This window comes from Littorina saxatilis, linkage group LG9 (genome assembly GCF_037325665.1).
Source record: "Littorina saxatilis isolate snail1 linkage group LG9, US_GU_Lsax_2.0, whole genome shotgun sequence".
Lineage (NCBI taxonomy): Eukaryota > Metazoa > Mollusca > Gastropoda > Littorinimorpha > Littorinidae > Littorina > Littorina saxatilis.
Genome location: NC_090253.1, coordinates 26,874,710 through 27,018,888, shown reverse-complemented (window position 1 = coordinate 27,018,888; position 144,179 = coordinate 26,874,710). Strand labels below are relative to the sequence as shown.

The following is a 144,179-nucleotide window of genomic DNA, read 5'->3' as shown; positions in this document are numbered from 1 at the left end:
CAAACGGGTATCATCACGGCCCAGAAAGTCCATTTGGTCGAGGTGGTTTTCACGGCGGTCCAGGTGGTCCACGAGGTGGTCACCATGGACCCCCACCTGACCGGGACAGCCCTGACGCCCAGTGGTCGCTGTGGAATCAAACCATTGAAGGGGATGACGTTCACCAGAGGGGCTTCTCTTCTCAGAATGACAGCAAGTATGTCCTGCTTATATCTTTGGGGTGTTTAATATGTATGTTATGTTATGTTATATGAAGACTCGGACTCAAGGCGCAGGGATCTATTTATGCCGTGTGAGATGGAATTTTTGACACAATACATCACGCATTCACATCGACCAGCAGATCGCAGCCATTTCGGCGCATATCCTACTTTTCACGGCCTATTATTCCAAGTCACACGGGTATTTTGGTGGACATTTTTTATCTATGCCTATACAATTTTGCCAGGAAAGACCCTTTTGTCAATCGTGGGATCTTTAACGTGCACACCCCAATGTAGTGTACACGAAGGGACCTCGGTTTTTCGTCTCATCCGAAAGACTAGCACTTGAACCCACCACCTAGGTTAGGAAAGGGGGGAGAAAATTGCTAACGCCCTGACCCAGGGTCGAACTCGCAACCTCTCGCTTCCGAGCGCAAGTGCGTTACCACTCGGCCACCCAGACCATGTATGGGGTGGGGGTGGGGAGCGCTTTAGGGAGAAAAGTATAAAATTAATATGTGTGTGTGTGTGTGGGGGGGGGGAGGAGGGGGGGGGCTGATTATGGGGCTAGCTGGCTGGCTGTTTGGTGTGAAAGTATGAATAGTGTCAAGTGTTGCACCTGCAGAAGCTGGTGCTGAAGCGTCTCTTGCAGGAAACTGAGGATCAGATGGATCCGCTACAGTTTGCCTACAGAGCACGCAGAGGCACAGACGACGCTACCATTCTGATCGCTCACAGCATCCTTGAACATCTAGAGAAGCCCAACACCTCAGCTAGAGTGTTATATGTGGATTTTAGTTCCGCGTTTAATACAGTCAAGCCTAGCCTCATGTACGACAAGCTGAACGCTCTGTCAGTCAGTCCACAGATCATCAAGTGGATTATCGACTTCCTGGTGGGTCGATCTCAGTACGTGGCAGTAGACGGGGTCATCTCAGACAGCCTCGAGATCAGTACAGGGAGTCCACAAGGCTGCTGTTTGTCTCCGACAATCTTCACCCTGTACACCAACGACTGTAGAGCCACCAATGGCAAACTTTCGAAGTTTGCTGATGACTCAGCTCTGGTAGGCCTGATACAGAATGATGATGACACAGTGTACAAACAGGAGGTGGACAAACTAGTAGAGTGGTGTGACCAGAACAGCCTAGACCTCAATGTGGGCAAAACAAAAGAGATGATCACAGACTTTAGGAGAGGGGAAAAGGAAACAGAGCCACTAGTGATAGGGGGGAAAGAGGTAGAACAAGTACAAGAGTACAAATACTTGGGCTGCATAATCAGTTCAGATCTCTCGTGGTCAAAACACATAGCCAAGGTAGTTAGCAAGTGCAATTCAAGATTGTACTTTCTGAGGAAACTCAAGCAGTTCAAGGTCTGCCCTGAAATACTGGCAATGTTCTACAGAGCCAGCATTGAAAGTGTTTTGACCTTCAACCTCATGGTATGGTACTATGGGGCTACTGTAGAGGACAAGAGCCATCTGGCAAGAGTGATCAGACAGGCAGAAAAGGTGGTTGGGGTTCAGTTCCCAAGCTTGGATGAACTGGTGCATAAGAGAACAGCCACAAAAGCACGAAAGGTCGTTGAAGATGAATCGCACCCCCTGCATGATCAGTTTGCACTCATGCCATCTAGGCGTAGATACAGAGCTGCAAAGTGTAGAACCTCTCGCATGCGGAAGTCGTTTATTCCATCCGCCATCTCAGTTCTTAATGATACCACTTAGTGCATGCATGTGAAACTGAAAAATGTACAATGGTGTTTTCCTCAGAGCTAGCTAGGAATGCATTGTACTCTAATGTTGTCATGTTATTGTTGTGTTTTTTATCTTCATGTTTTAAAATTATCTCCACAACTTATAAAGTATACTTTTACACTAGAATTATGTTTAAACAAATTAAGTATGTATGTTTAATACTATTCTTATGAAGTTTTTTTACAACTATTTAGAATAGAACAGGATGGATGTTTTGAATGTCAATCACTGGGAGCAGTCAGAAGAGTAAGAATTTCGTTTTGTTCTCACTATCATTTGCTTATGAAGATCATGATGTTGTTCTATTGCTTAGTCAGTCCTAGAAATAATGTCCTAGACCTGTCTTACCTTGCTGTTATCAGTATTTTTGCCCTCTTTCATTACGATGCTATGGTATTTCTGTGGGTCTCCACATGTGTTTGTTTATAAGGCGGAAGTGACCTCCCCTTGTACACAATAGGCCCTCAGAGGAAGCCTACGGACAGACTAGAATAGAACATGCACATAACACAGAATGTCTGCACAGCACACACACACACACAGCAATACAGCACACCGTCTTGTACCTCCTTCTGCCCTGCCGAAGTCGGGGTATCCTTTTTAATCCACCGAACAATTAATATCCACAGCCATGTGTGTCTCCTGCCTCCGAACACACACGCTACAGAGCTCGACTCGATGTGCGCAGTTTCGTATAAAAATTATTTTCCAAATTTCCCCACTGTGTTTTATAAAATAATCATATTATGAAAACACATACATTCTTATCTTAGTTGTTATGTATTCATTGTTAGTAAACATCGGCATTATTCATGTTTTACTTTAAACGCAATCATTGTTATTTATAGATCACAGGCACCTGATGTAAGTAGGTCACACACGTGTAAATGTTGTGCCCAGTCCTTGTTTTTGTTTCTGTTATTATTTTAGTTAGCAGGTCTAGTTGAGCACGTATTAAGTATCATGTACCCACTACTAGTCATTGTGCATTTTAGTTAATGGACTGATGATGTCATTTGTATGGAGTCGACGCACGTGCGAGGATATGTATGTGTGGGAGGGGGGGGGGCGCGGGAGATGGAAGCTTGCTGTATGTATGTAATGTATATACTGTGTGTGATACGTGGAAATGTGATACTATTTATTTGCATGTATGATACAGGTACAAATGTGATAATTGTAGGCTTATACTAGTGATTACTGTGTGTGATACATGAAATGTGATATGAATGCTGTTTTTATATGTTATACTCTTACTTTCTCCCAAGCGCAAGACAAATTCTTCCATGAAAATTGAAGCCAATAAAATTTGAGTTGAGTTGAGTTGAGTTGCATGCTCACTTCTGTGTTTCTGTGTTACCAGCACCTTCTCTCCCTTCCGCCAACTTTTCTAAATGCAAAAGGTACCATTCTTCCTTCCTTCCTTCCTTCTTTTGTTGCCTCCTTCCTTCTTTTCTTCCATTCTTTATTTATTTATTTCTGCAGTTGCTTCTTCAGTTCCAATCCACAAGTCGACCGTCTTGTTTTAGTTTAATTGCTTTGCTTTGTTTGTTTGTTTCTTTCTTTGCTTTCCTGTTTGTCTGTTTTTGTGGGTGGAGTAATTTTGATTCCTCCTTTCTCTGTCATGCCATTTTGCAAGTCAGGACACATCTGTCTAGGCTTTTAGCATGAATCATTTTTTCCTTGGTCTGACCTAGCCTAAAAATACAAAAGAAAGATAGCTGTAAAGCTCACGTGCTTTATAACTTGCTGTGTGACAGAGTGATCGTGGCCACCGAGGGACGGAATCTGACAGCACAGGGACTGACTCGTTGCTCTGTTCTCTACGACTTCAGCGGGCCTGCCCCTGTGAGTAAATTTGCATATACGTGTACCTTTAAAAAAAAAAAGCCCCTTTAAAAAATAAAGCCCACGGGAAGTGACGAGAGAGAGAGAGAGAGAGAGAGAGAGAGAGAGAGAGAGAGAGAGAGAGAGAGAGAGACAGACAGACAGACAGACAAACAGACAAACAGACAGACAGACAGGAAGAAAAATAGGGGGAGAGAGAGGGAGAAGGGAAGGAGACAGTTAGGCAGAGACAGAGAGAGATAGAGAGAGAGAGCGAGGGAGACAGATAGACAGACAAACAGACATATAAACTGACAGACAGACATAGTATGGCGGGAGAGTTTTTCCCTTGCCGGCTTGACACAAATTGTGTGTCTCGTGTGTGTGTTGTTGTGCAGATGACGGTGATCAGGTCAAGAGGGAGGTGCTATGTCATACCTTCCCCTGATGGAGCCACCTTTGATTCTCTTGCTGCTCAACTTGCTGACAGAAACGTGAGTCTTCTTTCTTCCTTTACCCCCCCCCCCCTTTTTTTTATTTTAATTACCTGGCTGTGTCTCTGCATCTGCCTTTGTCCCTTCTCTTCGCTCTATGGCATCCATGGTGTGTCTTTCTTCTCACTAGCAGTTACTGCTTAACTTGATGACTGCCGCTGGTCTACCACCGTTCACTTTGAATTTTGAAAAGCAAAATTAAATAGCACTGCACTGACATCCAGCACGACCGACATAATGTTTGGCACTTTTAACAACGAAAAGCATTGACCAATCACCGGAGCGCACCGAAGTCATTTCACTAAAAGAATGTCTCTACCCAGAATTCCCTCTTGAAGCATTCTACTTCCAATTAACAATATAAGTATCACATCAAAAAAGCGTGTTACGGCACATTGAGAGTCTTATAGTAGAACGCCATTGGAAAACGCTCAATTTGATGTTTCCAAAACAATAATTTCTGGACTCTTAATACGTACCACCTGCTATAAGACATGGATTTAACCGTCAATGTCGCAACTAACAGTATATAAAATATATACACAAAGGAAATACATTTTCATGGGACAATATCGCCGTAATTGTCTCAACAATCGTATCCTTTCTGTGAACAACAGGGAAGCACAGTGACCACCGCGCTGCCTGAGAACAAACTGAGCGCTGTGGATGGACACATGGCTGACGACGCCAGGGGAACGTTCGTAGAAGGCAACCCAAATGTGGGCAGATTCTGTGCATTCGCTGGCATCTACCAGACCGTCGCCAATGATTGTAAGTTGGCCGTTTGAAAGAAGCTATTTCGTATTTTTACATTTAGTCAAGTTTTGACTAAATGTTTTAACATAGAGGGGGGAATCGAGACGAGGGTCGTGGTGTATGTGTGTCTGTCTGTCTGTGTGTGTGTGTAGAGCGATTCAGACTAAACTACTGGACCGATCTTTATGAAATTTGACATGAGAGTTCCTGGGTATGAAATCCCCGAACGTGTTTTCCATTTTTTTGATAAATGTCTTTGATGACGTCATATCCGGCTTTTCGTGAAAGTTGAGGCGGCACTGTCACGCCCTCATTTTTCAACCAAATTGGTTGAAATTTTGGTCAAGTAATCTCCGACAAAGCCCGGACTTCGGTATTGCATTTCAGCTTGGTGGCTTAAAAATTAATTGATGACTTTGGTCATTAAAAATCTGAAAATTGTAAAAAAAAATAAAAATTTATAAAACGATCCAAATTTACATTTATCTTATTTTCCATCATTTGCTGATTCCAAAAACATATAAATATGTTATATTTGGATTAAAAACAAGCTCTGAAAATTACAAATATAAAAATTATGATCAAAATAAAATTTTCAAAATCAATTTAAAAACACTTTCATCTTATTCCTTGTCAGTTCCTGATTCCAAAAACATATAGATATGATATGTTTGGATTAAAAACACGCTCACAAAGTTCAAACGAAGAGAGGTACAGAAAAGCTTGCTATCCTTCTCAGCGCAACTACTACCCCGCTCTTCTTGTCAATTTCACTGCCTTTGCCATGAGCGGTGGACTAACGATGCTACGAGTATAGGTCCAATTCATTCTTCTTACTCGGCGTGACGTTATCAAATGGATCGGCTAGCTTTAGCCCTAAGGGGCACAACTCCGCTCATACTCTCTTCGCGCCGCCATATTGGATGCCGTCTTTGTTAGTTTTCTTCATTGCACTCTTGTTCTTTTTGCGTATTTCACTGTGTATGCAGACAAAATGAAGAAAACTGTGCATGCATGAGTCCAAAGGGTATCTGCCTTTTTAACACAACAGCACAACATAAAAAGTAAAGCAAGAATACATTATTATATTCATTTATTTATTCTTTATCTCAAATTACCATGCAGACAGTGCACCAAAATTCACAAGATTGTGTAGGTATATTAGTATTCATGTGTGAGTGCATGTGTGTGTGTTGTATGTATGTGTGTGCGCCTGTCTGTATGCGTGTGTGTGTGTGTTTGTGTGTGTGTGTGTGTGAACGTGTGTCTGTGTGTATCTGTGAATGTGTGTGGTCATAGCATGTGTGTGTGTATGCACACGCGTATGTGCGTGCGCACGCGTGTGTTTGTTTGTGACTGCATGGATTTAAACGATGAATTTGCTTTTGTACTCCTGTTTTTTGTGAGTATTAATGCTGTATTTTGGTTTTGTACATGTGTATAGCAATGTCATTGTAAAGCGCTTAGAGCTTCTAGGTAAGCGCTCTATAAGTTTCCATTATTATTATTATTATTATTAAGATAAAGCTCTCAAGACAGGCAAATGAGGTACAATGCAGCTCAGGTAACTACTGCAAAGTATAATTTTCAAAGCATCCTATCACAGTGTTCACTCTAAAGGCACAACCGATGGACAATTGTTGATTAGCGCACTGCACACAGCAAAAAATAACCAGTTATAATCGTCTTCTCCGCTCAGTAACTTCCTTCCAGTTGTCACCCTGATGGTAAACAACTTTAGGGATCCTAAAGTGTGCCTGCTGACTGCAGTTTTTGGCCACACAACGTGTCATTTTCACTTTTGTCGAGTCGCCACCCAACGCTCAAGCACTGTCAGAGATCGTGCAAGGCATCCAACATGGCGGCGGATGACCAATTCCAGAGAGTTACGACCCGTGATTCTCATACCGCGCGCGCCGAGTAGAAATGCTGTTGTTAACTTGAGTTTCTGCAATGGGCCTATACGGTCTTGCTGCGTTGCATTGCGTTCAGTTTCATTCTGTGAGTTCGACAGCTAGTAGCTGCTACTTGACTAAATGTTGTATTTTCGCCTTACGCGACTTGTTTTTTACTGGTTTTTTGTTTTGTTCGTTTCTGTTGTTGTTCAATCCTGGCTAGCCGCGACATTCCAATCCACGTCTGCATCTTTAATTTTCCCTGGAGTGTTTTTACATTTAGTCAAGTTTTGACTAAATGTTTTAACATAGAGGGGGAATCGAGACGAGGGTCGTGGTGTATGTGTGTGCGTGTGTGTGTGTGTCTGTGTGTGTCTGTCTGTGCGTGTGTGTGTGTAGAGCGATTCAGACCAACTACTGGACCGATCTTTATGAAATTTGACATGAGAGTTCCTGGGAATGATATCCCCGGACATAAATACCTTTGATGACATCATATCCGGCTTTTTGTAAAAGTTGAGGCGGCACTGTCACACCCTCATTTTTAATCAAATAATTGATTGAAGTTTTGGCCAAGCAATCTTCGACGAAGGCCGGACTTCGGTATTGCATTTCAGCTTGGTGGCTAAAAAATTAATTAATGACTTTGGTCATTAAAAATCTGAAAATTGTAAAAAAAATAATTTGTTTTTAAAACGATCCAAATTTACGTTCATCTTATTCTTCATCATTTTCTGATTCCAAAAACATATAAATATGTTATATTCGGATAAAAAACAAGCTCTGAAAATTAAAAATATAAAAATTATTATTAAAATAAAATTTCCGAAATCGGATTGGATTGGATTGGATTGAATAAGATTTACAGTCCAGTGAGGTTACCCTCATGGAAATTCGGGCTGCTTTCTCCCCGGGGAGAAATCGATTTAAAAACAATTTCATCTTATTCCTTGTGGGTTCCTGATTCCAAAAACATATAGATGTGATATGTTTGGATTAAAAACACGCTCAGAAAGTTAAAAAGAATAGAGATAAAGAAAAGCGTGCTATCCTTCTCAGCGCAACTACTACCCCGCTCTTCTTGTCACTTTCACTGCCTTTGCATCGAGCGGTGGACTGGCGATGCTACGAGTATACGCTCTTGCTGTAAAAAGGCAGTTAGTTCAGTTTCATTCTGTTAGTTCGACAGCTTGACTACATGTTGTAATTTCGCCTTACGCGACTTGTTTCTTCTTCTTCTTCTGCAACGTACTCCTCCTTTCACATTTCAATGGACACCCTTTGCGTTTTTGCAGCTGACACGCTCCCTGACTCGGGAGAGGAACCGGAAAATCAGACCTTGACCTCTTTTCTGACCTTGGACTCCGAGGTCAGCATTCTAGACGACACTCCCCCGCAGAGAGGTGGTCCCTTTGATCCAGAAGGGCCCCACCATGGTCCAGATGGTTCGTTTGGTCCACACGGAACGCACCGCAGACCAGGTAGGCGCCACGGCGGTCCGGGTGGTCCATTTGGTCGATACGGGCACCACCACGGCCCAGAAAGTCATCATCGCGGCCCCGGTGGCCCATTTGGTCCACATAGTAGAGGTGGGCCACACCGTGGTCCAGGTGGTCCATTTGGTCGATATGGGCACCATCACGGCCCAGAAAGTCATCACCGCGGCCCCGGTGGTCCATTTGGTCCATACGGGCACCATCACGGCCCAGAAAGTCATCACCGTGGTCCGGGTGGTCCATTTGGTCGAGATAGGCCCCAACGCGGCCCAGACGGTCGTCACGGTGGCCCACATAGTAGAGGTGGGCCACACCACGGCCCAGGTGGTCAAGACGGACCCCACCGCGGCCCAGACGGGTATCATTACGGCCCAGACAGACCCCACCGCGGCACAGACGGACCCCACCGCGGCCCAGACGGGTATCATCACGGCCCAGACAGACCCCACCGCGGCCCAGACGGGCCCCTCCGCGGCCCAGACGGGTATCATCACGGCCCAGACGGACCCCACCGCGGCCCAGACGGTTATCATCATGGCCCAGACAGACCCCACCGCGGCCCAGACGGATCCCATCGCGGCCCAGACGGTGCATTTGGTCGAGGTGGTCCCCACCGCGGTCCGGGTGGTCCACGACATGGTCACCATGGACCCCCACCTGACCGGGACAGCCCTGACGCCCAGTGGTCGCTGTGGAATCAAACCATTGAAGGCGATGACGTTCACCAGAGGGGCTTCTCTTCTAACAATGACAGCAAGTATGTGTGTGTTTCTGTGGGGGTTGTTTGTTTGTGTGTGTGTGTGTGTGTGTATGTGTGTGTGTGCGTGTGTGTGTGTTTATTTGTGTGTATTTATTTGTGTGTATTTGTGTTGTGTGTGTGCTGTATTTCTGGGGGGAGTGTGTTTTTTTCCTAAATTAATTAGGACCCTAGTCTTCTGAAGATTTCAACAACAACAAAGAGATCCGAAAAGCTCACGTGCTTTATAACTTGCTATGTCACAGAGTGATCGTGATTACGGAGGGACGGAATCTTACAGCACAGGGACTGACTCGTTGCTCTGTTCTCTACGACTTCAGCGGGCCTGCCCCTGTGAGTGACTATATCTACATTTAAAGGCACATTCCTTCTTGCGTTATTGTTTTTGTACACCAGCTCAGTGTTTGAACTACATTTATCACAATAACTTCAGAACTGATACATGTATAAGTTATACATTCTGGTATTATCATTATTATTACATGAAAATTCATTCTGTTTTTTATTATTATTCAACTCATGTTTTACTCATTTAGAATCGACATATTTTTTGTGATGTCATGGAAGTAGTTGCCTGCTTTTCCCTGAAGCATTAGGGTACTCAGTATTCCTGTACTTTTTCGCTTGCCGTCTTGACACAATGTGTGTGTGTTGTTGTGTAGGTGACTGTGATCCGGTCAAGAGGGAGGTGCTATGTCATACCTTCCCCTGATGGAGCTACTTTAGATTCTGTTGCTGCTCAACTTGCTGAAAAAAACGTGAGTCCCCTTTTTTTCCTTTACTTATTTTAGTCATCTCTGTCTCTATATCTGCCTCTGGCCCTTTTCTTCTCTCTACTCTCCAGCTTATAGGGTGGGTCATTTTGTCAATGATACTGAGTGACCGGTTGTAAATCCCATTCATTTTTCTCTTTGGTTCTGTCCCTAGCTATCTAGCTATCACTCTCTGTCCGTTTGCCTGTCCGTTTGTCTGTCTGTCTGTAGGTCTGTCTCTTGGTCAGTTGGGTTTTTTGCCTGATGATGATTCATTTGAGTGTTGCATTTGAAATACAACGCGCATGCTCGCTCGCTCTCAAGCGTGCACGCACGGACACACACACACACACACACACACACACACCGCACCACACACACCACACACACACACACACCGCACCACACACACCACACACACACACACCGCACCACACACACCACACACACATACCGCACCACACACACCACACACACATACACACGGTTTAAAGAACAGTATTTTATCAGAATATTGATAACACCTGCTACAAGTCGTTTAACACAAACGTTCCCACTTGCATAACACATTTTTAAGAAGAAATATAAGTTGACAGGGCTATTCCTATGTAATGTAAGCAATTATCATTTTGTGTCTGCCAACAACAGGGAAGCACAGTGACCACCGCGCTGCCTGAGAACAAACTGAGCGCTGTGGATGGACACATGACTGACGACACCAAGGGAACCTTCGTAGAAGGCAACCCCAATGTTGGCAAGTTCTGCGACTCCGCGGACATCTCCAAGGCTGTCGCTATTGATGGTAGGTTGAGAGATAGCGTGGCTGATTTCTGTAAAGAGTGTCATTGTGTTGTTGAATCAATGTCGTACCTCACACCTATGTTAACCTGCGAAATTACTTCAGCAAAAAGTTCTCACTCTGCATAGAAAGCTGCCGGACTTTTGAAGTTTGGTTTGTGTCTAAGTGGAAGCTAGCTACCTTTGTCCTACGTAATAGCCTGAACGGAACTTTGGTGGGTTCCCTCAGGGTGTATACGAGAAAAAGATACCCGTGTCTCTCCTTCTTCTTGTTCTTCATCATGCACATTTCTCCTCCACGTCATTCAAATCGACTTCCTGCTCGTGTTGCAGCCGACACACTCCCTGACTCGGGAGAGGAACCGGAAAATCAGACCTTGACCTCTTTCCTGACCTTGGACTCCGAGGTCAGCATTGTGGACGACACTCCCCTGCGCGAACCAGATGATCCAGAAGCGCCCAATTACGGTCCAGGTGGTCCTCATCGCGGTCCAGGTGGTTCTCATCGCGGTCCAGGTGGTCCTCATCGCGGTCCAGATGGTCCTCATCGCGGTCCAGGTGGTCCTCATCGCGGTCCAGGTGGTCCTCATCGCGGCCCAGGTGGTCATCATCCCGGTCCAGATGGTCGTCATCATGGTCCAGATGGTCCTCATCACGGTCCAGGTGGTCCTCATCGCGGTCCAGGTGGTCCTCATCACAGTCCAGGTGGTCCTCATCCCGGTCCAGGTAGTCCTCATCGCGGTCCAGGTGGTCCTCATCGCGGTCCAGGTGGTCCTCATCACGGTCCAGGTAGTCCTCATCGCGGCCCAGACGGGTATCATCACGGCCCAGACAGACCCCACCGCGGCCCAGACGGACCCCACCGCGGCCCAGACGGGTATCATCACGGCCCAGACGGACCCCACCGCGGCCCAGACGGACCCCACCGCGGCCCAGACGGGTATCATCACGGCCCAGACGGACCCCACCGCGGCCCAGACGGTTATCATCATGGCCCAGACAGACCCCACCGCGGCCCAGACGGACCCCATCGCGGCCCAGACGGTGCATTTGGTCGAGGTGGTCCCCACCGCGGTCCAGGTGGTCCACGACATGGTCACCATGGACCCCCACCTGACCGGGACAGCCCTGACGCCCAGTGGTCGCTGTGGAATCAAACCATTGAAGGCGATGACGTTCACCAGAGGGGCTTCTCTTCTAACAATGACAGCAAGTATGTGTGTGTTTCTGTGGGGGTTGTTTGTTTGTGTGTGTGTGTGTGTGTGTGTGTGTGTGTGTGTGTGTGTGTGTATGTGTGTGTGTGTGTGTGTGTTTGAGTGAGTGTGTGTGAGTGTGTGTGTGTGTGTGTGTTTATTTGTGTGTATTTATTTGTGTGTATTTGTGTTGGGTGTGTGCTGTATTTCTGGGGAGAGTGTGTTTTTATCCTAAATTAATTAGGACCCTAGTCTTCTGAAGATTTCAACAACAACAACGAAGAGATCCGAAAAGCTCACGTGCTTTATAACTTGCTGTGTCACAGAGTGATCGTGATTACTGAGGGACGGAATCTTACAGCTCAGGGACTGACTCGTTGCTCTGTTCTCTACGACTTCAGCGGGCCTGCCCCTGTGAGTGACTATACCTACATTTAAAGGCACATTCCATCTTGCGTTATTGTTTTTGTACACCAGCTCAGTGTATGAACTACATTTATCACAATAACTTCAGAACTGATACATGTATAAGTTATACATTCTCGTATTATCATTATTATTACATGAAAATTCATTCTGTTTTTATTATTATTCAACTCATGTTTTACTCATTTAGAATCGACATATTTTTGTGATGTCATGGAAGTAGTTGCCTGATTTTCCCTGAACCATTAGGGTACTCAGTATTCCTGTACTTTTTCGCCTGCCGTCTTGACACAATGACATTGTGTGTGTGTTGTTGTGCAGGTGACTGTGATCCGGTCAAGAGGGAGGTGCTATGTCATACCTTCCCCTGATGGAGCTAACTTAGATTCTATTGCTGCTCAACTTGCTGAAAAAAACGTGAGTCTCCTTTTTACATTTAGTCAAGTTTTGACTAAATGTTTTAACGTAGAGGGGGGAATCGAGACGAGGGTCGTGGTGTATGTGTGTGTGTGTGTGTGTGTGTGTGTGTGTGTGTGTCTGTCTGTCTGTGTGTGTGTAGAGCGATTCAGACTAAACTACTGGACCGATCTTTATGAAATTTGACATGAGAGTTCCTGTGTATGATATCCTCAGACGTTTTTTTCATTTTTTTGATAAATGTCTTTGATGACGTCATATCCGGCTTTTCATGAAAGTTGAGGCGGCACTGTCACGCTCTCATTTTTCAACCAAATTGGTTGAAATTTTGGTCAAGTAATCTCCGACGAAGCGCGGACTTCGGTATTGCATTTCAGCTTGGTGGCTTAAAAATTAATTAATGACTTTGGTCATTAAAAATCTGAAAATTGTAAAAAAAAAAAAAATATATAAAACGATCCAAATTTACGTTCATCTTATTCTCCATCATTTTCTGATTCCAAAAACATATAAATATGTTGTATTTGGATTAAAAACAAGCTCTGAAAATTAAAAATATAAAAATTATGATCAAAATTAAATTTTCGAAATCAATTTAAAAACACTTTCATCTTATTCCTTGTCGGTTCCTGATTCCAAAAACATATAGATATGATATGTTTGGATTAAAAACACGCTCAGAAAGTTAAAACAAAGAGAGGTACAGAAAAGCGTGCTATACTTCTCAGCGCAACTACTACCCCGCTCTTTTTATATTTAGTCAAGTTTTGACTAAATATTTTAACGTAGAGGGGGGAATCGAGACGAGGGTCGTGGTGTATGTGTGTGTGTGTGTGTGTGTGTGTGTGTGTGTCTGTCTGTCTGTGTGTGTGTGTAGAGCGATTCAGACTAAACTACTGGACCGATCTTTATGAAATTTGACATGAGAGTTCCTGGGTATGAAATCCCCATACGTTTTTTTCATTTTTTCAAAAAATGTCTTTGATGACGTCATATCCGGCTTTTCGTTAAAGTTGAGGCGGCACTGTCACGCTCTCATTTTTCAACCAAATTGGTTGAAATTTTGGTCAAGTATTCTTCGACAAAGGCCGGGGTTTGGTATTGCATTTCAGCTTGGTGGCTTAAAAACTAATGAGTGAGTTTGGTCATTAAAAATCTAAAAATTGTAAAAAAATTATTTTTTTTATAAAACGATCCAAATTTACGTACATCTTATTCTTTATCATTTTCTGATTCCAAAAATATATAAATATGTTATATTTGGATTAAAAACAAGCTCTGAAAATTAAAAATATAAAAATTATTATCAAAATTAAATTGTCCAAATCAATTTAAAAACACCTTCATTTTATTCCTTGTCGGTTCCTGATTCCAAAAACATATCGATATGATATGTTTGGATTAAAAACACGCTCAGAAAGTTAAAACGAAGAGAGGTACAGAAAAGCGTGCTATCCTTCTCAGCGCAAGTACTACCCCGCTTTTCTTGTCAATTTCACTGCCTTTGCCGTGCGCGGTGGACTGACGATGCTACGAGTATACGGTCTTGCTGCGTTGCATTGCGTTCAGTTTTATTCTGTGAGTTCGACAGCTACTTGACTAAATGTTGTATTTTCGCCTTACGCGACTTGTTGTTAATTTCACTGCCTTTGCCATGAGCGGTGGACTGACGATGCTACGAGTATTGCTGCGTTGCATTGCGTTCAGTTTCATTCTGTGAGTTCGACAGCTACTTGACTAAATGTTGCATTTTCGCCTTACGCGACTTGTTTTTCCTTTACTTATTTTAGTCATCTCTGTCTCTATATCTGCCTCTGGCCCTTTTCTTCTATCTACTTTCCAGCTTATGGGGTGGGTCATTTTGTCAATGATACTAAGTGACCGGTTGTAAATCCCATTCATTTTTCTCTTTGTTTCTGTCCCTAGCTATCTAGCTATCACTCTCTGTCCGTTTGCCTGTCCGCTTGTCTGTCTGTCTGTAGGTCTGTCTCTTGATCAGTTGGGTTTTTTTGCCTGATGATGATTCATTTGTGTGTTGCATTTGAAATACAACGCGCATGCTCGCTCGCTCTCAAGCGTGCACGCACGGACACACACACTCACTCACTCACTCACACACACACACATACACACACACACACACACACACACACACACACACACTCACACACACACACACACACCGCACCACACACACCCCACACACATACACACGGTTTAAAGAACAGTATTTTATCAGAATATTGATAACACCTGCTACAAGTCATTTAACACAAACGTTCCCACTTGCATAACACATTTTTAAGAAGAAATATAAGTTGACAGGGCTATTCCTATGTAATGTAAGCAATTATCATTTTGTGTCTGCCAACAACAGGGAAGCACAGTGACCACCGCGCTGCCTGAGAACAAACTGAGCGCTGTGGATGGACACATGACTGACGACACCAAGGGAACGTTCGTAGAAGGCAACCCCAATGTTGGCAAGTTCTGCGACTCCGCGGACATCTCCAAGGCTGTCGCTATTGATGGTAGGTTGAGAGATAGCGTGGCTGATTTCTGTAAAGAGTGTCATTGTGTTGTTGAATCAATGTCGTACCTCACACCTATGTCAACCTGCGAAATTACTTCAGCAAAAAGTTCTCACTCTGCATAGAAAGCTGCCGGACTTTTGAAGTTTGGTTTGTGTCTAAGTGGAAGCTAGCTACCCTTGTCCTACGTAATAGCCTGAACGGAACTTTGGTGGGTTCCCTTAGGGTGTATACGAGAAAAAGATTCCCGTGTCTCTCCTTCTTCTTGTTCTTCATCATGCACATTTCTCCTCCACGTCATTCAAATCGACTTCCTGCTCGTTTTGCAGCCGACACGCTCCCCGACTCGGGAGAGGAACCGGAAAATCAGACCTTGACCTCTTTCCTGACCTTGGACTCCGAGGTCAGCATTGTGGACGACACTCTCCTGCGCGGGCCTCACGGCGGTTCAGATGATCCAGAAGCGCCCAATTACGGTCCAGGTGGTCCTCATCACGCTCCAGATGGTCCTCATCGCGGTCCAGGTGGTCCTCATCGCGGTCCAGGTGGTCCTCATCGTGGTCCAGATGGTTCTCATCACGGTCCAGGTGGTCCTCATCGCGGTCCAGGTAGTCCTCAACGCGGTCCAGATGGTTCCCATCACGGTCCAGGTGGTCCTCATCGTGGTCCAGACGGTCCTCATCGCGGTCCAAGCGGTCGGTTTGGTTCGGAAGGGCCTCAACGTGGTCCAGGTTGGCAAAACGACGGCCCAGATGGTCCATTGGATTCAGAAGGCCCCAACAGCGGCCCAGATGGTCCTCATCACGGTCCAGGTGGTCCTCATCGCGGTCCAGGTGGTCCTCATCGCGGTCCAGGTGGTCCTCATCACGGTCCAGGTAGTCCTCATCGCGGTCCAGGTGGTCCTCATCGCGGTCCAGGTAGTCCTCATCGCGGTCCAGATGGTTCCCATCACGGTCCAGGTGGTCCTCATCGTGGTCCAGACGGTCCTCATCGCGGTCCAAGCGGTCGGTTTGGTTCGGAAGGGCCTCAACGTGGTCCAGGTTGGCAAAACGACGGCCCAGATGGTCCATTGGATTCAGAAGGCCCCAACAGCGGCCCAGGTGGTCCCCACCGCGGCCCAGGTGGTCCTCACCGCGGTCCAGGTGGTCCCCACCGCGGCAGAGATGGTCCTCACAGAGGGCCAGGTGGTCCCCATGGCGGTCCAGATGGTCCTCATCACGGTCCAGGTGGTCCTCATCGTGGTCCAGACGGTCCTCATCGCGGTCCAAGCGGTCGGTTTGGTTCGGAAGGGCCTCAACGTGGTCCAGGTTGGCAAAACGACGGCCCAGATGGTCCATTAGATTCAGAAGGCCCCAACAGCGGCCCAGGTGGTCCCCACCGCGGCCCAGGTGGTCCTCATCGTGGTCCAGGTGGTCCCCACAGCAGCAGATATGGTCCCCACAGAGGGCCAGGTGGTCCCCACCGCGGCCCAGGTGGTCCTCATCGCGGTCCAGGTGGTCCTCATCGCGGTCCAGGTGGTCCCCACCGCGGCAGAGATGGTCCTCACAGAGGGCCAGGTGGTCCTCATCGCGGTCCAGGCGGCCCAGAAGAGCACCACTATGGCCCTGGTGGTCAGTGAGATCCCCACAGTGGTCAAGGAAGGCGGCCTTGGTCATCGACTTGATTCGGATGGGCCTCAAGTGAAGTAACAAATCACGGAAACATTATTATTTTCCCACAAAGAAACACATGTGTCGCGTTCACTGAAAGATATAGTGGGTTTAAACGAAATTTTATTCGGAAATTATAGGGCGGCATATGTATTATTCAACAGAATAACTTGGTTCTGAAACCTTCGTTATTATCAACGTTATTAGATCTGTGATGCTAATGTGGGGGTGAGGGGGGGGGATGCATGTTTATAACGGTCACCAGAGGGTTCGAAAAATAGCCGCACGCAATATAGTCTGTAGATTATAATTTTTAGCTTTGCTTCTTTCTCTTTTTTTCGACGCTTCATTTCCTGCTGTGAGTGCACAACAAGGTCTCGAGAAAAAGAGAGCAAAATAATGTACAATTAGATCCCCAAAAAGTTTGGAATTTATTTATTTTGTAATAGAACTTTGTTGTTGTTGTTGCAGTTCTTTCGTTTTGCTTTGTGTGTGTGTATATTCTGTCTAGAAAACTGAATAAACCGTTGTATTAATTAAATCTAAACAATCAGGGTGATTGAGTAGTTTGTCATTATTTGTCATGCTGCTGCACGCTCTCTCTTTTTTTTTCTCCCTCTTTCTCTCTCTCTCTCTCTCTCTCTCTCTCTCTCTCTCTCTCTCTCTCTCTCTCTTTCTCTCTCCCTCCCTCTTTCTCTATCCCTCTCTCTCCCCCCTCTCTCTGTGTCTCCCAGTCTCTCTATCTCTGTCTGCCTGTCTGTCTGTCTGTCTGTCTCCCCTCTCTCTCTCTCTCTCTTTAAATAATCAGGGTGATTGAGTTGTTTGTCATTATTTGTCATGCTGCTGCGCTCTCTCTCTCTCTCTCTCTCTCTCTCTCTCTCTCTCTCTCTCTCTCTCTCTCTCTCTCTCTATGTCTCTCTCTCTCTCTGTCTCTGTCTCTCTCTCTTTCTCTCTCTCTGTCTCTCTCTCTTTCTCTCTCTCCCTCTTTCTCTCTTTCTCTCTAAAACACACACACACACACACACACACACACACACACACACACACACACACACACACACACACACACACAAACACACAAATTGCATGGTCTAAACGAAAGCTGTAATAGAGTGTTTACGGATCAGAATTGAGTCCACTCGGCACCAAAGTTTTTAATTTTGCAATCCAGAAAGACTCTCTTTTCCACCTCTCATCCCGGGTCGAACAAAAGACTCTTTCGATAACAATGCACTCCATATCACCGAGAGAATGGTCGGGCTGGTTGAAGTGCACTGTGAGAAGAGTACCTGTGTTCTTCCCAATGTGTGAGCGGTGGAGATAGAACCTTTCTCTGAGACTGGAAAGATCTGTGGTGGTTTACTTTGGAGGGAAGACGTTTTAAAGGCACGATCCTTCTCGTAATAACAGCTTGGTCATGCTAATAAACGTAATACATGTGGGGAAAAAAAAAAGAAAAAAAAAACAGCTTGCTTCACCGTCTCAGATCTGACCAGGCTTTCACATCGGATAAGACCAAAAGTCGACACCCTGACTTCTTGCTCTAGTGAGTTGGATTTTTTTTTTTTTAATGAATTGATTTCTTGTAAGAATTTTTTAATTTTTTTTAAAGAAGTCATTAGTGGCTTTTACAAAACTAATTCATTAAAAAAAAATCAGACTGTGCACGGACACCGCCAAGGCTTTTCATGTTTGGTATGAGACCAAGTGTGGAGCATGTAAAAGCCTGGCAAGATCTGAGATCGTGATCCGATTTGTTTTCACGGGAAGGAGTGTTCTTTTTAAGTTATCGTGTAAATTGCGTAATAAGTCACTGACCACACACTAAACCTGTTGTGACTTCGTGTACTCTTTCCAATGCGTAAGGGCAGCTGTACCTCGTTGCGCTTTTAACTCCCCTTAACTTCAAGACCATTTTTGCATTTTGGGATAAAGCTTGTCGCAAGCTCCCTAAAACCACCATTTTGTTGTTAAATATTTTTTTTTTTTTCGTCAGCGCTTTTGCCTTAAAACTGACATGCAATGCTGACATTCATGTATTGCTCTGGATCTAAATGCACTCAAACCATGAGCTGGCTTCGTTTATAACTGTGTCTGCCGAAAACTCTATAAAAACGTGGCAAAATGGAGGAAATAAATATCCTGCGTCTCTGCCTCTCTGTTCCGCCCCACTGTCTCACTGACACACACACACACACACACACACACACTCACACACACACACACACACACACACACACACTCACACACACACACTCACACACACACACACACATTCTCACACACACACATACACACACGCACACACGCAGTAACACACACACACACAAAACACATACATGCCCGTCGGCGCACACGAACACACACTAGCCCGTCCGCACACACACACACACACACACACACACCATACCCACACATACAGTCAACACACACACACACACATATATATATCCACACACACACATACATCAACACACAAACACACACACACACACACACACACACACACACATACACACACAAACACACACACACATACCCCCTCCCACCACACACACGCACACACATCTCCAAACAGCATACCCCCTCCACCGCACACAAAAGCATACTCGTTTCACACAAAACACACACACACACACACACACACACACTGACACGCAAACACCCTACACACATCAAACACAATCCTCCATCAAAACCCACTCTATTCCTGCGACTTTTGGCGAAGGAAATAAAACAAAAAGTTATGTCATGGTATTCTCTGGCGCCTATAAAAAGGAGTGTTCTTTTGCAAGACGATGCAGTGCGGTACATTTTGTACTGTGAACGTGTCAGATTCCTTGTGCTGTGTCCAGAGGAAGCGGCGGAGTTTGAACGGAACACTCTCCTCGTTTTGAAGTTGAGGAAAGTCGACAGACTCTGCTTCTGCCATGAAGACTGTGTTCTGTCTGATCTTTCTGGTAGACATTGTCTGCGGTCAAGGAAATTTTCAACCCACGGTACGATTGCTGTTTGTTACCTTGTCATTTTTTTGTTTGTTCCTTGTTTATTTTTCCTTCTTTCTTATTTTTTTGCTGCCCTCTTTTCTTGCTCTGATTTTGTATTGCTTTGCTTGTATGTTTCTTTGTTTCTTTGCTTCTTTCTTTGGTTTTGTTTTTCTTGTTAAATTTCTTTCGTGGCGTTGGGCTTTTCTTTTTAATGTATTTTCTCCCCCAAAAAAATCGATAAAAGAATTTAATTCGCTGGTTCATTTCAATGCTTGTTATTCTATCAGGTGCCAGGGGATTGGTTTCGCATAACTTTCACTTGTTTCACGTGGTGAAGATATTTAAAGAGCTTACGTCCCTTTGTTTTTGTGTGGGTTTTTACATTTAGTCAAGTTTTGACTTACTGTTTTAATATAGACAGGAAATCGACACGAGGGTAGTGATGTACACTCTTCAAAAAAAGTTAAGGATCGGTTGAAAAAACGGATCTAATTATAAACAATTGCCAAAAAATTAAACATCGACATAATGATTAAAAGATTAATGTGTTTGAATTAACAAATGAACAATGAGTCTTGACCTAGAATTTTGTTTGGCAGGCAGAGTTATTTCCCTTTGTGGGACTTTTCAAAAGCTTCTGCATTTTGGGAAGAAAAGGGGTGTTTTTTATAGCCCCATGAAATTTGCGGAATGCATGCCGGGACAAAAGGTTGTGATGCACGTGCTACAACAGGGTCCTGGCTATGAACATCGCTCACCAGCTTGTGTTTAAAGGTTGACACGCTGACACAATTATGCACAGTAGCAACATGCCCCCACGAAGAAAACTGAGCGATTTGGATAGAGGAAGGGCAATAGGATGGCTACAAGACGGTGTTGCTGCCAGACAAGTGGCCCAAAGGCTTGCAGTGGCTCCCTCTGTCATCATCAGACTAAAACAGAGATTCCACGCAACTGGAAGAGTGCAGGAGCGACAACGTTCTGGTCGGCCCAGAGTCACCACACAAAGAGAGGATCGCTTCATTCAGAGGCAGGCCATGCAACAAAGAATGGCTACGGCAAACAACATTAGGCAATGCCTACAAGCTACCACCAACACTGTTGTTAGTGGTCAGACGATCCGAAACCGCTTACACAACTTTGGCTTGCGTGCAAGGCGTCCAGTCCGAGGAACAACCCTGACTGCTAATCACCGAGCAGCTCGCCGAGCCTGGTGCACTCAACATGTGAGGTGGCAACGTCAGCAGTGGACTCAGGTGTTGTTTACAGATGAGTCCCGCTTTTGCTTGGAACCTGCTGATGTTCGCATCCGAGTGTGGAGGCGTCGCAGAGAGAGCTTCGCAGAAGGCGCTGTTCTGGAACGACAGCGTTTTGGCGGAGGCTCTGTGATGGTCTGGGGAAGGATCAGCACACGTCTAAGGACACCTCTGTACCATGTAGTGGGCAACTTGACCGGTGTCCGCTACCAGAATGAGATCCTGCAACCCCTGGTCGTTCCAGCCCTCCAAGCGATAGGCCCTCGTGCGATTCTTCAGGATGACAACGCACCTCCCCATCGCTCTGCAGCTGTAAACACCTTCATCCAGCAGGCCAGGGTCAACAGGATGCTGTGGCCAGCCAACAGCCCGGACCTGAACTCCATAGAGCACATGTGGGACGAGCTTTGTCGTCGGGTCCAGCAACATCACCCTCCTCCTGCCAACCTGGGTCAACTGCTGAAATGGCTCCAGCAGGAGTGGAATGGAGTTCCCAGAGCATTCATATGCAACCTGATCCACTCCATGCGCCAACGATGTGTTGAACGCCTGGCACACAACGGAGGGCACACGCGTTATTGACACTGATTCACATTGTTGTGAATTTCATTTTCGAGGGTTGTCACGTTTGACACACTCTAGCTAAATTGTCGCTGCCGCGTTCGATCTTTGCTTTGTTTGTCATTACTCCTTGGTTGTTCAATTATATAAATTTAAGAAAATGAAAGAATTCGGTCTTGTCTGTTTTGTGTGGCGTGCTTGTAAAAAAGTGATCCTTAACTTTTTTTTGAAGAGTGTATGAGTGTGTGTGTGTGTGTGTGTGTGTGTGTGTGTGTGTGTGTGTGTGTGTGTGTGTGTGTGTGTGTGTAACTCCCCAGAAATCGGAAAGACAGATCTTCATGAAACTTTACAACAAAAGTTTGCAGATGATATCCGAAACCCATGTTTTCCTTTTTTTAATAGATATCTTTGAAGACGTCATATCCGGCTTTTAGTGAAAGTTGAGGCGGCATTCTAACGCCCTCATTTTTTGGTCAAGCAGTCTTCGACTGAGTCCGGACCATGGAATTGCATTTCAGCTTGGGAACTTAAACAATTATTAATAGTTTTGTTATTAAAATTCTCAAAATTCTAATTAAGATTAAAATTTTCACCGGAGATTCAAAAATGACTGCATTGTATTCCTAATTCTTCCCTGAATAAAAAAATACATAGATATTTCATTTTTACTCTAAAAATGTGCTCAAAATTAAAGAAAGTCGATTTATGCAAATTAAGTACTATTTTCGCATGTGTGTGTAGAGCAATTCCATGAAAACTACCATAACTATGCTTATAACATTTGATATGTGACCGCTGCTAGCTATTTTTCCCAAACGGGTGTTCCCTGATATTCAGATAATATTTTTATAACGTTACTTCAGATTTGTGTGTCCAAAAGTAGTAAGCCCACTAAGGTGACCTCATTTTTCATATGGAATTGATTTACATACTCAGAAACATAAAATCTAATTAATCGGTTTGTTCATTTTGTTTGTTTGACATTCTCACAACAGATTCAAAAGTTATCGCATTGTATTCTGTATAATGCCCGGAATCCAAAAATATATAGATATGTCAGATGTTTACTCCAAAAATGTGCGCAAGAAAATCAGTTGATGCAAATTAGGTCCTATGTTTAAATGTTTCGCCAAAACCATTCGACCCGTCTTGGTCTTCGAGTTTCGGCTAGCCAAGCCTTGCAGTTTAGACAAGCAAGTGTGTGTGTTTGTTAGATTTGTTTGTTTCTTTCTTTGTTTTACTGTGTTTTGTTGTTGTTTTGTGTGTGTGTGTGTGTGTGTTTTTCTTAATTTTTTTCTCCCCCGTCTTTCCAAAATAAAGCTGAGACAAAAACTTTTCTTACTTCCCTTTCTTTCCTTTTTTTGTATTCAATTTTTACTTTTACAAATCCTACAATAACTCACATCCATATTTTTTCACTTTGACCAGTACGGACATAAACCCTTCCACCCTCCTACCTTAGGCCATGGACTGTCGCTGCCCGGAGCAGGGGGGTTCCATCTCCCCAAAATCCAAAAGCCCCACTTCGACCTCCAGAACCAGGGCCCCCCTCCCTCCTTCTGGACTCGCGAAATAAACGGCGTCAGCATCAGGCAGAAGGGCTTCGCTTCCAACACGCCGTTTGATGACCGTGTTGTCGTCTTCACTCTGCCGCGAAACCTGGCTGAACTAGGTCTGACGCCTAGCCAAACCCTGTGGGACTTCAGTGGTGACGTTCCGGTGAGTCTTGGAGATCATAGTAAGGGGAGGGTTGGGGGGGGGGGGGGGGGGCAGGGGGCAGGGTTCGCTTCCAACGAGCATTTTTTGATGACCGTGTTGTCGTCTTCACTCTGCCGCGAAACCTGGTTTAACTTGGTCTGACGCCTAGCCAAACCCTGGTGGACTTCAGTGGGGACAAGCCGGTGAGTATGACGGCTTACTAGTGCCAGAACTACACAATTGTAATTATCACGTGAAAATTACAATTATTGTGGTGAAAATGACTAATTTTCACGAGAACATTACAATTGTGTCGTGAAAATGACTAATTTTCACGTATTAATTACTAATGTTCTCGTGTTAATGACTAATTTTCAGTTTTGGCTCGCTTCCTGGCGGATTGCTAGGGCCCAAACTGAAAATTAGTCATTTTCACGTGTAAATTAGTAATTAACAGTGAAAACGCTAACTGACAGTGTTAATTAGTAATTTTCACGTGATAATGGTAACCCCAGGTTGTGGCACTAGTAATCCGTCATAGGTGAGTCTTGGAAATCATGGTAAGGGTAGAGTTGGAGAAGGGTGGGGGTTGATGTGGGGATGGGGGGAGAAGGCCAGGGGTTCGCTTCCAACGAGCATTTTGTGGACCGGCTTGTCGTCTTCACTCTGCCTCAAAACCTGGCTGAACTAGGGGTAGGGTTCGCTACCAAGGAGCATTTTGACGACAAAGTCGTGGTCTACACTCTGCCTCGAAACCTGGCTGACCTAAGCCTGACCCCGAGCGCCACCCTGTGGGACTTCCGGTGAGTGTTGGAGATCATGGTAAGGGTAGGGTTGGAGGGGGGGGGGTTGTTAGTAGGGCAAGGGTTTTGCTTCCAACGAGCATTGTTTGTGTGTCTGTCTGTCTGTCTGTCTGTCTTTCAGTCTGTCTGTCTTTCTGCCTGCCTATCTGTCCGCCTGTTTGTCTAGCCGTCTGTCTGTCTGTCTGCCTGTCTGTCTATCCGTCTGTCTGTCTGTTCGTCTGTCTGCCTGTCTGTCTTTTCGTTTGACTGTCTGTCTGTCTGTTCGTGTGTATGTGTTTGCATATCTGTGCATGTGTATGTTTGCTCAATGTTTCAGGTAACCGTGGTGAGAGTGGGAAAACGGTGTTTTCTCGTTCCCACGACCGATGGCTTGACCTTTGACGCCGCTCGTGATGAAGTGGAGGCCAGAAATGCAAGTTGCTTTGACTCAACTTCCTGTTTCCTTGATTTCATTTTTCATTTTTTATCCCAGAAAAAGAACCTGCTAACGTCGCAATATCCAGAATAAAAAAAGAAATGTTACTTGCTTTAAATAGTGTTTTATTCAACAATACTTTGATACATTATATAATGAGCATGTCCAGAATCAACAACAAGGGTGAAGGTGTGTGTGTGGGGGGGGTGGGGGTTGTGGGGGTGGGTGGGTGGGTGCGTGGTAGGGTATGTGTGTGTGTGTGTGTGTGTGCGTGTGTGTGTGTGTGTGTGTGTGTGTGTGTGTGTGTATGTGTGTGTGTGTGTGCGTGTGTGTGTGTGTGTGTGTGTTGTGAGCGTGTGTGTGTGTGTGTGTGTGTGTGTGTGTGTGTGTGTGTGTGTAGAGCGATTCCCAGACAACTACGGGACAGATCTTTGTAAAACTTGGATATTTTACCCTAGAAGGGCTGTGTCTCTAAAGCAAAGGCATGCAATTATCACTGACCACAAAACTTGCCGTGTGCCTGTGTCACCAGGGAAACACAGTGACCGTCCCACTGCCAGCTGACTCCGGCCTGGTCGCCATCGGAGGACGGCTGACCGCTCAAGAGGTCCGTATTCTGGTCAGAGAGACACCCACCATCAAGACTTTCTGCAACGGGGAGATCTTCCAGACAACTCGTGCGTGGATTGTTGTTGTTGTTGTTGTTGTTGTTGTTGTTATTGTTGTTGTTGTTCGTGGTAGTGGTGGTGGTTCAGATGGTGTTCTTGTTGATGTTGTTGTTGCTGTTGTTGTTGATGTTGCTGCTGCTGTTGTTCTTGTTCTTCTTGTTGTTGTTCTTCTTCTTCTGCGATCGTGGGCAGCGACACCCACGTGCACTTACACAATTTAGGGACCCCCTAGACTCCTCTTTAGCTTGCTTGTTTATAAATATTTCACAAAGTCATTGTTAGCTTTGCTGTGTTCTGCGGTGTTGTGTGATATGGTAGCATTTTGTCTTGGAGACTTACCCACAAAACAAAAACAACTTTTTTTAACCCCCGCCCTTTCCCCATATTTTGAAGTAGCCTTGACATCAGCGTAAATAATTAAAACCTGTACCTGATATTTGCCACCGATAATGAAAAACGAAAATCGAACACAGGTACGAAACTGGCTACAAGTCCCTTTAACAACAAAAAGTCGGTTTTCAAACAAAACCCATATCTTTTTGAAGGCGGCAAGAGCTGTTGCTATTTTTTCTTAATGAGAGTGACCATGACGTTTGGCATAGATTTGTAATTTCCTTTTAGCAAGAGCTCCAAGAAAATCATTTTCATTTCAAGACTGACTATATATTGCGTCAGTAGCGTCCTCATACTCATAGGTATGGCAATCCTATTAGGGACTTTAACTGACGATCCAAGATTTGATTTTAAGCTGATTAATTCTTTTTTTTCAGCTGGTACTATCCCTGACACAATTCCACAGGGTCAAATCGTGACCTCTGTGGTGACCTTGGACACCAGGTTCAACATCTTGACAACGCTCGCCAGCCCCAAGTCAAGGGTCTACGGAAAACGTCGCCCCTAAAAGAGGGGAGGTTTCGGAGGCGTGATTTATCACTGAAAAGGGGAAACAACCATGTAAAGGGGGGTCATTGTTTCTGATGTATGGGTAGTTGAAATGTTCACTTGTGAAGATTCACTTGTGATTTTATTGAATTATCGATTTCCTTATTTATTTAGCGGTTTATTATTGAATTTACCTGTTTACCCAGATAGTTTAACAATCTTCTTATATATTACCCTATTTAATTATATATTTTCCAGTTTATTAATCTATGTAACGCTGCATTTATTATTTATGTGTCTGCTTGATTAATTTTTTATCTATATTTTTTAGTAATATTTTTGTTTTAGTAGCTCTCTTCTGACTTTCTTTTTAAGTTGATATGCCGATATAAAATGTGGAGAGTAACTATAGATTTGTGTTTTGGTGGTATTCATCACGAGCACTATCTATAATAATATGAATCCTGTTCATATCTTCTTGTGTACATCTAGACATTAACTTTATTCATTTTAATATCTATCGATACCTGGTGTATATTTATTTTCTAATTATTATTCTGCATGTTACATACACCATCCTGTTAACAGTGCTGGGCAGAGTACATAAAGACTACCCAATGAAAAATGTCTGTACGTGTCGGTATGCAAGACATGATTGAATCAGTGTTAGCTTGCTGTTCTCGATACTAATATTTTGATCACACTTTAAACCAAGATTGTTATATCAACCGTAATTTTCACACATTAATTTTGTGTGAGTTTCCATTGTGCTACATGTGTGTGTCTCTCTTTCTCTCTCTCTCTCTCTCTCTCTCTCTCTCTCTCTCTCTCTCTCTCTCTCTCTCTCTCTCTCTCTCTCTCTCTCTCTCTTCCTCTCTCTCTCTCTCTATCTCTCTCTCTCTATCTCTCTATCTCTCTCTCTCTTCCTCTCTCTCTCTCTCTCTCCCTCTCTCTCTCTCTCTCTCTCTCTCTCTCTCTCTCTCTCTCTCTCTCTCTCTCTCTCTCTCTCTCTCTCTCTCTCTCTCTCTCTCTCTCCACGGACACTCTAGCTGTCTGTCTTTCTGTATATATCTGTCGGACCAGCTGTCTGTCTGTCTCTCTTTCCAACACACTCACCGTCACACACACACACACACACACACACACACACACACACACCGACAACCCACCCCCACACACACCCACACACACACACACACACTACCACATAAAACATAGCTATCGTCAGCCAACCAGCCACACTGTTACCAGGGATAACGCAAATGTTATGTCGGGATTACTGTCTCAAGACAGCGGACCATCTGTTATAGACAGCCAGGATTATATCGCTACAAAAAACAACTAGCCTAGCCTCGAAACAGTAAAACAACGTGACATTAAGACCGAACGAATCATTGTGTCTCCATCAACGTCCTCGTAACTTCCGTATTCAAAGTTGTCTCCCCGGTTGCAATAATTATGACAGGCTTACTGCCCTTTCATTATTTATTGCTCCATCATGCCCAGTATCAATTCGATGATCCAGCAATATTGCTATTCTGATAGAACGTGGGGGAATTCGGGGGTTGTGATTGGATAGTCTCACACAGCCCTATTTCGACGATAATTCCATATTTCTACGGAAGTGGTTCAATATGCTTTATATTTGCAACAACAAAACTACACGTGGTTCCGGTTCAACTCGAGCAGACGGTCTTTTCCGCATCTTGGACACCCGGCCAGTACTGAAACTGGCCTTGGCACGGAACGATCCAAGGGGGGCAATCTCAGTCATCTCAAAGAGGGAAATCCAAACGCAATCCGCTTTGTTCGATTTTATGGGCTTGGACGATAGAGAAAAATAAGAAAAGCAAAAGCTGGAGTCCAGTCTGGACGAAAATGCTATCAAGAACGCAGAATTGATTTTTTCTGCGTTTTTTTGTTGCCGTAAGCGCCATGTTTATCGGAGCAGGAAACTCTTCCAGAGTGAGGCCCCTTCGTTGATGCATGTCAACAAGCCAGATGTGCGAGAAGCGAAATTGTGCCGCAACTTAAGTTTTAGCTCGACACGGGAGTGCACAATGGTAAGTCGTTGCTATTTTTCACTTTATTTGACATGTCTTGTGAGCAAAAGGTGTTGGTTACGGCTGTGCATGCTGTCAGTGTTCATTATTTGATTTCAATTACCCAGCACCGTCAGTTTTCCTTTGTCTTTGAAGCAGGTTGGAGACCGATAAACATGGCGCTTACGGCTAAAAAAAAAACCTCAGAAAAAATCAATTCTGCGTTCTTGATAGCATTTTCGTCCAGACTGGACTCCAGCTTTTGCTTTTCTTATTTTTCTCTATCGTCCAAGCCCATAAAATCGAACAAAGCGGATTGCGTTTGGATTTCCCTCTTTGAGATGACTGAGATTGCCCCCCTTGGATCGTTCCGTGCCAAGGCCAGTTTCAGTACTGGCCGGGTGTCCAAGATGGTCTTTCCGTCGCTCTCATACAACCGGAGACATGAAATTCTACTTGCCAATGCTTGTCAACTCTGAAGCTGATTATGGATTACCCTAATCTGCTTACTTTCCGACAAAACAGGACACAGATATCCAATGTATGCCCTTGTACACAACAAAATCAGTCTCCGAACTGAGAAAGTGTCGAGCGCAAGGCACGTTACCGTTGTGTAATACCCCCATTCCACGGCACATCCGTTCTAGCTCCCGTTCCCGTAGCGACCAAGGAACGGCACGGGAATGGGAGGGATCGGGAGGGGACGTTAATGGAACTCCTTTGAACGTTATGAATGGTTGGGACGGGTGAGTTCGGGCTGCATGTTCAAAATTTTAGACATTCCCCGCCCGTTCCAAATGAACGGTAATGGAACCTTAACACATCGGCAACGGAACTCATGGATCGTTAATGGAACGTAACGCAATGGTAACGCAACGCAAGTTTTGACTAAATGTTTTAACATAGAGGGGGAATCGAGACGAGGGTCGTGGTGTATGTGTGTGTGTGTGTGTGTGTGTGTGTGTGTGTGTGTGTGTGTGTGTGTGTGTGTGTGTGTGTGTGTGTCTGTCTGTCTGTCTGTGCGTGTGTGTGTGTAGAGTGATTCAGACTAAACTACTGGACCGATCTTTATGAAATTTGACATGAGAGTTCCTGGGAATGATATCCCCGGAAGTTTTTTTTCCTTTTTTTCGATAAATACTTTTGATGACGTCATATCCGGCTTTTTGTAAAAGTTGAGGCGGCACTGTCACACCCTCATTTTTCAATCAAATTGATTGACATTTTTGTAAAGCAATCTTGGACGAAGGCCGGACTTCGGTATTGCATTTCAGCTTGGTGGCTTAAAAACTAAATAATGACTTTGGTCATTAAAAATCTGAAAATTGTAATAAATTTTTTTTATATAAAACGATCCAAATTTACGTTCATCTTTTTCTACATTATTTCCTGATTCCAATAACATATAAATATGTTATATTTGGATTAAAAACAAGCTCTGAAAATTAAAAATATAAAAATTATGATCAAAATTAAATTTCCGAAATCGATTTGAAAACAATTTCATCTTATTCCTTGTCGGTTCCTGATTCCAAAAACATATAGATATGATATGTTTGGATTAAAAACAAACTCAGTAAGCTAAAAAGAATAGACATACAGAAAAGCGTGTTATCCTGCTCAGCGCGACCACTACCGCACTATTCTGCATGGCTTGTCGATTTCACTGCCTTTGCCACGAGCGGTGGACTGACGAAACTACGAGTATATGGTCTTGGTGAAAAAAGCAGTGCGTTCAGTTTCATTCTGTGAGTTCGACAGCTTGACTAAATGTTGTTATTTCGCCTTACGCGACTTGTTTTTCTTCTTGGTATCTTAGTACTAGTAAAGAACTGTTCTTCCGAAAAGTCTTGAATCGACAAACGGACACTGTACTCCGCCATTTTTCAAGTCATGCCGGTGTAGCGATGTCAGCTTTCTGCCTCTGTCACCTTTCCGGCTCGATATAAAGTCGAGACTGAAATGTCGTTTCCTGGTCAAATTAAAGAAGTGAACTTGATTTAAAGACGAAAAGCATTTCAGTTTCTTGCATGTGACGGAAATTGGTGGTGAAATTTAATAGATTTCACCCAAAAATCAATTTCTTCGAAAACGTGTACTGAGTGGGTTTCGTCCCTTGAATTCAGACTAAACTTCTGGACCGATCTTTATGAAATTTGACATGAGAGTTCCTGGGAATGATATCCCCAGAAGCGTCTTTCTTTTTTTCGATAAATACTTTTGATGACGTCATATCCGGCTTTTTGTAAAAGTTGAGGCGGCACTGTCACACCCTCATTTTTCAATTAAATTGATTGAAATTTGGTAAAGCAATCTTCGACGAAGGCCGGACTTCGGTATTGCATTTCAGCTTGGTGGCTTAAAAACTAATGAATTAGTTTGGTCATTAAAAATCGGAAACTTGTAATTAAAATTATTTTTTTATAAAACGATCCAAAAATAATTTCATCTTATTTTTCGTCATTTTCTGATTCCAAAAACATATACATATGTTATATTTGGATTACAAACAAGCTCTAAAAATTAAAAATAGGAAAATTATGATTAAAATTAATTTTCCGAAATCGATTTAAAAACAATTTCATCTTATTCCTTGTCGGTTCCTGATTCCAAAAACATATAGATATGATATGTTTGGATTAAAAACAAACTCAGTAAGCTAAAAAGAATAAACATACAGAAAAGCGTGTTATCCTGCTCAGCGCGACCACTACCGCACTATTCTGCATGGCTTGTCGATTTCACTGCCTTTGCCACGAGCGGTGGACTGACGAAACTACGAGTATGTGGTCTTGGTGAAAAAAGCAGTGCGTTCAGTTTCATTCTGTGAGCAGTCGACAACTTGACTAAATGTTGTTATTTCGCCTTACGCGACTTGTTATTATTGTATTTATTTCTAGTGCAAAAAGTAGCTAAGCTCTAAGGCTACAAGAAAAACCTGCTTTTTTTCCTGTGTTATAAGGTTCAGGTTCACGTCAGAGTTTCAATCTCAAACACTGACTCATAACATTTCATGTTCACAACGCAAAAACCATACATTGAAACAAATTGCATACGCCACCTGTTCCGTCCTGTCATGCACTATAGACCTAACCAGCCCAGAGGCAGAGGCATCGAACAAGGCTGGACACGCACCATTGTAGCTGCGTAATGAACTTCGATTTCCAATGTCCTATAAGAACGCCATCTTACACCTGCTGACACGTCAGAGCAGGACTGCAGCAACAGCAGAAGCTCCGCACTTCATGCAGCAAATCAACCTGGTACAACCAAAATGAACTATCGATTTATTGAGTGCAAAATATGACTTGTGTAACAGCTTTAATGAAGTCGACGCGCCTAATTAGTGAATTTCTCTTTTTCACGCTTGAAGGGCAACTTGGGTTACGTAATCACAGTGATTGCACTCAACCTCTCAAGTCGAAGAGAGCAGCTTATTGTTATGCTTTTTGTCCATTTGCCATTCCTTTTTGTTCATTTGCCATTCCTTTGTTATCCTTTTTCTTTGAAAGGAGGGGGAAGGGGGTGGGGGTCAAAAGATGACACACTGCAGACGGAAACTAGGTCTTATAAAAATAAAACATTTTCCACTCAACTTAGTAAGCATAATTATGCAATGATAGCACTCAATTCGAAGAGTGAAGCTCAGCATTAATACGTTTTGTCCATGTGCTATTTCGTTCCTTTATCATCTTCATCTTCCTTTTTTGAGGGGGGGGGGGGGGGAGTAGAAATGCACATGGAAGGCAAATAAATTCGAAATACATAAAACCTGACTGACTGACTATTAGGGTTTAACGTTCTCTTAGACCAGTTGGCCTATATTGGGACAGGTATTGGTAATACGCTGAGGATATAGTGCGATACTTTGTCTCGAACAAGCCCGCTGTGGCTGTCTTCTTCGACACACCAGCATTGGGTTTGTCTTTGTCAAAGTATCGAAATACGATCATGATAATCAGAGACGAGAGATGATGCATGCGTGTCTTCGTGTTTTCCAAGCCCTGAGACTTTCGCTGTGAACTTGGGATCTTTTTCGTGCGCATGTGTGCACACGGGGGTGTTCGGACACCGAAAAGAGTCTGCAGAAAGTTGACTCCGAGAAAGAAATCTCTCGCCGAACGTGGGGTTCGAACTCACGCTGATAGTGACCAACCGGATACAAAGCCAGCGCGCTACCAACTGAGCTACTTCCCCGCCCTACATAAAACCTAGTTAGCATGTGCAGTGGTTGCATCCAAGTCGAAGATTGCATCTTATTCAGTATGCTCCATATGTTTTTCGTTTGCAGAAAGTAAATGGAAACTATGCGATACCCCCCCCCCCCCCCAAAAAAAAAAAAAAAAATAAAAAAAATCTGCTTTCTTTTTGGGAGTAAATTACTTTCGACTCGACACAGTGCGGTGCGCGAGAGAGAAGGAAAAACAGGTATATATGTGTCATAAGAGCTGCAACAGGTGATGGTTGGTCAGGCGAGTATCATCTGGACGAAACTCTAAACCTTTTTTTCCAACTCGAAACTCAGATTCAACTTGTCCTGTTGTAAAACTGAGAACTACGACCGACTTCATACGGTTAACTCACATTTAGAGGAAAGCTGCCAAAACATTTCTGATTATTACAAGAATAGAATAGGCGGATAATTTAACTACAGCGGTTAACTTTTCTCATTAAAGAGAGAGGAAGAGGGGAAGAAAACCAACAAGAAAACCAACAAGAAAACAAGAAGAAGAAGAAAAACCACGACAAGAAATTCTCCTCAAAGAGGAACTACTTCTCCTGCAAGAGAGGGAGAGAAAAAAGTGTACTGACAGAATCGCCATGATGAAGTGTGTTGTTTGTTTGGCCGTTCTTGTCGTCGTTGTTTTGGCAGACCTGGATGTGGCAAAGGTATTGTGAGTTTGATTCAGGATCGTTGAGAGAGAGAGAGAGAGAGAGAGAGAGAGAGAGAGAGAGAGAGAGAGAGAGAGAGAGAGAGAGAGAGAGAGAGAGACAGACAGAGACAGACAGAGACAGACAGACAGACATACAGACAGAGAGAGACAGACAGACAGACAAACAGAGAGAGAGAGAGAGACAGACAGACAGAGAGAGAGAGACAGACAGACAGACAGACAGACAGACAGAGAGAGAGAGACAGAGAGAGAGAGAGACAGAGACAGACAGACAGACAGACAGAGAGAGAGAGAGAGAGAGAGAGAGAGAGAGCGACAGACAGAGAGAGAGAGAGAGACAGACAGACAGACAGACAGACAGACAGAGAGAGAGGGAGAGAGAGAGAGAAATAATTTATTTGAGTTTAAATTTGATTTTCGAGGTTGACAGAATAACTTGAGCAATGTAAACATGCTTTATTTTCATCGGAAGTTAAGTTAACTACAGTAAAAACAACAACACACAATTAACATGTCCAGCAATCCATAAGACATTTTAAGAAGCATTGTGATGGAAGATTATAAAGAATATGTTTTTATTTGTATGAGATATTCTTAGTGAATTATGTAAAATCATGTGGTTCAATACAATTAGAGAGTACTGATATTTCATCAGCTACACAATAGTAGTGCTTACAAGTTTTGCAAAAGAAAAAGTATGAAGTGTTCCGTAAATGGTGTTTCATTGATTTGCAATTTCATTACATCAGTAATGGGGAGAGAGAGAAAAAGAGAGAAAGAGAGAGAGAGAGAGAGAGAGAGAGAGAGAGAGAGAGAGAGAGAGAGAGAGAGAGAGAGAGAGAGAGAGAGAGAGAGAGAGAGAATAGACGAGGTATGATCTCATCCTCTTGCCCGAGTGTGCCTCATGCATTGTCTACCTACCTCAGTTGATAATAAAAGTTAGATGGTGAAAGTTGAGGATGAAAATTGCTTGTTCGTTCCAATGTTTGTTGTTCTCTCGGGTGCCAGGAGACCGGTTTCGGATAACTCTCACTCACTAATGCCGTATGTATTTAGAGCACTTGCGTCCCTTTGTTTCTTGAATCTACAGAATGTTACGATAAGCCATGCGTATCCGAAGACGTGAATTTAGAGTGGTGCATTTGGACCCCCCCCCAAAAACAAAAAAACCCAAAAAAAACACGATAAAAACAAGTTTACTTGCCTCAGGCCTTTGAACTTCTGATATTTAGTTGTGTGTCCTTTGCTCATATGATTTACAAAAAAAGCAATGCGTACAAAGGGGCGGATCACATCATTTTTATGGGGGGGGGGGGGGGTTTCCAAATTTCTTTTTGGGACAATTCGACGACGCGAAGCGTTTAGTTGAGGGCGCGAAGCGTTCGAACCTCCCAGGGGGGTCAGGGGGCATGAACCCCGCCCCCATCCCCCGGATAATGTTGATAAAAACAAGGAAAATTGAGTTATTTGGTGCAATCTGAGCCAAGAAACGTCCCCAAATACACCTTCCCAAAAGTACATTTTTAGGAGACAAATGTGGGTCAAAACAAGGACAACTGAACGATTTGGTGCAACCAGAGCCAACAAATTGCCCATCTACTTCCCAAAACCGTCACTAAGAAGACAAATGGTAGCTGCTAGGGGGGGTCCAGGGGAATGCCGCCCCTCCCCCCCCCCCCCCCCCCGGAAAAAATGATAATAATCAAGGAAAATGGGGCAATCTGGTGCAATCTGAGCCATCAGTTTTTCTTTATTTTCAAAATGTTTCTTCTGCATATCAAGGTTAGGCCGCCGACAGGCACGGTCCGCCTCAGCTCTGCTATATTTTCGTCTGTTTTCTTGCTTCTTGTGGCGTTTGTGACCCTATTTGACTGTCACGTTGTGTATGAAGTGTTTGTCAACATGTTCAGTCTACCTATCCAAGTGACTTTCCACCTCAAGGTACTGTTTCTCATTTTCTTCTGGTCACGGCTGCAATGGCTCAGCAATTTTGGTCAGCCGCCATGTCAACAAGCCTCGTCGGGCCCATGCACCGCACGTGCCGCCGCCGCCGCGCTCACCGCCAATGCTCGGTGCATTTACACCCGTGTTGAGTTGCTTCGCCTGGGTTCATCGGTGCGTGCGGACTTGGAGCTTTCGGTGATCTCTCGCTTGAAACAACTGAGCATTGGTCGTAGTCTGCCACGTCGCCGCTCGTGCCGTGGTGGTGCCAGAAGGCGTATCAAGGTCATTGCCTCCAGTCCACTGCCATTGTCTACCGTCGACTCTGTTCCACCCTTCTGCGACTTTGCTATCTCACCCCCATCACCACCCTCCGGCGTTAACACTGGCAATCTCATCCACGTCACCACCACGCATAACAGAGACAATCTTCGCTCCCCCCACCTCTCGCTCGCTGTCTTCAACGCTCAAGCTCTTGGTACCAGGAATGACAAGCGCTCGGCCATCAACTTTTTCATCGATGACCACCACGTTGACGTCTTTGCCGTGTGTGAGACCTGGTTTCAGCCCGTCGGCGACGAAGCTAAGTGCCGGGACGTGGCTCCCCCCGGTTACCGCACCCTCTCCTTCCCCCGCTCGACACGTGGGGGTGGGCTCGCCTTTATCGTGTCAGAGCACCTCATGCAGTTTGCCACCACCAGGACTGACTTCCCCTTTCAGCATCAGTCCTTCGAACTTGCTCAACTCACACTCACCCTCCCCCATCACACCTTCCACCTCCTGTGTCTGTACCGCCCACCTCCCAGCCCTAAGAATCGCCTCAAAGACTCTATGTTCTTCGACGAATTTGGTGAACTTGCAGCCTACTGTAACAATCTCAATGGCGTCTACGTCATCACCGGCGACTACAACTTTTACTACGACCAACCCACTCATCCTTCTACTGCCAAGATCGTCGATGTGCTTGACACTTTTGGTTTGATCCAGGCTGTCCGCGGTCCTACACACACACGTGGACACACGCTCGATTGGTTTGTCCATCGCGCTGATCAGCAAGTGCTAGACACTATCACGATCGATCAAACTCTTCCTTCCGATCATTACTGTGTCTTAGCTCAGCTCCACCTCACTCGTCCTCCTCCTCGCCAAGTCTTCGTCCAAGCTAGGAACTTAAATGCCGTAGACTTGAGTGTGTTTGAGTCTGACCTTAAGTCACGACTAGCCGTGTCTCCTCCTTCGTCCGCTGACGAACTTGATAAACTGTTGTTAGCTCTTCTTGATCAGCATGCTCCTGCTTCCAGCCGCCGCGTCTCTCACCGTCCTCCGTCGCCTTGGTACTCGTCCGCTGCGCCTCAGTTGCAAGATGCCAAGCGTGAGAGACGTAGAGCAGAGAGACAATGGTTGAAATCAGGCCTGACTGTTCATAAGCAGATTTTTCAAGTTGCCAACAAAGCAGTCACTAGCATCGTTCACGCAGCCAAGACTGCATTTTACAATGTCAAAATACTCGCATGCTCTTCTTCAAAACAGTTGTACGACATCACTAACACTCTTCTTGGTAAATCTGACTCGTCTCCACTTCCCTCTGAGATTCCTTCTTCTCGTCTTCCTCAGGCTTTCTCCGACTTCTTTGCCAGCAAGATTTCCACACTCCGCCAGTCTCTTGACGCTCTCCCCCCCACCCAGTCCCCCATCCCTGACCCCTCCTATTCTGGCCCTGCCTTCTCCTCATTTCAGCCTGTTACCGAAAGCACAGTCAGAAAAACTATCATGCACGCCGGCATCAAAACATGCGAACTTGACCCCCTCCCCGCCTCTATCCTCACTCACTGTCTAGATACTCTCCTCCCGCATTTCACCTCCGTCATCAACGCCTCTCTCTCATCTGGGTCCTTTCCTGCCATTTTCAAATCCGCTATCCTCCGACCTCTTCTCAAGAAACCTTCCTTGGATCCTGAAAATCTGAAGAACTACAGACCAGTGTCTAATCTCTCATTTCTCTCCAAAATAACAGAAAAAATCGTACTCTCCCAGCTTTTGGACCATCTTGAAGCCAACCACCTTCTCTACTGCAATCAATCTGCCTATCGCTCTGGACACTCGACGGAAACCGCTCTACTGAAAATTAGCAACGACATACTGACTGCACTCGACAACAACGACGTCTGCCTTCTCTCTCTGCTGGACCTGAGCGCGGCATTTGACACTATTGATCATGCCGTGCTCTTGTCCCGCCTTCAAAACTCTTTTGGCATTTCTCAGTCTGTCCTTTCTTGGTTTCAGTCCTATCTCACCGATCGCTACCAGTCTGTCTCTGTGAACGGCCTATCTTCTTCTGCTTCTCCTCTACAGTACGGTGTGCCCCAGGGCTCCGTCCTGGGGCCTATTTTGTTCGTCCTTTACACCCAACCCATCCCTTCAATTGCCGCTCACCACTTTCTCTCTCACCACAGCTTCTCCGACGACAACCAACTCTATCTCTCTGGACCTATCTCTGACCTCCCTCGCCTCATTGCCTCCACCCAGTCTTGTATCACCGACCTCAAGGCGTGGATGGACCTGAATAAGCTGAAGCTTAATGAGGAGAAAACCGAAATGATTCTTGTCTCTCCTAAAAAACATCTCAATCATCCTTCTCTTCCCTCGTCTGTCGATCTCAATTGTTCTTCTATTGCTCTTTCTCCTGCTGTCCGCAACCTAGGTGTCACTCTTGACCAGTCCCTGTCCTTCCATCAGCATGTTGCCAATGTCTGTCGCACTTGCTTCTTTGAAATCCGCCGCATCTCCTCCATCCGTCATCTCCTCACTGAGGATGCCACTAAAACTCTGCTCTGCGCCTTTGTCCTATCCCGACTCGATTATTGCAATTCCATTCTATCTGGCTCTCCCAACTACATCATCGAAAAGCTTCAGCGTGTTCAGAATCATGCCGCCCGCCTCATCTTTCGTTCTTCCAAGCATGACCACATCACCCCTCTTCTTCAAACCCTACACTGGCTGCCTGTTCAACAGAGGATTCAGTTCAAGATCTCCACACTCTGCTTCAGAAACTTTGATCTATCGTCCCCTAGCTATCTTTCTGACCTTCTTGATGTCTACTCCCCCTCTCGCTCCCTAAGATCCTCCGCAGACACCCGCCTTTTTAGGATACCATCAGCACGCACCAAAACATATGGCCAGCGCACCTTCTCCTACCAGGCCCCATCCATCTGGAACCAACTCCCGCATTCACTCAGGCACTCCACATCTATGCAATCATTCAAAACCTCACTCAAAACACACCTCTTCCCTCACTAGTCCGTTAATGACCACACATCACCCTCTCCTGCTGGTCCTTGATCTGTCTCTTTCTTTCTCCTTCTTCTTCCCTTTCCAGCTCTATTCTTCTTCTCTCAACAAACTGTATGTATCCAATACTTTATTTATTTATTTATTTACGACTGTTTTTCCGTCTAGAATGCATGTGCCTGTAGTTGGTATGAGTGAGTGCGTCGCGTTCTCGCTGTGCGCCTGTCTGTGAGTGTATGAGTCCTTGTCGATTTGTGTTTCGTATAATGTTCACTATGTATTTTATATTTTGTAAGCGCCTAGGGCTATATTTAGATTAGGCGCACAAATGTTCATAATAATAATAATAATAATGTGAGTGTTTAGGTTAGGGGGGGGAGGGGGGTCCGGAAACCCCGAAAATCCTCCCTGGATCCGCCCCTGGTACGAAGTCTTCAAAAAGTAGATTTGCAATGCTACCAAGTGACGACTATAGGTTTGCGTTTGACTAATTGATGCTGGAAATGCGCTGTAGTCGAATTTGTTCCTCTGTTGCTTCCATCCTCTCTTTGGCAAGAATCGAAGACGCAAGCCTCTACCACCACCACCTACCCCTCAAGTCCTCAGCGACACAGACACCGCCACCACCACCCTCCCCACTCCAGTCACCTCCCGGCTCCACATCCCCCCTGGTCACGCAGCCGTGTCTTGGTGGGAGGAAAAGGTGGTGGGCAAACCAGGGGCTATCAAGGAAGGGGGCTTCTCCTCCGTTATTGAGCAGATGGTGGTCGCTGGGGTGTTTGGACGAAACCTCTTGAAGAAGTTCGGCTACGTCGGAGCTACCACTTTGTATGACTTCAGCCCTGATAACCCGGTGAGGGAAACATTTGCCGGTTGGTGCTAGCTGTAGGTGTTTGTGTGTGTTTGTGTTTGTGTGTGTGCGTGTGTGTGTGTGTGTGTGTGTGTGTGTGTGTGTGTATGTGTGTGTGTGTGTGTGTGTGTGTGTGCTAATTGGTGGTTGTGCTTGCTGTTGGGGCGTTCGGAACAAAGCTGTTGAAGTGGTAGTAGTAGTAGTAGTAGTAGTAGTAGTAGTCGTCGTCGTCGTCGTAGTCGTCGTCGTCGTAGTAGTAGTAGTAGTAGTGGTAGTGGATATAGTAGAAGTATTTCTCGATAGGTTGTCACACGCGCAGTAACACGTCACGGGTGGGTAAATGAAAAAAAAGAATTGGTTGCAAAACATGCCTGGCGTGTCGCAAAGAATTCGCCAAATGCACAGCCCTCAGCACTGATAATAGTTGTTGGTGTTGCTGACACTCAGCTGCTTCTTGTTCTCAGGTGTCAGCGGTGAGAGTGAGAAATCCCAAGACCTGCTTCCTCATCCCCATCAGAGACGGCGTCAACTTTGAGAACGCTGCTGCCACGCTTGTTGCGAGAAACGTACGTCAGTGCATAGCTTTGTCCCTGTCTCCCCCAGTGTGATTGTGTGTGGGGGGGGGAGGAGTTTAGATAGGAGGAGGCGAGATACACTTACAAACACACACACATACACTTACAAACACACACACATACACTTACACAGACACACTAGAAGAAGAACAAAACGCAGATGAAAAAAGGGTGTTTGTCTTCATCCATTTTTGTCTTCATCCATGTTTTTTCAACGGATTATGTTATTTTTTGCTCTTCTACATGTTGTGTTAGAACTCTGCAAAGACGATTCCAAGGACTGTTGTGTTCCGTGACGTCAGAGGGGACAAACAACTAAGCGCAGATGACATCATCGCCCTTAACGGAACAAACAGAGCTGTTGTGACGTTTTGTCATCGTTTACCCATCTATAGAACTAAAAATGCCAAGGGTAAGCTTTTTGTTACTCAAAACTAACTGCATGCCTTACAAGTACAGGCATGCACCCAAAGTATTCTTACATGGAATTAAGAGATTTACATCGATTTTAGGTTAACAATACAATGCCACTTCTCAGATCTCTCCAACTATCTTGCAAAGAAAGAAACCAAGAACAATTTAACAATCCAAACAAACAAACAATAACATGAAAAAAACCAACAACAACAAAATAATAGGCTACACGAACAAGGAGCGGGAACGGGCTTTAACATAATTAGTAGGTATGAGTCAGTGCACATATTTGTCAGCGAAATATACATTGACACTTACGTAAATATCAAATCCCAAGCGCTATAGAACATGCAGGTCTAGCACAAAATGTTTTGAAACACAACCGACCTTGTTATTCTTTTAACAGGAAAAATAAAAACCCAATCCCCTCAATCATTCAATCAATATCAATCAATCAATATGAGGCTTATATCGCGCGTATTCCGTGGGTACAGTTCTAAGCGCAGGGATTTAATTTGTTTTATTTTTATTTTATGCAATTTATATCGCGCACATATTCAAGGCGCAGGGATTTATTTATGCCGTGGGAGATGGATTTTTTTTACACAATACATCACGCATTCACATCGGCCAGCAGATCGCAGCCATTTCGGCGCATATCCTACTTTTCACGGCCTATTATTCCAAGTCACACGGGTATTTTGGTGGACATTTTTATCTATGCCTATACAATTTTGCCAGGAAAGACCCTTTTGTCAATCGTGGGATCTTTAACGTGCACACCCCAATGTAGCGTACAAGAAGGGACCTCGGTTTTTCGTCTCATCCGAAAGACTAGCACTTGAACCCACCACCTAGGTTAGGAAAGGGGGGAGAAAATTGCTAACGCCCTGACACAGGGTCGAACTCGCAACCTCTCGCTTCCGAGCCCAAGTGCGTTACCACTCGGCCACCCAGTCCTCGTTCAGCCTTGTCAATCTTTTCACAGAAAACAACATCCCCAACGACCAACAGATCACCATCTTCGGTCTCGAGAAAGCCATCATTCATTCAGCCTTGTTGTTCTGTTCACAGAAAGCGACATCCCCACCGACAGATCAACGTCCTCAGCTTCGACGAAGCGATCCTTCATTCAGCCATGTTATTCTGTTTACAGAAAACATCATCCCCAAACACCTCAGCCTTGACGAAGCGATCCTTTATTCAGCCATGTTATTCTGTTTACAGAAAACATCATCCCCAAACACCTCAGCCTTGACGAAGCGATCCTTCATTCAGCCATGTTATTCTGTTTACAGAAAACATCATCCCCAAACACCTCAGCCTTGACGAAGCGATCCTTCATTCAGCCATGTTATTCTGTTTACAGAAAACATCATCCCCAAACACCTCAGCCTTGACGAAGAGATCCTTTATTCAGCCTTGTTTTACTCTTTCGCGGAAAGCGACATCACCGTCCTTGGTCTGAACAAAGCTATCATTCATTTAGCCTTGTTATTCTGTTTACAGAAAGCGACATCCCCAAAGACCGACAGATGAACGTCCTCAGCCTCGATGAAGAGATTATTCATTTAGCCTTGTTTTTCTGTTCACAAAAAGCGACATCCCCAAAGACCGACAGATCACCGTCTTTGTTCAGGACAAAGCGATCATTCATTCAGCTTTGTTTTTCTGTTCACAGAAAGCGACATCCCCAAACACCTCAGCCTTGACGAAGCGATCATCCATTCAGCCTTGTTTTTCTGTTCACAGAAAGCGTCATCCCTAAACACCTCAGCCTTGACGAAGCGATCATTCATTCAGTTTTGTTTTTCTGTTCTCAGAAAGCGACATTCCCAAAGACCGACAGTTCTCCGTCCTCAGCCTCGACGAAGCGGTAACGCTGGCCATCCCTCAGTCAGCCAACGCCGACGCTTTCAGTGTGGATCGAGCTAAGCTTGACAGGGTAGGAAGACTTGCACAAGCAACAGGCCGCGTGCGAGGAAAACAGAGCGCCCACGGACAGAAGAATGCCCCGGAAAAGGGCAACAACAAGGGCAGGAGTGCCCAGGACAAGGGCGGTAACACTGGAAAGCGTGGCAAGGACAAGGGTTACCAAGACACAGGCAAGGGCGATAACAAAGCGAAAAATGGCCAAGACAAAGGAGAGTGACCAAGGCAAGGTAGCAAGCGCAGCAAAAGGAAAGAATGGTCAGGACAAAGGCGATAAGGAAAGAAAGAGCGGAAAAACAAGGGAAGAAACGAAGGAAAGATAGGCTTGCGCAAGGGAGGCAACAACGGAAAGACAGGCTATGACAAGGGAGGCAACAAAGAAAAGATAGACTAGGACATGCGAGGCAACAACGAAAGATATATAGGTTGGGACAAGGGAGGCAACAAAGAAGGATAAGGGAATCAACAAAGGAAAGATAGGTTAGGACAAGGGAGGCAACATATCCATATCATATTAGGAGCCGGTCCATATTAGGGACCCTTCCCATATAAAAACACAAACGGTTTTTCAAAAATTAACTCACAAACAGGAAGCAGCTAGGTTTTTAAAGTTTTCAAGTTTTTATATGTATCCAAGGGGAGGGATAGTCTTATCCCATGTAAAACCCTAGGCATATCTGGGATAGTAGGGGAAAGGCTCCTAATATGGACCGGCTCCTAATATGGACCACCTCCTGTTCTGACAAACTAACGGCGCTAGAGCGCTCAAAACAATTTCATTCGCTGTATTCACCCTCTCTGGATAACTTGCACATGTCAAAACAGTTGCAGAAACACAAACCTCAAAACCGTTAGGTTTTTTCTTTTTTTTCACTTTTGGCAGCATTCACTCTAAATTTGCCGCCTAAAACGGACTCGTCCTGTCCACAGCCAAAGCTTTTATCACACAAAAATTGCTATATAGGATAGCTAAGACGGTATTTGTTACATTTTAGCAGTGTTGACCCCGAGTTTCTCCTGCAAGTAAAAAATAATAGCAAAATCTCAAAGTATGTGCGAGTCCCCTAATATGGACCACCTTCAACAAATCGAAGAAAATAAAAGCTAAAGGCTATTTTCATTAATTCATTAAGAAGCTTGCTGGAAATAACCTATAACTAGCCCTCGAGATTTAAAAAAATTATAACAAAAAGTCTCCTTTTCGTGGAAGTTGATAATTTCACTTATTTTCACTCTGTTTTTGATAAGCTTCTTTAGTTTCCTGGTGTGCTTCAAATAATGCTCTCATCGACCCGAAACAGATAAATCTAAAGCATATTTTAATTAGTCTGACTTGTACACTAAGTTGTATCATGTTATTTTGAAGTATAGGGGGCTTTTTACAGTGATTCGTGAAGGCCGCTTGACTGGTCCATATTAGGCGCCCAGGCTCCTAATCAATCAATGACGCTTATATCGCGCATATTCCGTGGGTACAGTTCTAGGCGCTCTGCAGTGATGCCGTGTGAGATGAAATTTTATACGGCCAGTAGATTGCAGCCATTTCGGCGCATATTTACCTTTCACGGCCTATTATTCCAAGTCACACGGGTATAGGTAGACAATTATCAACTGTGCCTAAGCAATTTTGCCAGGAAAGACCCTTTTGTCAATCGTGGGATCTTTAACGTGCACACCCAATGTAGTGTACACGGGGGGAGGGTTCGGACACCGAAGAGAGTCTGCACACAAAGTTGACTCTGAAATAAATTTCCGCCGAACCTGGGATCGAACTCACGCTGACAGCGGCCAACTGAATACAAATCCAGCGCGCTACCAACTGAGCTATATCCCCGCCCCTAATAGGGACCATTTGTGATTTTTTTCTGTATTTAATTTTTGCTGAATGTCTATCAAAGCTATTTCACTCTAATTAGTCCTAACGGTTAACCTAAGAGAGAAGGACTACCAAACACAAAATGAAACTTCTTCGCAAGAAAACAAGCTAGTTATCAGCATGAAACAAAAAGTGGTCCATATTAGGAGCCCTTCCCCTACGCTGAGCTGTGTTAAGGTGTGTGTGTGTGTGTGTGTTCTGGCTTTAAACTGTGTTTTTGCTGCCTAATTGCCTTTGATTTAGCTAATTCACTTCAATGAACACAAGCTCTCTGCACACATTTTCATTTCGATATAACCCTTCTCTATGGTTCTCTTAAAACAAACACCTCTCACCTTACTTTTAAATGGTTCGATAAAAGAATTCGCATCTGAGCGGAACGTTTTCGGTCTTCTTTTGTGAGTTCGTGTGTATGTATGTATGTGTATGAATGCGTGTATATGTGTGTGTATGTGCGTGCATGTCTGAATGTGTGTGTGTCAGTGTGTGAGTGTGTGTGGGTGTATGTGTGACTTCTTGGCTCCTCGATCTGAGCTTGCAAGCATCCAGATGATATTATCACACTATATAATATTAATTCCAAATCTTTGAACAATTTTGTGATTAAACCGATTACAAATCGACGAACAAGCAAAACCCAAATTGTCTAGAAATCGGCTTTATTGGCATGAAAACTTGGCCAACAGAAAGTCGATGCATTCTGCAAACAATCAAAAACACAGCCAGGCCTGGCTAGTTACAACGAACAGTTTAAATCAGTGTAATAGCAGCAAACTGGGTTGCACGGCATATTTACACTTTTTTTTCTACATGGCGTCACGCGCCTTACGCGACTTGTTTTTCTTCTTGGTATCTTAGTACTAGTAAAGAACTGTTCTTCCGAAAAGTCTTGAATCGACAAACGGACACTGTACTCCGCCATTTTTCAAGTCATGCCGGTGTAACACGAAATTTTTACTCCACGAAAAATTTACTCCGGAGTAAATATTTCGTACGAAATTCTTACTCCGAGTAAACTTTTCGTACGAGAAAAGAACTCCCCAAGGCACGAAAAAATTACTCCCTCCACGAAATTTTTACTCCCCATTTTGTTCACTTCCAGTAAAAATCTCGTACGCAAAAATGGGATGCGGGCGAAGGGATAATGCCAATAAGTGATCTCGCGCACACGAATGTCGCGCTACCCTCCTTCCACCCCTTCCACCACCAAGACTAACAGGGGACAAGGGAGTAAACATTTCGTGCACCTGGCATGGGAAGTTAAATTGCTTGTGTTTGGGTGAAGTAATTTATTCCTTATTTATTCGTCAGGGGAGTAACATTTTTGTACGAAATGTTTACTCGGAACTCACCTGTCTTGGGGAGTAATTTTCTCGTGTAATGGGGGAGTGCTTTTTTCGTAAAGGGAGTAACTTTTTCGTACGAAATGTTTACTCCGGAGTAAAAATCTCGTGGGAGTAATTTTCTCGTGTTACACCGGCGTAACGATGTCAGCTTTCTGCCTTTGTCACCTTTCTGACTCGATATATAGGGCCTACTCGAGACTGAAATGTTGTTTCCTGGTCAAATTAAAGAAGCGAGCTTATTTAAAGAACGAAAAGCATGTCAGTTTCTTGCATGTGACGGAAATTGGTGGTGAAATTGAATAGATTTCACCCAAAAATTCAATTTCTTCGAAAACGTGTACCGAGTGGGTTACGTCCCTTGAATGAGAAGTACAACATTTCAAGATGAATCAAATTTATAAGTTTAAATAAACAAATTGGTTGGACAAATTTCACCCCATGAATGCAAATTACCCAAGGTCGATCGTCAGTACTACCGAAGGGTGTTTTTTTGTTCCGTGTGGAGTTCATTCAAGATCAACGCGGCCGAATAAGAAAGGTGACAGAGGAAGAAATCTGACATCGCTACATCGGTATGAAGGCCGGTGTCACGAACTGAAAACTGCAGAAAAAAGGATTGTTCAGCAGAGGTTTCAGTTCGTTTGTTTGTTTGTTTGTTCGTTCATGGGCTGAAACTCCCACGGCTTTTACGTGTATGACCGTTTTTACCCCGCCATTTAGGCAGCCATACGCCGCTTTCGGAGGAAGCATGCTGGGTATTTTCGTGTTTCTATAACCCACCGAACTCTGACATGGATTACAGGATCTTTTTCGTGCGCACTCTGTCTTGTGCTTGCGTGTACACACGGGGGTGTTCGGACACCGAGGAGAGTCTGCACACAAAGTTGACTCTGAGAAATTAATCTCTCGCCGAACGTGGGGACGAACTCACGCTGACAGCGGCCAACTGGATACAAATCCAGCGCCCTACCGACTGAGCTACATCCCCGCCCGTTTCAGTTCGTGACACCGGTTGCTTGAAATACTTTAGAAAAAAAAATGTGGACCTACCTACGGTTACATTCTAATGCCATCTTGCTTGAATTACAATAATCTATAACAGGGTTGTCCCCGAGTACGCTAGTACAAGGGTCCAGCAGACTTTAATTGTCTGTCTGTGTGTGTGTCTCGACTTAACAGCTTATTGCTGGGAAACTGCTGGGCGCAGTTCGTTCAAAAGTTGATACACTAACTTGATAATAGGTCCGATTGATCGTATTAAAACTTCATAATGTTACCTGGGACCTAAATGCGAAATAAACCACAAACAAGAGGCGAAGCCTTCAAGGCTCACGTAAGAAATCGACAAACAGTAACACAAACTCAATCACTTCGTCACACATACACACACACACACACACACAGTCACACACACAGTAAGCGGCATAGGTGACACTGTGCAAGAAAGCGAGACACTATTCACGACTTTCCGACCTTGACATTGTAGTGGGGGTCAAGTGGGCGTCGGCATCATTGTCCAATCAGAAATTTTGATGCGCTTCCGCTTCCTGTCCCGCCCAGTCTGCGCAAAAGAAATGGCGCAAAACTGTTTGCGCGAAAAAGGTGATGAAAAAAAGAACACAACCTGGTTTGATAACCAAATGATTGCGACCTTGCATTCTAGCATCATTTAATGTGGAACAACGACACATCTGATAAACAAATAGCCAGTTTGTTACCAACATGAGAAACTAGGGTTTAGAATCGAAGCGGTAAAACCGGACGCTGTTTGTACACGTAAATCCGGAGAAGCTATCGAAGTAGGTGACATGTCGTTTCACTCCGAGTGTGCCAGCACCGGCCCTCTACCCGCCAAACCCCCACTAGGCAGGGAAAGTGATTCGACCTTGCATGACTGCAGGGCAAGTTCGATTTTGCTAGCTAAAATTGCTGCCTTGTCTAGATCTGGAACTTTTTCAATTGGATTTTTTTCTCTATTATACTGGAATAAGTGGGTGCTTTTCTAGATCTAAGCATCGACCGAATTAGATAAAGATGTTCCTTGCATTGCATTCTCCTAAATCTGTTATTCTAACCAGTTTGTTTAAGAATATAATTGTTCGGGTTTTTTGTTGATAAGCTTACACGATTTTTTCTTTTTTAAGTAAGTGGTTTCACACGTACAACATGAGACCCACATGCACTAGACAATGGAAGTTGAGGTCCTCGTTCAATACCACAAATGCCAGTATTATATTTCAGACTCCTTTTGGAGGAATGTGTGGGGTTTGGGTGTTGAACTTGAAGTGGCAGATTGTTTGCACAGGTATGAATGTTCGTACGTTCGAACGTGCACACATGTATGCAGGCATTTGTTTGTCAAGCAGGAACATGCAACATTTTGTTGACCGTATGTGAGTGCGTGTGTAATAAAACCAACGACAAACAATACAAAAAGCTCCAGCTCTGCTTCTTCACCAGTCACAGACGCATTGCGTTGTTCAGCTTTCCAGAAATATATTAACTCAGTCAGAACCCGCTTCATGAATATTTTATTTCAGGAAAAAGTCAATCGAATCTACACAAAAAAAGGTTATTGCGTTGTTCTGTCTTTGAGACTGTATCACGTAATATTGAGCTACTAGAAGAAACATGCCTGTGGCATAGTTTGACCCAACAGATAGAGAAGTCAACAGAGGTATTCTGCCGTCAGCAGCTTTATTGCTGTTTTGAATTTGATCTTGCATAATTTTATTACATAATTTTGCAACACACAAAGAAATCGTAATTGAATATTTTACGCAAAATTGAATAATTCGCAAACATGTTTGTATGAAGAAATATTATTTTAAGAAAATATGAGTGTGAGCCACTGAGGATGGACGTATTTTGAGTGAAGTAGCAGAAATTCTTTTTAAGTTCTTTAGCTACATGCACACGTTCTGTTAATTACGTTCTAATTAGCAGGGAGATCCAGATTAATAATACTGCTGTGACAGGTTGTGGTTTCCATACACACTTTGAATACAGGAAAACAAAACCAAAAACACAGTTAAAAAAAAATGTGCACATAGAATTAAATCATTAAAGTGTACAGAATAAAAGCAACATATGTACAAAAACAAATCTCGTGGTTCTCTTGTCAAACCCACTGTAGTAAGCACAGAATAGGAGAGAAGATTTTGGAGAAGGTGGCTTTACCTACTGAAGTAAATGATCAAGAGGATTCTAAGCATCCAGTGCTAAAGCTCTCAAATCACAAGACATACACACTTGTTGTGGCTATCCGAACTGTTGATTTAAAAAAAAACATACCTACAAATTGAAAACATCTATTACGAAATTATATATATTGTATGGATCTGTCTTTGTAAAATATACTGTACAGAAAATTTTAAATAATCTGCACAAATCTCGTGGTTCTCTTGTCAAGTAAAAAACCCCAAAAAACCCTGTGTTTTGTCTTGTAAATTATACTTTACTAAATGTGTACAGTATTCTAAGAAAAAAAAATTCTTCCTTTTTATCATATCAATTGCCTCCCTTGAATTTTTTTTGTAAAATAATTCTGAGAAAAAAGCTTTCTATTTAAAAGCAGTGCAATCAAGAAAATGGGTACAACCTGTGTGTATACCTTTATTCCTTATTCTTTTTATTTAATTGAGGATGTCACTACGCAGTTTTACTGATTTAAAAAAAAATTCGCTTCAAATTATCTCCCTTGAACAAACACTTCTTTTTACAATTAAATTTTGTTTACACGAAGAGGTAGTTTTAAGGGTATATACAAGAAAACAATATTGCAACCTTAGATGTATTAACATTTGGACTAATTCCATAAAAAAAAAATTCAAACTATAAATGATAAATCAAAATAAAACAGATTTTGGGGCTGTACACAAGCTAATAGGATAAAACACGAAAGTCGTACCCAAGAATCGTCAAATACTTTTGCTAACAGCTATACTTTAAACATAAGAAAATATGATCTGCATCTCTTGTTATGAAGATGATGGCACTGGTCCACCGAAGTGCATGCCATATATGCTTTACTGTGCGCTCTCCCTCTCAATGGTCTTTCTCTGGCTGACTCGATTCTGAGGAGATAAAAGAAAACACATTCAGTACAAGCTGTAAAAAATAACAACAAAACTAGTATTACTTAAAGTAGCTGCTGGTTTCTGAGTATTTGATTGAAGGCCCAATCCGACTTGTAAGAAGTTTGCCCGACTGTCGCAGATTTGGTCAGGTAATTGCATGGAGTAAAATCATGCCTCAATTTAGTAACATACAAACTGCAATATTCTAAGGCTCTGAGTGTGAGAATACATCGGCGCCACTTTTTAAAAACTTTCTTTTTGTGTGTGCGCATGTTTTAGTGCCAAAAATGAATAGGCCGAGTGCTCTCTCTGCAAAACTTGTGTGAAGCTTCAGAGCTCTATCAATGGTTTGAAAGAAAAAACATACTTTTCCATTTTTGACGTTCTTGTTCCCTTCCCTGTGAAATTTACTGTCCGTAGGTTACCGGATTTTGTTAATGTCAGTGAAAACCTCAACTATTCATTGCTGAGTGCCTAGTGATAGCTATCCCCCCCAACGACCTAGCACTGCTGAATCCTGATTCTTCCCATTGTTTGATTCTGTAATGAAATTGTGTAGTTGGTAGTTATGTGAGCTTCTTCTTGGGGTGGGGGGTGGGGGGGGGGGGGGGGGGTGGGGGGTGGGGGTAGGGGGTGGGGGGGTGGGGGGGGGTGGGGGGTGGGGGTAGGGGGTGGGGGGGTGGGGGTGGGGGGTGGGGGGTTGTTATTAAACCATCAGATTACAAAGTAAGACTTCATTGTAATGTGCAGATATTTGTTCAGGTGCCCACGATTTTCTATGTGAAAACATGTTGCTAACTAACATGAACCCAACCATAGCAACATGTTTTCAAATTCTCATCAGGCAATCACGGCTGACACAACACAGAACAGGTGGGAGAGACATAATTCAATTTACTCACCTTCCTTGCATTGTGAGACTGGCCATATGAATCTGCTGAAGTAGTTCCTGCACATATTTAATCAAATATGTATCTTAATAACGTGTTAATATCGCTTGTTCTAGCAAATCAGACTTGACAGTTTTCTGAAGGCTTGCACAATTTAAGAGCTTGCCTGTCCCCAATCATTACAATAAGAAACAACATCTAGTATGCAAGTATTTTCAGGGTATGAAGGTTTTAATATAATGTCGGTTCTTCTGGGGGCATGGAGAAACACCTTACACAAAGTAGAACATACACAACAAATTTCAAACAATTGAGGTCACACCATAGTTTTACTCACAAACAAACAACAGCAATACAATAAACGGTCTGCAAACGCCTACAGGTTGTCTACACTAGGTATAAAGAAACAAAGAAGCACATGAAGACGGGCTTTGTCAAGTAGACCATTATAGCGAATGAGCAACAGCTGATGATCCAAACCACCAAATTGACATGATTTCCCCTTATTCAGTTTGTGATTGTAGTCATATTGACGATGCATGACTTCAATTTTTCAAAGTAAGTCTCTTGGTGCGTTTACGGATACATTCATTGTCACAATTACGACATGCTAATGTCTAACCTGGGTAAACTTCAATTCATGACTTTTTTCAAACTGGCATAGAAATTATGAGCATACCAGAATTATTTTCCTGTTAGACTGTCTTCTTCTTTTTCTTCTTCTGCGTTCGATATTCAATTCATGGCTGTCATATCGTCAGGTCAGTGGCTGCCATGAAGTCTGCAGTCTTCAGTGTCGGACTGTCAAATGATATTGTAAATAACATAATTTTTGGGTAAAAAATCAAAAGGTATGAGAAATAATCCTTACTTTTTTTGTAATAACCCTCACCACCAATTGTTTTATTTCATTTCCATTTTAACAGATTTAGCACCTCTCCGAAAGCCAGAAATACACTTTAAATCCCCCCCCCCCCCCCTCGGCCCCCCCTTCATAAACTAATTAAATAACTAATTAAGGAAAAAAATCCTTACATCATAAAAAATCAGAACCACCAAAACCACCCCCCACCCATCCAATAAAACCTGAATACAAAAACACTTCAAAATAAAAAATGAAAACATTTAATTCCACTTACAAAATATAAAAGTTGTTATGCTTTATTTTCATTATCTGTTTACAAACACATAAATTGCTGTGCAAATCTTTTTAAAAACATCAATGCCTGAGACACCAGTAACCTGTTTATAGTGTTGACCTTGTAGCTTTTCAGTTTAAGAGGCTGTTCTGGAATCTGCACTAAAGTCAAAAATAACCATGAATACGTGGGAAAAATATTACATCACCAAGACCGAAAAAATAACACCAACCGACACTCCTCACCCTTATTTCACCCACTATGCCAACCCAAAGACTGGAAAATAATAATCAAATACAGAATGAACAAAAATGCTTGATTTCATTTCTTCAATGATAAGTTGAAAATCTTCATTCTTCATAATAATGTTATTGGCATAATGTGTAATTGCCACAATTTACAGAGTTTAATGAAAAAATGATGCGATAAAAATCAAAGTGAAAACATTTGTTTATAAACTGATACCTTATTTACCTTGTGGCTTGCATTGTGTGCCCCATGTTTAGGAGCGGCTCAAACGTCCTCTGCTCCTCAGTCTGCAAGAAATTAAGCGATGGCCTGAAGGAGAATGGAAAAAAATCCTTTGTCAGCACCATGTGTATGTGTGTGGGTGGGTGTGTTAGATAAATAGGCGGGGGGGGGGGGGGGGAAGGTGCAATAGCTACCATGCCTAATGCAGTCTGCATAACAAGTGCAACACTTCTACAGAGCTTTTATGATACAAAGCTTCAAATAAGAAACACATTACAATCAAATGAAAGCTGAGCCTGTCATTGCAAAATAAGGAATATACAACAATCCAGTGGCATGTAAAATATTGTTCCTTCAAAAAGATGGCTCTGACAGCAGAAACAATTTAACTTGAAGTTTGAGTCCAAAATTATTTCTCTACATTAGTGAACGTACTTGCAGTAATACCCCTCACACATGAACTATTCACAGACTGAATAACAGTGTGTTCCCAATGTTGCTTCCGTGTATCGGTTAGATCCATCTCGGTTAGATCCATCTGCAGAGTATGGATTGTCATCCGTTTAATATTAAAAAGGAAAAACAATCAGAACTTGTCATCAGTGATCAACCTACCTTGCAAGAGTGGGGTAAAACACTCACTTCCTGCCAACATGTCTGCAAAAAAAAAGAGTAAACAATACCAATGGAAGCTTAAAATGGTTATTTTGTTCAATATGTGTACACGTGCTTCATTTCTGGGGTGAAAGTGTAAAATATATCGATGGATTGATAGAACAATATTGCCTCAAGTTCACCGCACCAAAAAATACTTATCAATCAACATTGTCATCACTCGATCAGCTATTCCATCTCTTTCATAAGTGTGTGTGTGATGGTGTGAGCGTGTTTGTGTACGTGTGTGTGTGTGTGTTTGTGAACAAGCGTTGAAAAACGTATGTTTACCTTGCTCTAGATCTACCCACTTTCGTAGGCGGAGACTTCTCTGCCGTGACAGCGGCTTCGTTTCCCTGGCAGAATTCAACATCTTGTACAGATCTGCCGGTGATTTTCTTTTCCTCCGCTTCGTGAGTCACTTGATCCACAGATTTAACGAACATTGAATGTTCTTTTAGTTCTTGTGACGGAAGTAAAATCAAGGAATTAAGTGGGCATTCCTGAGTCCTCTGCTGGCTTCATGTCCACAAAGTAAATCGCACAAACCTGCAGGGTTTGGGGGGTAGTTTATTACTTTGAAGAAGAACAGCTAGTCGTCGCTGCCCGTTCAGCATTCTTCGCGCGACCTTTGTTTTGCAGAGGAAGGCATAGGCAGTTTTGTTCCTGCTGAATGTTGCCAGGGTGCATAAACTGAGAAAGCATTCCAGATTTTCCCCAAGTTTTTACTTCTTTAGAGTCTTTTGCACAACATGATTTATAACTGCCGGTGTACGTCTAATTCATGATGCCAACCTGACAGCTGGGTCAAAAGTTACGTTCGAGAAAATACTCGTTGAACTAAGTTCCAAACGAATGTCAAGGCCAGTTCTTGACTGGGTTTGAACTGAAGTTGGGCTCCGAATGAAAATAAACACTTCCTCCAGCTGCGCGACCCATTGATAACAACAGTTGGAACTGGTAGGAAGATGAACAGGTCTTGCGAACTGGCTACACACTGTTACGGTTCAAGTTTAAGTTCAAAGTAAACACTCAACTGAGGTTGCAGGTAATGGCGGACTTGACTTCCTTCATAACCAAATATCACTCTTCTGACAAAAACACGCAAATGCTATGTTAAACCGGAAAATACGTAAACCGGAAAAGGAAGCGCATCAAAATCAAAATGGCAGCCCCCACTAATCCGAAAGGTCACGGAAAAAAGTCGTGAATAGATCAGAGACCTAGATCTGAATGGCCGATTTCGAAGAAAAAACTAGTCTCGGCCCGCTCGGCAAAATAACAATGACCGAGACTTTCAGTAATTCCTTCGCGTGACGTCTAACCCTCTTACGTCATAGACGTCTTCAAATTTTGTGACATCTTCAAATGTTAAAGTTTCTACCACAGACATACATACATACGCACGCACGCACGCACGCACGCACGCACAGACAGACAAAAGTTAGCATCGCATAGGCTACACTTACGTAAGCCAAACAAGAGGCGAAGCCATCAAGGCTCACGTAAGAAATCGACAAACAGTACACACACACACACACACACACACACATATAACACACACACACACACACACACACACTCACACACACACACACAGAGAAAGAGCATAGGTGAAACTGTGCAAGAAAGCGAGACACTAGATCTAGATTGTCTGCATGTACACTAGTCTCGGCCCGCTCAAAATAATAATGACCGAGACTTTCAGTACTTCCTTCGCGTGACGTCTAACCCTCTTACGTCATAATGTGACGTCAATGTAATGTGACGTCTTCAAATGTTAGAGTTTCTACCACAGACATACACACGCACAAACACACGCACACACACACGCACGCACAGACAGACAAAGTTACGATCGCATAGGCTACACTTACGTGAGCCAAAAAAACGACTTGGCGGTGGGAGGAATTCGCGGTGCAACAGAACGGTGCAAGGTCTCGGCAAACCAAGACTATGCCATACTCGTAGCGAAGCCGCCGAATGGTACCGTAAACCAAGAATAGTGACGTAAGAAACTAGAATGTCGTCCCTTGATTTGGAACGTGACGTGTTTTAGAATGGAGATGTGGTAGTGTGTGTGTGTGTGTGTGTGTGTGTGTGTGTGTGTGTGTGTGTGTGAGAGAGAGAGAGGGAGAGAGAGAAGGAATGAGGGAGAGAGTGTGTGTGTGTGTGTGTGTGTGTGTGTGTGAATGTCTGAAGAGTACTCGGGTCCAGCGCGAGCGTTTTTTTTATTATTTTGTTTGTTTTTTGCCCCGACTGACTAACATTCTCACAGTCCTTTCGGGCTGTCCGAAACTACGTACTACTCGTTGCTTAACCAAGACAGTCGGCCATCAAACATGGAGACTATTACGTCATTTCGACAATGGCGTCAAAATTATTGTGTATTTTTTCACCCCTGATGTGATAAAAAAAAAATTCTTTTCTTTTTCTTTTCTTTTTTTCTTTTTAATGAAGCAGGAACCTTATCCTCACTTTGTTCCATTTGCCAGTCCTCACTGCGTGGGCCGATCAAGTCAAAACCTACAGTTAAAAAACGCAAACTGCAAAAAAAGAAGATACCGCTCAGGTGAGATTTGGTAACTGAGACTTTGTCGCCGTGGTTTCTGCACATCTGTGTGCCTATTCTGCCAATCGAATAGCTCGGCTACATTTGTCGGTTAATCGAACGTTTGATGACCTATCGTGCAAGGATTCGGAAGACGTAACACATAAGTATCTGATTTGTTGCTACTGAGTTTGGCTGCTGACACACCTTTTGAGGACAGAATGGCTCTTTCATCATCTGTCCGTGCAGTACTGATCTTCACCCTTGTTGCCACGCTGCTAGGTGAGCGTTCACATTCCAAGTTTTCTTTAGAGGAGCGACGACAGGACAAACGACAGCAAATGGTCATTTCTAGAACTCAGTTTAACTTAAACTTGTTCCATGCGAAGAACGCAACCTGTACGTTGATCCTCGTCACAGGCGAAGCTTTATGAAGAGCTGATTTTCCAAGAAAAGGACTTATATCAAGTGTAAGTCGTAAGGAAGTTCGCGCTTGAAAAAGACACAATAAATGAATAATGCTGCGTCGCCAAAGTAACTCATCGGGAACTCATCGGGGGGGTGGGGGGGGGGGGGGGGGGGGTCAGAGTCAGTGACGCCGAAAAAAAGAAAAGGGCCGGAGTACGATGTAAATTATGAGCAGTTCTTCCAAACCCAAATAAAAAATATGACACTACCAGCCTGTTTCCGCATATTGAGCCAAAATGTTTGTTTTGGCATATCGACGTTGCAGTTTCGGAGCAAACGATCCAAATTTCTTTGCGAATTTGCGTTCAAAAGTGTTATTCCCGTAATATAACAATGCATATGTGGAAAATATGGCCACAAACAAATCTACGGTACTTCGAAGAAAAAAGAATAACAACATTCGTGCATGTTGCCGTGTGCGCTGTAAAACAGAGAGAAGGAGAAATCGTTGGTCATAACTTGAAGTCTTGCAGGACCGTGAGTCGTGACCCAACCATATTTCTCCACGCTTGCTTTTCTTTTCATAATCAGTTTCTTCGCAAAATTAAATGTCTTTCTTTTTCTCAACTTGTCAAAACTGGGAAATGACACTGATTTGAACACGAAAGATCTTCGATGACGAAAGTATTAATGACGTCATGTGGTCACACCTATCTCGAGAACTATGCGTCGCCACAGAACCAGCGCCCTTCCATTCATTTAGGAACCTACGCTAACAAGACAGAGAGGCTTGAGGAGAATGATAATAACAAAGTCGTTAACAGAGTGCAGACCTCAATGATCGTAAGAACGCACAATTTATTGTTTTCTGGTGGTTATAACCGGAAGTAGCTTTCGATAATGGGACAGACAACTCCCGTAAACCCTTCAAGGCTTACTCCCCTTCTTGTCGTCAGTTTCATGGCTGACGAACAGATGTTACTTTACGTTCACATGCAGCAATCGAAGCACATTCAGCAAACCATGCACGTAAGATATCAGATGCTCTTCTGTCATCTGCTCTTCATATTTCATTATTTTTCACGTAAAGCAAACCCTAAATATTACATAAACGAAAAGTAACAGCTGTTCCGAAGTTCGTCAGCCATGAAACTAATGGCAACAAAGAAGGGAAGTTAGCCTTGAAGGGTTTGTTGCGACCCATCTCGTCATCGGCGCTTTTCCGGAAATGACCTGCGCTTTGTTGGAATTCCAACAATGGCCGCCATTGTAGGAATTCCAACTTTGCGCTACGCGATTCTAGAAATGTACTGCGCGCATAGTGAGAATTCTGCTCTTTCTTAGAATGCGATGTAAAATGATACAAGTCATGATGGCCTATGATGATCCTTGTGTTTTAAAGTGATCAATGCTTAGTCTTGAAAAAGCAGATGCATTGTATAACCAACCAACCGAATTACAAAAAGCAAAACACTTTTGATAACTTCGGTTGGCTGTAACAACACAGTTCAACAACCCATCCCACTCGACCAAAACGCACCAATTTTACTTAATTTTCAGATCTTACATTTTACAACAACAAAAACACAACAAGAGTGTTCCGATATAACTTTTCACTGGTAACTATCGATTGTAATAATTTTTTACTCAGTCTTAACTGATTGTATATTAAACCAGAGATCTGTAAACTCCCACAGTCTCTCTGGGCTGCAGAGACAGCATTACGTCCCTTTACTGAGTAGGCTCTTGTCACTGCATGGTAATCTAGGCTCTTGAAACGTAATGTGCAAGTCAGTCTGTGCGCTATATTGATGTGATTGATTGTTGCAAAATGTTGATTCAAATTAAAGATGATTTCAGCCTGTTAATTGTAACAAACTAACACTCTACTCTGAGAAAAAAAAATGATTGTGTTCAAAATAGAGTCGAGACAGCAGCATCTAGCTAGCTGCATGCGCTGAGTGAGGCTTATATCGCGCGTATTCCGTGGGTACAGTTCTAAGCGCAGGGATTTATTTTTTATTTTTATTTTTATTTTTATGCAATTTATATCGCGCACATATTCAAGGCGCAGGGATTTATTTATGCCGTGTGAGATGGAATTTTTTTTACACAATACATCACGCATTCACATCGGCCAGCAGATCGCAGCCATTTCGGCGCATATCCTACTTTTCACGGCCTATTATTCCAAGTCACACGGGTATTTTGGTGGACATTTTTATATGCCTATACAATTTTGCCAGGAAAGACCCTTTTGTCAATCGTGGGATCTTTAACGTGCACACCCCAATGTAGTGTACACGAGTAGTGTCAGTTCCATGTTGCAGTCACTCGGATGGGAAACCCTAGAAAGTAGGCGCACCAAGACCCAACTCACAATGCTCCACAAAATCATCAACAACCTGGTAGATATCCCCCCAGACCCCTACCTCACCCCTGGCACTGGCAGAACTCGATCCAACCACAACCTTAAACTTCGCCAAATTTCCGCCCGTACAAACTATTTTAAATACAGCTTCTTCCCGCGTACCATCCCCGTGTGGAATTCCCTCCCGGCAGCTGCTGCCGAGGCTCCCTCTCTGGTATCTTTCAGAGGGGAGCTCTCCAAACTCTCATTCTAACTCCTCCCCACTCCTTATTTTGTTTCAAAGTTAGAGTAGGGTCTCAGTTATATTCAGTTCCTCCTTGATCGTTTTGTTTCGTTTGACTACTTCCTTTATGCTTAAGTCTTTTCTATCCTCAGTTACTTTTGATTTTTTCTCCGTCTTTGTCCTCTTAAAGAGCGCTAGTCACTAAAAGTCAGCAATTGACGACGTGACGAAAATATTCTGAAATTCTGAAAAGGGACCTCGGATTTTCGTCTCATCCGAAAGACTAGCACTTGATTTGAACCCACCACCTAACGGTTAGGAAAGGGGGGAGAAAATTGCTAACGCCCTGACCCCCGCACCCCCAATTCAAGACTTCCCCTGTATAAGACCTTGCTTTTTTGAGTCACTTGAGAAAAAGTGACTCTATGTAATCGGTCAGTGTTAGTCTGTCCGGCCGGCCGTCCGGCCGGCCGTCCGTAGACACCACCTTAACGTTGGACTTTTCTCGGAAACTATCAAAGCGATCGGGCTCATATTTTGTTTAGTCGTGACCTCCAATGACCTCTACACTTTAACGATGGTTTCGTTCACCTTTGACCTTTTTCAAGGTCACAGGTCAGCGTCAAAGGAAAAATTAGACATTTTATATCTTTGACAAAGTTCATCGGATGTGATTGAAACTTTGTAGGATTATTCTTTACATCAAAGTATTTACATCTGTAGCCTTTTACGAACGTTATCAGAAAAACAAGGGAGATAACTAGCCTTTTCTGTTCGGCAACACACAACTTAACGTTGGGCTTTTCTCGGAAACTATAAAATTTTATGTGAACGTGACTCATTGTGTTGTGAATAGCAATTTCTTCCTGTCCATCTGATGCCTCATATAATATTCAGAACTGCGAAAGTGACTCGATCGAGCGTTTGCTCTTCTTGTCATATACCTTATTCATGACATGTGAAAAGGGTATACGTTTTTGTGCCAGTCGAAGGGTTGCCATTTCTAGAACGAGGCAGCTCGTTTCCGGAAATGCGGCGCTTTGTTGGAAATCAAAATGAGGTTTCGGGAAAACCCGATTATTCCAACTCTGCCCCGGATTCTTACTTTGCGCCCAACAGGTTTACGAGAGTTGTCTGCCCCATGATCCAAAGCAAGTTTCGGTAACAGATAACCATCAGAAAACAATAAATTGTGCGTTCTTACGATCATTGAGGTCTGCACTCTGTTAACGACTTTGTTATTATCATTCTCCTCAAGCCTCTCTGTCTAATAAGTCGAGCTAAAATGGGCTACGTTCAGCCTGTGTACATTTCCTTCTGTGATGTGACTATTGGATGACGTCATCGAACCTTCGTTGCCTAAGCTAACTTTGAATGGAAGCTCGCGCGCATCTTGTTAGCGTAGGTTCCTAAATCAGGGGCGGATCAGTTGCTTTGTAAGGGGGGGTGCACTTTGAATCGAAAGTGAATGTGATGGGCGCGAAGCGCCCGAATTTGCTAGGGGGGTCCGGGGGCATGCCCCCCCCGGAAAAAAATTTGGCTCAAAGAAGCAAAATGGTGCCATCTGGTGCCATTTGAACTTATGAATGGTCATAGAATCAGCTTTCCAATTTATTTTTTTTATTTTTTTTGGCTGGAGGGGGGTGCACGTGCACCCTGTGCACCCCCCCCCCACCCCTCGTCCGCCCCTGTAAATGGCTTCCATTATGCTGTTTTCTTTAGGCTTGACATCCGAGTATTGACACCCGAGTAACGCCGGATCGAGGACGCTGCTAACCTCGACATTCTGCATTGGAATATTTGACACTGAACCTAATTAAATCTAGACTGACAGGTTAGAGTTAATTCCGGTTTAAAGTATATAACCTCGACTCCTTCATACCGGCCGTGAAGGATATGTTCGCCTGAACACCTCTCCAAAATGGCTAGTTCACAACTATCTATATCATTAACGTTCATGCATTTTGCTCCGATTTTCTCAGTCTTCTGTGTTTTTTGGTGAAGTCTGAATTTTTACTTTTTATGTTTCCAGTGGTGTCCCAGGCGGAAGAATCCGGAGCCACGGGGTCCATGCAGGGTGTTCAGCTTGGGGGTAACATCGCCCACCCTCTGCTTGCCCTGGTTTCCATGGCAACACTGGCTGTTGTCATCTCCATCTTCTTCAGTCATTAATCGACCTCGTGAGACCATGGAGAGGAAAAAAAGAAGTGTAGATATGCCGTGCAACCCAGTTCGCTGCTATAACACCGATTTGAACTCAGTTGGGGCTGGGCCGCTATTGCGCGGGTCTAACCCTAACCCTAACCCCCGCAATAGCAGATTCGCGCAATAGCGGCCCCGCGCAATAGCGGACCCGCGCAATAGCGGGCCGACCCCGAACTGTTCTTCAGCTGTTCGTTGTAACTAGACAGGCCATGTCTGGCTGTGTTTTGACTGTTTGCAGAATGCACCGACTTACTGTTTTCAAGCCAATAAAGCCGATTTCTTGATGTTCTGGGGTTTCTTTGTATAAACGATACATATGAAACGAGATAAAAGAAAAATTCAATATAGAAATCAAATTGATGAATAGATAACTTAATCATAGACCTATATTAAATATAGGTCCCTGACTTAATGAATAAATACTAAAACATGAACATGTCTCACTCTCGACAGAAAGCAGCCAGGATGACCAGGATGTTCCCGTTCGGTGAGCGTTCAAATGGAAGTATGCTTGCACTGTATGTAGAGGCTCGGGGAGCTCAATGATGGTTTACGGGAGACTTACTGTGCCTTTAATTTACAGAAAAGTATGGCAACACATTTTTTTTAATAACAGCACTGGGACCAAGGATAACATTTCTTCATCACGTCTTCCGTTCATTCAAAACGTTGTCACTTAGATATGAACACAAACGTTTAACACACACACACAATTATTTACTCCTTGTAAAAATGGAGCATTTATTTGTCTATCTGTGTCGACTGAAGTTGTGCAAGTAAGTCAAAGCAGATGTACCGTGGAACCCTCCCTTTAAGACCAACCCCCCTCCCCTTTATTGAGACCTTGCACGTTCGGACTTTATGTTGTACATTTACCCCCATTTTAAAACTCACTCCCTTTTGAACTTGGCTTCCTCGGTCGTTTCTTTTTTGTTTTGTTTTTTATTTTGGTGTGTGTGGGTTTTTTTGGTCATAAAAGGAGAGGTTTACTGTACGATTGACAGCATCCTAACCATAATAATATAAACGTCTTCAGACAGCCGGCACCTGAACAAAGTAAGCACGACGAGCCTGTTCAACAGCTAGCATTAGCGTTTGTGCAGCAAAAGGGTTGAAAGCTGTTCAGTCCATGTCAGAAAACTCCAGTCAAGTATGTCAGACAAGGACACATAGATCCGGGGGAAACAATCATTTCTGTCACAAATCCTAAAGAACTGTGTCCAATAACCAGATAAAAATATTGTTCTGAGACTTGACCTAAATTACACGCGGCTTAGTAATGTTGGGTCATACTAATTACATTCAAGATTATAAGGCCAAAAAGAAAAATATGTCTGTTTCCGGTAACATCGCCAAAAAAAATAGGGTCGGTCGGTCGTTTTTTGACTCACATGCGAAGCAAAAGTGAGTCTATGTACTCACCCGAGTCGTCCGTCCGTCCGGAAAACTTTAACGTTGGATTTTCTTGGACACTATTAAGTCTATCAACACCTGATGTGGCCTGATGGTGTATGGTTACAAGATCTCAAAAAACATGTGCGGCAATTTGACCTCACTTCAAGTTCAAGGTCACAGGGGCCGTAATTGTTGTCTTAAAAACGACCATTTTTCACATTTTCGCATTTTCTCTGAAATTTTTGAGATTTAATACCTCACCTATATATGATATATAGGGCAAAGTAAGCCCCATCTTTTAATACCAGTTTGGTTTACCTTGCTTCAAGGTCAAGGTCACAGGAGCTCTTCAAAGTTGGATTGTATACATATTTTGAAGTGACCTTGACCCTGAACTATGGAAGATAACTGTTTCAAACTTAAAAATTATGTGGGGCACATGTTATGCTTTCATCATGAGACACATTTGGTCACATATGATCAAGGTCACTTTGACCCTTATGAAATGTGACCAAAATAAGGTAGTGAACCATTGGGTCAAGGTCACATGTATTTTGGTAGGAAAAATGTGTAAAGCAGTTCTTAGTGTATGATGTCATTGCTAGGTTTAGTTATTTGACCTTGACCCTCAAGGTCAAGGTCATGTCAAGGTCAAGCATGTGAGTCGTATGGGCTTTGCCCTTCTTGTTTTAGTTTTTGACTCACATGCGAAGCAAAAGTGAATCTATGTACTCACCCGAGTCGTCCGTCTGTCCGTCCGTCCGTCCATCCGGCCGGCCGTCCGGAAAACTTTAACGTTGGATATTTCTTGGATACTATTCAGTCTATCAGTACCAAATTTGGCAAGATGGTGTATGATGACAAGGCCCCAAAAAACATACATAGCATCTTGACCTTGCTTCAAGGTCAAGGTCGCAGGGGCCATAAATGTTGTCTAAAAAACAGCTATTTTTCACATTTTCCCCATTTTCTCTGAAGTTTTTGAGATTGAATACCTCACCTATATATGATATATAGGGCAAAGTAAGCCCCATCTTTTGATACCAGTTTGGTTTACCTTGCTTCAAGGTCAAGGTCACAGGAGCTCTTCAAAGTTGGATTGTATACATATTTTGAAGTGACCTTGACCCTGAACTATGGAAGATAACTGTTTCAAACTTAAAAATTATGTGGGGCACATGTTATGCTTTCATCATGAGACACATTTGGTCACATATGATCAAGGTCAAGGTCACTTTGACCCTTATGAAATGTGACCAAAATAAGGTAGTGAACCACTAAAAGTGACCATATCTCATGGTAGAAAGGGCCAATAAGCACCATTGTACTTCCTATGTCTTGAATTAACAGCTTTGTGTTGCATGACCTTGACCTTGGGTAGGAAAAATGTGTAAAGCAGTTCTTAGTGTATGATGTCATTGCTAGGTTTAGTTATTTGAGGTCAAGCATGCATGTGAGTCGTATGGGCTTTGCCCTTCTTGTTTATATATATATATATATATATATTTTTTTTTAGTCCTTTTTCTTACGTTTTGTTAACGTCTTTTTACGTGTTTTTTTGGTTTTTTTAAACGCTTCCTTAGTTTACTTACAATTATTTAGCACATGTTTTTGACCTAGATATATTGAAACTAAATAAAGTATTCTTGACTTCATATTTTTTTGTGCGAAAAGCGTAGGGTCGGCGCTTAAAAATAGGGTCGGTCGGGTTACCGGAAACAGACATATTTTTCTTTTTGGCCTAAGCATTATTGTTTGAACAACAAAGAACTGAGAACAGGTCCTAATTCCAACTTACAATAACCAAGAACAGCGACATCCCAACACTATACATTACACTATTGAAAAGAAGCAAATACTTGTACAGTATAATATGTATGTGTAACTATCTTTTGTCATGTAAGCCCAGTTTGCTTGATGTTTTTGTTGTTGTTTTGTCTCAGTTATTTGTATTGTCTGTATGCTTTGTATGCTCGTTAAATTTTCGCTCGTTTGTTTTAGAATGAAATTGTAAACTAAAAAAGCGTTTGGAGCCAATTGATGGGACTCGCGCTATGGAAAAGTTATTCATTTTTATTGACTCACATGCGAAGCAAAAGTGAGTCTATGTACTCACCCGAGTCATCCGTCCGTCCGTCCGGAAAACTTTAACGTTGGATATTTCTTGGACACTATTCAGTCTATCAGTACCAAATTTGGCAAGATGGTGTATGATGACAAGGCCCCAAAAAACATACATAGCATCTTGACCTTGCTTCAAGGTCAAGGTCGCAGGGGCCATAAATGTTGCCTAAAAAACAGCTATTTTTCATATTTTTCCCATTTTCTCTGAAGTTTTTGAGATTCAATACCTCACCTATATATGATATATAGGGCAAAGTAAGCCCCATCTTTTGATACCAGTTTGGTTTACCTTGCTTCAAGGTCAAGGTCACAGGAGCTCTTCAAAGTTGGATTGTATACATATTTTGAAGTGACCTTGACCCTGAACTATGGAAGATAACTGTTTCAAACTTAAAAATTATGTGGGGCACATGTTATGCTTTCATCATGAGACACATTTGGTCACATATGATCAAGGTCAAGGTCACTTTGACCCTTATGAAATGTGACCAAAATAAGGTAGCGAACCACTAAAAGTGACCATATCTCATGGTAGAAAGAGCCAATAAGCACCATTGTACTTCCTATGTCTTGAATTAACAGCTTTGTGTTGCATGACCTTGGATGACCTTGACCTTGGGTCAAGGTCACATGTATTTTGGTAGGAAAAATGTGTAAAGCATGTGAGTCGTATGGGCTTTGCCCTTCTTGTTATCATTTATCTTTGCTAAAATAAAATCGAACAGCCCAAACCCAGTGCCTCGGCAGACAAACTGTACTCAAGCTAACCTTACTCTAAAGCAAGCAATTGGCAAAATGTTTATTTCCTTATGATCCGACTGCTTCTAAACACAGCAACAACAACAAAAAGATGAGAAAAAAACTTGAGAGCAACTACAACACTAAATAATTACCAAGATAGAACACATGTGAGATTCAGGACTTTTTCAACAGGTCCCTTATAAGTTTGTACCACATGCTGTTTGAGGCCTGTGGAAGATTTGCCCCAAGAGCTCCATGTTGATTAATCTTGTCCAAAATTCGTCTTCCCCCCTAGGCCACCTCACATGCACTGACTTCTGATTAGCGTTGAGAAATCCTCTCCCCAAGAAAATGTACAATAGCTGCAGAGTATATGGTATGAAGCAAGACAATGGTTATAATATGCAATACACCTCACTGAGTAAAATGGGGGGGTGGGGCTCTATTTACATTATAAATCACAGATTTGTTTCTTTGCTGCTGACAGCTTTGTTCAATGTATCGGGCGGAGGATGTAGCGCGCTGGATTTGTATCCAGTTGGCCGCTGTCAGCGTGAGTTCGTCCCCACGTTCGGCGAGAGATTTATTTCTCAGAGTCAACTTTGTGTGCAGACTCTCCTCGGTGTCCGAACACCCCCGTGTGTACACGCAAGCACAAGACCAAGTGCGCACGAAAAAGATCCTGTAATCCATGTCAAGAGTTCGGTGGGTTATAGAAACACGAAAATACCCAGCATGCTTCCTCCGAAAACGGCGTATGGCTGCCTAAATGGCGGGGTAAAAAACGATCATACACATAAAATTCCACTCGTGCAAAAAAAAAACACGAGTGTACGTGGGAGTTTCAGCCCACGAACGCAGAAGAAGAAGTTCAATGTATCCAAACTTCTGTTGTAGATTCTAATTAGGAACATTTTGGGGGGACCAAAATTTCATGCCACCCCCCAACTATATTAAAGACCATTCTTCCTCGGAAAATATCCGTTAATTACCCCTGTTATTTCACCTTCATTTTAAGCCTCCTTCAATCTTAAACCCTCATTTTCTCTTCAAATTCCTGGCCTTTACTTTATTCTATTCTGTCTCTTCACACAGTCTTCAAACAGGCAAACGTAACACACACAAATTTCCCATGCTTTTTACACCACTTTATTCAATTCTATATTTTGAGTGGAATCCCCGTTCAGGACCCACCAATTTAAAATGTCCCCCATTTTAAGACCTTGCTTTCTCAGATTTTCTGTGTGACCTCTGTAAGTTTACCTCCATTTTACTACTAAGTCGATGACCTGATTTTCTCACATTTTTAGAGGCCTTTCTTTCTTTCTTTGTTTGGTGTTTAACGTCGTTTTCAACCGTTCAAGGTAATAATCGCGACGGAGGGAAGGGGGGAGATGGGATAGAGCCACTTGTCAATTGTTTCTTGTTCACAAAAGTACTAATCAAAAATTTGCTCTAGGGGCTTGCAACGTAGTACAATATATGACCTTACTGGGAGAATGCAAGTTTCCAGTACAAAGGACTTAACATTTCTTACATACTGCTTGACTAACATCTTTACAAACATTGACTATATTCTATACAAGAAACACTTAACAAGGGTAAAAGGAGAAACAAAATCCGTTAGTCGCCTCTTACAAAATGCTGGGGAGCATCAGGTAAATTCTTTCTCCCAACCAATATGGGACTCCCCCTAACCCGCGGGGGGCTTTTAGAGGTCATAAAAGGGGGTTCCACTGTAGCCATGACAGTGACCAGCTATTACATCAGAAGCATCTTTCCCCATATGATGTCATCATCTCTGAACTGGAAGCAAGCTGATGTCAACACAAGAGGCCTGAAATACCATCAGTAATATCCCTGATGTCAACCATAAAGGAGAGACTTAAACAGATCTTTGAGAAAGGAAAAAGCAAAAAATGAGACGAGATTCTATGAAAATTCATAACTTGGGTGTGTGTGTGTGTGGGGGGGCTCTCTTCTCAGCTTCTATCCTAAGCTTTGATTCATCCTTCAGAAAAACAAGTATGCTTGCTTTACAGGCCAGTTTCAGACATGGGTATTGCTTTGCTTTATATTACAAGTACTAGTAGTGTCTGCTTATGACAAAAAAAACAAGGGAAACATACACACCCAAACAAGCAAAGTTATCCTGTTTATCCTGTTGAAGAAATCGTGAGGCTTTTTCTTCACACAAAAAAGGTATGGTAAAACGTGAAGAAAAAAGCAATGTTTTCCTGTTAAACATGAAAAAATCATGACTTTTTCTTTTGCAAAACTAAATCAAGTCGCGTAAGGCGAAATTACTACATTTAGTCAAGCTGTCGAACTCACAGAATGAAACTGAACGCAATGCAATTTTTCAGCAAGACCGTATACTCGTAGCATCGTCAGTCCACCGCTCGTGGCAAAGGCAGTGAAATTGACAAGAAGAGCGGGGTAGTAGTTGCGCTGAGCAGGATAGCACGCTTTTCTGTAACTCTCTTCGTTTTAATTTTCAGAGCTTGTTTTTAATCCAAATATAACATATTTATATGTTTTTGGAATCAGGAACCAACAAGGAATAAGATGAAAGTGTTTTTAAATTGATTTCGAAAATTTAATTTTGATCATAATTTATATATTTTTAATTTTCAGAGCTTGTTTTTAATCCAAATATAACATATTTATATGTTTTTGGAATCAGAAAATGATGAAGAATAAGATGAACGTAAATTTGGATCGTTTTATAAAACAATTTTTTTTACAATTTTCAGATTTTTAATCACCAAAATTGTTAAGCCACCAAGCTGAAATGCAATACCGAAGTCCGGCCTTCGTCGAAGATTGCTTGGCCAAAATTTCAATCAATTTGATTGAAAAATGAGGGTGTGACAGTGCCGCCTCAACTTTTACAAAAAGCCGGATATGACGTCATCAAAGGTATTTATCGAAAAAAAGTCCGGGGATATCATTCCCAGGAACTCTCATGTCAAATTTCATAAAGATCGGTCCAGTAGTTTGGTCTGAATTGCTGTACACACACACACGCACAGACAGACAGACAGACACACACACACACACACACACACACATACACCACGACCCTCGTCTCGATTCCCCCTCTATGTTAAAACATTTAGTCAAAACTTGACTAAATGTCAAAACAAAACAAAATTAAAATGAATAACTTGAATTCTGATAAAAAAAGAGCATCAACTTTGTATTATAAGGAGAAAGTGCACACAACAGAATAAAAGTCAATTAAAACACAAGACAAAGGCACTGAACTTAAGCATAATAGTTGAAATATTGAACGGCAGTGAAAATGAGTAGAGCAACAGATGTAAACAAAAACAAAACAAATTTCTGCTTAAACTGCACTGAATGCTAACATTTCCAGAGCAAATGAACAAAGCACTGCAAAGTCTATTTTACAATATTCACACAACAAAACGTCCATTATTCTGTCAAAATCGATATGTACAGTTCGACATAAATGTAACAAAAACGTCGGTTATTCCAAGACAATCTATACTGTTCCACACAAAGTCGGACATTATGTTCATCAAACAAATGAGAAGAATGTATTTAGTGGAGAAATATTTAACAACAATGTCATAAATGCATCCCAACATTATGTACCTTACAAATGAACAAATCATAACTTTTACACTTCAAAACATAACATATTTCATGTGTTTTTCACATTTTCCAACAGCACATGCAGTGATCAGTAAAGACAAAAAATAACTATTCAGTTACGCAAATTAAAGACACACTACTCCCCATGAAAACAGTTCAGCTCACCAACCCAGATCTGCTCATGCTTTTAATAAACATGCAATAAGAACATCCCTCCACTTGGGCACATACCCAGGGCTAACACCAAAGAAAAAGTGACAAACCTGAAAGACCAGGGTCCACGGCGGCAGGGCCAAGTACCAAAATGTATGTTAATAAATTAGAAGATAATGCACATTTTGAATCCATCAACCATCCAAACTAGAATTTATTTTTTTAAAGTTTTACTTCAAGAAACCGGATTTTCCAGTTTTAAAGTTTCAAAAACCGGATTTCCGGCAAGAACCGGAAAGGTGTTAGCCCTGCATACCCAAAATCAACAAATTGCCTACTTCCTGTGGGAAGTGATAAAAACAAAAATTGAAATTAATCTTAACAAAAAGCCACTAGTGTCCATTGACAAACTCATTCATCAAATACATGTAATTCAAACTTGACCTGCCGCAGTATACAACAAAAAGTTAAACCGGTTGAAAACAAAACACCGGTTTGTGTTCTCTAAATTGATGTTTTGAACCGGTATTCTTTATGCAATTCATTTTCTGTACCAATCAACGGAAACACCCAAATGCAATAATGGCAACGAGTGTGCCATCTGAGTGTGTTTTCTCCACTGCTGGGGATATTTTGACAAATCAGATAGCATCATTAAAGGCAGGAAATCTAGACTAAATCATTCTTCTGAAGGGAAACATGAAGTAAGCAGGCTGGTGCTAACCTGGGATCCCATACGATTTCGCCGTATTTTGTACGCTTGATTGTCTAAAATACCATCAGTGGAAAAAAATACGATCAACAAAATTCCTAGACTACTTTTCTTCACAAGCGCATCTTGAAGCCGATCCAGTATTTTGGATGTTCCAATGCTGTGTGGAGTACACACATTTTTCTGAAAATACACCAAGTTTCTTTGAGAATGCTCCAAATGCAAAACAATGGTTCCCAGGTCTGCTGGTGTAATGTATAGCTTTTTTGCACTCCTTTTGAGGAGGGATGATCTTATTCCATGAAAAAAGCCTGGCCAGATGAGAGATGGTGACGAGTCTTATTGTTTACACAGGAAGGACTGTGCTTTAAGTACTCAGGATGTTATCAGCCTTATCTTAAACTGTTGATCATGATGGATCAGCCCCGGAGGCTGAAAACCAGGTAAATGGCTAAAAACCAGGTAAATGGCTGAAAACCAGGTAAATGGCTGAAAACCAGGTAAATGTCTGAAAATGGCACGGTATGGTCTAGGAATGAAACGCAACGTACCGTGTACACCCCCTGCAATTTCTGCAGCTGGGGGGAAAAGTTTATTCGCCAAATTTAAAGAATAATTGACTGTTCACCCAAGTAAGTTTTCGTTTTTGCCAGAACAGCTATACTCTTAATCAAAATCAGTCAAAATCAAGAATTTAAGACTGACCACCTACAAATAAAAATCCCAAATAAATCCAAGTTTGTTATGTAACCAAGATTGAAAGAACATCAATCAAACAGAAAAACAACTAAAAAGATGATGCAAATAAAATACCTATTACAAACTGACTAGTGTGGGAAACAGAAATTTCAACTCAAGATGCAATGGACCTGGAAACATGAGCAAGGCCCGAACGTTGAGAAAAAAAAAGCGAAATAAAACAAGACAAAACAAAACAAAAACTAAGAACTCAAACTATACACGTCTCTTCTTAACTTTTAAAATCATCATGACATTAAAGATTCAGACTTTACACCACATGAACTTAAATAAACATGAAGTACGAAGATGATCGTTCTATCATGATTTTAATGTTCCTAATAGGGTGTTTGACCTTTACCTAAAACCATCTAGAAAAATGTACAACACACAGTGGTCACACTAGCCATTAGCAAAACTGTAAATTTCTTCACAAATAAGAATCCTGTATCTCTTATAAATCTAAGTCTCTTGCGTAAAAGATACACTAGCTTTACCTAAAATACTGTACACTTTTGTAACAGTTTAACTGAAAGCTGAAGAAAAATACTGTTCAAAAGATGAAAATGTTATACTAATATGCACAGAATTGTTCTACAAATTCAGACCACTCCCCTTAAACAAAACAATTGGCTAAGCTGAGGGCTGCTCTAGAAAGTACCACTAATTGAATATAATTTGTTAAACACAGTAACATAGTCAGTTGAAAATGAAAACTCTATTGGAACATAGGATTCCAGTGAAAAGGAATGGAGCGAAACACAAGCGTCCTTCCCTGAATAAGCATCAACAATCAATACTCTGAAAATGAAATACAAAATCTGTTTACAGTGTACAATTAGTCATGAATATGCACATTTTGCCCTGTTATCTACAGACAAGAACACAAGGCTGTAGGAATGAAGTGCACGTTACTCGAAACTTTGCATGAACTGAGAACAATTGATCAAAAGTAAAAACATTTCTCAAAAATAACTAACTTAGTAGTCACTGTGGCAGTGCAATGTTCATGCAACGTGCAGTGTTCAGCAAAAAAATGACTGCAATTTGCATTTTGGCCTAATCACAAGTATAAAGTTAATTAAAGTTCCATGCTCAGCATCTATCAGACAGGCCAGCATTCTGCATGTAAGTACTCAGGTATTGCTATTCTAACAAGCTACACCAGTAAACTGGCAATCAAAACAACAAGTCAAATGTACCATGTAGTCCATGATATGAAGGAAAAGATGGAGAAATCTCTTTTACACCACTAGCAATTCATTTCCTGTCTATTGCTCATGATGTTCACTGATGGTTTCTCCACTCTACTACTTTATTTTTACTGATATTTGAGTGTGTGAGAGTTAAACTAAAATCAGTGCTCGGAGATTGGAGATACTCAAATGATAAAACAAAATCCAGCAAATTTCAAGTAACTCAGCAGAGATCTGTCAACCGCAGATCAAATCCAAAGCATATTCCTGATCACAAAGTGTATATATCACCATCGGCAATGATTGGGAGAAGAACAGAAAAAGTGAGAATACTCCATAAATATCAACTATAAAAAGTGAACTACAGGACAATATTTATAGTCTAGTATCACAAACGTCTTTCCATCACGTTTTCCCCCTTGTCGCTCACACATCTCAGCTGTAACTTGAAAAGACTCAACGTTCACCGGTTCTGTGTGGTTCCTCTGTTATACTCCGTTCAAGTAGTGACACGCTCGTCTAGACAACTGCACAACACATCAACTTGACACACTCCATTCTCATCTCCAACACTTCAGTGCTGGATCTGCACAACTTAACTCTGGTTCACTCTGAACAACATATCAACATTACACACTTCCATTCTGATCTCCAACACTTCAGTGCTGGATCTGCACAACTTAACTCTGGTTCACTCTGAACAACATATCAACATTACACACTTCCATTCTGATCTCCAACACTTCAGTGCTGGATCTTCACAACTTAACTCTGGTTCACTCTGAACAACACATCAACATAACACACTCCGTTCACATAGTCTCTAACATTTCGCTAAAAAACAGAAACACACACAAACATTAGGTCAGAATAGAACCACACTGCATTCCTCAATTTCAAAGTTTTTCTTCTGCGATCAGCACTTCCTGGCTGAAAACGACTCTACAGTTAATGTGCTTCACCTCCTTGCTTGCTTTGTTTGGCAACGAACACAAGTGATATATTTTTCAAGAAGAATTTCTGAGAACTTTTGACGACAATCTTGCCTTCCCCTTAAATTATTCAAATTCGGTCTTTGACTTCTTGTGAACATCCAAAACGCTCTTTGCTGTTATATCTGCCTCTGGTGTCAGATTTTAAGCTCTTCAGAGTTGCCGAATAGACCAAACAGATTTTTGCCTGAACTGCGGCAAAGAAACTTGTAAGATTCCATTTCAGTTACAAGCATCGTATGATAACTTCTATGATTAGTTACAGATGTGTCTATTTGAGAACCCCACATTCAGCTAGTAAAGTCTCTTTACGTAACGAGACCAGTTTTTCTCTCAGCTCTCATGGTCTCTCTGACATTTGGCACGTGAGGTTTTGCCACATTTATATGGCAACTTTCTGATCTCACATTGCAAACATATTGCCATGCAAAAGGCAAGCTCCAGACATTGATATTGCAAGTAGCTTACACGCGATTCTATCTGCCATACTCAGAGTGGGCGTTTTCACTTGTATGACAGGTGCACACTGATTTTGCCCACAAAATAAAAGTCGTTTGTCCATCTGCAGGCAACTTCTATCTCCTGCTTCTTCCTGTCAGTTTGAAATTCACTCCCGCAATACGCGAATGACCGGATTGAATGTAGCAGCGACGAACGGTGATGAAAGACATGAGATGTATTATCAGGAAGGCAGGATGTAGTTGGTCACACCAGAAAAAGTATCCCTGGGGGGGTCGGTCGTTATGGCCTGAAACACAAGCAAGATGAAATGTTGTAAGGCATACAGTGGGAGGTTGTAATCAAGGTTATTGGTGTAACCATCTGCAAACAAAAATGCTCCAAGTAATAAAAGAAACAAGAAGAGCAAATGCTTGTACGACTCACCTTCATCATATAAAATATATTCCTGTCCTAGCTCCCTAACCATGCAGGTAAGTTGTTACTGATCGCCCAACGGTGACCTTGAGTTTTGACCAGGATCAGGTTTTGGTTATGTCTAAAGCTCATCAAGCCGTGAAAGTGTGTGAAGTTTAGTTAAAGCTTTAGGTTTTTAAAACATTCAAGAATTATTTTAAACTCGAATTTGACCCCATTGTGACCTTGAAATCTGATGAGTCAGTCAACCCAACTTGGATCATATCTGGAGGTTATCAAAGCATTGAAGTGTGTGAAGTTTGAACAGTTGTACGGTTTCAAAAACGTCTGAGAAAATCACACTTTTCCAAGTTTTTACTCAAACATGACCCCACTGTGACCTTGAAATTCCAACCAAGCTATATCTGGAGGTCAGTAAATCAGAAAATGTGTGAAGTTTTTAAGCTCAAGTTTCAACAATTTCAGAAAAACTAGTCATTTCCCTTTTTTTTTAAACCTGATCTCAACACCACAATGACCTTGAAATTTGATGATGGTCCACCAGAATTGGGGCATACCTGGAGGTCATCCATCTAACAAGTGTGCAAAGTTTCAAAGCTCTAGCTTCAATGACACCCAAGGAAACCTCAACGTTAAGGTTTTCATCAAGGTATGGACAACCAGACGGCTTGTTACACTCCTCATTACTAAGACTCACCTGATTACTCAGGGGAGTCAAAAAGTAACTAATATCTTAAACTAAGAAAACTCTGAAACTGTCTTAGAATTTCTTAAAAACATGCAAGCAGAAGAAAGAATTACAACACATAGTTAAACAGTAAGAATAAAGAGGATACAATGATAAGCAAAAGCATGAAACTAAACTCACGATTACTTAAAGAGAGTGACATGTCATTCAGACACAACAACAACAAGAACCACACCAACACCCAGACAACCATCACGACAACAAAAGCAGAAAAGACAACAAAGAGCCAGAACTGAGGCTGACAAACAAACCATTAGCTTCATGACCTCACAGGTCACCTGGAATGTCAGAGTACATGTACAACAGTAGGCACCTTCCTTCCTTCCTCTGTAACACATCTTGTCAGCCATCAGATACAGTCGAACCTGTCTAAAAAGGCCACCCAAGGGACCACCCAAAGGACCACCCAAGGACCACCCAAGGGACCACCCAAAGGACCACCCAAAGGACCACCCAAGGAACCACCCAAAAGTGGTCTTCATAGACAGGTGGTTGTAGTGGAAAGGTGCATTTTATCAGGAAAAACTTGGGGGGGATCCTTTTGGTTGGTCGTAATTGACAGGTGTTCGCTATCAAGAGGTGGTCGCTAGGGCAGGTTCGACTGTATGTCCAAGCTTTCAGGTGAGACAAGATGACATCCTTCCACTTCGACACAAGTACAATTTCTACAATCTTGCTGCTTTGTGTAAAGTGTAGGGATTGTTGAAAGAATTGAATTTGACATTGACACCTATGTCACTCTACTGAATAAATTCTGTCCAAAATGTGCACTGTGCAGCCCAGGAATCAGCAGTTGATTGTTGGTATGTCTTCAAGTGGAAGGACTCTCTCATCCCATGTAAAAGCCTGGACATATCTGTCATACTTGACAAGACGGGCTACACATGAGGAAAGAAAATATCTTATGACAGCCATAACTAATTTCTGCAACCTCAATGACATACTTCACAAAATCAAGCTGCAAAAATCATCGTTCAACGAAAACACAAATCCCACCTTGCGATGGACAGTCCAACTACAGGCAACAAAATGCGCATGCATGCATGCACACACAAAATACTCATCCAGTGTTCATGACAATATCTCCAAGCATTCACAAAGAAGCGCAGTAGTAATCTACAGAATGCTGCACTGATATAATTCACACCGAATACAAGTTTCACGCACCAAGCCATTCTACAAATGCACACAAAAAACAAGACTGCATTCTGAGCCTAAAGCACACAGTCACACAAGCCTTATAGATTACGCTCAAAATGCGCATTCCATCTGACAGAACAGTATTACATGAGCACTTCACAATGATGCCCAAGTAGTTTCAATAGCACGTACAGTGGAACCCCCCCCCCCCCCCCCCCCTTTAGACCCCCTAATTTAAAACTTCTCCCTTTTTAAGATCTTGATTATAATTTTAAGATTTTCTGCACATAACCTCTGTCAATTTACCCCCATTTTCTGCACATAACCTCTGTCAATTTACCCCCATTTTCTGCACATAACCTCTGTCAATTTACCCCCATTTTCTGCACATAACCTCTGTCAATTTACCCCCATTTTCTGCAAATAACCTCTGTCAATTTACCCCCATTTTCTGCACATAACCTCTGTCAATTTACCCCCATTTTCTGACTCCTTCCTTTCTAAGACCTGAGTTTCTCAGATTTTTGAAAGTTTTAAAAGGGGGGAGGGGGGTTGGGGGGGGTTTCCACTTTACTCAACAGAAGTTGAACTCGTTGGTATTTTGTGTAAAAAGCATGGTGTTGACAACTGTTCCACATTTTCCTTGCAATATATTAAAGGTACTGAACTTGTCAAATCCAGGTGCACGGAGCCCCTGGAGCTTTTAGTCATAAAGAGTCAAGAACTGCGATTATTTTACGAATTAATTTTGCACTCGGACCCGGCTGGTCTTGACCTATTTTTGGATCTAAATTTAGATCAGGTAGATCACCACATCATGCACAAAAAGACACGTCACTAAGCAAACTATGTCAGATGTCATCATGAGTTTGTGTAAAACAAAATCGAGGCCGGAATCACTCAGTTGAATCGAACTCTGACCAAACACCTCGTAATAACTAGGTTAATTTATGCACTCGCGTGAACAAGAAACTGTCGAGCTTCACAGATGTCGTCGTTGGGTAGTTTTGGGTTTGTTTTACTACCATAGAAGGATTTTTGAACTGTAAATGCACTCAGCTGCAAGAAAAACGCAAAACGAAGGCTGTGAGATGCACTGTGCCTTTAATTCAAATGTAATTAACAGACATTGAGAGAGAGAGGTCGAGAGAGAGAGAGGGAGGGAGGGAGGAAAGGAGAGAGAGACAGAGAGAGAGAGAGGGAGGGAGGGAGGAAAGGAGAGAGACAGAGAGAGAGAGAGAGAGAGAGAGAGAGAGAGAGAGAGAGAGAGAGAGGAGGAAGAGATGAGAAAACTCATATCTTTACTTCTAATTCCAAATACATTTTACTCAAAAAGCACCATGTCCAGGCGAGAAAGAAAGCTTCACAGCACAAGCACTATCGCAATGGCCCCGATATGAAATACCTCTGACAGGCCAACCTTTCTATGACTTATCAAAAATGAAAAATAAAAAAATTGTTCTACTTGTCAAACTGTTCTTAAATTATGCCAAATGTTGTAATGTAAAAACGACAGTGTTACCTTTGAACTCTAATTTTTTTTAAAGTGAAATATCATCCTATACTGTTTCAATGGGACTTTTAAAACCTACATTTAAACTAAACAAGAATTTTTTAAAAAGCTACTTCGTTTTGATGTGGGAAACAGTACTGTAAGCCTTTTCTCCCAGGCTGAACTTTGAACAGACAAACGATTAGCCAACAAAAATTAATGTGAACTCACAGTGATTTGATAGTCTGGTATATATATATATATATATATGTGAATGTGTCATAAACCCCCTGATAATTTTGGACTGAGTTTAAGCGTTGGGATGCTTTTATTCTATGTAAAAGCCTGGATGGATCTGTGGTCTTCTTCTTCTTCTTTTGTGTTTGTGGGCTGAAACTCCCACGTACACTTGTGTTTTTGCATGAGTGGATTTTAACGTGCTTTCCGAGGAAGCATGCTGAGTATTTTTGTGTTTCTATAACCCACCGAACTCTGACATGGATTACAGGATCTTTTCCGTGGGCACTTGGTCTTGTGCTTGCCTGTAAACACGAAGGGGGATAAGGCACTAGCAGGTCTGCACATAAGTTGACCTGGGAGATTGAAAAAATTTCCACCTTAACCCACCAGGCGCAGCCGGGATTCGAACCCACGACCTTTCGCTTTGGAGGCCAGCGTCTTACCACCAAGTCATTGCGCCTGTCGGATCTGTGGTTATTTACGCATAATCTACATAAGGGATGTACACTTTAAAACTAATATCAAAATTAATGAAAACGGTCAGTAAAGGTGAGCTATTTTGCTTCTTTATTTTGTTGGTTTTGTGTCTGTAACTAGCATTCATAACAAACATTGCAAAACAGTCAGTAAATGTGAACAATTTTGCTTTTTTCTGCTTCGTTCATGGGCTTAAACTTGCACGTTCACTCATGTTTTTTGCAAGAGTGGATTTTTACGTGTATGATCGTTTTTACCCCACCATTCAGGCAGCATACGTGGATTTCGGGGGAGCTAGGTGTTCAAAAAGATAGGGCTGACAATCCTGTACAGCAGAGGTGGCCTGAATTACGACCTCCACTGCCCGCATGACTTTGAAAGCTTCATTCAACGCTCGACTTCTGCACTGTCAACTTCCTGTTTGCTCTCTCAGGGCTTTATTTTTGGTAGGTGTGGAAGTGGTAGGATTCTCGTATCCCATGTAAAAAAAAGCCTCAGTGCCGATCTGTGGTGGTTTACATGACAGCTTACATGAGAAGGCATGCACATTTACCGGTAATCATTAAAAGCATTTAGCATGTTCTGGCCAGGTTTACTGATCATAATAAGAAAGAGCTTTCTGCTGCAGTTGCCCCAGATGATAAAAACGATGTATATTTACAAAAAGTGGAAAGAAAAGCAATAAAAAGAAAAAACGAGGCAGAAAAATAGTGAGTAAACACACACAAAAAGGTCCTTACACAAGAACTGTATGCATCAAAGCAGAATGCAAGCTTTGACAGAAAATGTTGCTCCCATTATCTTTTCCTTAATTCCCTTCTTACTTTTAAATTCAATGAAAGATAAATGCCCAATGTATATTTAACAAATCACAAAACAAAGGTAAACACCGAATCAGCGCCTTCCCCACTCCCCCAAAAGCACCAAGTAAATATATGCAATCCCTCTGCTCACCTGAGCCCAAGAAAATCATTTTGAACAGAAAAAGCTTGCAGTTTAATTCTGTTATAAATATTCATATTGTTTATTTTCCATCAAAAACTCAATCTTATGCCTTTTGTGCAACATTAAAATTTAAATGCAAATAGTGCGCATTAGATTTTTTAAGCCTTTGGCTTGAAGATTCAGTCTCCACTTTCAGATATGTCATTTATTCAAATTGCTTGAAACTTTTCCATCATTAGAATTGCCAAAATCTTTTTCCATAGGAGAAAAATTATGTGAAGAACTTAACCTAACACTCCCGAAAATTGCCGAAACTCAGCTATGGCTGTTTCGGCAAATTTGTTGACAAAATAAAACCTTGCAACATCCGAGGTTTAAATATTCTTTGCAAGAAAAAACTCTTGACAGATTGTTGCGACAGAAAGCAAGTACAAGCATTGCTTCAAGCTGCACTCTAATTCCTATTCTGTTGTGGCCTGCAAAGGAGGAAGGGGGGGGGGGGGGTTGGTGCACTGAGGATGACTTTCCTGATATATTTTCTAAGCAAATATCTAAGGTAGTCTAGCAGAAGCTTCCAAAAGCTCACCACAAACAACAACCTGATAAGACATGTAACAACAAAGAGGAATGAATACATGTTCTGTGAGGGATATGTAAATTGGACTTTGAGTAATTCTTGATTCCTTTAAATTTTAGGTCAATTTAGGGATATGAAATATAAATGACAGATAACACTCCCACAACAATGAACCCGAAGCCCACCACAGTGAAATCCTGCTTTGTCAGATTTTCTACTTATAACCATTGTAAATATACCTCCATTTTAAGACTACTTTCTTTTTCAGACCCGGTTTTCTCAGTTTCATTTTGTTGTTAATAGTTCAGTTCCAATGTACATGTACTTTAGAATGTTGAGGTTATAAAAAGATACTTTAGAATGAGATACTTTAGAATGTTGAGGTTATAAAAAGAAAATATAAGAAACTCTCCAAAAGAGGGAGTGGGGGTGCTTGTAGAGGAGGCTTATGGTCGAATAGTTACAAGACATCTTGCCCTGAACTTTCAAGAACAAAAATCCTTTAATCAATTAAAGTGCATCTAATTGCCACCCACCTAGATGGGTAATTTGGCCGAAAATATGATTTCAGAGAAATAAAAGGGAGGCTTTTCTCAAGAAAAATCTTGAATGCAGTGCATCTAAACAGATTATATTAGTATATGTTTTACTTTTAGGGCCTTGTGAACATTTGTAGAGCATATTCCCCCAAAATAACCAAATAAATAATGATATAAACAAAAAATTAATAAATATATTTAAAAAATGAAATAAAAAAATGAATCAAGTTTTCTAATTTCCTCAAAACAAAAAAATACTTTCTGCTACATGTGCTATCAAAAACATCTTCAAGAAGGAAGTATTTTTAGCGACTAATCTCCATACTAGCAGTGCAAAGCATATCACAGCAACTCTGACTATAAACTGCACGCTGGTGATTGATTACAGTTCTTTAGAAACAAAAACCTGATCAACGAATATCAAATTAACAACAAAAGGTGAATACAGTGCACATTTACAGAAACAAAAAATCACGAACTTTGCTGGACTACAATGCTACAACACCAAAAAGGAGCTCTGGCTAATCAGCGGTGATCTGGGATTTGTAGTGTCACTTACCGCTTAAAGAACCAACCCAACTTTTTTGCTTTTTTCGGTTGTTGCCTGAAAAACCAGTAACATAAGTCATTTGAAAGAACATTATAGATTTATTTATGCTTTACTTCCCTTGGTTTAACCAGGTGCTGAAAAAGTTCTATCATTCTGTAAAAAATAAAAATAGAAATAAAAATATTCAAAAAATCAAAGAAGAAAAGAGAAAACTGAAATATAAAACACAACATTAATGGAGAAGCTGGCATCAGGACCATTTTAAGCTGAAAGTTTCTTTGGTAAAAAAAAAAGCTGGGATGGAGGTGTGGTTGATTCATCGAGTGGGGTGGAAAATGGTGACGGAGGGGTAAAGCGCACAAGTTTAGATTTTTTTCACACTAAGTCCCCTGTTTGTGGGGCATATAAATGTTCTGAAAAAAAAGTTCAAATATATGTCCAGCACCTTGCACTGTATTGTCCAGTTTGTTACCCATTTCACTGACATCTTTCAAACATTCACAACCAAATACACCGACTCAAAACCCAGAAGAAGAAAAATTAACCTGAAAAAAAATTCTGAAAACAGAGACCAGCTTGCAAGTTATGCATATACCTGTGGGAGCATGTATCTGTATGTTTTCTCTCCTTTCTTATTACATTGTATGTTGGTGAACAATAACAAACTCTTTTTCTCTGCTTCAGTGCTTGTGTACAGAAAATCACCTATTTAAGAGGGAGAGAGGGAGAGAGAGAGAGCAGACAGAAACTGTATTCAGAATTAGTGACAAACAACACATTCTTAACTAGCTTGCAGATTTTGTTTAGAAAGAAAACAAAGTTCTCCATGTGAGATACTGTACAAACTCATCTCGTTTTAGTTATTCAGAAGAAAAAATTTGACAATGGTCACCACAGTGCGGCCTCAACTTTTGCAAAAAGCCAATATGATGTCATCAAAGACATTGATTGAAAAAATGTCTGGGGATGTTATGTGGAAGAACTCACAGAAGCATGAAAAGCAGAGGGCAAAACAACAGCACCACACAGGGATGTGCAGGGTTTGACAAACACAAGTCAGAAAGAGGTGTGTTCTCACCAGCAGTCAGATCACATCTTCTCCATGTGAGGGCAAGAAGCAGTTAAAGCCCGATCTCCTCCACAAAACTTTCCCTATTGTGGTTCCACAGCCTTTATCAGCTAAGCTGTCATCACAAGACCTCGTGCTAGTGGTGGTTTGTTCAGTGGAGTCCATTAGGGTTTATAGTAGTGCCAAGACTGTTTGTTTATCTAGCGCGCCCATGCTATAGCCGACTTCTGACAGCTCCTGCATCGTAAATATCCTTGTCCCAGGGTACATGCTAGCCTACAGGAGCTGTCAGAAATCAGCCATAGCATGGACGCACTAGATAAACAAACAGTCTTGGCACTAATATCAGCGCCTAATTGACCCACGAGGTCTTGTGTTGACAGCTTAGCTGATCAAGGCTGTGGAACCCCAGTTGGGAAAGTTTTGTAGAGGAGGTCGGGCTTTAAAGGCCTACATCTTTAAACACATATTGCCTGCCATGAAGGTAACAGTTCAATCAACGTCTAGCTTGCCTCAATGTTTCCAAGAAAAAGCAACTCTTTTACAACCCATAAAAGCCGAAAGAGCTATTTTCTAGAATTCGTCTTTTCCATCAGTACTAGTTTTGAGCTATAGAGAGTTGAATGTGTTACTGTTAAGGCTGGTTGAGTGTATGATGCAGGAATATTTGTGCGCACAACACACATGTCTTTGTATATGTGTGTGCTTCTCTGGGCTAGTTTTATTTTAAGTGATTTAATATGAATTTTGGACAATTGTTAAACTTCTGTAGCTACTGGGTTTTAACAGCATAAAAACAAACCAGGCAAAATAATGAATTCATGGAGGCTTACCTGAAATGTTGAACTGTTTACCAGCATTTTATGTGTTTTTCCGTCCTTTCTGTTTGTTCGTTCATGGGCTGAAACTCCCACGGCTTTTACGCGTATGAACGTTTTTACCCCGCCATTTAGGCAGCCATACGCCGCTTTCGGAGGAAGCATGCTGGGTATTTTCAAGTTTCTATAACCCACCGAACTCTGACATGGATTACAGGATCTTTTTCGTGTGCACTTGGTCTTGTGCTTTGCGTGTACACACGGGGGTGTTCGGACACCGAGGAGAGTCTGCACACAAAGTTGACTCTGAGAAATAAATCTCTCGCCGAGCGTGGGGACGAACTCACGCTGACAGCGGCCAACTGGATACAAATCCAGCGCGCTACCGACTGAGCTACATCCCCGCCCTCCGTCCTTTCTCAGCTGCATGCTTGCAACAGACGTTTGTATATATCACAAATTATCTGTCTGTGACTATGACTTTTCACTGCCACATGATTCGACTCTGAGTCGACAGCACAGTGTATAATTTAGCTCTGCGAAGCTGTGTTTAAAGTCAAATTTGGATTGCACCGATTCTGTACCATAAACATATTTGCCGGGGGTGGGAGTCCGGAGACTGGGGTCTATATACCTCTGTTCCATATTCAGACTGTGACTTCTTAATCCATCCTCCACTGTTTGATCTGAATGTGCACTTGTGTGCGTCTTATTCTCAAGCTATAGCAACTTGCAATATTACATATTTATTATTCATGTATAGATTTATTGCCTCCTGTGAAAAGGCATGATTTTATTCAGAAAATAGGATACTGCTTGTCTTCTTGTGCTCATACTTTTGAGTTTGTAGTGTGCACTGAGAAAATCAGCAAAAATGAAAGCTACTGAAAGCCAACATCCTTTTTTTCTTCTCTTTCTTTCTTTCTTTATTTGGTGTTTAACGTCGTTTTCAACCACGAAGGTTATATCGCGACGGGGAAAGGGGGGAGATGGGATAGAGCCACTTGTCAATTGTTTCTTGTTCACAAAAGCACTTATCAAAAATTTGCTCCAGGGGCTTGCAACGTAGTACAATATATTACCTTACTGGGAGAATGCAAGTTTCCAGTACATAGGACTTAACATTTTTTTTTCTCAATGCTTGTGTTTCGATACTAAAAATGCTACCTGGGAGAGCTGCAGGTAGAACCGACTATTCATGTTTTTACCCAGAATGCATTTAGTCCACACGTGTGTGCAGCAATGTGTCATGCCTAAAATGTAAAAGTGCCTCATCCATGAAATTGGCAGCCAGATTGCCTCCTTCGTAAAATACACAAGAACACTGCCTTAAATGTGAAATGACCTTCCAATTTTGCTGAATTCATGAACAACAGCTTAGAGTTAGAGCAAACTCACGTTTAAAGGCACACACTCCTTCTCGTGAAAACAGTTCGGTTCACGATCCCAGATCTGGCCAGGTATTTGCATGGGATCATAGCATCCCTCCAATTGGTTTTATGCCAAAAATAATCACCCCGACAGCTTGCTGTGGTGAGTAGGCATTGTTTGATTGTTTAATGAAATCATTTCATCAAAAAATGCCCACCGTGCACAGAGCGCACCCAGGCTGTTCATTTCTGGTATATGACTAAGTAGAGGGATGGTCCATATCACATGTTAAGCAGAACACTGGAATTAAGCAGCATGTTATCTATGTCATGAATTAAGCAATCTGATGCCCGTTTCACGAATGAGGCAATTTTCCATTTGAGGCATGACGTACAAATTCTTTGTCATGGGACAACTTTAAAAAAAAATTCAGACACCACAAAGACTTGACAAAAATAGAGAGGAAAAAGGTTTGGCTGTAAACTTGCATGCTCACAACGCATTTCAGGCACAGAACATTTTGAAACTTAAAACCCACTGGAACACTTTTCTATGTCTATTGTTTAACCAGATGGTCTCTTTAGTAGTCACTCTCATGATTTTGCAGATTTGTTTCTATGCAAATGCCAAATACCTACTTCGTTATGACGCGCAAATACTTGTAATAGAACACATGTGAGCATGCAGGCAGAGAGAAAGAGAATAGGATGCTTAGATTGGAGAATAGAATGCTTAGATTGGAGAGTAGAATGCTTAGATTGGAGAGTAGAATGCTTAGAGCCAGATTCAGAAACACAGGTAAAGTTTGCTTTTACATGCAGTCTTACAACATAAAAGAAAAAAGTTTCACACACAACACCGAATGAGTTTTTAAAAGCTATTTTAATTCACACATTTTCTCGCCGAGCCAATCAATACATTCAAATCCTTTCACATCTTTCAAAACTGTTTCGTAATATCATCAGACAAGAGAGTGAGACTGACAGAACAGACAGCTTTAGGAAAATGCAAGAGTGAAGCTGAGATGTACCTATTCCTTCCTCCTTTCCCCCAAATCTAGTCATTTCAGTTAGTACCGCAATTTTATTTTTGAACTCTAAGGCAACACTTTTTTCCTCAATACCGACCGATGTGTCTCATATTTGGTTGCATTTCATGAATGCGACTAATCGGGTCTACCGTGCACTGTTAACATACACTGCTATTACAACCTCAATCTTCTGTATCTGACCTGCTTTAAGACAACCAAATAGGACATTAAAAATATTACATGCCTTCTGCTTGGTAGCGCCAACATCTTTTTTGTTCCAAAAGTCAGTAAGTGCGCCTTAAAATTGGTAGCGTTGGATATTTGATGTTAAATATCAATTTTAAGAGAAGTCAAGCCACAATTATCCATGCATAGCTGCATTGTATAGACAATAACTAATCTTATGACTTATGTTGCCTTATCTGAAAATTACGGTACATGCACTGTCTTTATTTCTAATAATCTGTTCCAAAGACGAACAGTTACTGCCTTTGTTAAACGGAAGAAAAACTCTGTATTTCACTTCACTCTGCCGTTTCATGAGAGCGACTTCATCTAAAGACCATCTGATAAAAAAGGCGCGTATATGGCTAAAACATTTTTGTTGATCACAAACCTCAGTAATAACAATCACATTTTGGTTTGACGATGTAGTTGGGTCAGTTTCATTAAAACAAAACACAAAGCTCAGAATAAGATTCAAAAGCATCATTCTGCAAACAACTTCACAGAAAAAAAGGATAACTGGCTGTCTAAATACCCAATGGGTCATGGCGCAAGATTTGAAAAAAATGGACATTTGTACATCACTACAACTCAAACCATTCTGGCAGTAAAAGATGTGAAGGCACAGTTTTTAATCGTACCACCCATCTGAGTTAAAATTGTTCACATCTTCAAATCCGTCCGTTTTGTTTGTAAAAACAAGCGGGTGTCACCTTTCTTCAGAATCACCATGGCAATAGCATCCTTCCATTTAGACACATACCAATAAATAAATAAATAAATAACAATTTTTTTTAAATTTTTAACGCACACACACAAACCTGGCTGCTTTCTGTGTCAGTAACAAAATTCGTTCAGCCAAAAACAAAAAAAACAAAAACTCTGTAAAGGAAGCGGCCACATTTCTGATATTTGGTATGTGTCCAACTGGAAGGATGCTCTTAATTTATTTATTTATTTGGTGTTTAACGTCGTTTTCAACCGTTCAAGGTTATATCGCGACGGAGAGAAGGGGGGTGATGGGATAGAGCCACTTGTCAATTGTTTCTTGTTCACAAAAGCACTAATCAAAAATGTGCTCCAGGGGCTTGCAACGTAGTACAATATACCTTACTGGGAGAATGCAAGTTTTCAGTACAAAGGACTTACATTTCTTACATACTGCTTGACTAAAATCTTTACAACAAGAAGAGCAAACGCTCGATCGAGTCACTTTCGCAGTTCTGAATATTATATGAGGCATCAGATGGACAGGAAGAAATTGCTATTCACAACACAATGCATACCTGAAGCATACCTGTGACCTTGAAAAAGGTCAAAGGTCACCAAAGCAGACGTCAAAGTGTAGAGGTCACTGGGAGTCACGTTCACATAAAATTTGAGCCCGGTCACTTTTATAGTTTCCGAGAAAAGCCCAACATTAAGTTGTGTGTTGCCGAACAGAAAAGGCTAGTTATCTCCCTTGTTTTTCTGATAACGTTCGTAAAAGGCTACAGATGTAAATACTTTGATGTAAAGAATAATCCTACAAAGTTTCAATCACATCCGATGAACTTTGTCAAAGATATAAAATGTCTAATTTTTCCTTTGACGCTGACCTGTGACCTTGAAAAAGGTCAAAGGTCAACGAAACCATCGTTAAAGTGTAGAGGTCATTGGAGGTCACGACTAAACAAAATATGAGCCCGATCGCTTTGATAGTTTCCGAGAAAAGTCCAACGTTAAGGTGGTGTCTACGGACGGCCGGCCGGACGGACGGCCGGCCGGACGGACAGACTAACACTGACCGATTACATAGAGTCACATTTTCTCAAGTGACTCAAAAATTGACTATATTCTATACAAGAAACACTTAACAAGGGTAACAGGAGAAACAGAATCCGTTAGTCGCCTCTTACGACATGCTGGGGAGCATCGGGTAAATTCTTTCTCGTCCCAACCAATATGGGACTCCCTCTAACCCATGGGGGGTATGCTCTTAATGCCACGTAAAAGCATGGTTAGATCTGCACTGGTGTACATCATCGTTCACACAGTAAAAAGTGTCTCTAAGATCACACCACCAATTCCTGATTTTACATGTCAGACCAAGTTTGTCTGATCTGATTTTTTTGAGCAAATGATAAAAATGGTACTGGGCCTTCAAAGCATCTTCTCTGGTATTCTGAAAAATTCAGCACAAATGTGCATGAAGAAAAAAATATATCGAGGCAAGATGCAAGTTCCAATAAGCATCTGTAAGAATGTTACGTCAAGCCTCACTACCAGTATTGTTCTTTCTTTCTTTCTTTCTTTATTTGGTGTTTAACGTCGTTTTCAACCACAAAGGTTATATCGCGACGGGGAAAGGGGGAGAGATGGGAACCAGTATCGTTATCAAGATGCGAACCTCTCACATGGTTTAGCATAAAGCAAGAGATAAAGATATATAAACCAAAGTCACATTAAGTAGTTTTGAAATGCAACACACAAAATGAGGAAACATCAAGCAGTAGACAAGCAGAGCCTCCTGCCTGGTTAGTACACAAAGCAAACAAATTTGATGAATTTGTCAGTTGTCGACTTGTCCCTCAAAATGCACTCACCAAAAGTTACGCAGAAGACAGCGAAAGAAATGTACATATTAGGCAATGAAGTAGTCAGCATCGCGAAAGAATTGTACATATTAGGCAATGAAGTAGTCAGCATCATGCAATATCAAAATCAAAATCCACAAAAATGTATGTACAATTCAATCCAGTGACATTTCAAAGGAAAAAGAGACTCCTTTGCAAACTTTCAAGAGACAATAACACCGCAGCCAAGGCAAAAAGAGACATCTTCCTTTCCGAACAAATGTCACACAAAAAGATTATGGCAAGAGGAATAATTATGCTCACTGACAGCAACACAAGCATGGAGAAGGAAAAAAAGATATATATTTGGGACTGTACATGCAGATCTTGGTTTCAACGATAATTTGTTTTTTGGAAGTTCAAACACTCTGCCCATCTGTATCACTGATGCACTGAACTCTCAGTATTTTGTCTTCAGATTGTCACGACATACCATCAAATTACGCAACTTCCTGTTCTCAAACAAACATTCATCATGCACACATTCACTTGCACATGCACTTCATGTACGGAAAATGTAAGTATTGTCCAAAAGCTTCTTTTCTGATTGTTATGTATACCTTAAGAGATATGGAAGAGGGGAGCTAGACAAAGAGAGAGAGGGTGTTAACCAGTCTAGAAAAAAAGCAAATTTATGTACCTTACTGACGTTTTGGGTGTCTAACATGTAGCTTAAAACATGTGCAGATAAAAAGTGCTACACCAATGGAAGAGGCTGCATACCCATTACTGACCGACACTAGATTTGAATGAACAAATTTGTTTCTCAAAAACTCTACTTTCACACCACAAAAAATAGTTTGGTGAAAGAGGCTATCCTATCCTATCCTATCTCAAAAGTATCATGGTGCTTTTTCTTGTGTGAAAAAAAGGTAAAATAAACAAGAATACTAACGATTAGTTCATGATAAAGTTAAAACGAATACAGCCGTTCACAAGCAAAAGCCATATATTACAAGCAACAAGAAAAAGATAAGTATTTGATGAGATATCTCAGAACATAGTACCGTTTCACTCAGCATGAGAGCATGTATTACTTGAGCAGCAACAACAACAAGTTTGCATCAGGGTTGGCAATTTGCATAAGTTCTGGCATGGCACACAAGCAAAATTATTGTTTAAAAAAAAAGTTCCACATTAGGCCAAAAAAAAAAAAGGTCTGTTTACAGTAACATAGGCCAAAAAAATAGGGTCGGTAGGTCGGGATTGTTTTTTTTTTTTTCTTTCCAAAAAACCATATTTTTACGTTATTTTGCAAAAAAAACCAAGATTTTTTTTTTCTTCCCCCAAATGCCCAAAAAAAGTCTAGGGTCGCGCGAAAAAAATAGGGTCGGTCGGGTTACCGTAAACAGACCTTTTTTTTTTTTTGGCCTTAATAAATAAATGTTGAAAGAAAGAAAGCAGTTTTACCCATGTTGAATATAATTTATATATTTTCTCCAAAGCAACACTCCTCCCCCCTTCTCAAATAAACCTGTCAAAAAATACAAAAAATAATGCGATGTTTGACCCCCCCCATCCGATAAATTTGTCACACTAATAATTTCTGCTCAATCTATTAGAACAAAAAACTAAGCAAGGGATAAACTGAACCCTAAATAAAAAATAAATTGAAAATTTTTTTCCCCTTAAAATCTGTATGAAATAACCGATTTGGGAGGGGGGGCGGATTGGCTTGAAGGGGAGCAATCGACGATGTTGGGGTTTGTATGGGTTGTGAAAGAGTGAATACCCTTGCTTTTGGGAGACAAATGTGCTCCTGGTGCGTCGTTTTTCAGTCACTGCCATCGCTAGTGATTGGCCCGTGGGTTGTTTGTCTCACAAAAAGCAAGGGTATTCACTCTTTCACGATGAGTTATTTTCTATTACATTGTACCTCCAACTACAAAAAAATGTCTTGCATATATACACCTAAGAAACTCGGGACATTCCAGAACTTTTGAGGGAGATCAAGTCATGATGCGGCAATAAAGTGCAACTCTAGTCATCGTTGTAAGCATTTGTAAATGTAGATGAACAGTCATGCTTGCCTCAGCTAATATGTTAGTTGTACAATAAAGACAAACTCGTTCAAATGCAAAAGGTAAACAAGTACACGTTTCTGAGAAATGTCACATTAAATAAAACAGTATTTACAAAATATACACTGGAAAGATTGTATAGTAATGACTGCTCATCTATTGAAAGATGTATGACACACCTATTCCAGGGGGAATAAATCAGGCAAGATGAAGCTCTGTATCAGTGTACAGTGGCACACCCCTTTTAAGACCCCCCCAATTTAACCCCCCTCCTTTTTAAAACTTGTTTTTCATACTTTCTGTTCAAAACCTGTGTAAATGTACCCCCATTTTAAGACTCCCTCCTTTGTAAGACTAATTTTCTCACATTTGTGGAGGTCTAAAAAGGGGGTTTCACTGTATACAGTGTTTGTTTCCCGCACTCTGTTGCAGTCAAAGGTATCACCTTCATTCCTGGGTGGACACTATTGTACATCTTCAAAGATCCATCCAGGTGTTTGTTTGTTTGTTTGTTTGCTTAACGCCCAGCCGACCACGAAGGGCCATATCAGGGCGGTGCTGCTTTGACATATAACGTGCGCCACACACAAGACAGAAGTCGCAGCACAGGCTTCATGTCTCACCCAGTCACATTATTCTGACACCGGACCAACCAGTCCTAGCACTAACCCCATAATGCCACCATCCAGGTGTTAACACAGACTAACAACACACTTTCACTTTGACACGCACCAACATCTGGCTCCTCTCTGTGTGGAGTAGGAATTTTTGCGAAATCAATTTAAACTGACACCGATATCAACCTGTGAAATTAATGCAGCAACTTCTTCTTCTACGTTCGTGGGCTGAAACTCCCACGTACACTCGTGTTTTTTGCACGAGCGGAATTTTACATGTATGACCGTTTTTTACCCCGCCATTTAGGCAGCCATATGCCGTTTTCGGAGGAAGCATGCTGGGTATTTTCGTGTTTCTATAACCCACCAAATTCCGACATGGATTGCAGGATCTTTTTCGTGCGCACTTGGTCTTGTGCTTGCGTGTACACACGGGGGTGTTCGGACACAGAGGAGAGTCTGCACACAAAGTTGACTCTGAGAAATAAATCTCTCGCCGAACGTGGGGACGAACTCACGCTGACAGCGGCCAACTGGATACAAATCCAGCGCGCTACCGACTGAGCTACATCCCCGCCCTAATTGAGTAAGAAATCCCCAGTGCACAAGAAGCAGCAAGGCTGTTGAATCTTAGCGTGTGTCAGTGAAAGGATGCGCAGATCACATGTAAAAGTCTGGGCACAACTGTGGTGGTGAAAAGGATGGCATCTCAAAAGATGATGGGCCATCCCATCCGCTTAATTTTAATGTCTCAGATTAGTCCGACGACGATTAACATTTGTTGAACTTTTACAAACTGAAAGAACATTTTCACTGCCCATCCAGGTGGAAGAAAGAGACTTCTGCAAGTGTCAGAAATGTGCACACAGTAAAAGCTACAGTTGAACTCTCCAAAAATCTGATAAAATCAGGTCTTAAAGTAGAGGTACATTTTCAGAGGCTATGAACAGAAAATCTCCCCCTAAAAAAGCAAGGTCTTAAAAGAGAGGAAGTCTTAAATTGGTGGGTCTTAAAGGGAGGGTTCTACTGTACGATGAGGGAGATGTCCAGCCAGGTGTATCCATACCCTTAAAAGTCAGCCTTGTTCACACACAAAAACTGTCTTCAATCATTACTTTCACAATCTTTCTTCGTGAGCCCTCATTCCTCTGCAGAAAAAAAATGTGTACAATAACCATGGCTGAATTGAACGCGAGTTCAGTGATTATTTTGTGTTCAACTCTTTTCAGAAATGACGCACACAAGCAGGCAAAGAATTGGTTGAAACTAACACAATTCGAAAGATTTGTGTGCATTAAATATCCTCACACACACACAGCTCTGTACCCTTTGGGAAGCAGGCTAATAAACAAACAATACATTTCTTAAAATATGGTTAAAAGACAGATTTTTAAACATATGGGATGTCTGGCAGCAACTAATACATAAAATATTCAAAATAAGTTAGCATTTGGCAACGACAAACCCTTTTCTCTCTACATATACCCGTACATGGCATAAATATTATATACACTTAAATTATTCACATCATTAAAAAGAGGGGGAGGGTTGTTGTGGGGGATGGGGAAAAAGGGGAACAGCTGATGTACCAAACATGCTCAGTTTTTCCTGTTTTTTCTCCTTCTTGAAGGTATCAGAAACTCAGGAAAACTACCAGGAAAGATGTATTCAAGGCAGGATTTCCTGATGGGTTGTGTTTCATCCACGCTTACAGAAAACTGACTCTTTTAGGGTGAACTTTTTCTGATTGCGTTAAGATGTAGGTTTGAAGACTGGCCACAACACTAACCCTAGCCCGATACAATTCCTCTCCTCGTCTTTTTCAAGCATAACATCATCAAAACAAAAACTTTACATGCAGGATCTTCCTGATCTTCCAATCGCTTTCAACAAAGCAGGCACCAAGAGAATCCATAACAGTGTGTTTTACTCGCCTATGAAAGCTGAAGAATGTCTGTTTTGTAAGTGAAACAACAAAATCCTTCACAGAATGCCCACCATTCATCTCAATGATTTTTTTATGAGAACAAGGGAGGTGACACACATACAAAATAACAAACAAACAACAAGAAGCAACAAAAGAAAACTCGTCTCACTGGATGGAGGGGGGAGGAAGAAAAGGGCTGGGATTTCAACATTGTTTTTCCCCTTCTTACACAAACATGAATAAATAACTTATGCACAAACAGCTTTAAACCAGAAGGACCAGAATTTTGACCAAAGTGTGATCGATGAAAGTGTAGTGTCTAGTGAAGACTAGCCGTTTTGATTGGTACACTTATCACAGAAACAGCTCACTGGAATTACACAACAAATCCTAAAATCTGTGCTACACTTAGACACAAAATCTCTGTGTAAATCTGGAACTAATCGCTCTTATTACCATTGCCACTCTGAACTGTCTCTACGGCATGAAAAGCCTATCTTCTTCTGTTCAACAATCAGCAACCACAAGGCTTACATTAACGCATGATTTTGTGTGTATCCAACGCATCTGAAAACTCGCTTACGCAATCCTTATGGCTTTTGCAAAATGATGTGCCGCTCTTTCTCCAATGCTAATCCTGCGTGGAAAAATGCAAACCCTTGACTATCAGACATATTAAATATTCAGCTGGTATTCTGTGATTATTGAATCTTTTTCAATGAAAACAACTCTTTTACAAAAGGTTATTCCGACGTGCAAATGTCAGTACGCACAAGTATTTCTCTGTGGCACATTCGTTCTCAGTCGCTGTGTATGCCTCATTCTTTTTTTTTTCTTTTTTTTTTTTAAAGCTAGCACACTCCTTGCATTCAGTTATTAACACAGTTGATCAACTCCATGCACTCAATTACGTCACTCAGTAACAAGTTTTTACTTCAGTCAGCTGAAAATAAACACCTCTTCCAGAAAATCTACCATTCTGCTATGTTTCAAATTAACAATGAACAGGTTCAGGTTGCCGTTTGTGACACAACTACCAGGTGCATTTTAAAAGTCGGCCTTGCGGTTAGAGGTAATACAGAACTGCGGCAGCAAATGTCTAAAATGAGGTAAGTTAAAGATACCTTCCTTCAAACCGCAAGCCATCTTGTAAACCACAACAGTATTTTTCGAGCTTTCACATGGAATAAGAGCATTTTTCAACTTGGATACCTAAGATAGAAAAAGAAAAAAAAAATACCAAAGCCTGACATCTTCCTGTACAGGCTTTGCTTTTGGAGGGCTGAATTCATTTGGCAGATTACCAAAGGTGTCGGTTACAAAATTCATTCAGAAACTTCTTCTGTGCTCCCGGCATTCAGAAACAAATTCTCACTGTGTGCAGAAAGCAGCCAGACTGCTGATTAGTGGTGACTGTGCAAGTGACAGGACATTCTTGTCATGCAGAAGGCTGGGCAGATCTACTGTGGTTTACAAGATTCTTTATGCAGGAAGGAATGTATTTTTAAGTAGTGAGGCCTAAAATGTCAAATATGACACACACACACTCACACACAAAATCCTTTCAAATTTGAATGTAGCGTTACTTTTGTCTTCACAGTAGCCCGTGTTTTTGTTTTTTCCCACCCAAAGTATCGTACAGGGAAACAACAATGTTCTATCACAAAGTTACACACTTTGGAATGCGTCCTTTTACCCAACAGATATAACATATTTTCTCAACACAAAAAGATACACGCAAACACATGCCCTCAACTCTGACACGGACTGGCAGCCTGTTATAAAATATCTTTGGTATATATCTTGCGCCAACACACTACATGACAAACAAGCACAAGAATGCCCATTAAAAGTTATTACACCCTGTGCAAAATATCTCCCCAGCACCTGAGAATAATTCAGACGGGGGCAAGTACAATATAGGTCAACTTTCAGCAGTGCACAGCAAATCAAAGTCATTATTACTGGGAAATAAATATATGTACAAAACAATACTGAATTTGCTCACCGACGCACCAGTGAAAGAAAAACCTATCTAACTTAATCCAGGAGATAAAAAGGATGAAGCACAACCCAACCCTTCCATGCGGAAAAAAAAGGCAGCATAATAAATAAAGATTCAAAAGAAAAATGCTAGTACAGTGGCCTGCCCTCCGTACAGGGAGAACAGGCTCCCACGTTATCAATTCTTTCGCCCGTTGCGCTTTCCCCTCCTTCGCCCGGCAGAGCCCGCCACACTGTCGGAGGCCACGCAGGGCGAGAGCACGACCCCTCCCCGACCCTTGCCGGTCTTACGCGTGGGGATGTCCATAGGGCAGGTCTGCTTGACGGGGATGGTATCGCACTCGGAGATGTTGAGCCACGGCAGGGGGTTACAGAAGACAGGGCTCTGTTTCCTGCCGGGAATGTTGACGGGGCTGCTGCGATTGCTGTCCGAGTGTGGCAGGGACACTCCGTTGGTCTGAAAGGGAGCAAAAACGGACCCTACGTTACAGGACCCTGGGGGGAAGGGAAGCTCGTTAGCGAACTCCTCATTAGAGGGGGAGGAAGGATTTGACTTTGACCTGCTAGGGTGGCCGCCCGTGGTGTCCATCTCCTCAAAGTCGCCAGCGTGGCCGTTGAGTCGGCTGTGGGACATGTTGCTGACGCCTGTCGCTGAGATTCCCTCCGTCATCATGGGGCTGCGGGAGCTGGAGCTGTACTGTCTTAACAGTCAAACACACACATTCATGAGCTGTGTCAACCACACAAACACCAGCTGTACTGTCTGTTAACAGTCAAACACACACATTCATGAGCTGTGTCAACCACACAAACACCAGCTGTACTGTCTGTTAACAGTCAAACACACACATTCATGAGCTGTGTCAACCACACAAACACCAGCTGTACTGTCTGTTAACAGTCAAACACACACATTCATGAGCTGTGTCAACCACACAAACACCAGCTGTACTGTCTGTTAACAGTCAAACACACACATTCATGAGCTGTGTCAACCACACAAACACCAGCTGTACTGTCTGTTAACAGTCAAACACACACATTCATGAGCTGTGTCAACCACACAAACACCAGCTGTACTGTCTGTTAACAGTCAAACACACACATTCATGAGCTGTGTCAACCACACAAACACCAGCTGTACTGTCTGTTAACAGTCAAATGCACACATTCATGAGCCATGTCACACAACACTTATGGGCTACAAGTACATGTATTTCTACTTGGAACAGACAAGAAGGCAAATGCAGCCCCCCCGGACAAAATTGTGAACAAATTGGGCATGTGCATTGACATCTCAGAATCGCTGTATCATCTGTGCTCAACAAGCTATGCCTAGCATAACAATCTTCTTGCCTTCATCCTCAGACAACTCACTGCAAAAGACTGCATGCTAATTTAAACAAGCATGAAGTACAAAACGCTACTGACCTCATATAGCGTTTGCGGGGAGAGCGTGGTTCCACCCACATGCTGTTGTTCATATCCTCCATCACCGAGGGAGCGACGTAGGTAAAACCCTGGAAAAACAAACAGCAACATTTTTAAATCTTGCAAGAAACGTTACAAATGGTAATTTTCATTCGTTAAACCCTGATAACAAAGCAACATTTTTGGGTCATACAAGAATCATGTTAAAACAAAAATTCTTCCTTTATTTGGTGTTTAACGTCGTTTTCAACCACGAAGGTTATATCGCGACGAGGGAAAGGGGGGAGATGGGATAGGGGAAAGGGGGGAGATGGGATAGAGCCACTTGTTAAGTGTTTCTTGTTCACAAAAGCACTAATCAAAAAATTGCTCCAGGGGCTTGCAACGTAGTACAATATATGACCTTACTGGGAGAATGCAAGTTTCCAGTACAAAGGACTAAACATTTTTTACATACGGCGTGACTAAAATCTTTACAAACATTGACTATATTCTATACAAGAACCACTCAACAAGGGTAAAAGGAGAAACAGAATCCGTTAGTCGCCTCTTACGACATGCGGGGGGCAGAGAAATAAGGATGTGGAAAAGAAGACTTTTGGTAAGTGAAATAAAGGTGATGGATCCAGTCAGGTAGAAATAAGACAACAAGAAAAGAACTGGAAAACTGCAGGGGATAGTAGGGAGAGTTTTCTTGGAAGGAAATATAGGTGAAAGAAATGGTAAGGCAGAAATAAGACAAAAGAAGAGAAGTAAAGGGGTGGGGTAGCTCTGTGGAAACACTCCCGCCGCGTGAAGGCGACCCCATGGGAGCATGTTAAAACAAAAATGTTCTAAAGGTAATAACCCTACATATTGTTGTTCAGATCCCCATTACCAAAGGAGCGAAATTGGTAAAACAAACAGCAACATTTTATGAGATGTACAAGCATCCTGTTAAAAAGCAATTTTCATTGGTAAAAACCTGAAAATTCTGAAAAGGAAATTGGCAACTGGTCAAAGTCAAACCCACAGGTTGGAATTTCATTTGACAGATCTTTTTAAGAAAGTTTTTCATTGTGTATTGACTTGTCAGGATTTACAGCCATCTGGAAGAGAAAGAGCCCCTGTACCTCAGACAAGGTTTTCACAACATCTGGAGCCTGTACCTCGCTTTTGATTGGCTGTATCCTGCGGTCAGGACAACTAACTATGATGTGTATGCTACGCTAAATATGATATCATTTTCTTTCGAGAATATAATCATTGGAGTCATTAATAGCCACCAATGGCTTGCTGATCACTGGAAGTGTTCGCTAAGCTTGTGCGTTTTCCTAAACTCACGTGACCTCAAGCCAAACCCATGTGATGTCGATCAAAACACGTTGTGATAAGTGCCAGCTCTGACTAGACTTCTAGAATAAAATTACAAAGAAGAAGGGATACCTGGAAGACTTGGTTGATGCTGTCGCTGAGTACGGAATCGTCAGGGGAGTCAACTGGTGTCTGTCGTGTGAACTTGGTATCAAACTGACTAGTGTCCTCATCACTTGTCTGGAAAACAACACCACAATTATTACACATGCAAATTCTTACAAAACAAAAACAAAAAATAGAAAAAAAGGTAATTTACAAAATCATCAACAGACCTGGGAACCCCTGTTTTGCACTTTGAGTATTCTCAAACAAACTTGGTGTATTTTCAAAAAAATGAGCGTACTCCACACAGCGTTTGCACATCCATGATTAAAACATGCCTCATGCGCGTCCGTCACACCGTTAATTAAGTTTACCATTACATTTAAGACAAATGCTTTTTTCAATTTTTACTGACACAAACTGTACCGTATTTGACAGACTACAAGCCGCGACTTTTTAAACAAAAAATCGCATTGCGACTTATAAAAAGATGCGACTAAAACGTTACCTAAACTTGAATAGCATTCACCTAATGGAAGTCGCCGCGGATTTTCATTTCGCTCGATTAGCGATTACCGGTACTTTATTAGCTCTCTACTCAAGACTCGGCGTTTTTCTCTTTCTTTCGCGAATCTTCGTTTGTCAACAAGTCGTCGTGACAAGCGTACAGAGAAACATCGGATGTATCAGGATCTCGCGCGCGCGAGATTTCGTTTTTTTGTGTCTTGCGATAGTTGGAGGAGCGAGAGCCGCCATGTTGTGTTTTCGTCTGCTCGAAATGTGCGCAAAAGTCGTAAATCATCCCAAAAAAGCTTATTCCGGGGGGGGGGGGGGGGGGGGGGGGGGGACTACATGTGTGCAGTGGTTACAAATTGTGTGTGTGTGATATTTTTCTTCAAACTTTTTCAATTTTCTTCTTTGTTTCACTTGTTTATTCTCGGGCCGATTTCGCCAACTACCGTACTTTCGTTTGCCTGGTTGTTTTGATTGGTTGACACGATCCGATTATATTTTTTTCGACAGCGGCTAATATAGTGACATAATCATGCGCCAAAATACTGGATCGGCTTCAGGATGGGCTTGTGAAGAAAAGTAGTCTAGGAATTGTTCTCGTCGTATTTTTTTCCCACTGACCGTACTGAGCGTATTCTCGACAATCATGCGTACAAAATACGGCGAAAACGTATGGGTTCCCAAGTCTGCATCAAGTAACCATTGAAAATCAAATTAGATAAGATTTAGCATAAAACAAAAAAGTCAGTGGTTAATTGGTTCTGGCATCTTATAGTCTACCCTAACAATCAGTTTTGCAGACTTAAAAGCAAGATAACATACCCCCAAAATTCTAAAGGGTGGAATGAATAAGATTATCACTTGCACTAAAAATATAAGCTGGAATTCTGAAGAAAATCTGTGCCATTTATTGGCTCACGTAAGTGTAGCCTATGCGATCGTAACTTTGTCTGTCTGTGTGTGCGTGTGTGTGTGTGTATGTCTGTGGTAGAAACTTTAACATTTCGTCATTTGAAGACGTCACATTATGGCGTAAGAGGGTTAGACGTCACGCAAAGGAATTACTGAAAGTCTCGGTCATTGACATTGTTATTTTGAGCGGGCCGAGACTAGTTGGCAGTCGTGTCCCTGTAAGTAGGCTACATGCAGACAGACAGATCTAGATCTAGGTGTCTTGCTTTCTTGCACAGTGTCACCCATGCTTACTGTGTGTGTGTGTGTGTGTGTGTGTGTGTGTGTGTGTGTGTGTGTGTGTGTATGTGTGTGTATGTGTGTGTGCGTGCGTGACGGAGTGATTGAGTTTGTGTTACTGTTTGTCTATTTCTTACGTGAGCCTTGAAGGCTTCGCCTCTTATTTTAAACTATTCATCTACACACACTCATTCTTGCACACATATATGCACACACACACACACACTCACAACATTAGGCCTGAAAGGTGGTTCTGCTTTTCGCATGGAATGGATATCCCAGTTGACGTGTCGGAAGAAGGAGTGACCCTGAAATAAGGAAATACAATGTATAGGATTTTCGTGTCAGCAGAATATACAAACTTATATCACATAATTATTATCCACTGTAATCTGAACAACTTAAACTAACAAAACAACTAATTAAAAAAACTAAAAAAACTTTTCAAAACACAATGCAAGAAAAACATGTTCACAGACGAACACTGTTCATTACAGTAGAAGAAGTGATACAGTTGTAAGACCTCTTGATTTATGACCCTGTTTTTTCAGACTTTCTGTTCACAACCTATGTAAATGTACCCCAATTTTAAAACTCGCGTCTTTTTAAGACTTGATTTTCTCAGATTTTTTTAGGTCTTAACAGGGGGCGGGGGAGTCCACTGTACTAAGACCCGCTTGTGAGCCAAAAACAGTGAATTGTGCAAAGAACAGGTGCCAGACAATATACCTTGATTGGGGTACCGTCGTCAGGGCCTCCTCCCAGTCGCTCGCCAGGGTTCTTCCTCAGCAGCTGAAAGTGTCAAATAAAATCAGTCATGATTCATGTGCAAGAAACGTATCAAATGTTAAAACTCAAACTTACACCAGGAATTAATAATACTTTACATCTACTTTTAAACAAAAAGAGGACAAAGTAGTAACCAGATTAGTACTTTCTTTATCAATATTTTGGCAGCAACAAACAGCCTTCTTCAGGATAGTACGGAATGACGGCACGTAATTTACAATATATCAAATTGTCATGATGAATTATGAAAATTGTGGAAATGAGGTGAAGATTTCATCATACAAGTAACAACCTTTGCGAATCTACCCACATTATTTACACTACAGACACAAAGAATGACAATAAAAAAGAAAGAAAGTGTGTACGCAGACACGAAGAGAGAACAAGAAGTGGAGATCCAAAATAAGGCAAACATAGAGAAGTGAGGAAGATAGAAACAGCAAAACAATAATTGATATGTGTTACTCGCTGAACAAAAATAAACAACAACCAAAAACAATCAGAAAGGTGGGAAGATCCAAACACCAGCTGAGTGTGAAATTCCACACATGAAGTTCATACCACTGAACAGTTTCCCCCTCCTATTCACCCTCCATGCTTACCTTTTTGATCAGGCTCCTAGCTTCATTTGTGAGGTAAGGCGGCAAATTCAGCTTTCCTTTCAGAATCTGCACAGAAAATACGACCATTTAACAATTGCCTGTACTTATTGTTTTTTCCTAGTTCTTGCGACTACACGGTCAAATAAACCTAGCCAGGCCATCTGTGGGCCTCTTTTCATCTGATTTTTCTTATGCTGACAGGCAGAGGGAGTTTTCTTCTTCGTTCATGGGCCGACACTCCGCCATACACTTCTGTTTTTGAACGAGGTTTTTACGTGCATGACCATTTTTACCAGACATTTAAGCTGCCATACGCCTACTTTTTCGTGCACACTTGGTCTTTTGATTGCGTCTACACACGAACAGGGATAAGGCACTAGCAAGTCTGCACATACGATAACCTGGGAGATCGGAAAAAAACAGGGTCAAACTCTTCAACATCCTCAAGAAACAAAGAAAGTCAGCGGTCATTACCTTGTCGATGGTTTTCTTTCTGTTCTCAGCAGTGAAGGGAGGCTGCAAAAAAAGATCAGTGACATTCAGCAGTGCCCAGACAAATAAGGCGACAACTGGATACTATACAAGTTAAAATGCAGCCAGCCACAAACCCAGTCCTCTTGTAAATTGAAAATTTTCATCTAAATTTTAATTTGATTATATACTTACCCAACTCACACCAAGCAATTTACTCCAGTTTAGTGCTAGGACGCTGAATAGCATCGCCTTGGTAACAAGGGGAGGTCACCCTAAAAAAGAGCTACCTTGACCCCTTATCATGACAAAGTCACGCGTGACTTCCTGACCTTGCCGCCATCTTTGAATCATTCAATCGAAAGCGAACATAGAAAAATTTCCCTCTTTTTTAGGAAACACCCCCATAAAAACCCCAAAAGCGGGGCAGGCGGGCGGGTATCAACTATGTGAGTTGGGTAAGTATATAATCAAATTAAAATTTAGATGAAAATTTTCAATTAAATTACATTCTTATCCCAACTCACATCAAGCAGAATGCTAATGAAGGAGGTGGGGAAACAAAATTCCACTTGTCCAGCCGACAATGGCTGGTAGGGAGCTACTGCCACCATGACGAGTGCTGGCCACATCTCGCAGGTAAAAGTTGATGAAAACACCCTGCGATTTCCAGTAGGCAGCGCCTAAGACCTCTGCCAGCACGCCTGAGCGGAGGACTGCCAGAGAAGTAGCCCAGGCTCTGGCTTCATGAGTTCTTGACAACTTCATAGGAAGGACAGAATGCCCAATCCCAACTTGTCTGTGCCACCACGCATACGCTTGTTTAATAAGCGTAGAGACCCATCTTACCAAAGTGACCCGCGACAAGTCCTTGCTCCTTTCAGTGTCAACTGAGATGAAGAGCAGTTTATGGTCCCTAGACCTAATGGGCGTGGTACGGGATAAGTAGCTGGTAAGAGTACGAACAGGACAATTGACCATATCAGGGTCACCAGACGCAAGAATCCTACTTAAAGGAGGAATGCGAATAACAGAGGAGGACAGACCTTGTTTTTGGTTTGGCAAGGAACTCCGGCCGAAATCTTAAAACAAAAGAGCCATAGCTCTCAAAAGAAATATCCTTAGCCAGGCCTGAAAGAGCGTGCACCTCACCGCCTCCACTGGCAGAGGCTAACAAAACGAGGAACAAGGCTTTACGAGTCAAGTTAGCTAAGCTCGCTGAAGCTAAAGGTTCGAAATCCGAAGAGGCTAGAAACTTGAGTACCAAAAAATAAGTCCCACGCGGGAAGAGGGGACTTAGCCTTCGTAAAACCAATCGCTGCCCCCTTAAGAACACTAGCAATTACACCGCCCAGGTTAATGCTATGCCCTAATTGCTTCAGAGTAGAAGAAATGGCTGAGCGCCTGACTCTCAAAAAAGAAGGAGCCAAGCCCTGAGCAGCCAAACACGAGAGATGATTTGCTACATGCATAGAGCGAGGTGAAGTAGCAGTAACTCCATTCTCCGAGCACCACTTTGTCCAAGCTGACCAGTGTGACGCATAAACAGTGCTGGTCGATTCCCTGTGGGCCTTTTGGACAAAGCCTAAAGTAGCGTCTGAGGAGCCAGAACGGCGCAGCGACCTAGAAAGAATGGAGGGCCGTCTGCGAGGCGAAGGAGGACGGGGAACCAATGTTGGCTGGGCCACCAAGGGGCCACCAACACCAAGCAAGGCTGTCCCCGCTCCGCCTTCCTGAGAACCTTTCCCAAGAGATGAAACGGGGGGAAAGCATAGGCTCAGACGCGACCAGTTACTTCGAGGGCGTCTGTTTCCCTCCCCTCTGGGTCTGGAAAGGGGGAGATAAAGACCTGAAGCCTGCAGGAGAATCTTGTCACAAACAGATCGACTGTAGGCTTGCTGAAATGCCACCCAGACGTTGTAGGACCTGATGAGTCAGTCTACTCCGTGTGCATCGTACACTACGGGCGACTGAAGTAGTCCGCAAGAACGTTGAGTATGCCTGGGACGTCCTTCGCTGACAACAGAATAAGGTGCTGGCTGCCCCAGGCAAGAATCTGACCTGACCTGACAGAAAGAGCGAGAGACAAAGTGCCTCCCTGTTTGTTGAAATAGGCCGCCATGGTCGTGTTGTCTGTGCGAACCCCAATTTATTCGTTCCTGACCATAGACAGAAACGATTGGAGTCCCAGGAAAACAGCCTCTAACTCTAGGGCATTAATGTGCCCCCCACTCTGCGTCTCGTTCCACAGACCCTGACGCAGTGTGAACAGAAAGATGGGCACCCCAGCCCTCCATAGACGCGTCTGTGAACAGAAACTCGTCCGGGGGGGGGCAAACGAGATTGGCACTCCCTGTGAAATCCCAGGGAGCAGCCACTGCCTCGTTGTGTGCCGAAACCAGCTTTCAAGAGAGACTACTGTCTCCCAGCCCTGAAGAGAAGGCTTCCACAGCGAACTCAGGGCAGCCTGAAATGGCCGCTTGTGGACTCTGCCTAAGGGCACAAGAGTGGCCATCGATTCCATTTGGCCAAGAAGAGAGGTCAGAACACGTACAGCCGCTCTCTTTATCAAGGACAGAGTACGAAACAGACTTTGCAACCTGTCCACCCTTCTCTGTGAAGGGCGTACCCGCCAATCGACGGTGTATGTCTTTGCGTGTGGAAGAAAAACAACCCCAATGCTAAAAACGTCTGTGCCAAACCTAGGCTTAGCCACATGATGGTGTTTAGTTCTTTCCGTAACCTCTTAGAAAGAAAAGCTGAAACTAAGGAATTCCTGCGAGTCCTTTGTGCTGCGCAGCGAAAGTCGCTGACAGAAGCCACTGCCTCAAGAGGTAGGCTTAGCCGGAAAAGTTCCGACTGAGAGGTTACGAGCAATGGCTCAGTGAGCCTAAAAATTTAGTCAGAATGTGAGCCCATAATTTGGACATGTTCTGGCGACTTGTCAGCAACCAAAGCTTATGACCCTGATGAGAAAGCGCAATTCCGTAAGCCGTAAAAGCCGAGAAAGTTTTAACAGCTTGCCTTGTTTTTCACCACAGAGGCAAAAAACAAAAATTGAGGCCTTAGCAACTTCACCCTAGAAGGTGAAAAATAAGAGGTATGCCGCACCAAAGATGGGCGTACATACCGCGAAGCTGCCTAAGGCAGAGGGTTTAACCCAATGTGTGTTTGCTTAGCTCCGTATCTTGCCTAAATAAAGGCCAAATGTGGCCAGCCGACGCAGATCACAGCTTCTCCCAGAAGATGAACCACAAAAAGCAAAGAGCGGAGTAGATCCGCCTCTTGTTTGCAAACTGAGCCAAGCAATGCCAAGAAAAGCGCTGGGAGGCTCCGCTGTTCAAAAGACTTTAGCCAAAGCAGCTAGAAGCGACATGACATCCTTCTCCCGTGCGTCACGACGAAACTCGAAGTTAACAAGAGCAGAGAAGATAGAGCTCTTTAAACGCTAATCCAGCTACTATCTCACGCACACACAATTTCATTCACACCTACACACACACCTACACATTCACACACACATTTAAACACACACACACACACACACACACGCACCCACACCCACCAATCACACGGTCGCAAAAACCTGTTACATATTTGGTTTTGGGCGTCATCAGACAAGGAGTATTTATTCCACTAACAATTCAACAATAAAAAACTCATACTTAAACAGAATAACAAATACCGATATATGATATGAAGTCGATTATACTCCTCTCCTCCCGCTTCAATCACATCAGCATTCAAAACAAACAAATTAACAAGATTAAAAAAAAAAAAAAACACGGCGACATTACAATTCTAACATACAACTCCTTGTGTATACAAAGCAATTAGAGGGTCCTTCGGACCACATTCTCAAAGCCAGCGCAGCCAACGATCATGATTGATCGTAAAAGGAAGAAAACACTTCAACCATTATATCATAGAGTCCAATGATCATGTGATAACAAAGAACGCACAAATAAAAACGAAATGAAAAGAAACCACAGGGCAAGTACATTAAAAACAAAAGGCATGTACGGAATTTAATACACATGAATAGTAACCACTTGGGGGAAAATTAACACGGCGGAGAAAAAGGGGGATGGGGGTGGGTTTGTTTATTATCGCTGCTGCTCGGTGCTGTGGCTGCTGCCGCCGCTGTGTGTGGTTATCCCTGCACTGACCAATTCCGTTTCCCTCCACGCTACCTGGCATCTTCTCTTTCACACACACACGCTCACACCCACAGGCCACACCCTCATTCTTATTGTAACTTACCCCCTCCTTCCCGACCTCCACCCCCCACTCGCTTCCTACGTTTAAACTAGCTTATACCTTGCAGGGATAATCTGCACTTAAACGCTAATCCAGCTACTATCTCACGCACACACAATTTCATTCACACCTACACACACACCTACACATTCACACACACATTTACACACACACACACACACACACACGCACCCACACCCACCAATCACACGGTCGCAAAAACCTGTTACATATTTGGTTTTGGGCGTCATCAGACAAGGAGTATTTATTCCACTAACAATTCAACAATAAAAAACTCATACTTAAACAGAATAACAAATACCGATATATGATATGAAGTCGATTATACTCCTCTCCTCCCAAACCTCCCAAAACCTAGGATGACTGAAAGCCTTCATTCTCTCTCTCTCTCTCTCTCTCTCTCTCTGACTCTCTCTCTCTCTCTCTCTCTCTCTCTCTCTCTCTCTCTCTCTCTCTCTCTCTCTCTCTCTCTCTCTCTCTCTCTCTCTCTCTCTCTCCTCTCAAGGTAGTGTTGCTAAGCACTGCACTCTATAATAATCTACAATAGGCTTTGGTAATTGGTCAACATAGGCGAGGTAAGCTGAACTTTTCCAGTCTCCCATCATTTTTATCACCTCCCCCGGCACACCCCGTGACAAAGCCCATGTTGCACCTCCCCTGCGAAAGGAGTGACTGGAGAAATTCCCCTCTTCCCCGGCGACTGCTGATTTCAATCGTTTATCAAAACATTCTCCACTGATGGGGAACGCCGGGGAATGAGCTGGGGCTGGTGTTGTTTGGTGGAATGCCAGACACATGGCTTTCACCGGACAAAGGGGGTGGGGGTGTATAGTTGGCAACATCACCTCAAATTCCCGCTCTTGAAATTGAATAGTCTTTGACCAACACACTTTAATTGTCATCGACCTATCCCCGTTGATGACAAAGGCTGTCCTTGAAAAACGTTTATCGATATGAAATAGATTGGACTTCCTAAAAAGCCCGAAAAACATGACAACACACGCAGCCCAGAAAACACAGTCGTCCCTTTTCCCAAAGTTCACTTTTTTGCGGATTTTCATCAACAGTTCTGGAGTCACTGGTGTTTTCCTGGCAACAGTTGTTCCTTTTATCCTATCAATACCGCGCAAGGTTGTCTTGAGATGGAAACTGTCTTTTGCTGGGTTTTCTAACCCAGCTTCCAGATGCATGATCCTAATGATGTTCAGGTATTGTTTCACCGAATTTGCTTTAAGGCGTCTCGCAAGATAAGCTGCATATTTCGCAAGGGTCTCTTCCGTTGCTGGCACGGGTGGAATGCACATTTGCCGACAGAAATTGTAATAAGACACTCTATGTGAGCGATAAGTCCGCTTTGTACTCTCAGCAAAAGTGGCCGCTCTGTATTCCGCCACTTCGGCCGTAAGATCATGGTCTAATTGAGCCGCGCCTGCAACATCAAAGAGGTTTTGGTAGACATGTGATCCCCCATGCGGGCCATGCAGTATGTGCGACCATGATGCCACCGACTAAGCAATAAATCGAGAGTTGCTACCTTCCCAGGCTCGTGTAGCCTGGAAATTGTGTCTGGTAACGAATTGAGTAATCCTGGAATGTGAATTGCTCTCAACTCAAAGTTGTAACGTACACTTTGCCAACACACTGCTCTCAGAAGTTGGTTTATATAGGCATTCTTTGAACGACCCCGATTTATGATTGCTTTAGCAACTGAGCTGTCGGTGTGCATCACGACCTTACGATTGGCCCACATGGGCGCCCATGTTTGGACTGCATCCACAATAGCACAAACTTCTTTATAATTTATATGCATATCGGCAACTGCCGGCCAATCGATACTAAAAATACTATATCGCCAATCTCCCTCACAAAAACTTCCTGCCGCTGTACGGCACGCGTCCACATGAACATGTACATCACTACTGTCCCTGTAAAAAATTCTGCCATTGAACATGTACATATATGAAAGCCACCACTTCAAATCCCGACGAAATTCGACTCCAAGTATGGCTTTATGCTTTGCCTGATTTAATCGGTTCATAGTGTCCAAGATTCTCCGGAGAAAAAAGCGCCCTCCCCGGATAACTTGTGCTGCCCAATTTAAAGAGCCTGCAAGGCTCTGCAGTTGTTTCAAGGAAGCCCGTTTCCTCTTCTGAAATTGCTGCAATTTGTTGTGCAGTTTGTCTAACTTTTCTTTATTCAGGGACAGTGTACAATCGACCGTATCGATGTCAACCCCAAGAAAAGTCACATGCTGTGTAGGACCAATAACTTTTTTCCAACTCACGTTTAGACCCAGGGATCGAATCAAGTGTATGAGACACAAAAGTGCCTCATTGCAAGCATCATATGATTCAAATGCCAAGAAAAAATCGTCAATGTAACACAAGATACCTTCATACCCTTTCCTTTTCATCATGCGCGTTATGGCCTGTGAGATTCGACTGAAATGGCTTGGTCCACATTTTGATCCAAATGGTAAACGCGTATCAAAGAGAATGGTTTCCGTGTCATTGCCCTCAAATGTCCAAGCAAGGCCGGCTGCTTTGTAGCAGTCTGGGTGAATTGGTACCGACCTGTATGCTGCTTGCAAATCTACCTTGGCACAAAAATACCCAGGTTTGGCAATTTTGCAGGCATCATCAATCGTTTGATACCTTACTGAATGATGTTCCACATAATCGTTCATCGCTGAACCACACGGTCGGCTACCGTCATGGATCAATCTGACGTCATCTGACCCTTCTTTGGGTATGGCCGCCAGAGGACTGATGATAGCCGGTGGCGCGCTGGCTACAACATAGTGACCTTGGTTAATCTGACTGAGCAACTCTGTTTCTACCCGGCATTTCAATTCTGCGGAAGTTGCAGATTTGTGATTTGGACACCTGGCTTGTTTCACATCACTACTTTCTGACGTAATGCGGAAACCATTTTTAATGCCATTCAGCAGAAAGGTCCTGTCGGGATCCTCAATAAGTTCGTCTTGCCAGTTACTTATTGCTGAAGAAATTGATTGGTAATTACCAAGGAAAGGACAGTTGAAGGGGTCTTGTGCTACAAACGGGGCCTGTTCGAAAGGGTTTGTGAGTTGGACAAAAGCATTTGGTCCTACCTGATCGGTTGGCTGCTCGCTGTCCTAATCTTTGTGGCCTGGCTCTGCCTGATGGTTGACTTGCGCGTGTGGCTTAGAACACACCAGACACACATGCTCGTAATTACACCGAGCTCCAAACGAACACTTCCCGTTGTTGTACTGAAGGCAGATGTCCTTTCCACCAGGGCCTTTTTTCTTGTCACGGTTGTCTGTATGGCGGCTGGTCTTCGTCGCTACGGTGACAGGCTTCTCTTTCAGGAGCGTTGTTGACAGGTGTTGACTGTCGCTGCCCCGCCGGAAGGATGCTGCCGCTTGTTGTTGTCGGTACTCGTTGTCGTATACCAACACGCTTGTCCAGGTAAAGCGACAAGCCAGCTCTCCCACCTTAGCTGTATAGGACAGGTAGTCCTTTATTCCTGTGCCATTAAGGCGACCCTCATCCAATAGCCTGGCCATGATCCTGGCGTTGGCGGACATCCACTGCGCTGGTGACACCTCCCGCAGCTTCGTTTTTGTCCCTGTCTTGAGGTACAGGGACGTGCCAGGGATGAGGGCCACCTCTTCCACGTTTTCCGTGGCAGGCAAAAAATCCACGATGATGTGGGCTTTCTCACCTTGTGGCCTTTTTGTTGAAAGGTAGACCTGTGGCTGCTCGGTGCTGTGGCTGCTGCCGCCGCTGTGTGTGGTTATCCCTGCACTGACCAATTCCGTTTCCCTCCACGCTACCTGGCATCTTCTCTTTCACACACACACGCTCACACCCACAGGCCACACCCTCATTCTTATTGTAACTTACCCCCTCCTTCCCGACCTCCACCCCCCACTCGCTTCCTACGTTTAAACTAGCTTATACCTTGCAGGGATAATCTGCACATAAAAAAATCTTGCAAAGTTTCCTAAACAGAGGATAACTTGAAAAGATCATGTGCTTATTCCCCCAGAGACAAGAAAGAGGACTCAGTATAACATACTGTTCTACTGTAGCCGTCTTCCCTACCAGAATAGTGACAACTTTCTCTACCGCATCGTCACGAAACCTGAATTGGTCTAATGACGACGCGATCCATCTCGACAGAGATCTCTGCAAAGTCTCAGAGAGAGACGATAACTCAAGCGTAAGCCAGTTACTCCAAAGACAAAAGAGAATTCTCCGAAAACGGGACTACTCTGTCTCTGCTGTATCATCTTGCCTAAGGACTGCAAGTTCCGGAAAAGTGGAACGAGGCAAGGCAAACGAGCCAATCAAATTGACTGAATTATGCAGCAGTGTAAACCTCTTAGCCAAACCAGCAGGCAAAGCTGAGGCTAAAAACAAAGAAGCACGGTAAGGCTGCGCTGAATCAGGAGCCAGACCTTGTGCTGTTAACCACGGTACAGCGTGAAACGCACCGCCGTACTGCCCAGTAGTCAGTAGCATAGACAGCTCAAACGCTACCAACGGGAATTTCCGAAAACGGGAATTTCCGAAAACTGAACTGCTGTTTCCGTCCTTCGCAGAACGGGAATCCCCCAAAGCGGAAGGAGGTTGGGCAACAAGCCTACAAGTGTTGCCGCACCCTCCTCGAACTACCTTGAAGTAACTTCCGCCGCCAAAGCCAGTGCTAGCGGAAGTTCAACCAGTACACGGAAGTTGGCATCTTTGTCAACCTGAACAGAAGCACCAAAATCCGACTCATACTGAATCCCGCACAACCGTGCAACAAGGCAACGAACTTCCGCCCTGACTACAATAGTCAGGCGAAGCGTCACCCAGAAGAGACGACACACGAGGGATGCGATACCCAAGCAGTGTGTCCCTAGGGACTGCTTTCCTGCCCAGAGGGCGGAAGCGGGGAATGTCACCCCCTCCTCAAAATACCGTGAAGCCACTTCCTCCGCTAAAGCCAGAGCTTGCGGAAGCTTAGTCGGTATGCGGAAGTTGACATCTTCGTCACCCTGGACGGAAGTGCCAAAATCCGACTCATAGTCCCTCACTTCCGTGAAGTCAGGCAAGACACTTCCGCCGTGACTACCATAGTCCGACGAAGTGTCGCCCGGAAGAGACGCCCACGAGGGATTTTATACCCAAGCGGTACGTCCCTAGGGACTGCTTCCTGCCTGAAAGGCGGAAGCGGGGAAAGCTGTGAAAGCTGTGCTGCCGCACCAACCGCTCCTCTAGGGAGTGTCGGAGGACGCACTTCCCCTGTTCGGTCAGAGACCGAACGCGTGTCTGGGCTTTTCCCTCGATCTAGACGTTCACTCAATCGGAACGACGTAGACCTAGGGCCTAAGCTTTCGCGCACACGAACCGGTGTGGCTACTCTCTCCAAACACGCACTTCGTTTTGGCCGGAGAACCCGGTTACTGGCGAAGTATAAATACCTTGATCGTCGTCAGTCCAAGAGGCCTGGGAACGCAGCAGGGAAACACCACGGCTGCCCTCAAACGAGGCGTGAACGTCGGCGGACGTAAAAGTGGAGGAAGGCGGACACACACCCTGGCAAGGGAACGCACACCTCCCACACCGGAAGGCAAAGACACATCTCAGCCTTGGTAGACGAAAACTCGGCTGAAAGAGAGGATATCTAAGCACTCAAGGAGTGCAAAATAGCATAAACATCCTGCTTCTCGCTAACAGGGCCTGAACCGGACAAGACCGGTGAAGCAGCTGAAGGCAAACTAGGCATAGCCGGAGAATAAGGTAAGTCTATCGCACATCAAACGAGGATTTAGTCAAGGATCTGTGACTTTAATCAAAGCTTAACATGCCGAACTCTACGACTTACGAGAAGGCTTCTTTGTGGGAGAAGGCTCGGCCACCAACTTAGCATTTTTATTCTTTCCTTATCCGACATGGCGAACGGAAAAAATGTAAACAAAGCTAAGTATTCGACCAAACCTAAGTCACAAAACGATAACAAACGACAAAAAAGCTCACCCAAACACACAGTAGGAGCAGAGGGACCGTGTGCAAGTACCAAGGCAGGGTCTGACAAAGGCAGAAGTCAGACAAACCGGCTGAAAGCCGGAGCAAAATCAAAACACGTCTGTAGACACAGATCGCTGGAGAGTGAATGATTCAAAGATGGCGGCAAGGTCAGGAAGTCACGCGTGACTTTGTCATGATAAGGGGTCAAGGTAGCTCTTTTTTAGGGTGACCTCCCCTTGTTACCAAGGCGATGCTATTCAGCGTCCTAGCACTAAACTGGAGTAAATTGCTTGATGTGAGTTGGGATAAGAATGTAATTTAATTTGACTACAAAGCACCGGAGAACTTCGCGCTAAGGCTTTGTTAGAAAGGGGACAAAAACAATAACCAACCCACATCCCCTAAAAAGTACACTTGAACTTTCTCATGTTTCCAAGGATATACCTGACACAGAAAAAGGGAAAATAGAAGAATGAATCAACCAACAAATCATCATCATGTGTCATGCTAGTTTCTGTAATGCCCTTTGGCAGTGATTGCAGGTCTGGTAGCCTTCCAGAATTGCATGAGTAAAAAAAATCAAATTTAACAAAACTCAAGCATTTTCCATTCTTTCAGAATCTCAAAAACGATCTTTGAAGTCCACAAACTGGCAAAAAAATATCAAATCCGAGCCTTCTTCATACCTCAACCATTCCCCCAAAGAATAACAGATTTTCTTAAAACGCTACCATGCAACCAAGACTGAAACATGACCATTGGAAATAGCTTACCGATCCAGTCAGCATATCGTACATAAGAGCACCCAGGCTCCACCAATCCACTGCTTTTCCGTGACCCGTTCGCATCAGGATCTCTGGCGCCCTGCAGAGGAAAACAAGGACAAATATTCATACTGCTGGTAACTTTAAGTTTAAAGTGATGTGTGAGTCTGTGACAGACTATCTCTGACAGTTTTCACATCAAATAACTGACTAACGTTGGAAAGGACGATGCTAAGCTTAAAGACCGATATTTAATCTGAGAAAGTTAAAGTAGCTTCTTTATGAGAAACTCACACACAAAAAAACTAAAATCTTTCTGAGAAACTTACATTCAGAAAAACACACAAAAATAACACACTCAACTGGACTGCAATTAGGTGTAATTACAATGTAAATGCAGGTGTGAGCTTATCAAAAAAGTTAAAGCCTGAAAGCATGCCATTTCTTGTTTAAAATAATGCAAAAATCATGCAGACTGGAGATCTGAAGAACATCCTCTACAGCTTTGAAAATGCCAAAAATTCTTCACAATTTCCATGCCTAATAGTAATATCAACTATTTGACTATTTTCTCAAACATTAATCACAAACTCAAAACTTGTTGCAATCTTTACATCAGTCAGATATAACTGACACAGCTGAAGAAAGCAGAACAGATTACAAGCAAAGTGAATGTTGACAAGCTCGGCTTACATGTATTCGATGGTGCCACAGAATGTGTGTGTGACTCGGCCCTCTGTGATGGCTTCCTTGCACAGACCAAAGTCTGTCAGCTTGACGTGACCTGCAACAAACCAATTGAAACTTTTCACTGCTGCCCCATTGAAGACGGCATTGTGCTGCCGTTGTGGGAGGGTAAAGACGGCCTAGTGCACATACAACGCTCAACATAAGGCCACCCCGAGAGTAACAAGAAGGGCAAAGCCCATACGACTCACATGCTTGACCTTGACCTTTACATGACCTTGACCTTCAGAGTCAAGGTCAAATAACTAAACCTAGCAATGACATCATACACTAAGAACTGCTTTACACATTTTTCCTACCAAAATACATGTGACCTTGACCCAAGGTCAAGGTCATCCAAGGTCATGCAACACAAAGCTGTTAATTCAAGACATAGGAAGTACAATGGTGCTTATTGGCTCTTTCTACCATGAGATATGGTCACTTTTAGTGGTTTACTACCTTATTTTGGTCACATTTCATAAGGGTCAAAGTGACCTTGACCTTGATCATATGTGACCAAATGTGTCTCATGATGAAAGCATAACATGTGCCCCACATAATTTTTAAGTTTGAAACAGTTATCTTCCATAGTTCAGGGTCAAGGTCACTTCAAAATATGTATACAATCCAACTTTGAAGAGCTCCTGTGACCTTGACCTTGAAGCAAGGTAAACCAAACTGGTATCAAAAGATGGGGCTTACTTTGCCCTATATATCATATATAGGTGAGGTATTGAATCTCAAAAACTTCAGAGACAAGAAGAGCAAACGCTCGATCGAGTCACTTTCGCAGTTCTGAATATTATATGAGGCATCAGATGGACAGGAAGAAATTGCTATTCACAACACAATGAGTCACGTTCACATAAAATTTGAGCCCGGTCACTTTTATAGTTTCCGAGAAAAGCCCAACGTTAAGTTGTGTGTTGCCGAACAGAAAAGGCTAGTTATCTCCCTTGTTTTTCTGATAACGTTCGTAAAAGGCTACAGATGTAAATACTTTGATGTAAAGAATAATCCTACAAAGTTTCAATCACATCCGATGAACTTTGTCAAAGATATAAAATGTCTAATTTTTCCTTTGACGCTGACCTGTGACCTTGAAAAAGGTCAAAGGTCAACGAAACCATCGTTAAAGTGTAGAGGTCATTGGAGGTCACGACTAAACAAAATATGAGCCCGATCGCTTTGATAGTTTCCGAGAAAAGTCTAACGTTAAGGTGGTGTCTACGGACGGCCGGCCGGACGGCCGGCCGGACAGACTAACACTGACCGATTACATAGAGTCACTTTTTCTCAAGTGACTCAAAAATGGGAAAAATGGGAAAAAACATTTATGGCCCCTGCGACCTTGACCTTGAAGCAAGGTCAAGATGCTATGTATGTTTTTTGGGGCCTTGTCATCATACACCATCTTGCCAAATTTGGTACTGATAGACTGAATAGTGTCCAAGAAATATCCAACGTTACGTCCGGACGGACGGACGGACGACTCGGCTGAGTACATAGACTCACTTTTGCTTCGCATGTGAGTCAAAAAGCTCAAGCAAAACAAACAAACAAACAGCAGCCCTATCATCGTGAGCAGAATGGTAAATCCATCAACATAACCTAACCGGCACGGTTGGCCTAGTGGTAAGGCGCCCGCCCCGTGATCGGGAGGTTGTGGGTTCGAACCCCGGCCGGGTCATACCTAAGACTTTAAAATTGGCAATCTAGTGGCTGCTCCGCCTGGCGTCTGGCATTATGGGGTTAGTGCTAGGACTGGTTGGTCCGGTGTCAGAATAATGTGACTGGGTGAGACATGAAGCCTGTGCTGTGACTTCTGTCTTGTGTGTGGCGCACGTTATATGTCAAAGCAGCACCGCCCTGATATGGCCCTTCGTGGTCGGCTGGGCGTTAAGCAAACAAACAAACAAAATCAACATAACCAGAACAAACTTGGCTACATGTGTGGTATGATAACTCTGCCTGAGAAGTTCCCAGAACCACAAATACCACCGGATTATTGTCCTACTTCCATAGTCCAGGGCTTTATTTTCTTACGACACAATGCCTGCCAAAAGCACAGGAATTGTGGCTTCAGCTACAACCCTATTTGCCTGTGAAACTGTCATTTGGGCCATATGATGGTTTAAAGTGTTAGCACTGAGCACCTGAAAAGTGATCATCTTCACTACATTTTATAAGGTAACCTTAGCATTCACAGGCACTGAGTAACCACATACAAAACGTGACACCTAAATAGTAAGAGATTCTCACTGAAAACTCTCTACAGAAAGACAATTTGAAACAATTAAAAACAACAAAGACAACACCAGTGGTACCATGTTCGAAAGTGACCCAGCTGTGAAGCAAAAAGGTTCAGCCTCAAAATGGGTCTCTCCTGTCAGTCTGTACCCTGTATTAGAAGGTGAAACAGTGTGAAAAACGGTATAGAATGAGACTCACCATCTTTATCCAGCAGAACATTTTCTGGTTTCAGATCCCTGTAGATGATACCCTGAGAGTGGAGATGCTCGATAGCCAGCACAATCTCTGAACAATAAAAACTGAAACACACAAAAATAAAATTGTTTTAAACGACGGCTAAATAATCAAAGGCATACAAGACCCAGACATACTATACATGTTAAAAGTGCCAGTAAAATCATTAAACCTTTAACTTAAACTTGAACTTATCCCATCTGTTCAAATCACAGTGCTGTTTTCACACACAGTATACGCCTCAAACTGTCCAAAAAGTTCGGGAGTAGCTTCCCTCAACGCTCTCCACAACTAGAATCCAAACAATACACCCACACACACAATTCTATAGGTTAAAGGAGAACAGACAGCGTCCTTTACTGGGAGGTGTCCTCTCAATACAGGTACCCCTGTGCAATTACCTGCAAGCGTCCTCCATGATGATCCCTTCTCTCTCCAGCTGCATGAAGAGTTCGCCGCCCGGCAAGAACTCCAGCACCAGATACAACTTGCCGCCAGTCTGGAATGCGTACTTGAGATCCACAATGAACGGGTGCTGCAAATAACCGCAGATGCATGTCAGTTTAAAGAAACACTGTAAATGAAGACAACAGCGGTATACAAAAACAAGTCTCCTGAGACAATTAGCATTGAAATGAAAAAAGAAAAAAAACTTTCACCCTTATTCAGCTCTGACTAACAAAAATGTTACTGTTTCTCACATTCCGTCAATGTCATTCAAATACTGCTGAATGGACTATCCTGGCCATGAGGTTTGTAAGCTGACACACATGAACAACCCTTTGATGTCCTTCCAATCTAAATGGTCCAAAGCAACTTGAAGACGTACACTGAAGACTTGTATGTGAGCAAGAAACTGTACAGAACACAACTCTCACCTTGACTGCCTCCAAGATGTTTCTCTCTGCGCGTGTGTGTGCTGCATCTTTCTGATTTCTGGCAATTGTGGCCTGTAAAAAAATGTAAATAAATAAATAAAGCTTCATGCTCAAATGTCAAAACCCTCGTACCATGTACAATAATCACTGATAGACAACTTTAGGTTTTATTCATAATGACAGGTGACGTGCAAAATAAACAGTCACGGCTGTCAAACCTTCTGCCATTATCATAATAATCTTCTCGACTTACAAGTTCCATTTGCAGAAGCAACAACACATGAACAAATCTGAGAGTAAAGACTTCACATTGAGAATGATAAAATATACTGTATCGTATCTGCGATCAAATTTTCTGTATTGTATCTGTTGGTACTGGTAGAAAAAAAGTCAAGTCACATTACCTTCTTCAATATTTTCATAGCAAAGACTTTGCCTGAATCCAACCCCTTATTCTTCTTGACAAGCAGCACCTGAAAAAAGGAACAGGCACAATAAAGATCTGCATCAATCATGATGATATTCAAATGCAGAATGCAAGCGTTTCTGAACTGAGGCCCTTGGCAAAAGAATTAAAGCAAACACACACAAAAAAACTCAAAACAAAATTAAAGCAAACACACAAAAAAAAACTCACCAAACACACATGGATATACTTTTTCACATCAATATGGAAGAAGAATATTCATACTTAAGCAAACAAGTTACCAAACACAAGTTCATCAAGTGAAACAAGTTCTCAAACAAATCAATCAAACATCTCATCAAATAATTAATACTCAAACACTTCATGAAATCGAGAAAAAAGTTCTTAAACCTATCATGTAATCAAACAGTTTATATATTTCGCCCCAAAAAATCAAAGGAGTTCTCAACAATATTTAATCAAATCAATCATGCTATCAAACATTCCATCAAATCAAACTGTTCACCAAATCTAAAAAGTCATTGAACATTTCTTCACATCAAACAACATTGTACCAACTATTCCAAAAGTAATATTTGCATTAAATTGTTATCTTACTACATACATGTTTCTGACAATCTCACCTTTCCATAACCACCCTGCCCAATAGTTTTGAGGAGATCAAAGTCCGGAGGCTCAAGCTTCTTTTCCCCACATGGGTTCACCATTTCATCTGAGATTTCCACCGTCTCCATTTGCCTGGAAATCATCAAAATCAACATGTAAGATGACATACTATCCTAAAAATTCCCTCTGAATTGGCCATTGCTTTTGAAGTTCACCATTTCAGCCCTTCATCCCAACACGAGTACTGTATCAGGGACTCACATCCATGAGAGGTGGCATAGGACAAATGTCCTGGACAATTCAAAAGTGATATGACATTTGTCCTGAACAAAAATAAATCAATAAGACTTTTTTTGGCAACAAAACGCGAAGGGAGGCAACCGTCAACCGGCTTGGAGCATTCAGAGTTGCGACCCTTGGAAGCTCTTCTCTATAAATAGCATACAACAGAGATGAGATTCCCTAAAAATGTTTTGGGAGGAAATTATTTGGTGGGGGTCTGGGGGCCGCTGAAGGCAACGCCCCTGGTGAGGGTCAGGGGGAAAAGCCCCCTGAAGCTGAAGATTTTTTGACACTTTGACCATAAAAAAGACTTGGAAATGAGTCCGAGCAGTAGAAGCATACAACATTTTGTCAGTCATATGTACAACTACTCTACCCCCCCCATTTTTTCTCAACGGATTTAGACGATTCAGAAAAATGGTCTTGGGAACAAACTTCTGGGCGGAATTCCACCAATTGGCGGAAGAATCTCATCCCTGATACAAAGTCTTCTTAAGTTTCGTCTGATTTGAGAGACACATCGTTCTGCAAAACATCAATAAAATAGCAAATCAGACTGTAAATTGGAAAGTTCCAGTTGACAATGTCCGTATCAAATGAAAACATAATCGAACAATGACCACTTTGTGACAAAAACAATAGGACATATGTCCCCTTGCATGAAGAATGTATGGGACATTTGGAAAAAATATCCGTGTATGTCCGATGTCTGACGTGGATGTGAGCCCCTGCTGTATCACACAAACAATGTTCAGCTTCTGCACTGGCAACAAACGCTAAGAAGTATGCTGGGCTGAGGTGCACAAACCAAAAGTGGGTGCCACCCAAACAAGAGAAAACAAACTGCGGGTTCTAATTCGTTGAAATCACAACACATCTCAGTTTCAACCCATCCAACACTGCAAGTGGCTCCACTTTGGGTGGTAACTTTGTCATGCACCTTAGCCCTGGTAACCCTGAGCACAGCTGATGACAACCAGAACGCCTCATATCCCACATGGGCCCACTAGTTACATGTACTGAATTTTTCCCCAGCATGTCTCTCCTGAGCTATGAGCAAGACGAACTCTAGTGCTATAGACCTGACTTCCAATATCAAGTACAGTGGAACCTCCCTTTTAATACCTCCACAAATCTGATTCTGAGCAAATAAGATCTTAAAGGCTGACATAGGCCTATTTAATTAGTTTAATTACTCCAGGGCTTTTCCCATCGTTGTGGGGATGTATAAATTAAGCTTCCTGCAAAGTTTTAGGTTTGAAGTCCTTACCAATTACGAGAAATAATTAATTCTTTATTGTATTGTTTAGCAAAAGTTCTCCAGGACATGGGCTATTTTTAGACCGTTGACGTCACTTTGTGACGTTTCGTAAACCAAAGATGGCGTTTGAGACTGTTCTGCTTACATTCGACACAATCAACACCACTTTGCAATACATGTAGTGATGTACTGAAATAATTTTTTCTGTGTTCGAAAGCTACAGCCAATCGTCATTATATCCCCTTAGGTACAGTTTTATAACATTATTGGCACATGTAAACAATATGAATTAATTAATGAACGCTACGAATATGGCATCCTTTAAACAGGAGGGAGTCTTACAAAATAATAAAACTGGGATAAATTTACAGTGGTTGTGAACAGAAAATCTGAAAAAAGTGGGTTTTATCCTTAAAAAGGAAGAGTCTTAAATCAGGGAGGTTTCCACTGTCCACCCAAAGTATAGAGGGACAAAACATGTTTATACCTACAAGCGGTTTCACATTTACTGTTTTGACATTTTATTTTGCTGACATGAAATTTATTGGCACAGTGCATTTTAAGCAGACAAAAAGTGCAGCATGGCAGTTTTAATGTCAAGGTCAACATCCTCCTCTAGCTGTGTCACTGTCAGTGTCAGCGAAAAAATACTGCAGTCATAAGCCAAGTTTAGAAGAAGTATCCTTGATGTTTACTAACAATGCCCACTTAGTTATGTGAAATGGAGGTCACAGAGGAGGAAAGATGGGTGTCAAAACAGATTCATATTTCAAGTCAGGGTTTGTCTTGCATAATGTTTCAATTGTACCCCGTTGATTTTCTTTCTCAAATCGCTACACACACAAACAGAACACCACTCCTAGTCACACTCACAGGGCCAACTTTGACTGATCAGTTACAATCAAGTTAAGTAAGTGCATTATCAGTAACATCACTTAAATAGTGAATGGCATACTACTCAACCGGGCCCTCAACATTACGAGGGATAAAGCCTACACTCCCTACACAGAAGAGATTACCTAAATTCCCTACATTTGTCATAGACTCATTCATGAGCATAATTAATTTATCTTAATATCAAACACCATTTACCTACATCAGTACATGCTATTTGTTATCATGTGAGCATCAAACCAAAGTAGGTAAGACACAAGGATGGACTGCCTGTACTATGCTTCAGTCACACCCTTGCTCAGTTACAATTTAAATCAGCTACAGCAATAAAAATACAGGATTTACAGCACTACGCTCTTCCCTTGCTCATTTGAATAATGCTATAAATGGAATGTGCTAAGCATTAGCAATAACATTGTTTTAAATCTAACTTCTCTTACAAAAACCAATACACACAGCATATCAGTAATGTTCAGAAGGTAAATCTCATATGGAGCTCAGTACAAAGGACATTTTGTTGAAAAAGTCACTCAAAATTGAAAATGAGATTGAGACAATGATACTTGATACAGCGCTGAAAGTCCACAAAATGGGGCACTGGCCTTTGGCTATTACTTATCATTTTACTCGCCAAACCAACCATTTGTTTCAACAACATTACTCTCATTTGGCGAGTAGATTAACATTTCTACTTGCCATTTACATGTTCCTACTCGCCATGGCGAGTAAAATATTAGCCACTTTCAGGCCTGTGATAGCTCTAAAAAGAGAACACTCAGTTTTGAAAAAGAAGAATAAGCAATTTCACCAAAAAAAGACTTACTATGCTTACATTAAAAATGTCATTATTAACATTATTTGTAGAAAAAAAGAGAACAGAAAGAAAAAGAGACAATGACTAACGGCATGGAGCGAGCCGGAACACAATGTTCTGTGCGGATGATCAGTAGCCTGAGTAGGTATTATTTTGTAAAACTATTGTGACACTTTTTAAAGTCTTGGAAGTTCTATTATTAGTATTAAGGAGTCATTTATCACTATCAGTGTCAGGAAATCCAACACTTGTTAATTTCGCGAGGAAAGTAGACTAGTAGTCAGGAAAATCTATCACTAATTAATTTCATGAGAAGAAAAAAAATTATACTTACTGTGATCCTGCTTCCTCTCCATTGGCATTTTCCTGTAACGCAAACAAAAATAACAAATGAAGCACACATGACGTGAAAGTGGTTTAACCTAGATCCTCAATCTGGTACATTTACTTACACTGTAGTGAAATCAAATGTTTACAGGCCTCACAGGTATGTCTAAATATAGCACCTGATCTAGTGTGACTAGACCCGTCACAGTGTATTGTAAGATCACTTTACTTAAATCACAATACACAAGGAGTTTCACTGATTCCATGTCAAGCTGTTATGAAATACAATGTGTCAGAAAAAAGTACCAGGAGTAAAAGGGAAACTGACCGAAAGCTGAAACGTGCAATTATAAATTGACTAAAAGCTGAAACGTGCAATTATAAATTGACTGAAAGCTGAAACATTACATTATAAATTATCATTTTTACTCACAAATTTCTTCTTTGACATTTAATGACTTTTCTTATTCATGACGGTTTCATTCATATTATTAAACAAGGGTTTCATTTACTAGTGCGCCCTGCGCCATTGGCGCATTAAATCTGAAAATGTCCCCTTCCAATTCCCTTTTGCTTTAGTGCGTCAAAGGGCGCATTGAGATTACGTACCACTGCGCCACCAAATGTACACTTTACATCGGATCAACACACACACATGCAGAGATGACACGATATAGCAGCTAATTCTCCGTTGGCACCATTTTGCATCTTTGGTCAAAACGCGTACACGCCTTTTTAGCGCTTCTTGCCTTCGACTGTGTCCCATCAGAATTTGGTTGAAAGGGACAAATGTCCCATTGCCTTTTTTCCCCAGGCTAAACCCTGTCTATGCATGGATGTATGTGAGTCAATGTCTCTTTTACCCACCTATTTTAGGAAATCAACGTTACTAGACAAACAATGTCTTTCTTTCTTTATCTGGTGTTTAACGTCGTTTTCAACCACGAAGGGTTATATCGCGACGGGGAAAGGGAGAAGATGGGATAGAGCCACTTGTCAATTGTTTCTTGTTCACAAAAGCACTAATCAAAAATTTGCTCCAGGGGCTTGCAACGTAGTACAATATATTACCTTACTGGGAGAATGCAAGTTTCCAGTACAAAGGACTTAACATTTCTTACATACTGCTTGACTAAAATCTTTAAAAAAATTGACTATATTCTATACAAGAAACACTTAACAAGGGTAAAAGGAGAATTGTTTTTCGTTAGTCGCCTCTTACGACATGCTGGGGAGCATCCGGTAAATTCTTCCCCCTAACCCGCGGGGGGTAAAACAATGTCTTCTGAGAACTCAAAATTGGGTGTAAAGTAACTAATACTAATAGAAGTTAGAAGGTAGGAATCTAAAAACAGATCATAGACTGCAAGATTCATCAACGATTTTGAGATAAGTTCATTATTTGACCAAGAATGTTTGTCTGTTAGTCTACTTAAAAGACCACTAGGTCGACGTACTTCAAATGTAACCTTTTGTTTTGTCAATAACTTGACGTTCCAATAACCTACAATTCTTCTCTTTTTTTTATAATAGAAGGTTGGGTGAAGATGATCAATACTGAACATTATACATAAGAAGGCTAATCAGATCAAGAGGCATGGGTGTGACGTGAGAGGATATGCACGAGTGAATGAGAGAGAACACCATCCAAAGTTCTGCTTTACTTTCTTCCCTTCTTCTTCAGGGATGAGTATTGAATTCGAAGTTCACAAGTCAATGATTTGGAGGGAGCTTCCTGTGCTTCCCCCCCCCCCCTCCCCCCTTCCCAAAGACAAAGGATGTCACAGTCTGTCAACATATTCAGAGTCAATAGCCTTTGCTGCCGAACCCTCCCCCCCTCCCTCCCCCCCATCCACAGGTTGCGTCATCAGTGAACAAGTGCACTTTGCCGTTGAAACCTGTGGGGGCGGGGGGGGGGCTTTCACACTTCTGTCCCCTGTTTGGTTCTTAACCAGCTGTGTCCCTTGTATAGGGAACAGCTGGGTCATGTCCACCCAAAATAGCTCTCGCACTGCTCAAGAAATTGCATAATAGTCTGACCGAGACGGCCGTACGACTGTGTGAACACTGAGACTGTGGAGAAAACTAGGGCAACGAACTTTTGTTCTGGGGAAACGGTTTACTTTGACAAGGAAGGAACCGGGCCACAAGAGAGCGCCCCGATATGACAAAAGCGTCAACAGCAGTTACCAGAAAACCTTGGCTCACAACACACAAAAACGATAGGTGATTCAATCGTGGTCATCGCCGGTTCTAAAAATAACTTACATCAAGCGCTAAAATGGACAGTGAGTGTGTGGGCTTCGAGTCGGCACGCGGACACACGAACAATATGTAACGGTTCTACCTCGTTTGTTAATCACTAAAGAGGGTTGGGGTGGTAATCATTGAAGAAATTCGAACAATAAGGCCTTAAATAGTAGTTTACAACAAAGAGATGTTAGAACGAAAGGGTACCATCAGTGAAAAGTGAGGGAAATTTCAGACCATACCATACCTGAAATTCGTCCGCGACGTAAAACTCGTCAGACGATCCCTCGTCTTCATGGGTAGTCGTGACTGTGTCGTGTAATTCTAGATCGAATACTCCCGGAGCCGCCATCATACTTGCCGGAGGTATTCCTTGGCGTCATAAAAGATGTAAAACTGGAAGAAAGTTGGTAAAAAACGAGGACTCGGTCTTTCACTCGCCGCTCGTTCCCTTCCGTCGCTCCGTGCAATGAGGGATTCCGTGACGTAACGACCACGTGACGATCGACTTCCGTTACTATTGACCAATGAAATGTTAGATTAGAATATGGTCATCACGCAGTGTAACGTGACTGCAGCTAGTGCGGGGGTTTCCCATGCTTACCCGACCATCGGCATTGCAATAGCACTGCGACACTTTTATTATGCTAACATCACTAATTATGCTGATGAATTAAAAATGTTTGATTAAAACTTCTTTTCTAAATTCACAGCACAAAATTGCTAGATGAGCGCTCTTAATACACCACTAAACAGTTCCGCGGCCATTGCGACAGTGCGCATGCGTAGCATTTTTTTCGAGTAAACAACGCGTCGTGCTAGCTTCTCAGCAACTTGAAACATGTGCGATTTGAGCGAGATTTCCATCCAGAAGGTGCGACTGTGGAGCACTGAAGCATCGAAAACCTTGTCGTGTGTACGGAAAACGAGTGTGGAAGGTGCACACGAGGAACTTGTAGCTAGGTAAGTTTTATTTATTTCCTTATTTACTCTTTGCAATGATGCGATGTGTTGTTCATTCCCAAGACCGGTTTTCCGCCCTGTAAGTTGTAACACTAACAGTTAACTTAGTAAGTGCTCTCTCTTCAGATACGCTTAACTTTTCAGTTGATTAAAGTCAAAAACTTGAATAAGTGCCGTTGATCTGCCCACGGAATCTAACTTACTATGAAGCATAACTACATTCCGATTCGTGATGCATGTTGCGATAGTGTACATGCAAAAGTTTTCCATTTTCAATCTGACGTGTGGGTAAGATAAGAAACAACAAACATGCATACTAAGTTGCCACTGCCAGTTTGTATAGCTGCTAAGCTTACCTCAGGCTGAGTCAGTGAGTATTTTGTACGTTTACATACAAAATGGTTATGAGGGGGAAAAAGAATGCCTTCCACAGGTGCGAAAAACTGTGATTTGATCTCAAGGCCTTTTTGTTTTAGAGCTTTTCCTGCTTTGGAACTTGGGAGATGGGATTCCTGTCGACCGTGAAGCAGAAAATGCAGAGAGGGTGCTTCTTCGGGAGTACAAGCAGAAGTTGTATGTGAAAGGGGTGCTTTATCCTGATCCATTCATCATCACAACTGGATTGAAAGGCAGCAAGATGGGCGATTCCTGTGGCCAAGCGTCTTCATCGCCGGCTGCCTGTGAGTGTGAGCTCGACCTCATGCATCGCCTCGTCAACGAGTTTTAAGGAGGAAAGGCTTACAGGTAGGAAACCTCTCTACTTTTTTAAATGTCATATTTGCACTTTACTTTTGAAAAAGAGAATGGTTCAAGTTGAATTGCAAGATGGCAGTGCAGCCTAACAACATTTTGGTTTCAGTGAACAGGGAATGTGTCAAAATCTGAAAAACCAGCATACTAGTATTAATAATAATACACACTAAAATTATGCCTGTCGCTGTCATATACATATAATTTTTGAAAAGTGCAGTGATACTGATAGTGATACAGTTAATCAGCAATGACTGAACCGACTTTCTAAATTCAAGGATGATCAAATCATCTGACTAATGGCCAGGGGCGAGTACAAAAAATCCGCTGTGCTAGTTAAAACCGCTTGGCAACTCGCCTGGTTGGCTAGTGAAAATTCTCGTCAAATGCAACACTTCTGGTTGTATACTCTAGTTTCAAAACGTTATATAAACAATGCAGTTATAGCAACTGTGGTTTGTACCCGGCAAGCAATTCATTTTGGTGGACTGGACTTTCTTGAAATGACTCACCTGTCTGGCAAGTTAAGATTTTGAGATCTGGCCATCCCTGCAACTGTCTTAATTTTGCAATGCTCTTCATGCAAGTTGCACTCAAATTTGTGAGCAATTTGTTATGTACAACTTGGTAAATTGTCCTAAATAATGCTTTAGTAAAAGTTGTTGTCTTCTTTCTCATAATTATTGATTATTTTCTTTTTTTCTCCCTTTTGGCAGTGTCTTGACCATATGCAACAGGCTGCAAGTCATTTTGGAGGAGGAAGCCCCTGATTGCATCTTTGTCAAAACCAGAAAGAGACTTCTACCTGTCTCCAAGAGTCAGCCATCACAACCACCTGTTACCCAGAGCCAGCCATCACAACCTCCTGTTCAGCTTTTTCCTCTTAACTATGAAACCACACAGATAAACAAGGAGAGCAACCCTTCCACAAAGTAAACAATCCTGACGACTCTAATAATTTCAACAATTTGTCAACTCATGTAAAAGCTTTGCCAGATCCAGGCATTAAGCTCTACTCGTTACACATGTAATGGGCAGAGCAACATTGTTGAACAGCTGCTTCATTTCTGTAAGTTTTCAGCCTGAAAGGTAGTAGGGTGGGTCGCATCTAAAATATGAATGTTTGTCTTGTCAAAACCTATGTAAATTTTCCTACATTTTAAGACTCCCTCTTTTTCTGTAGTGGAATTTTTTTTATCAGATTATTGTTTGGAGTTCTGAAAAGGAAGGCTCCTGTGTACACCATTATAGATATGACTTTTACTGTCCTACATGTGTGTTTTTGGTATATATATATATATAAATATATAAAACTAGATATCTTTCTTCCCAATATGTTCATTGCCAAGTGGATGAAGTCATCAGATTTGATCTGCTGCTAGTGATAACGTTTATCAACATAAGTAAAGTTTTTTGAGCTGACTGTATTGTGTGCATTTTGTTTGCAAGTGCTGATATGTTTGACTTTGTGCTGTAATGCTTTGTCTTGTCTCTCATTCTCCCTTTCAAAGTACGAGAACTCAGATTTTGTTCTGACACACTCATTGCATCATACAAACATCAACGACACACACAGAAAGTGAGCCAAACAAAAATTTTTCCTCAGAACATGTTATGGTATGCACAGGGGACATGAAAATTATGGAGAGAAGACTGTGCGCAGGAAGAAGAGAAAAACATTCAAACAAATGAAAACAAACCAGTAAATTGTTTAAGGTTGCTCTTGGCCACTCTGGTGACATGTACTTTATTCTACAAATTATTAGCGAAACCGATAGGCTAGATCCTGAAGGTCTAATCCTCGTCTCTGTTGCATAAACAACATCTCATCTATACTATAACGTTTAGGGTCAATACTCATTGGTTGATCGCTAAAAATTCTTGTCTTTTTAGAATTTTTGACTTTTTCCTGCCATCTTCTTGTTGCAAAGGGTGACACTAACACCATGAATTAATTGTAAGAGACTGGTCGTGGCTATACCAGTGCAATATGATATGTTCTGCGAGAAATCAGATTTCTGAATAACCATGGATTTTTCCTGTCTGCGTTCTTTTTCTTAGCCATGTTTGCAATCTGTAGTTTGAACATCAGTCTATTGTTCTCCTTAGTCAGCTTAATCATTGCAATAAGATTGCGCATAACGGGTGTGCATTAAGTTGGCATCTGCTTATACAAAAAAAACTATCAACACTTGAAATAAGCAAAAACAAGAGCACCCAGAAATGTTTCTGTTGTGAATGGGTCTTGTTCAGGGCTAGAGTCACACTTTTCTGGCAATCAACTAGCTGCACCATTCCTCTCCCTTGATGATCCTTGGGCCTGGCACGTCTCAAACTGGAATTCCAGATCTCGCATTGCCCATTTTCTTCTGCCTAGCCGATGCTCTGGTCGGGGTATGTCTATCAGCACTCTTGCTGTCTGAAACATTGCCAAACAGGGTTCATTCTGTCAGTATTTATGGTAGTATTACATCTTCATGCAGGGTTCTCCACATAATTATGTTGTCCGTTTGGGTTCAATGCCCCCAACTTCAACTTATAAAGGTGGTCATTTGGACCCACTGTAGTCATTTTCAGTGCAATACAGAACTCCCCCTTTCCCCGGTACACTTGTTTTTGTTCCTTTGGCTTCTATGGAGAGCTCTCCTAATGTTGATCAAATCGCACTCTGGAAACAAACCACCCACATAAAACTTAGCTTGGCTTCCCACATTCATAAGCCTCATATATTGATATTGATTGATATTCATTCGTGTTCAGATTTCAAAACACACGAACAGACGAAAAGTCAATTAAATCACTCAAGCTGTAAGGCACAGACACATCATAGTGATACTAGGAACAGCATGTGTGAACAAATACATTCAACACCTTCCCATCTTCTTTACTGCGTACACACACAAAATATAACAAGAAAGTTATTTAAAAAAAACAACTTACTCTGTGTTGAAATCCAGGGTATCCCAAGTTTTGTGTTGGGAAAGAGTTCTCTGCAGTTGGTGTGCCATCAAGAAAGTGTTGAGAACAAACCCTTGCAGGTGAAAAAAAAAGAAGCTTGTGCTGGGTTCTTCTTGTGTGTTGGATGCGGATGCAAGCTGTTGAAAACAGACAGATGCATATCAGATTTAACAATTTATGGCTCTACAAAGCAATGTTTATTGCTTTTTAATCACAGCAACATGAAGTAAAACAAAAAAAACAAGAAACGGAAACACACTGACTGACACAGAAAGTGAGCCACATTTTTTGATCTCATGCACGGCAGATTCAAACAAGTATTTCATGCAGTGCCGGTGTGCAGTTTTTGTAACGTTCAAAGCTGTATAAATGCAGGTCTAGCTAAACGGTTTTGTAATCATGCTATGGAATTTGCAGAAAAAAACAATAAATCGCATGAATGTCAGGCAATAAAATAAGTTGATCAAGAACTGTTACAGTGTTGCGCTTACCTGAACGGTGGTTGGCATGAACAGCACAGACTCGTGTGGAACCTGGTGAATTTTGCTAAGTTTAGCTTTCCATTTTGAAGACGGTAGCTTCCGTTGTCACAATCAATCATCGGGCAGTGACATGCCATTGTTAAAATCGATAATCGCTGAATTTACATCGACAAAACAACAAAATAAACACAAGTGTCTGACTCGTCAGTCGCAGAACATACGCAAATCTGTGTTGCAGACGATTTGTTTCCTCGAAAAAATGACGCAGCCAATGAGAGGCGTCTGTGCGGTCACGTGATTTTCCTTCTTTGTTCCATGTAAACGTCGGAACTGTTTAGTGGTGTATTTATAATACGAACTTAGATAATGAAAAGGTCACAAGTCATTCTGGGAACGCCGATCGACTGACTATGGCAGGGCCTAACTTGAGAGGACAGAAAGAAAATACTAGTCAGAGCTGACTGGACCTCTCGTTGTGACTAATAACAGTATTCGACCCAAAACTCAAAACACTGAAAACCAACAACGTATGTTTTCAAAACTGAAAGAACTGAATAAATGCTAATAATTATAGTAGAGCCGACTTCTTGCACCAGGCTCAGTGCCTGTAGGCTACTCAGTGAACATCAGTGGTAACAATAATAGCAGCAATAAATAATGAGCAGCTAACGGAGCCGTGTGGGTACAAATCAGATAGGTAAAAGTTTTGACAAAGTATATGAATTTAAGAAAAGAAGTCCAATCATACAAAAATCGCCTCAGCCGAAAGGTACTCAGTTGAACCATATAGGTCTATGTTGGAACTAGAAGGGGGAGTTTACGTCCTCTCAGAAACTATTTCTATTTGGGACAAGAGTTGGTGACTGGAGCTAAGGAGCTGGTAAAAGTGAGAAAAGAGGGGAGGATGACGGGGTGGCAGGAGTAGTGATGATAAATTCTTCTTCTAGATAGTGTGATTTAATATAACTGGGTTTGGCACCCGTTGTCTCCAAGAGCATTGGGAATAGGATGTTAAAAGTATACGTTTATTTTCCAAAAATGTTGAACTGAGTAATGGCGGTATAAACTGAATCGTTCATCATGATTCGTCATCAAGTTTTGATTTTGTCGACGTAATTTGGGATAAGTGCACTAGGCTGATAAACTGATTAGTATAGTTGAATTAGATGTGACAGGGTGAGCTTTCACCAATTATAGAGTAAAGTTATTGTCATTGTCCAGTTAGCCTTTGTTGCTGATCGATCAGTTTGTGTTTTGTGTCTATTCATTATTCTCAGAAGTAAAAGTGTGCACCAGCCGTGTCAGTCCAGCTGCAAACAGTCTCCCTTTGGGTGAAGCAAGTTCTTAATCCCTGCATGTGCCGAAGTGGACAGGCCACTGTCTGTAAGTTATGCAATCTGACACCCGACTGCCTCTGCTCCCCTGAGGTTTGGGGGAGTCAGTGTGGCTGAAGTGGGCGTGATTTCCCGGGTTTGATACTGCCGATAGTGACTCGGAGATCAAAGAGCGTGTCATAGCTGGGCGTTTGGTGGTTCTTTTCTTAAAACCTTCCAACCGCAGCTGACACGCTCCTTTGATATCCGTCTCACTATCAGTACTGATCAGTCACCGGAAATCACACCGTCCCACTTCACATTTCCCCAAACCTCAGGGGTGCAGAGACACTAGTCGGGTGTCAGATTGCATAATACTTTCCCTGCAGACAGGGGTTGCTTGCCACAGACACAGGTGGCCTGTCCACTTCAAATTCTAAGGGATTAAGAAAATTGCTTCACCCAGCTTGCAGCTTGACACGGCTAGCGAATACCAGCGTTTAGTAGTTAACAGACAATGAAATTTTTCACCATAACATCTCTCATGTTCTTTTGTTGTTTTTCGACTTATTAATTATGTCTCGATTTATGCGCAATGTAGTGACTTTTCCTCTGACCACAATACGCATTAACTCTGTGCGAGCGTCTTATGTGCACTTATTACAATTGAAATGAGATCCACTCTCCTCAAATATTGGCGCTCCAAGTCTTCTTCTTCTTCTCCTTTTTCCCTACAAAGCTAGCTGCTAGCTACGGCCGGGCCGCGACGAGCTAGTTCGGCGAACGTTCGCCGACGTCATCAATCAGGGTATACAGAACTGGTTCGGTGGAATGTTCGCCGAGCGTTCGACGAGCTGGTTTCGGCGTGGTTCGGCTGTGGTCGGTGGCGGGCTTAACTCCTATTCCTGTTCTCTCGTGCCCTTTCCCCACCTCCTGTATCACCAACCCCTTCCCATTTTCTGCTTGTTTGTGTATCTGTCTTGTTTTTTGTTTTGTTTTGTTTTTTCGTTTTCTGAAAGAAGTTAATGTATTTATTCCGCCATCATGCTAACCTTTGTTTTGTAATTACTATGATTGCTTAAAATAAGCATTATATGCTTGAGTATGTAATCATCCATGCATTGTTCTTGTCATGATTAAAATTGAATAAAGTTTTGTTTAAACCAACAGACATTGAATAGACACAAAACACAAACTGATCGGCAACAACTGAAGACTAAACTGGACAATGACAATAGATTTACTCTATAATTGGTGACTGTTCGCCCTGTCACGCACATGCTAGAGTGTAAAAGAGAACTTTGACTGAGAGACGCGAGAAAGAGTGGACGTATTTTGTAGCAGTGTGCTCCACTGACTAACTGACAAGATGTAGGCTAGTGTATTGTGCATTGTGTTGTGCCCCCCGGCTTCGGTCGGGTTGGCGAAGAGGTGGAGAGGGCCCCAAAGGGTTTAAAATTGTGATCGTGATTGGCGTTTTTTGACCTTTCTGTGACCGTGATTGCCGAAATTTCCATTTTTGTGATCGTGATGGGACTTTGCCTGTGATCCGTGATGACAAAAAAATCAAGTCTCATGATCGTGATCGTCATTTGTTTTCGTGATCGTGATGGGCATTATTGCAAAGCATTTTATTTTCAACGTACATTTTTCACAGCTGTAGTATCACTCTATGATCCTCTATTCGTCAAGGTGTTTGTGATCGTGAAAACAAAAATCAAGGTAACTGTGATCGTGAAAGCTAAAATTTTCCTTCCCGTGATCGTGATGATACCCCCCCCCCCCCCCCTTTGGGGCCCTCGGTGGAGGGAAGAAATGCACAGAAATAAAGTTAATACTTTACTATACATTAACTAGGCCGTAATAACACCAGTGACACAGAATTTCCACTCTCATCGCCAAGGTATTCTATTCCAAAAATGGCGAAATAATCAGTAAAGGGCGCGACATGAAGACATCCACTGCCTGATACTGAACAGCTTCGGACAAGAACAGCCGACAAAAATGTAAGATAGGACGGTATCGTTTTGTCGGAACTTGTAAGCAACATGACTTACTGATCAATGTTTTCGTCCAGAAATTCACTGCGCACAAGCTAAGGTTGGCTTTAGCACTATGCAGGTGTAACACGAAATTTTTACTCCGCGAAAAATTTACTCCGGAGTAAATATTTCGTACAAAATTCTTACTCCGAGTACACTTTTCGTACGAGAAAAGAACTCCCCAAGGCACGAAAAAATTACTCCCTGCACGAAATTTTTACTCCCCATTTTTTTTTACTTCCAGTAAAAATCCCGTACGCAAAAATGGGATGCGGGCGAAGGGATAATGCCAATAAGTGATCTCGCGCACACGAATGTCGCGCTACTGACCTCCTTCCACCCCTTCCACCACCAAGACTAACAGGGGACAAGGGAGTAAAAATTTCGTACACCTGGCATGGGAAGTTAAATTGCTCGTGTTGGGGTGAAGTAATTTATTCGTTATTTATTCGTCAGGGGAGTAACATTTGTGTACGAAATGTTTACTCGGAACTCACCTGTCTTGGGGAGTAATTTTCTCGTGCAACGGGGGAGTGCTTTTTTTCGTAAAGGGAGTAACTTTTTCGAACGAAATGTTTACTCCGGAGTAAAAATCTCGTGGGAGTAATTTTCTTGTGTTACACCGGTATGTTGTGTATTGTGCTTAAACAACAGATAGGACTCAAAGGCCGCACTCTTATCGCACCAATGTGACTTACTTCGACCAGCGGCTATCATATAAGCAAAGCAAGACCTGCTGTATTTCACTACGTGGTATTGTACTATATTATAGAAATAAACATTGGTGTAACTGACTAATACAACAACAACAAACAAAATCCAAAGATAAACAACCCTAAAACAACCTGGAGCTTACAAACACCCCCCCCTCCCATCCGACGAAGAAAATAATACGTAAACAAACAAACACACACACACACCGTAGCATACACACCGGCACACACACACACGTACACACCGTGACACACACACACACACACACACACACACACATACACACCGTGCAGGGGCGGATCAGTTCATTTTATGGGGGGGGGTTTCCAAAAGTATATTGTGAAGATATGGGTGTGAAGGCGCGAAGCGCCTGGCTTGCTAGGGGGGTCCGGGGGCATGCTCCCCCGGAAAATTTTGAAAAAAAGGATGCAAAATGGTGCAATCTGGGGGGGCCCGGGTAGCTCAGGTGGTAGAGCACTGGACTTGTGATCGAGAGGTCGCTGGTTCGAATCCGGGCCGGGACGGACACGGGTCAACTTTATGTGCAGACCCAGAGACGGTATCCATCACAATGGCACGTTAAAGATCTTGGTCATTCTACCCGGCATAAGTGCAGATGGCTGATACCACCTAAACACGCAAACATCAAAAAGCCGTGAGGGCGTAAAACTCGAATCGTATAAACCAATTCATGTCCAATATAGGCAATTAAGACCTGACGGACAATAAGCCCCTTAAAATTTACTTCTTTTTTTTGGTGCAATCTGGTGCATTCTGAGGATGATCATTACCAGTTTCAGGCAGCAGATTTTGTCACTGATTAATACCCCAAACAACAACAACAACAACCCCAAAAAACACAAACAAATATTTTTATTTTTTGGCTGGGGGGGGGGGGGTCCGGAAACCCCAGAACCCCCCCCCCTCGTCCGCCCCTGCCGTGGCACACACACACACCGTGGCACACACACACACACACACATATATATATATAAACAAACCCCCTCCAACCCTAACATCTACTGAGTCAAATTAGAACACTACTGTACTATATTAGAATGCAACTGGATAGAATGCAGGTTTGGTTTTGTTTACTGCTCATGTAAAATAATGAGGACAAACTGACAAGCCGATAAAAAAGGGGCGGGGCAAAACGGAAGGAAGGTGTCGTCACTGATACTCTCGTCCTCTGGATAACTCAGCTCAGTGGTTTCGCCTGGCGCGTGCCGACCTTGTTAGTTCAACGGGGTATTATGTGTGGTCAGACCGTACGATCCCTTTTTTTACATTTAGTCAAGTTATGACTAAATGTTTTAACATAGAGGGGGGAATCGAGACGAGGGTCGTGGTGTATGTGTGTGTGTGTGTGTGTGTGTGTGTTTGTGTGTGTGTGTGTGTGTGTGTGTGTGTGTGTGTGTGTGTGTGTGCGTGCGTGCGTGCGTGTAGAGCGATTCAGACCAAACTACTGGACCGATCTTTATGAAATTTGACATGAGAGTTCCTGGGTATGATATCCCCATACGTTTTTTTCATTTTTTTGATAAATGTCTGATGACGTCATATCCGGCTTTTCGTGAAAGTTGAGGCGGCACTGTCACGCCCTCATTTTTTAACCAAATTGGTTGAAATTTTGGTCAAGTAATGTTCGACGAAGCCCGGACTTCGGTATTGCATTTCAGCTTGGTGGCTTAAAATGTAATTAATGACTTTGGTCATTAAAAATCTGAAAATTGTAAAAAAAAAAATTTTTTTATAAAACTATCAAAATTTACGTTCATCTTATTCTCCATCATTTGCTGATTCTAAAAACATATAAATATGTTATATTTGGATTAAAAACAAGCTCTGAAAATTAAATATATAAAAATTATTATCAAAATTAAATTTTCGAAATCAATTTAAAAACACTTTCATCTTATTCCTTGTCGGTTCCTGATTCCAAAAACATATAGATATGATATGTTTGGATTGAAAACACGCTCAGAAAGTTAAAACGAAGAGAGGTACAGAAAAGCGTGCTATCCTTCTCAGCGCAACTACTACCCCGCTCTTCTTGTCAATTTCACTGCCTTTGCCATGAGCGGTGGACTGACGATGCTACGAGTTTACGGTCTTGCTGCGTTGCATTGCGTTCAGTTTCATTCTGTGAGTTCGACAGCTACTTGACTAAATGTTGTATTTTCGCCTTACGCGACTTGTTTTTCTCTTCTTTTAGCGTATCATCAACTCATGTCCCTAAAAGGAAAATTTCCTGTGAGGACGTTAAGGACCCCCCCCTAGAGATTCCTGTTGGGTTCATCCGTGTGAGTATTCGGCGTAATCTATTGTTCGAGCGCATTTTGGTGTCCGATGAGACTTGTACTGGTTCGTTCGATGTAATTCACTGTTTACAAGCCAGGCTCTGCTTTATTATTTGCTGAACTCCCAAATTTCTCTCTTATTAGTGATTCTTGTCAAGTTTAGTGGTTTGCTGTGCCAGTTTGTACGGTTGGTTGTTTTACTGACTGATGCAGAAGTGACAAACCGAACACACACAGACACATGTAGACACTGACAGACTGACAGACAGACAGACAAACAGACCGGCACATCTCTTGCTGCTTATAGCAGACGTACGAAGAAAAAAATCCCTGTGCATAATAAAATCACACAATTCATGACGGACACATAGAAAGACAGAAAGTAAGACAGAAGCAAAGAAAGGATGAACACAGACAACCGAGAAGAAAGGAAGTCGACACTGGCAGCATGTATATTTCGGGCAGTAGTCAATGCGTAGATGATAATTATTACCGGCGTGATGGCCAACATCAACTGATTAAGCCGGGGCCGGAAGACCCAGTTATCATGTGTTATCTGTTTGAAAGAAAGAAAGATATAAAATAACTTGAATAAATAAATAAATAAATAACGAAGTGAACAAGAATGAGCCTTCAACTAATAATGCATTAATGGTTAAAATGGTGACGTATTTGACGTAAGCCGATCTCAGTATTCTTCGTGCACACTGCCGCCCGAGGCTAAATTCTGTGCGCGACAACAGGCCGAAAACGTTATGAGATGAGATGGGTCGGGTTATTGTGTGTGTCACAGTGTTTGTTTGTGTGTGTGTGTGCGCCGTGTGTGTGTGTGTGTGTGGTGTGGCGGTGACGGTGGTGTGTGAACAATCTACTCCTCTTCAAAGATTTTAGTACTCATCTTAATAGATCCGGATACTTACCCGGAAACCGTTGTCTAAATACGGAATTCCTGATATACACTCTTCAAAAAAAGTTAAGGATCACTTTTTTACAAGCACGCCACACAAAACAGACAAGACCGAATTCTTTCATTTAATTTTTTTTTTAATATAATTGAACAACCAAGGAGTAATGACAAACAAAGCAAAGATCGAACGCGGCAGCGGCAGCGACAATTTAGCTAGAGTGTGTCAAACGTGACAACCCTCGAAAATGGAATTCACAACAATGTGAATCAGTGTCAATAACGCGTGTGCCCTCCGTTGTGTGCCAGGCATTCAACACATCGTTGGCGCCGGCATGGAGTGGATCAGGTTGCATATGAATGCTCTGAGAACTCTATTCCACTCCTGCTGGAGCCATTGCAGCAGTTGACCCAGATTGGCAGGAGGAGGGTGATGTCAGTGCTGGACCCGACGACAAAGCTCGTCCCACATGTGCTCTATGGGGTTCAGTCCGGGCTGTTGGCTGGCCACAGCATCCTGTTGACCCTGGCCTGCTGGATGAAGGTGTTTACAGCTGCAGAGCGATGGGGAGGTGCGTTGTCATCCTGAAGAATCGCACGAGGGCCGATCGCTTGGAGTGCTGGAACGACCAGGGGTTGCAGGATCTCATTCTGGTAGCGGACACCGGTCAAGTTGCCCACTACATGGTACAGAGGTGTCCTTAGACGTGTGCTGATCCCTCCCCAGACCATCACAGAGCCTCCGCCAAAACGCTGTCGTTCCAGAACAGCGCCTTCTGCGAAGCGCTCTCTGTGACGCCTCCACACTCGGATGCGACCATCAGCAGGTTCCAAGCAAAAGCGGGACTCATCTGTAAACTTCTTCTTCTTCGTTCGTGGGCTGAAACTCCCACGTACACTCGTGTTTTTTGCACGAGTGGAATTTTACGTGTGCCGTTTTTTACCCCGCCATTTAGGCAGCCATACGCCGTTTTCGGAGGAAGCATGCTGGGTATTTTCGTGTTTCTATAACCCACCGAACTCTGACATGAATTACTGTAAACAACACCTGAGCCCACTGCTGACGTTGCCACCTCGCATGTTGAGTGCACCAGGCTCGGCGAGCTGCTCGGTGATTAGCAGTCAGGGTTGTTCCTCGGACTGGACGCCTTGCACGCAAGCCAAAGTTGTGTAAGCGGTTTCGGATCGTCTGACCACAGTGTTGGTGGTAGCTTGTAGGCGTTGCCTAATGTTGTTTGCCGTAGCCATTCTTTGTTGCATGGCCTGCCTCTGAATGAAGCGATCCTCTCTTTGTGTGGTGACTCTGGGCCGACCAGAACGTTGTCGCTCCTGCACTCTTCCAGTTGCGTGGAATCTCTGTTTTAGTCTGATGATGACAGAGGGAGCCACTGCAAGCCTCTGGGCCACTTGCCTGGCAGCAACACTGTCTTGTAGCCATCCTATTGCCCTTCCTCTATCCAAATCGCTCAGTTTTCTTCGTGGGGGCATGTCAGTTGCTATTGTGCATAATTGTGTCAGCGTGTCAACCTTTAAACACAAGCTGGTGAGCGATGTTCATAGCCAGGACCCTGTTGTAGCACGTGCATCACAACCTTTTGCCCCGGCATGCGTTGCGCAAATTTCATGGGGCTATAAAAAACACCCTTTTTCTTTCAAAATGCAGAAGCTTTTGAGAAGTCCCACAAAGGGAAATAACTCTGCCTACCAAACAAAATTCTAGGTCAAGACTCATTGTTCATTTGTTAATTCAAACACATTAATCTTTTAATTATTATGTCGATGTTTAATTTTTTGGCAATTTTTTATAATTAGATCCGTTTTTTCAACCGATCCGCAACTTTTTTTGAAGAGTGTAGCTTTGGATTGGAACTTTCATCCCTACTTTCCGGCTCGTGCTCGCTCAGCATTGATACTCGTGACCGTGGGCTTTAGGTCACCCACCTCGAATTTCGGATCGCAAAATGGAGCGAGAGAGAGGGAGAGTGAGGGAGAGAGAGAGAGAGAGCCTGAGAGAGAGAGAGAGAGAGAGAGAGAGGGGGGGTGGGGGTGGGAGAGAGAGAGAGAGAGAGAGAGAGAGAGAGAGAGAGAGAGAGAGAGAGAGAGAGAGAGAGAGAGAGAGAGAGAGAGAGAGAGTTGTTTTGGTATTGTCGTACTAATCTTGACTATTATGAGTGGACTATTTGCGCCTCGATACTGATTCATTTATTTATGTTCATACGTTATATGTTGTTTATTGTAATGCTGTATACACGACAACTGAGTTTCTCCTCGTTGAGACAATGAAGTGTTCTATGTCTATGTCTATGCCAGGCTGACGTTGAGGAAGACGAAGCGAGACCACATCACCCCCCTACTTCGCTCCTTGCACTGGCTCCCTGTCAACACCCGAATCTCCTACAAACTGTCCACTCTGGTCTACAAGTGTCTCAACGACTCTGCTCCCGAGTACCTTCAATCCTCCCTGGACCTGTACACCCAGCCCTCCGACCGTCCCCTTCGTTCTGCTGCTGACCCTCTCCGCCTCCACATCCCTCGCTCGAAACTCGCATCTGCTGGTCAGCGTGCATTTCCCTCCGCGGGCCCCTCCGTCTGGAACTCCCTGCCGCTTGAGCTTCGCCAGAGCCCCTCTCTTGACGCGTTCAAGAGTAGGTTGAAGACTCAGTTCTTCCCGTAGCTGGCTGCGACTTTCATGTTCGACGTGATGTGTTGTGCCCCAAAAGACATTCTTGTGCTGTGCTCTGTGAGAGGTGTTTTCTTTGTGCTTAATATTATTTTGTTTGGACCTAGCTATTGATGTGTACATTGTTGTTAAACAGTTGTTTGTTGTATGGTTACCAGGGTTTGCTAGTGTGTGATAGGGTTCGTGTCCGTCTGTAGATGTTATTTTGTTTGTTAGTCCTGTGTTGACAACTCTTCGACAAGCGCTTAGAACTGTACCCACGGAATACGCGCTATATAAGCTTCATATTGATTGATTGATTGATTGTCTAAAACCGTGCTGGATAATTTAACCTGTGTTTAAATTCAAAACTATGTGGCACGAATCTGAAACTGAGGCACTGACAGTCCTTCCCGTGTAAACATTTTGGTTCACCATCGCGGAGCTGCCCAGCGTCGGAATTTACTCGGAATAAGGCCATCCCAACACTTTAGATACTTGGACACATACCAAAAATCAAAATTCTGGGTGCTTTCTGTGCAAGGGTTGATGTCAGTTGTTGCTGTTGACAAATTGATTAATAAAAGCTACTAGTCACAATCTGTGAAAATTATTCTTTAAAAACGTACAGGACTTGGTCAGTATGTTGATTTTGGGTATGCATCCAAGGGGAGGGGTGGTCTTATCCTATGTAAGGTCATGGGCAGATCACGGTGAGATTGTCAGGACTGAGGCGGTATAGTCGCCAAACTGTACATATTCCTTTACCACGGCCTTCGTGGCTTACATCTTAATCCTTTTTATTTTAAAGAAGTTTTGAGATTTATTGTTCGTGTTCTTCTTACTTGCTCATCGATTTGCTTTTATTGGTGATCCTGAAAGGTTCAACCTTTTAACTCGTTTTGAATAAAAAATCATTTTACAAACCCGTTATTGAGGATATAGAATACAGACTTATAATTCTTACTAATCTGAACTCCTCTTTGTTTAATTTTAAATTTTTAAAAAATTTTTTTTTTTAAAAAGCGGACAAACACTCAAGTCCTTTGTGGCAAAAAACCGTAGGACTTTTAATATCAATTTTACTACTACTTGAGATTGTCAGCAGAACTTTTTTCACGAGAAGGACTGTGCCTTTAGGCTGAGACACGTTTAGACACGTCTGTATACCTTGCGATTCGATTCCTCTTTCTTTATTTGGTGTTTAACGTCGTTTTCAACCACGAAGGAGTCATCGCGACGGGGAAAGGGGGGAGATGGAATAGAGCCACTTGTCAATATTGTTTCTTGTTCACAAAAGCATTAATCAAAAATTTGCTCCAGGGGCTTGCAATGTAGTACATTACATTACCTTACTGGGAGAATGCAAGTTTCCAGTACAAAGGACTTAACATTTCTTACATACTGCTTGACTAAAATCTTTACAAACATTGACTATATTCTATACAAGAAACACTTAACAAGGGTAAAAGGAGAAACAGAATCCGTTAGTCGCCTTGCGATTCGATTCCTCTTTCTTCGCTGACACGTGACTCTATCTGCTTAATGACGATACCACCTACAGAGATGCAAATATTCCCGGTCTATGTCGGTTATCAGCAGCTCTGAATGAAAACGCAATTACTACTTATCAGCACTTAAAAAAAGTGTGGCTTGGTCAGTACTTTTTGACGACGTGACTACATAAGTTCATTAATTTTCTATTAAGCGATGAAATGGAGCACAATCAGATTCCGATAAAACTGAAAACACAAAATATATCGATCACGTAATCCAGAAAGCCTCCACAACTTGAATTCTCTGCAACCTGAAGACCGACTTATCCTAATGTTAAAAATATGCTTGATACGAAAAGACGAAATCAAGCTAGGGAACTGCCCTTGCGGGCAGGGGTAATGCCCCGGCCGAAATCGATTTGAGACATTTCTGGGGGGATATCAGGTCTCCGCTGCCAGAAATGTTTGGACAGTGCACCATAACACATTGATGAGGACGTGTGTACTAAGTCTTTGTAAAGTTTCATCAAACTGTTCTGCGCTCATTTTGTTGTTGATGGGATTTTTTTTTCTCGGGGATTATTTTTGTTCCTCGGAAAACTAAATTCACGTATCCGAGTTTGTTTGTTCGTTCATGGGCTGAAACTCCCACGGCTTTTACGTGTATGACCGTTTTTACCCCGCCATTTAGGCAGCCATACGCCGCTTTTGGAGGAAGCATGCTGGGTATTTTCGTGTTTCTATAACCCATCGAACTCTGACATGGATTACAGGATCTTTTTCGTGCGCACTGGTCTTGTGCTTGCGTATACACACGGGGGTGTTCGGACACCGAGGAGAGTCTGCACACAAAGTTGACTCTGAGAACGTGGGGACGAACTCACGCTGACAGCGGCCAACTGGATACAAATCCAGCGCGCTACCGACTGAGCTGCACCCCCGCCACGTATCCGAGTGGAATTTCCCAGTTGAAATTGAAAGATGAGCAATCTCGGGGATGGGGGGGATTATATATGTACAACTACAAACTACACGACTGTACAAAGCATCGTCAGCCAGAAGTCGGGCGTACTGTAGACAATCACACACACAACTCGGTAACAGGTCAGATGTAATTATGCACATTCTGCAAGCAAGACCGTCGACCTTGACTGCATGAACTGAAGGCACGCACAGTCCTTCCCATGTAAACAATTGAACTCACCATCTCAAATCTGACCAGGCTTTATTTTACATGGGATAATATCATCCCTCCTGTTGGACACATACCAACAATCAACAGCCAGAGTGCCCTCTGCGCAGTGAGATTGGTTTCAGAATTAATCTCTTTCACAGACACTGCACTGGCAATCCTGAAAGCTAATTCATACAAAAATGTCTCACTCTGCACTTGAAGGAAGCAGTCAGGATTTTGATTTTTGGTATAAGTTCAAGTGAAGGGATGGTCTTATCCCATGTAAAAGCCTGGCCTGATCTGAGAGGGCAAGCCCTAGCATATAACCACGTCATGCCCCAAATAGACACTAGTTCTGGAGACAGAAAAACCAAGTTAGCATAGCATAGACGGTAAGCCCTAGCATATAACCACGTCATGCCCCAAATAGACACTAGTTCTGGAGACAGAAAAACCAAGTTAGCATAGCATAGACGGTAAGCCCTAGCATATAACCACGTCATGCCCCAAATAGACACTAGTTCTGGAGACAGAAAAACCAAGTTAGCATAGCATAGACGGTAAGCCCCAGCATATAACCAGGTCATGTCTCAAATAGACACTAGTTCTGGAGACAGAAAAACCAAGTTGGCATAACATAGACGGTTATATATATAACCACGTCATGTCCCAAATAGACACTAGTTCTGGAGACAGAAAAACCAAGTTAGCATAGCATAGAGGGCAAGCCCTAACATATATATAACCACGTCATGTCCCAAATAGACACTAGTTCTGGAGACAGAAAAACCAAGTTAGCATAGAGCATAGACGGTAAGCCCCAGCATATAACCACGTCATGTCCCAAATTGACACTAGTTGTGGGGACAGAAAAACCAAGTTGGCATAGCATAGAAGGTAAGCCCTAGCATATAACCACGTCATGTCCCAAATTGACACTAGTTCTGGAGACAGAAAAACCAAGTTAGCATAGCATAGACAGTAAGCCCTAGCATATAACCACGTCATGTCCCAAATAGACACTAGTTCTGGAGACAGAAAAACCAAGTTAGCATAGCATAGACGGTAAGCCCTAGCATATAACCAAGTCATGTCCCAAATAGACCCTAGTTCTGGAGACAGAAAAACCAAGTTAGCATAGCATAGACGGTAAGCCCAGTAGCATATAACCACGTCATGTCCCAAATAGACACTAGTTCTGGAGACAGAAAAACCAAGTTAGCATAGCATAGACGGTAAGCCCTAGCATATAACCACGTCATGTCCCAAATAGACACTAGTTCTGGAGACAGAAAAACCAAGTTAGCATAGCATAGACGGTAAGCCCTAGCATATAACCACGTCATGTCCCAAATTGACACTAGTTCTGGAGACAGAAAAACCAAGTTAGCATAGCATAGACGGTAAGCCCTAGCATATAACCACGTCATGTCCCAAATACATGTAGACACTAGTTCTGGAGACAGAAAAACCAAGTTAGCATAGCATAGACAGTAAGCCCAGTAGCATATAACCACGTCATGTCCCAAATAGACACTAGTCCTGGAGACAGAAAAACCAAGTTAGCATAGCATAGACGGTAAGCCCAGTAGCATATAACCACGTCATGTCCCAAATAGACACTAGTTCTGGAGACAGAAAAACCAAGTTAGCATAGCATAGACGGTGAGCCGAACTGGTGTCAGGGGAAGAAATGTGCCTTCAAACCATGCAGTTGGATAAACAATAATAAATACAAAACGTAACAGTCCCAGGTCAGTCAGACTATCAAGGGTAGGTAAACACGGCTGAACTTTCTGTTATGATTTTGCGTTATCTGTACCAACGATAAGAGAAAGTCGAGTTGATAGGTGAAAGCGACAGGGACAGTGAGGTAATGTAAGGATTTGTAAACAGAAGCAGAGTAAAGTAGGTCAGACATGCGAAGCTAACAGCTGTGTTCATAACAACTGTAGAAGTCAGTCATTGTTACGAACTGTTTAAAGAGGGGGCGGGGATGTAGCTCAGTCGGTAGGCGCTGGATTTGTATCCAGTTGGCCGCTGTCAGCGTGAGTTCGTCCCCACATTCGGCGAGAGATTTATTTCTCAGAGTCAACTTTGTGTGCAGACTCTCCTCAGTGTCCGAACACCCCCGTGTGTACACGCAAGCACAAGACCAAGTGCGCACGAAAAAGATCCTGTGATCCATGTTAGAGTTCGGTGCGGTGGGTTATAGAAACACGAAAATACCCAGCATGCTTCCTCCGAAAACGGCGTATGGCTGCCTAAATGGCGGGGTAAAAAACGGTCATACACGTAAAATTCCATTCGTGCAAAAAACATGAGTGTACATGGGAGTTTCAGCCCACGAACGCAGAAGAAGAAAGAACTGTTTAAAGCTACAGTTCTTCCAGTGTAAACAATTGGACTCTCATCTCAGATCAGGCCAAGAATTTTTTTGTTTGTTTGTTTAGTTTAGTTTAGTTTGCAGGGACTGGTGTAGGCCATTCGGCCCATAATCGTCCTATCAATATTTGTTCAACATTTGGTCTGCATTTACTTGTTCAGGATATTTAATTCATGTTCAATTTACTCATCAAAATCAAATTTCATTGTTAAAATTTGGATATAATTATCCAACCGGTTTTTGAAGGAGTTAACTGTTTGTGCTTTTTTAATAGAAGGTGCAAGTGCATTCCAAGCGGGTGCAGTTCTGATAAGGCAAAAAAAAAAAAAAGTCTGTTTACGGTATCCCGACCGACCCTATTTTTTCGCGCGACCCTAGACTTTTTTTTTGTCATTTGGGGAAAGAAAAAAAAAAAAAAAAAAAAAACACTTGGGGAAAATAACTTAAAAATGTTTTTTTGGAAAAAAAAACCAAAACAAACCGGACCTACCGACCCTATTTTGTTTGCCTATGTTACCGTAAAAAGACTATTTTTTAATTTTTTTTGCCTTATGAAAACATTCTTTCTCAAATTCGTTTTACAATGTTCAATATAAATCTTGTCAATGTCATTTCTGGTCTTATCATAATCAGCAAAGCTGAAAATGTTTTCCCTTTTCACCTCGTCAACTTTATTAACAATTTTAACCATCTGAATTAAATCACCTCTACGTCTTCGAAATGTCAGCGATTTACATGGGACATCATCCCTCCACTTTGACACATACCTGGAAAATCAACATACTGGGTGCTTTTAATCTGTGCCGAGTTGCAATTTTTGGATACATTAAAAGAGGGGTTTCACTGCAATGAAAACACGGACGAAAGAATGAGTTCTTGTGTTGTACACTGTAGAGGTTGGATGATTGAACTTTAGGTGAAGGGTGCACAAACAGTAGATATTCCAATCTGCGTTTGTTTCTGTATGTGTGTGTGTGTGTGAGTATGTGTGTGTGTGTATGAGAGAGAGAGAGAGAGAGAGAGAGAGAGAGAGAGAGAGAGAGAGAGAGAGAGAGAGAGAGAGAGAGAGAGAGAGAGAGAGAGAGAGAGAGAGAGGGGGGGAACACTTTGATCTGGAAATTTGCATAGGTGGGGAATGTCTTCCAGACACAAACCAACCGATGGACAGCTGACGGACAGAGGCATGGACAGACAGAAATGAGGAGAGCAAATCACGAACACATGGCAACCTCAAAAACAAGAATAACGGGTCATCTTAGTGTACAAAATCATCACCTTTTTTCAGTTGAATTTAACATACAAGCAGGGTTTACGCCAGAATCAGTACAAAATGGCCATTGGACCCATTTTGTCATAAATCAGAGGGTCATTTGAGAAATCAATGTCTTTTTTACCCCCCCCCCCCCCCCCCATTGAAAATCATTGGCTTGATCTTAAAACAAACGAGTTATTTTCAAAATCATTAGGTAATTTTTTAAACATAAATGATCTTTTTTGTAATGAAAAGGTTATTTTAAAGATTAATGAGTCCTTTAAGCAATCAATTTGTCATTTAAACAAAACTGAAAGGAATATGTTACAAATAATGGATCATTATCATTTGATTTAAACATATCAATGGATTGTTTTAATAAATTGGTAATTTTACAAATTAAATGGGTTATTTTGTTTTACAAATCAATGCATAAGCATATAAGTCAATGGATGACTTAATCAAGAACTAAAATTAATGAATCCGTCTATTCACCTCATGATAGAAAGGTAAAAAAAATGCAAAGGGTTGCTTGATGGACTCCAAATCAAAATGACCTATCATTTCGAACTTCAACAGGTCAGTAGTGGCCGATCAATGTGTGTGTGTATGTGTGTGTGTGTGTGTGTGTGTGTGTGTGTGTGTGTGTCAGTGCATGCGTGTGGTGGGTGTAAGTGAATGTGTGTACGCAGTTCGGTGAGCACTCTGTTTTGGTTGTTGTGTTTGAATGTATTATGTATTGAATGTACTCAAGCCAAGCAACATTCCTGTGTACTGCACGTGGTTGTAATAAAATCTTATGTCTTATGTCTTAAAATGACATCTGGCCTAAACCCTGCAGACGACGGGCGCTGTGGCGGGGTGGTAAGACGTCGGCCTCTTAATCGGAAGGTCGAGGGTTCGAGTCCCGGCCGCCTGGTGGGTTAAGTGTGGAGATTTTTCCGATCTCCCAGGTCAACTAATGTGCAGACCTGCTAGTGGCTTATTCCCCTTCGTGTGTACACGCAAGCACAAGGCCAAGTGCGCACGAAAAAGATCCTGTAATCCATGTCAGAGTTCG

General features: G+C 42.4%; 4 protein-coding genes and 3 long non-coding RNA genes across 10 annotated transcripts in view; 4 read left to right on the top strand and 3 right to left on the bottom strand.

Annotated features, from left to right (window-relative positions):
* The window catches only part of LOC138977166 (collagen alpha-1(I) chain-like), an 18,646-nt gene extending 1,152 nt beyond the window's left edge, over window positions 1-17,494 (top strand). The window contains exons 2-14 of the mRNA XM_070350075.1: window positions 1-196; window positions 3,723-3,810; window positions 4,188-4,283; window positions 4,901-5,054; window positions 8,230-9,187; window positions 9,433-9,520; window positions 9,850-9,945; window positions 10,588-10,741; window positions 11,071-11,950; window positions 12,257-12,344; window positions 12,678-12,773; window positions 15,151-15,304; window positions 15,634-17,494. The exon at window positions 1-196 is cut by the window's left edge and continues 759 nt beyond it. Of these exons, the coding sequence (XP_070206176.1) occupies window positions 1-196; window positions 3,723-3,810; window positions 4,188-4,283; window positions 4,901-5,054; window positions 8,230-9,187; window positions 9,433-9,520; window positions 9,850-9,945; window positions 10,588-10,741; window positions 11,071-11,950; window positions 12,257-12,344; window positions 12,678-12,773; window positions 15,151-15,304; window positions 15,634-16,922 (4,337 nt within the window). The 3' untranslated portion in view covers window positions 16,923-17,494. The remainder of the gene's footprint in view (window positions 197-3,722; window positions 3,811-4,187; window positions 4,284-4,900; window positions 5,055-8,229; window positions 9,188-9,432; window positions 9,521-9,849; window positions 9,946-10,587; window positions 10,742-11,070; window positions 11,951-12,256; window positions 12,345-12,677; window positions 12,774-15,150; window positions 15,305-15,633) is intronic.
* A 7,056-nt stretch (window positions 17,495-24,550) lies between these two features.
* On the top strand, window positions 24,551-26,848 carry LOC138975745 (uncharacterized). Its single transcript, XM_070348492.1, has 3 exons — window positions 24,551-24,670; window positions 25,206-25,350; window positions 26,112-26,848. The coding sequence occupies exons 1-3, from the start codon at window positions 24,566-24,568 to the stop codon at window positions 26,240-26,242; spliced, it is 381 nt and encodes a 126-aa protein (XP_070204593.1). The 5' UTR covers window positions 24,551-24,565; the 3' UTR covers window positions 26,243-26,848.
* A 5,826-nt stretch (window positions 26,849-32,674) lies between these two features.
* On the top strand, window positions 32,675-44,410 carry LOC138975743 (uncharacterized). The gene is made up of 5 exons (XM_070348491.1): window positions 32,675-33,155; window positions 38,946-39,242; window positions 39,704-39,805; window positions 40,070-40,226; window positions 42,052-44,410. Exons 1-5 carry the CDS (start codon window positions 33,087-33,089, stop codon window positions 42,378-42,380), a joined length of 954 nt encoding a protein of 317 aa, XP_070204592.1. The 5' UTR covers window positions 32,675-33,086; the 3' UTR covers window positions 42,381-44,410.
* Window positions 44,411-48,960: 4,550 nt separating this feature from the next.
* On the bottom strand, window positions 48,961-52,490 carry LOC138975744 (uncharacterized). Of its 2 annotated transcripts, XR_011458733.1 has the most exons (4): window positions 51,965-52,490; window positions 51,031-51,152; window positions 50,364-50,410; window positions 48,961-49,458 (listed from the first exon to the last, which is right to left on the bottom strand). It is a non-coding gene; the product is annotated as an uncharacterized lncRNA (long non-coding RNA). The 2 variants fall into 2 exon arrangements; XR_011458732.1 differs by lacking the exon at window positions 51,965-52,490 and having other exon boundaries at window positions 51,031-51,345.
* Window positions 52,491-67,816: 15,326 nt separating this feature from the next.
* On the bottom strand, window positions 67,817-122,196 carry LOC138975741 (ribosomal protein S6 kinase beta-1-like). 3 transcript variants are annotated; one of them, XM_070348489.1, is made up of 18 exons: window positions 121,974-122,196; window positions 119,484-119,515; window positions 115,916-116,030; window positions 115,270-115,338; window positions 114,866-114,937; window positions 114,389-114,522; window positions 113,952-114,052; window positions 111,465-111,555; window positions 110,781-110,871; window positions 99,728-99,769; window positions 99,254-99,319; window positions 98,592-98,654; window positions 98,093-98,170; window positions 96,186-96,293; window positions 94,761-94,849; window positions 93,890-94,030; window positions 79,642-79,686; window positions 67,817-72,796 (listed from the first exon to the last, which is right to left on the bottom strand). In XM_070348489.1, exons 1-18 carry the CDS (start codon window positions 122,079-122,081, stop codon window positions 72,790-72,792), a joined length of 1,452 nt encoding a protein of 483 aa, XP_070204590.1. In that variant the 5' UTR covers window positions 122,082-122,196; the 3' UTR covers window positions 67,817-72,789. The 3 variants fall into 3 exon arrangements, with proteins under 3 accessions (XP_070204590.1, XP_070204591.1, XP_070204589.1); XM_070348490.1 differs by lacking the exon at window positions 79,642-79,686; XM_070348488.1 differs by lacking the exons at window positions 67,817-72,796; window positions 79,642-79,686 and having other exon boundaries at window positions 83,754-94,030.
* Window positions 122,197-122,505: 309 nt separating this feature from the next.
* Window positions 122,506-124,706, top strand: LOC138975739 (uncharacterized). The gene is made up of 3 exons (XR_011458730.1): window positions 122,506-122,689; window positions 123,166-123,433; window positions 124,156-124,706. It is a non-coding gene; the product is annotated as an uncharacterized lncRNA (long non-coding RNA).
* A 316-nt stretch (window positions 124,707-125,022) lies between these two features.
* LOC138975740 (uncharacterized) lies at window positions 125,023-127,119 on the bottom strand. Its single transcript, XR_011458731.1, has 3 exons — window positions 126,889-127,119; window positions 126,380-126,534; window positions 125,023-125,858 (listed from the first exon to the last, which is right to left on the bottom strand). It is a non-coding gene; the product is annotated as an uncharacterized lncRNA (long non-coding RNA).
* Window positions 127,120-144,179: the final 17,060 nt, after the last annotated feature.

Coding starts and splice junctions, on each gene's coding strand:
- LOC138975745 (XM_070348492.1), top strand. CDS start 24,566: ATGTTTCAGGTAACCGTGGTGAGAGTGGGAAAACGGTGTTTTCTCGTT. Junction 24,671..25,205: donor ATGAAGTGGAGGCCAGAAAT/GCAAGTTGCTTT, acceptor CTGTGTCACCAG/GGAAACACAGTGACCGTCCC. Junction 25,351..26,111: donor GGAGATCTTCCAGACAACTC/GTGCGTGGATTG, acceptor CTTTTTTTTCAG/CTGGTACTATCCCTGACACA.
- LOC138975741 (XM_070348488.1), bottom strand. CDS start 122,081: ATGATGGCGGCTCCGGGAGTATTCGATCTAGAATTACACGACACAGTC. Junction 114,523..114,865: donor ACATCTTGGAGGCAGTCAAG/GTGAGAGTTGTG, acceptor GGTTATTTGCAG/CACCCGTTCATTGTGGATCT. Junction 94,031..94,760: donor CCCCGCAAACGCTATATGAG/GTCAGTAGCGTT, acceptor TTGACTGTTAAG/ACAGTACAGCTCCAGCTCCC.
- LOC138975743 (XM_070348491.1), top strand. CDS start 33,087: ATGATGAAGTGTGTTGTTTGTTTGGCCGTTCTTGTCGTCGTTGTTTTG. Junction 39,243..39,703: donor ACTTCAGCCCTGATAACCCG/GTGAGGGAAACA, acceptor TCTTGTTCTCAG/GTGTCAGCGGTGAGAGTGAG. Junction 39,806..40,069: donor CCACGCTTGTTGCGAGAAAC/GTACGTCAGTGC, acceptor ATGTTGTGTTAG/AACTCTGCAAAGACGATTCC.